This window comes from Felis catus, chromosome E2, assembly GCF_018350175.1.
Source record: "Felis catus isolate Fca126 chromosome E2, F.catus_Fca126_mat1.0, whole genome shotgun sequence".
NCBI lineage: Eukaryota > Metazoa > Chordata > Mammalia > Carnivora > Felidae > Felis > Felis catus.
In genome coordinates, this window is record NC_058382.1 from 57,528,438 (window position 1) to 57,652,790 (window position 124,353).

The following is a 124,353-nucleotide window of genomic DNA, read 5'->3' on the forward strand; positions in this document are numbered from 1 at the left end:
TCAAATCTCTGAAAAGAGGCTCCCGGGAACGTTTGAAAAATGAAGATGCGGGGCCAGTGACTGAGGGAGTGTAAAACAGGGCTCTTGAATGGTCTTTTTCAGGAACTGAGTCGCTCAGAGCCAACGCCGCTCAGGTTCCAGACATCCAGCCGGAAGACACTGGAAAGGCAACGTGACCTGGGGTCTTAGCTGCTGGTGAGTAGGAAAGTGGTCTAACAGTTAAGGGTTTGGGCAGCCACTCACCCAAATCTGGACTCTGCCATACCTTTCCCCAGCCTTAGTTTCCTCTTCCACAAAATGGGTATCTCCCACCGAGGAATTCTTTGAGCATCGCATGTGGAAAATGCGTGTGAAAGATATAACAGCGGCTGGTATTTTACGTGCCAGCCCCCACAGCTGTTTGCAACCTTAAACTACTTAGTAGAAGTCACACGTTGCACTAGAGTCCACAGGGAAGCATAAACTATATATACATACACACAGCTGACCTTTGAACAACGTGGCTTTGAACTGCGCAAGTCCACGCGGGTGTTTTACGGTACAGCACTATAAACGTATTTTCTCTTCCTTGCGATTTTCTTAATATCTTGCTTCCTCCAGCTTCATGTATTGCAAGCACACAGTACCTACTACATATACAAAATATGTGTGAATTGGCTGTTTACCTTATCGGTAAGGCTTCCGGTCAACAGTCAGCTATTACTAGTGAAGATCTGGGGGAGTCACAAGTTATATGCAGGTCTTCAACTGTGCAGGGGTTCAGCCGCCCTAACCCCTCATTGGTCAAGGGTCAAGTGTGTGTGTGTGTGTGTATACACACTCTCTCTCTCTCTCTCTCTCCATATATGTATCAAGTATATAAGCAGGAAGAATTGAATGCAGGGTATTGACCGCACCAGGGCTGGGAGATCTGAGAAGCCATGCAAGTTGGCGAAGTGCCCCCAGAGAGTAAGCACAGGATGGAGACTGGCAACCAGCCCTGGGCTGGAGGGACAGAGAGCCCTGGGGCTGGGGTCACCCAGGGAAAGCTGACGCGTGGAGGAGGTACGGCTGCTAGAGATTTGCTCCAAAAAGGAGTAGAAATACCCCAGCCTTTTCCCCCCTCCTGCCGTCCAGTCTCTACCAGTGTCCCCCATTGGCCAGACCCAGCAGGAAGCCACTGACCAGGGAGCCTGGGAAATACAGCCAGGGTGGGGGAGGCCCTTCTCCCACCCCCACAGTGATGCAGAGCAGAGCAAGGGGGAGGCTCAGACCTAACTGGCTCTGGAGGAGCACTCCTGCCCCAAACACGGGAAGAGGGGGTCGTGCTTTACGGTGAGCGGTCAGACCACAGTTTGAGAATTGCGTGCTGATGGGGGGACCACGCTTAGAGGAGGAGCCCGGATGACACAGGGCAGTGCTCAGGACAGAGCGGGGAGAGAGGCCTCAGATGCAGTATGTCCTTCAGGAGGGCAGTCCTCACGGAGGACGGGAGAACTGCCTCTCCATTTGGCCACTGGCCGTCTTCGTGCATGAACCTCCAGAAAGCAGATGAAAAACAGTTACCGGAAGACAGACTGGAGTCGGGATAAAGAAGCTCTTTCTGATGCAGACGGAATGGGCTCCTCTGTGAGGTAGCGAGTTCCCCGTCGTGGGAAAAGAAACACGAAAGTTAACTCTTGGTCTAGTGATCGTTGCTATTCTGAACTAGTTTTTACTTTTGCCATGTCAGAGAAGTTTCAGGGGGCACCTGGGTGGCTCAGTCGGTCTAGCATCTGACTCTTGATTTCACCCCAGATCATGATCCCAGGGTCCTGGGATTGAGCCTCACGTCGGCCTCCACACTGAGCACGGAGCCTGGTTAAGATTCTCTCTCTCTCTCTCTCTCTCTCTCTCTCTCTCTCTCTCTCTCTTTCTCTTTGAGGGCGCCTGGGTGGCTCAGTCGGGCGTCCGACTTCGGCTCAGGTCATGATCTCACAGCTCCTGGGTTCGAGCCCCGCATCGGGCTCTGTGCTGACAGCTGGGAGCCTGGAGCTGCTTCGGATTCTGTGTCTCCTTCTCTCTCTGCCCCTCCCCCGCTCGCGCTCTGTCTCTGTCTCTCTCTCTCTCTCTCTCTCTCTCTCAAAAATAAATAAACATTAAAAATTTTTTTAATAAAAAAATATTCTCTCTCTCTCCCTCCCTCTGCCCCTCTCCCCCACTCATGCTCTACCTCTAATATATATATATATATATATATATATATATATATATATATATATATCTTCTAAAAAAAAAAAGACTAGAAAAGAAAAGTTTAAGTGACGCAGCGACTCTTATATCATCAGCTAAATTTTCACACTTTCTGTCTTCTCTCCCCTGAACAGGGTATAAATTCCTCAGAGGCAGGAATGTGTCTGTACAGCTGCCTGACTTTAGGCAAACACAGTATATGAAAACCTGGGTTTTCCGGTTTTGCTGAAAACAGACAAGCCTGCACATCTGACGCAAAAGTTTTTCCAACAGTAATTTGAACGTTGAATACTTTCAGGTTCACAGGAGATGTTTTCGGAACCATTTATTTCACGCCGGAGAAGGGAAACCATTACAATGGGGAGGCCCCACGGGGAGGAAGAAATTCATGTGGACAATATGCAAATCAGAAGCCACAACTGTCTACAGGACACAGCGAAAGTGAGCATCCCTTTGGCTTGAAGCAACCATAGCAGTGACATGCCGAGAGTAAAGACAGACTGTTCGAGTTAATTAATGGGGAATATTCCATGTGGTTCAAGGAATGCAATACATCAGAAATCAAATATTCAATAGAATTAAAATGAAATCCATTTAAAAACCAGTTCCCTGTTTGGACATTTAATAGGCAGAGGAAAAGGGAAGACAAACTAGCAGAGAACACTGGAAGAGCAGGAAAAAGGGAAGACAGAGAAGTTCGGAAAGACAAGGAGGCTTTCTTATTCTAGAAATCAGGACTCTGGTCAATCAGCAAAGTCGGTATCAGTTCCCTTAGCCTGGAATCCACTCCTTCCTAGATTTCCTAGAGACAACGTTCGCTCGTTCCTGTCACCCTCAGATTCCCACGGTGTATGCAATGCTTAATTAAATCAGTTAATGACAATGACAAACACAACTGCCAGGAACAAGTTTGGGCACAAACGCACCCAACCCTAGACAAGCATTGAGACCAATTGGTAGGGGAAGGAGTCCACAGGTGCAGGGTTGAGCGTGCTACCGTGTTTCACAGAAGAAACAGGACCCGTCTGCTAACCGAGGGAGTCAGTTGGGCAGTCCCTATCAAAATAACACCAGCATTCTTCACAGAGCTAGAACAAACAATCCTGAAATCTGTATGGAACCAGAAAAGATCCCGCATAGCCAAAGCAATCTTGAAAAAGAAAACCAAAACAGGAGGCATCCCAATCCCAGACTTCAAGCCATAGTGCAGAGCTGTCATCATCAAGACAGTATGGTACTGGCACAAAAAGACAGTCAGACCAACGGAACAGAATAGAGAACCCAGAAATGGACCCACCAATGCATGGCCAACTCATCTTTGACGAAGCAGGAAAGAACATCCATGGAATAAAGACAGTCTCTTCAGCAAACGGTGCTGGGAAAACTGGACAGCGACAGGCAGAAGAATGAACCTGGACCACTTTCTTACACCAGACACAAAAATAAACTCAAAACGGACGAAAGACCTCAATGTAAGACAGGCAGCCATCAAAATCATCGAGGAGAAAGCAGGCAAAAACCTCTTTGATCTTGGCCGCAGCAACTTCTTACTCAACGGGTCTCCGGAGGCAAGGGAAGCAAAAGCAAAAATGAACTACTGGGACCTCATGAAAATAAAAAGCTTCTGCACAGCGAAGGAAACAATTGGCGAAACTAAAAGGCAACCGACAGAATGGGAGAAGATATTTGCAAACGACCTATCAGATAAAGGGTTAGTATCCAACAATCTATAAAGAACGTCTCAAACTCAACACCCAAAAAACACATAACCCAGTGAAGGAATGGGCCAAAGACATGAACAGACACTTCTCCAAAGAAGACACCCAGATGACCAACCGACACATGAGAAAATGCTCCACGTCACTCCTCATCAGGGATATACAAATCAAAACCGCAATGAGATACACCCTCCCCCCGGTCAGAATGGCTGACATCAACAACTCAGGCAACAACAGATGTTGGCGAGGATGCGGCGAAAGAGGATCTCTTTTGCATTGTTGGTGGGAATGCAAGCTGGTGCAGCCACTCTGGAAAACAGGATGGAGGTTCCCCAAAAAATTGAACTAGGGTAGAACTACCTTACGGCCCAGCAATTGCACTACTAAGGTATTTACCCCAGGGATACAGGAGTGCTGTTTCGAAGGGACACGTGCACCCCCATGTTTATAGCAGGATCATCGACAATAGCCAACGTATGGAAAGAGCCCGAATGTCCCTCGATGGACGAATGGACAAAGAAGACGTGGTATATATAGACGATGGAGTATTACTCGGCGATCAAAAAGAATGAAATCTTGCCATTTGCAACTACGTGGATGGAACTGGAGGTTATTATGCTAAGTGAAATCAGTCAGAGAAAGACAAAAATCATGACTTCACTCACATGAGGACTTTAAGACGCAAAACAGACGAACATAAGGGAAGGGAAACAAAAATAATATAAAAACAGGGAGGGGGACAAAACATAAGAGACTCTTAAATATAGAGAACAGAGGGCTGCTGGAGGGGTGGTGGGAGGGGTGATGGGCTAAATGGGGAAGGGGCTTAAGGAATCTACTCCTGAAATCATTGTTGCACTATATGCTAACTTGGATGTAAATTAAGAAATTAACTAATTAATTTTAAAAAATTTAATGGTAAAAATGCTAAGCTTTATGTTATGTATTTTTCACCATTATAAAAAAAAAGCACATTTAGTTGTTTTTTGAGGTGTCTAAGATTGAGACATTTAAAAATTTTGAATGTAATTTGGAACACTTAAGGGAACTTAAAATAACTAAATTTGGGGCACCTGGGTGGCTCAGTCACTTCGGCTCAGGTCATGATCTCACGGTTGGTGAGTTCCGGCCCCACGTCAGGTTCTGTGCTGACAGCTCAGAGCTTGGAGCCTGTTTCAGATTCTGTGTCTCCTTCTCTCTGCCCCTTCCCCACTCCTGCTCTGTCTCTCTGTCTCTCCTAGATGAATAAACGTTGAAAAAATTTTTTTTAAAGAACGAAATTTGTACATGGAGTTAATTGCAGGGGAAATTTTAACACACTAATTTATGAATTGATTATTAACAAAAGAAAACCAGGTTGAAAAAAAAATCAGGTGGAAGTTGGCTAAGAGAGTCATCTTAAAAGATAAATGTCTATAAATTAAAATTTGGGGGCGCCTGGGTGGCTCGGTCAGTCAAGTGTCTGACTCTTGATTTTAGCTCAGGTCATGGTCTCATGGTTTGTGGAATCGAGCCCTACATCGGGCTCTGTGCTAACAGGGAAGAGTCTGGTTGGGATTCTTTCTCCCCCTCTGCTCCTTCCCCACAGGCTGGCTCTCTCTGTCTCTGTCTCTCTCTCTCTCTCTCTCTCTCTCTCTCAAAAAAAAAAAAAATTAAAGTTTGATTAGACATTAGAAGTTAGGGATGACTTTATGCATTAGCTCATTTTGTTTGGGCATCCATTTACTTTTTCGTTCGATAAACATTCCTTCCGTGACCTGATAATACTCGACACGGTGCTTACGGCAGGTTAATTGGCCTGTTACTATGTCCTTTTTTATTGAAGGGGAGTCTGGGGCTCAGCCACCTGTCCATCGGCACACACATGGCAAGTAAAAAGTCGCCAGCCTGGAACCCAGACCCTCGGGTGCTTCCTCTATGCAATGCTGTGGGTTCCGATTCATCTTCCCCCGGGACCAAAGTTCAGATCCTCCGTGGTGACAGTGTGAGACAGAAAGGAGACAACTCTAAAAGCCACTTTGGAAAATGACAGAGAAATGGACAGAAAGGCACATTTTCCCAGGGGAGAGAGCCACGGTGAGGACCGCGGACCCAAGGCACGTCTGATAGAATGCTGAAGAGAATTTCTGAGTTAGAACCAACAAGGGCTACTGAGGCACCCCGAGCCAGCAAGAATGAAGCTGTCAGTCCCCTGAGACTGGGGATGGGGAGACAGGAAAGAGTGTTCCCGCAGCCTGGGGGGCCGGAGCCTCGGATGGGGATTGCTAAAGCTCCTCCTTCCTTGACCGGATGTTAGTCAGGCTCCTCTGAGCCCTCTCCTTGATGAGGCCTTGACCTTGGCTCCCATCCTCTTGGACTTGCCAAGCCCAGATTGGGCAAAGAATCCTGCAAAGTCAATTCAAGGAGAATCCCCTGACCCTTGGTATCTGATGAAATTCCTCATCTCCCACCTTTGGCCTGTCTTCAGCAAGAACTGTGCCCCCTACCATGACTCCTCCCTATAAGGTTCCATCCAGGGCTCGCCACCCCCCCCCCATCCAGCTGTAAACCCCCAGCTGTCTCTGCTGTATTCAGAGGTGAGCTCAGAGCCTCTCTCCTATTGCCATGGTCTTAAAACAAGTCTATTTGCATCTTTAACGACTGTCAGAATAATTTCTTTTTTAATAGGATGGCCTGAGAGGAGCCAGGGTCATGGAAGAGAGCATCCACTGACGGAACATCAACCTAGAGCAGGGAGTGTGCAGGAAAAGAAATGTCCCAACCTCTCCCTTCCTGCCCTCCAATCTCCTCGTGCCTTCCATTGGCTGAAGCCAACAGGACGTCCACAGGGAGGGGGCCCAGGTGATGTCCGTCAATGTCAAACGTCTAGGATCCAGAGAACCTGGAGAACGGATTGGGGAGAGGTGTGGGGGGCGAGCCAATGGGGAACAATCAGCCCACCCTGCTTGCCAATGGGTGGCCTCATTGATGGGATCAGAATTCCTTTTTCCTTTACCATGTCCAGAAGTCGGTGAGATGAACACAAGAAGAAGGGGCAGGGCCAGGAGGAGGACATGGCAGCCAGGGAAGGATTGGTGCCAGCCCATCAACGCCAGGGGAAGCAGGCAGGGGACAGGGGATTGACACACAGACCAGGCCAGCCAAGTCTTTGGAGGCCGGGAGGTGACCAGAAAAAGGGCTTTGCACGAGACTGGAGGTCAATAAGGCAGAGAAGAGGTGTGGCAGACAGACATGACTCCACAGTTATCATCCTAACCCAAAAAATCCCAGCACGGGTGGACCTTGGCCCCCAATCTGCTGGATGAGAAACGGTCACTTGGAGAGGTACACACCCTTCCCACCCCCTCTCCCTACCCGACCCACGTCACTGCACAGGCCTGTCCGATGCACAGAGCTGCTTTGCCAAAAGCAAAGTGACGGGGAGACCCAGCCAAGGCCAGGTACATCTTGCCTTTGGCCCTCAGACTTCTCAGACACCATGGCATGCAATATTGCAGAGCCCTTTGGGGACTCACACATGCACAACCCAGAATCTGGCCATGGGGTTAACTCCCACGGCCTCCCCTTGAGCAGTGGGGCCCAGGAACTCACACACAAAAGTGTCCCTGTTTTGTCTCCTGGAAGGACAGTTCTGAGCTGGATTACACAGGCTCCCCAGACCATGCAGTCGCCCCTGCGTGGGGGCAGGGCATTGGACAACTCCATGGTATATCCCTCTGATTCCCTGTTCCGCACCCCCAACCCGCATTCCTACTTCCTGGAATCACATGTGTTATGCAACTTGGAAGAGAAAAATACAAAGCTTTCCAGTTGAGCTCAGCCTTCCAGGAACAAACCACATGGGAATGGCCTGGCCTTGAGGACACAGCCTCATAATCCAAGATTCTCAGTCAACAAATAGGTCTTCGTCTCCAGAATGCTGCCACTCGTGAGTCTGAGGGAGTACGAGAAGGATAGACCCCATATGAGTTCGGACTCAGTTGTTGCAAGTGAGAGAAACAGAAACCGTACTGACAGAAGCCAATAGTTTGGGGAGAAAAAAAAGAGGGGGGATGTAATTCACTTCTCTTGCAGTGTAATTCACTTCCTTCCATGCGGAGAATTTCCAGCTTACATCCTCCCTCAGCGATAAAGAAAAGAGGACTTCTCTCTGTCTCCGGACAACTGTATAAAAATCCCAGGGAACGATTCTGATTGGCCCAGCCTGGAGGACGTGTCTACCCTTTGAGCCAATCACTTGTCGCCAAGGAAGTGGGCTGCTGTGATTGGCTAAATATGGGTTATACGCCCAGGCCCCTGGGTGGGGCTTCTCAGATCGGCAACTTCAAGAGAAGCTCCCGGAAGGGACTTTGGGGAGGAATCGTTTCCTAAAGGACGATGCAGCCCATGCTGTTGGCGTTCCGTCCGTATTCCTCCGGCCTCCCTTCTGCAGCTGCCAGTACCTGCAGGCCTGGATCTGAGGCCTTCGATTCTGTCCCCTGGCCAGGCAGGCTGGAAACGCAGGCCGGTTAGCCCTGCGAGCAGCTGTCAGCCAATACGCGCCAGGAGTGTTGTGTAAGTACCCGGTCCGCCCCACCCCTGGGGTGGGAAAGCTACAAAGGGTGTGTTCTCCACTATTTCCGAGAGTTCCCTGTGCGTAAAGCTCCGGCCACCTTCGGAAGTGGGGCTGGCTTCATTCGTGCCGCGAGGACCCCTTCCCGTTTGCTCTCTTGCTCCTTCCTCCCAGTCAGCGTTTCTGCACTTTGCAAATCAGCTACTTGAACTTGAATCTTAGCCTCAAGGCCTGCGCCTGGGGAACCCCGGCGATCCGGTAGGGGGCAGAGCTGTCCCTGCGCAAGAAGGGCAAAATAACCGTGGGCACCCACCGCCCTGCTTTCTCATTTACTTGTCCATCTACAGAGCTTTAGGTCGGGCGTCTAAGAAGCAGATCTCGAGACCCGGATTCTCTGCCCTGGTTTGCGACGGGAGAGCCCTCAGGAGAAACCTGTTAGGAACGGAGGAAGTAGGACAGGGCAGGAGGAAGCCCAGCCAAGGGGGATCTCAGCTCATTCCCAGAAAGAGCTCTGGAGCTTGACTAGAAACACAAAATTATCCCCTCCACCTTGAGGCAAGGGGGCCACGGCTTTGTACTCTGATACTGGTCAACAAGAGGCGGCAGGCTGCCCTCAAGGGGAGGAGGTTGAAAGCCTCTAGGCGGAATATTCTGGGTATTCACAACTCGGACATTCACAACTATTCACAACGGATGGGATCTGGGGGAGGCCCGGGCTGCATCTTCTACTTGTGGATTGCAGCTTGTAGGAAAAGGAGACTCAAAGCTGCTAAAACTCGACACGGACAACAAATATATACTGAATGTGACCAAAAAAAACCACAAAAAAACAAAAAAACAAAAAAAAGGATACAGGCGCTTTGCCTTCTCCAAGTTGATGGTGCATTTGTAGAACTTAAAATAAAGCTGCCTTGGGGCACCTGGGTGACTCAATGGGTTAAGCAGCTGACTTCGGCTCAGGTCACGATCTCACAGTTGGTGGGTTCGAGCCCCGCGTCGGTGGGTTCGAGCCCCGCGTCGGCCTCTTTGCTGACCGCTCGGAACCTGGACCCCGCTTCGGATTCTGTGTCTCCCTCTCTCTCTCTGCCCCTCCCCTGCTCACACTCTGTCTCTGTCTCTCTCAAAAATAAATATCAAAAAAAACCAAAATTTTAAATAAAGGTGCTCAATCACCCAGTGCCAGACGCGCAGCTCAGTGCTGACGGGTTTCTATGTTCCTGGAGCCCGCGTTCCCCGCTGTTCCCCGCAAGCTCCCCTGGTTGAAGCCAGGTCGGGCCCTCCCTGGACTCACCTGCTGCCTCTTATCCCGGCCTTCGTACCCACTGTTTCCTCTGCCTTTCATGCCCTTTCCTCCTTCACCTGCCTACTGATCCCCCACGTACCCCTGTGAAAAGCTCAGATGTCAGTCTCCGATCGCTCTGTGTCAAAAGTGGGTAAGCTTTATCCCAGGGGGGCCGGAAAACTTCAGTATTTGAAAAAAAAACAAAAAAAAAGTAGTTCATGAAATTTATCACGCCAACAGAGTAAAAAAAGAAAACACTGACCGTGGCAGTGAACCTGTGTTGTGGACTGAGTACAGCACCCCAGGCACCCTGCTAAGCCCTCTGCAATGACTCACTAAATTCTCCCTGTGACCCAGATGCTCCCTGTAGGCTCGGTTGTAAACCCCGGTTCACAGAGGAGAAAAGCAAGGCACAGAGGGTCTCAGTAACTTGCCCGAGGTCACACAGCTGGTAAATGGTAGACGGGAGAGCTGAACTCCCGACGACACCGGGTGTCGTTACTACCTGCCGTGCCGAAGGAATGATTGGAGGGACCGGCATACACGAAGTGACACAGGATCCGGAGAGAGGACAGCCCTCCGGGTGAGTCCCCGCAGTGGAGGACAGCGAGGCTCGGGCAGGCAGTGCAAGGGTTCTGGCTGGAGGCTGCAGTGCAGGACATGCATCTCTGTGAAGTCTGTGAAGCCGACTCCCAGGGACCCGGTGTCCCGGCCTCCCTTGGGTCCCCGGGGCACGGGGCCTCCTCCGCCCACCCCTTATCTTCTCCGTGTCGCAACTGTGTGTTCACGGGGGACCCGCGCTGGGTTTCACTCAGACCTTTTTGGCCAGGACTTATTTGCCCTGCCTAGAAACAATCCACTTTTCTGGAACAAAAAAGAGGGACAGGATTCGAGACCCCAGGAGCCCTGGTGGGAACAAAGCCAGAACCCACTCCGGGAGGCAGTGACGCAAGAAGCCAGTCCCTGGCAGGTCAGAGCAGACCAGCTGCTCAGCTGACCAGGTACTGACCAGACACTTCAGTATTTGAAAAAAAATACTTTCTCCCAAGTGGGGGCAGGCCTGGGCCTGGAGTCTGACCTTCCGGAGGACCACGGGGGTCCAGCATCCAGGATTGGGGGGGGGGGACAGGCAGCTTGTAGAGGAATGTAGAGGTGATGTCGAACAGGGTGATGGGGGTTCCGAGGGGATTTGTCTGAGAGTGCTGCCTGACGCTCTGTTCCTAGAATCCTTCAGGCACCACTTCTGGGCTCAGTGGAGAGTGTGCTGTAATCGATTAGCAATGTCTGCCACGGATATAGGATGAGAAGTATGGGCAGGACGGTTACGTGTTTACCATCCCAGTTAGTGGGGCGTGGGAGAAGGGAGCTGATAACTAGTAACACTAGCGGCTACCATCTACTGAGCTCTTGGAACGTGCCAGAAACCACAAAAAGTGCTTTTCCTGCCCTATTTCATTTCATTCTCAAACCAGCTCCGGGAGATAAGGGCGGCCCCTCCTTTAGAAGGTCCGTTCCACGAGGGCCATGATTTTATCTCCCTGTGTTGCTTACTGCTGTATCCCCAGCCCCTCGAAGAGTACCTGGCAGGGCCTCCGCGAAGCATCTGCTGTTGACTAGATTAACTCTCATTTTGCAGATGACGACACTGAGGCCCAGAGGGGTAAGCGACTTGCTCCCCGGCCTGCAGCTAGCAGGAAGCACCGCTGTGGGACAGCGTCTCTTGTACAACTTTGTGATGATGGCATCGTCCTGTAACCTCTGCCGTCCAGGGCAACAGTCCCTAGCGCGTGTGGCTGTGAATGCTCGACATGAGGCTCAAGCGACGAATTTTGAGTCTTAGGTGGTCTTAGCTAATTGACATTGAAATGGCCACCTGGGGCCGTTGGTGACCACTTTGCACAGCATCGCTCTAGAGCCTGGGGGGCTTGACTCCCCCCCTAGACCGATACCAGACTCCAGATTCAGAATGTGGTTCTGATGCACACGGATACCCTGAGACGTTCCCGGTCTCCACCGATGCGCAGGGATACCCTGAGACGTGCTTGGTTGCAGTTCCGTCGGGGAGGGCAGGGGTGTAACCAAGGAGTGGACTTACCACGAACAACCGGGTTTGTGTTCTGCCGGCTGCGACAGTTCGGGGAAGGCTTTTTTCTGCGTTGTCTCACTTTACACGAGACGTCGGAAGACTCCAGGGGAGGATGTGGCCCACTCGGGGTTACCTGCTGGCCTTGGACCCAGGCCCTGAAGTCCCTCCCAAGTGTTTCATTTTAACAGTTGACGAAAAGAGAAACACGTGGTCCGCCTGGCGTGCCACGGGGGAGTCAGGCCGCGGGCGATGCGAGCTTAGTTAGGGGGCTCGGTGTAAGCGCACGACCCAAGACAGAGTCAGCGGCAGGTGAAACCGTGACGGGCGGGGAGCCTCTTGTTCATCTTACACGTGGCACCTGCTTCCCCGGTCACCTTGTCCCTACCTCTGGCCGGGGGCGGCCGTCTTTCCTTCCTTCCAGTCACGGCATCCTCCTGAGAAAGTCCCAGAAGCTGATGGAAACGCTAAGGTATAAACGACCGGGAGGCAGCGCGTCCACTGCCCGACAATTTCTCTTTTGACAGGAAGAAGGGGCTACAGCTGGGAACCGCTCTCCGGCTGGCCGAGCGTCAGGCGTCATCAGCAAAAGCTCACACATATTCAGCTGGCCGTGGCAGGTGCCGCCGGGAGTGCCGGTCATGGGGTAAATCAGTGATTTCTTATTATTTTTTAAATGTTTACTTATTTTTGAGACAGAGAGAGACAGAACGTGAGCGGGGGAGGGGCAGAGAGAGAGGGAGACACAGGTTCCGAAGCAGGCTCCAGGCTCCGAGCTGTCAGCACAGAGCCCGGCGCGGGGCTGGAACCCACGAACCGCAAGATCGTGACTTGAGCGGAAGTCAGAGGCTCAACCGACTGAGCCGCCCAGACAGACCCCCAGTGTGGCTCTGCCCGTTGGCTGGCCTGATCCTCTAGAGGCATCTGGTGCTTCCCGTCCTCGGGTCTAAACAGTTACAAACTTACAAGAGTGAGCCTGCCAAGAACTGCGCTTGGGGCCGTGATCCAGGTCGGCCCCTGGGCCTGCCCCTCGGTGCCCGGCTGCAATTTTTCTAGATTACTCAGCTTTTGGGAGGGAAGCTGGGCCAAGGACAAACACTTGGTGAGAAGAACAGACTGTTTAGAGAACAGGCCCACCTCCTTCTCCCTCCCTCCTCCTCCGGGAGACAGGGGAGCCTGCAAACTCCCCGCGGCGGGGGGGGGGGGGGGGGGGGCCAGCTCCAAGTGCAAGTTCTCAGGGCCCGCCCCTGCCAAGCCCAGCTGCTCTCCGAAAGTCTGGCTGGCCTTTCACACTCACGCTCGCGGGGACACCTTTCTCTGCCTCCCCTTCCTACCGGCTGCAACCTCCTGGGCACAGGGAGGTCAGGGCCAACTCAGTAGCCTGAAAGAAAGGCAGCTTGCAGCCCTTTCAGAGAAGCTTCTAGCGCGCTGGTTAACTTTGGGCGCTGGCGCACGGTGGCGTGGGTTCCTCATCCTGGTTCCTGCGCTCACCCATCTGTGTGGTACGGGATGCGTCCTCCACTCCCAGAGCCTCTGTTTCCTCATCTGTAAAGTGGGGTGACGGTAGCATGGGCCCCGAAGGCTACCGTGAGGGCCTGTGTATTACCTGCCATTAACTAGGCCTCACTTGCCTACACTTTCCTCCTCCCTGCCCCGTGCCTGTTTCTTTCCTTTTTTTTTTTTTCTCCTATTTTTATTTTTTGCCATTCTGTGTATCCAGATGACGTGTTCTTTACGAGGGAGAGTCAGCTGTGCGTGTTCCTGAAGTTATCAAGCATAGAAATAACAGCCTCGCGTGTCCCTCTCTGGTGACAGTTCCACCTGCCCCATCTAGGGCCGGCAGCCTCACAGAGCTCGACACTCAGGCTTGGGATTTAACGCTCTGAGATTGTTGTCTTGGAATTCTTAATAATTCCATTTGTTGGATTTGTATGAGTGGGTTGGTGGGCGTGGCTCACAGGTTTACGTCACTGTCGCTCCGTGGGGGCTTGGGCACAGACAGGTGCGGGGAGGCTTAGGGCCAAGCCTCTGGGCGCTGCCCACCAAATTCCACGGCCTGGGGTGCCGGGAGGGTCTGCATGTGTCCCACAAGTATCTCCATGCTCAAGGCACCCGGCACAAGACGGCACCACGACAGATCGAGAGAGATTGCCGAAGAAAGGAAATCACGTTCTTCTTGCTTTAGGGGCCCCACATGTTCATTTTGCCCCGGACCCTGCAAATTACGTAGCTGGCCGTGGTTCCGTCCGGTGCCGGAATCTCAGAAGTGTCAGGGCACTGAGCCACTGCCAGGGGTTCCCACCGGAACAGCCTTTGGGGGGTTATTTAGAGCCTCACAAATATGCACTCCTCTGGGCCAGCGTTATTTATAACAGGGAAAGCGGCCCAACAATGGGGGAGGGGGTCAAGCGTACAATCAAGATGGGGGGGGAGGGATCAGATGCCCCTGGAGAAGCATGTCGTAGAGAAGAACTTAGGGCGTGAGAAAAACTCATGATATTTGCAAAAGAGGAAAAAAGGCAGTCAGCAGAGGGCCTGTACCACGTGACTTCATTTGCATAGATGTGTGGGCAACATATACTGGGCTGACTTACACTTAAGTACTGACAGCTGCTGTCCTTAGGTGGGCGATTTTTTTTCCCCTTTTGTGGGTGCGTGTTTTCAACTTCCACACACGGGGCGCGCATCACTTTTGCCACTGCACAGAGGAGCGACGGTGGGGGGGGCAAGCTTAGCTCAGACCTGCAGACTGTGAGGCTTGACTGCCTGGGTTCAAAGCTCGGTTCTGCTCTGGCCAAGCTCTGTGACCTTGGGCAAGTGATTGAACTTCTCTGGGCCTCAGTCTCCCCGTCTGTGAGCCGGGCGAGTAATACCACCTCCCTCAAAGAGCCAGGGGGATGAAATGAGTTCAGAGGTGCAAGGGGCTTAGACCAATGGCTAGCTCATAGCAAGCTGCGTATAGCATTGATGTTATTCTTGTAAAGAAATTATATAAGGGAAAATCCCGAAGACGCAACAATATTAGCAATCGTTATTTCTGGATGGTGCAGAAGCGAGTGGTTTACTTTTCCTTTTGGACTTCTCTGCATTTCCCTTGAAGCATGCACTCCTTTTAGAATTGGAAAGAAAATAGTAATTAAAGGGGAAATAAAAGTGAAAGTGTCGGGGAAAACAGGATGAAGTCTGCATGCTTTTCCGGTCACGGTCACCAGTGGATCCTTGAGCTTGTCCCAGGCCCTTATTCTAGGCCTCATCCGGTTGTGGTCCGAGTTCTCCTTCAAAAAGGATCCAACATCTGGTGGACAGATGCCAGTGCTGAATTAGAGGCTCTGGCGATCAAGTATCTATAGCTAAATCTTTCCAATAGATATATATCCATATACACATAGACTCATACATATATCATTTACTATACTATATCCATCCATCTATCTACTATATATATAATATGTATATATACAGAGAAGGAATCGTTAACTACAACTATAAAAAAGAATACTCCCACCCACAGCGCTGAAAAAGAACCCTAACAGGAGACTGACCATGATATGGTAATTGCTCACTCACTCGCTTGCCTCCCTGCCTAAAATTCCTGAAAATGTCTTCTATCCCAGGCACGTACCACAGTGCCTGGAGCATTGTAGAAACTCCCGGGGCGCCTGGGTGGCTCAGTCGGTTGGGCGTCTGACTTCAGCTCAGGTTAAGATCTCACAGTCTGTGAGTTCGAGCCCCGCGTCGGGCTCTGGGCTGATGGCTCAGAGCCTGGAGCCTGTTTCCGATTCTGTGTCTCCCTCTCTCTTGGCCCCTCCCCCGTTCATGCTCTGTCTCTCTCTGTCTCGAAAATAAATAAACGTTAAAAAAAAAAAAAAGAAACTCCCTCCAAGTCTGTTGAATGAACTAATGAATGAAGGCGGGCGTGAGTTCAAGGAATAGCAGACATTCACATGGCAAGATACAGAGGTAGAACAAGATGTGGGATTAGCTTTTTTCGGGGGGTTAGACATAGATCGAGGGAGGGTCAAAGATGAGCAAGGAAGGCTTCCGAGTAAAGATGATGCCTGACTGAAGGCCTGAAGGTGGTTCCAACGTTAGTTTTACCGTAAGTCCCTTTATATTATTTTATGTTAATTTTTTTAACGTTCATTTAATTTTGAGAGAGAGAGAGTGCGAGAGCAGGGGAGGGGCAGAGAGAGAGAGGGAGACGCAGAATCGGAAGCAGGCTCCAGGCTCCGAGCCGTCAGCACAGAGCCCGACGCGGGGCTCGAACTCACAAACCCTCAGATCATGACCTGAGCCGAAGTCAGAGGCTCAACCGACTGAGCCACCCAGGCGCCCCCTACCCTAAGTCCTTTTAAATTAAAAAGATACTTTCTATACTTTTGTTTCTCCACCAATTAAAGATCTTTAATACAAATCCCAATCGTCCCAAGTCATCTTTGAAAAAGGCCCATGAGTGTTGTGTCTAGCACGGAAAGGGCCAAGACCAGCCTCGAGGATTTCCCCGGCCATGCTGACTCCCCAGCCCTATTTTCTATTCTTTTCTGGCCCATCTTCAGGGCTGCAACCAGCCCCTGCTTTACGGGGCCCTGAAAGACGCGCTGAATCCTTCCCAGAGAAGACAGGGAGTAGAAAAACAAGGAGACAGAGCCTTTTGTTTGATTTTCTTTTTGTAACAGCTTTACTGAGAGGTAATTCGCATACCATACATTTGCCTTTTTAAATGGTACAATTCAATGGCTTTTGGTATATTCAGAGTTGTGCAGTCATCACTATTACCCAATTCCAGAACATTTTTATCACCCCCAAGGAGAAGTCCCTTGTACGGCCGCCCCCGTTTCCTCCCAGCCCCCCCAGACCCAGGCAACCACCAACCTACTTTGTCTCCATGGGTTCCCCTGTTCGGGACGCTTCATGTAACTAAAACCATACCCTATGTGTCCTTCTGGTGTCTGACTTCCTTCACTCAGCGTAATGGTGTCCAGGTTCAACCGAGCCGTAGCAGGAGGTAAGCTGGACAACTGCTAGACGGGTGGGGGATAGTTAAATTCACCCATCCCACAGTGTTAACCAGATTACGGAGCGCCTACTGCGTGCCAGTCCTGAGGGCCCGGCCAGGAATAAAACCGACCGTAAACTCTGTCCCGGAGGGTTTCTAGTGGGGGAGAGAGAGACCCTAAACCCAATGAGTAAGAAAGGGATTTGGCACATTCAACGGCGCCAAGAGCCACGTGAAGCGCAAAGCTGCAAGCGGCGACAGAGGGGGAAGGTGACCATACCTAGAGGGGCCAACGGACGCCTCACTTTAGGGTGAGCGCAGCGGGCTGAGGACCCCTTGCAGCGCTCAGGTCGGTCCCTAGGGGCCGCGCCAGGGACTCTGGCAGACCCTAGCGGGCGTTTCGCAGGGCCAACCTGGGGGCTGCGCGCGCGGGGGCGAGTCCGGGGGGGGTGGGAGGTGGGGCTGCGGCCGAGGGTGGGCGCTCCGGCCCCGCCCCCTCCTCCGGCCGCGCGCACCGCCCCCAACTCCCCCGGCCGCGCGCACCACGGCCTCCCTCCCCCGGCCGCGCGCACCGCCCCCTCTTCCCCCGGCCGCGCGCACCACCGCCTCCCTCCCCGGCCGCGCGCGCCTCCCTTCACCGCCCCCCGCCTGCCGCGCGCGCCTCCCCCCGCCCCCCACCCCGGCTCGCGCGCCTCCCTCCCTCCCTCCCCCGGCCGCGCGCGCCCTCCTCCCTCCCCGGCGCAGGCCCCGCCTCGGCGCCGCCTGAGCCCACCTCCTCGTGGCCGCCGCCATTGGCCGCGCGCGCCGCCTCCGCCCTCGGCCTCGCACTTCCTGGCGGAGCCATGGCTGCGCAGCCGGCCGGTCCCGGGGCTCCGGCGACCCGGCCCCGCCGCCGCGCCCGTCCGGTCCCGCCGCCGCCGGGGGTCCCCGCGCCGCTCCCGTAGCGCGCCCTCCAGGTGGGCCTCCGCGCGCGCCGTCGGGGGATCCGGGGAGTGGGGAGGGTCCCCGCCCCGCGAGCGGCGACCCCCGGCCGCGCCGCCCCCTCCCCCTCCCGGCGTCCCGCGGTGCTGGGGGGGGGGGGACGCGGCGGGAAGGGGAACACGGAGGGGCAGCGGCCGCCGTCGCAGGTGAGACAGGTGCGGCCTGCGCGGCCCAGGTGAGTGTCCCCGCGTCCCGCCGCGGGCGCCGGCCCGGCCGCTTCCCGACTCCGCCTGCTCGCCGCCCGCTCGAGCTGGCCCGGCGGCCGTTGGGCCGCCAGTTCCGCCGGCGGGTGTGTGTGTGTGGGGGGGGGTGCGACCCAGCGACCGCGGCGGCCCCGAGACCCTGTCCTCGAGACCCGGGGCTGGTGAGTAGCGGCGGGTGTCCGAGGCCATGTCCCGATCGCCGAGGTCCGGCAGGTTCAGGGTAGAAACCCGGAGGCAGCTCTGAGAGCAGGCTCCCTGGGGACCCTCCGTCCGGACGTGGCCTCTGGTCCCATGTTTACTAAGAGATCTTGTAACGCGGAACTGGGGATCGCCGCTGCCCGTGCGGATGGCCTTGACCCCTTAAAGCACGCGAGGCGGCTGACACCCAGCGCTCCTGTACACATTGGCCCCAAACCGCTTGCCCCGAGACAAAAGGGAGCCTCCACCAAGGGGAACTCTCTTAAGAAATCTTGGCCTAGAAAAGAACGCTTTGAGCGCTGAGAGCAAACCTGAGCTCTGGCTGGTTGCGGGGGGGGGGGGGGGGGTGCGGGGGAGGGTTGTGGAGAGAGAGGGACCTGCTGCTTTCTGGGGTGTGACCTTGGACGGCCCCCTCCACCACCTGAGCGTCAGAGTCTCAGAGGGTGAAGGGAAAACATCCAGCAGGCCCGGCCCAATATTGATTTCCTTCCTTTCCCTCATGACCCCCCCCCCCCCCCCAGCAGCCCAGGGGCAGTCAAAAGGATCAGGGGGGTGGGTACAGCTGGCCTTTGTCACAAAGTTGCTAGTTTGTCAGGGGGAAATCTAGCTGTCCTTTCCTTCCCCAGGGAGCTGGACAGGATGGATTGTGCCCGAATGTATGCCCCCCATTATCTTGACACTGTGCTTACATTTTGTGACATTTTTCTTTATTAGCCTAGGCTGTTGGTTCAGTAGGTAGCAACTTAGCAAGGGGAAGAAATTCCTCGTTAAGCCCAGGGTGTGACTTGCTTAAGTCCTTTCTCGGTGCCCCCATGCCCTCCAGATCCCCTAAAGCCTACCTCTGTGCTATTGTTAGTGACTTACTTGGCTGGAAGAAACTTTAAGGTGTCTGATTCACCCCCCATCCCGGAGACGTGATTACGACGTCTGGAGGTGAACGTGAGCGTTTGATTTTATACTGGGTGGTCCAGGCAGGGCCTAAGCCTCAGTAGAGGTTTCTTGCCTGTGGGCAATTTTTTTTTTTTTTTTTCCTGTTTTGAATGGCCAGGCAGGGTAGCTTGGGGTTGAGAGCAAGGAGGCCCCCCTGGGTGGGAGGCCCAACTCCACAGCTCCTTCCTGGCTGTGTGATGCTGGGCAGTAGCCTTGGACTCACGGGGTTTTTCTGGGGATTAAATCCGTGAAGACACAGGAAGGCACTTAAAGGAAAAGTACCTGTGTCGAGACCGTGAACGTGTTTTATACGTGGCAGTCATCACTGGGTCACAGCCCTGCCTTCGTCATGATCTTTCAAAAGTTAGGCTGTTCTCACAGACTGGGCCACGTTCAGCAGAGCTTGGCGGTGAAGGGCCCATGTCTGGCCACGTTTGGGGGCCGGACGGACCCGGGTTTGGTTCCCAGCCGTTTATGCGCGTGGTGACTGGAGCTCAACGACCCCAGCTGTAAAATGGGATGTGACATTAGCCTGGCCGAGTAGTTGCGGGGCTTACACGAGACAGCACAGGTAAATCCCTTAGCCGGCGTCTGCCGTCATTATATCTTGATCTAGCCGAAGGCCTAGTTGAGATCAAGCATCGGAAGGCAGGTATTTGTAGGAGGTGGGCTGTAAAAGACAGGATGCTGTCAGATTTTAGTTAATAAAGGAACGACGTTAACTGCACTGTCTGATTCTTTTTTTTTCTTTTTTTAATTTTTTTTTCAACGTTTTTTATTTATTTTTATTTTTGGGACAGAGAGAGACAGAGCATGAACGGGGGAGGGGCAGAGAGAGAGGGAGACACAGAATCGGAAACAGGCTCCAGGCTCCGAGCCATCAGCCCAGAGCCCGATGCGGGGCTCGAACTCACGGACCGCGAGATCGTGACCTGGCTGACGTCGGACGCTTAACCGACTGCGCCACCCAGGAGCCCCTGCACTGTCTGATTCTAATCAGCTGAGTTTTTCAACTCAGCGTAAAAGAGTTCTCATTTCTGTACTGTCTTCTCTCCGTCTTTCCTCCGTGTGACTGGTTTCACCCTCATCGTCCTCGATATCTGTCAGCAGCCTGCGATTACTGAGTGACCTGGGTTTTTTTTTTTTTTACCACACACTCAAAAATCCCTGTTCTTGTCCTAGGGCTGGGATCTCTTCTATGATGGAGGGAAGCCGGCAGACGCGAGTGTCACGGCCGTACAAGATCAGCGAATCTTCAAAGGTCTGTGAATGGCCGCTCGCCACCCTGTGCAAGTTGCCTACGAAGTGTGGTATTTTTCTGATGAGATCAGTCCTAAAGGCCAGACGGATTTTCTGTTCCTGGTGGTGGTGTTAGCCTCCTTAACAATGAGTAGACAGGTAGCTTAGGCACGGGGTAGAAAACATCCGAAACTCAGAGCAGGAGCGTGAGGGTCGTTAGAGATACACCTTGACTCGCTTGTTCTTTGCCGCAACTCAAAGACGTGGATGGGACAGGAGGAAAAAGCCATGGGATGTGTGTCCCCACTTGGGGGCCCCAAAACTCCAAGGACACGTCCATTGACAAGCCAGCACCTGACCTAGCGGTCGGGGTCATGTGTTGCGTACCTGGATATTAAGGGCCCGGAGTCTTTCCCCCAGTCTGCCTTTCTGGGACCCCAGGAGCGAGTGAGGGTGGGTTCCCTATGGCCAGCCTACCAACCTGTGTCATGCTGGCCACATCAGGATCACCCTGGGAGGGGGGAATGTATCCAATTCGGAATGCATATACCGGGCCCCACCCCAGACCTACTAAATTACAATCTGAGAGCAGGACCTGGGAATCTGTACCTTCAGCAGACTCGAGGCTACTGTAAATAAGGATTGGGGGACCAATTTTCAGGCCAGTCTCCGTTCACACCTGTTCCTCTATAAATATCAGTAACACCTCTTTTTTTCTTTAAAAAAATATATATTTTTTAAAATTTTTTTATCACCACTTTTCTTTAAAAGTGGCCCCTTTGCAGATTTAAATGTTCTGCTTACCTCAGATCGTGCGTTTTCACCGGGGCCAATATTGCCCCCAAAATTGGTTCTTGGGAGAGGGGAGGGTTTAAAAAGAATTTTCTTTTTTGCGACCAGAGAGCACAGCTATACATACAGTTCACGTACAAATACACAGGATACGTGTGGCGTTAGAATCTCATGGGCGCCGTTAGGAAAAAATATGTCAAAAGAAGACTGAAAAAAGACGGAGGTAACCACTTTAGATAAAGGGACCTGTGAGCAGCGTGTAGATTTGAGGGCAAAACAGAGGTTCTGCAGATGTGCACAGAAGGAAAACGGGGTAGAATTTTCAGGAGAGGTGGGTTCTCCGGAGAAACGGGCTCTTATTTCCATCTGAGTTACCGAGAAGGCTCTTGCCAAGCCCGGCTTTATCTGCCGCGAAAACCCAGAAAGGTCTCGCGGCTGTCTCAAAGAGGCTTTGTTTCAGAGCCTGGCTGCAGAGACAGTACGGCTTTCTGAGCGTGGTGATAGTGCTGGAAATCTTTGTCCCCGAAAGGCGCGTTCCGGGTTCGTTTCTGTCGGAATCTATCCCGTGGTTACACGGTATCCGTGTTTCTGACTTACTGTACTTAAAGAGGGCCCGGAGGGGAAGTGTAGCCTGGATTTTCTAGACGCCAAACACACCCAGGTAGCCAGCCCCCAGATTACAGCAGAGATTACCGGACCCTCCAGTCCCAGTCGCCAGCTTCCGGGACTGGAGTGTTGTCTGCCCTTGAACTCAGTGCGAGTCAGGCTCCTTTCGCCGGTTACTACGCCTCTGAGGTCTGGCCCTGTTGCTTGCTGCCTTTAAGCGGTAGGCTGTTCACCTTCCGGGCGCGATGGAGTCTTCCATTGTGTGACGGCCGCTGCTGGTTCATCTGCTCTGAAATGTGTTGATCCGTTCTGATGATGAATCCCGTTTGCATGTAAAACACTCCGGACGTGCTGCATTCTGGCTAGGGTTGGCTGCTGAGGGCCTGTGTTTCTTCTCTCACGTCGCCTTGCCGCTGGTGGAGGCACTCAAACAGGGAATAAATGACCGAGTAAGAGTTAGCACCATCGAAGAGTGCGGGGGTCGAAGCTTCTAGGTTTTAGGAAACGCTGCGACTCTGTTGCTGAGGTCCCTTTGAAACCGGGAGGTCGTGTTTGGTGTTTTTTGGTTTTGGGTTTTTTTTTTCTCTTTTGAAAGGCTTCATCTCTGCCGCTGCACTAAAATATCCAGAAACGGGTTGTCACTGAGACCCAGGTGAAGAATGAGCGTGCCTACTTAGCATGGAGACCCAGTTTTAGAAACAGTGGCTGCCCTTTTCCCTGCCCTGGCTCACTGGAGCAGATGGTCCTCTCCGCAGCTGTCATCTGGGGCTGTCCCCATCCCCCACCCCCTCCAGGGGGCTGGTTTTTCTTTTTACGCCGCAGCTGGGGGTCCTGTGTGCACCCATTGAAGTGTGCTGGCCCCGCATCCCCACCAGCTTACAGACAACCGGGGGCCTGGGGCGGGGCATACAGCCCACCTGACGCCCCTCGCTTCCGGGGGCTTTGAGCCTTCACGGTCACGAGAGGGCCTGCCGCTGTGGTGCTTTGACGCTTCCTTCCTCGAGTCCGTGCCCAAGAGGGGCCCCGAGCCGGGGTGTGTTGCAGCCCAGACCAGGCCAGCCGGGCTCTCTCTGCCGGTAACCAGAATAGGCGGAGAGATCCACGTATGGAACCTCCGAGAAACCGTCCTGTGATGTGAGAACAACACAGCCTGGCTCTCCGCACTTGGAAGGGAAGGCAGCTTCGGGCAGTACCTGTTAGGCGTCCACGTCACAAGTCTGAGAACGTTGCCCGCACCTGTAACCTACAGGGAGCGGTGGGTGTTGGGAGTGGCCGGATGAGGAGGGACTGTGGGGAAACAGTTATTACCCCCGTCACGGGTGTGTTGGGAGGAAGGGAAGAAGGCGATGACACACAGCAGGACACAGGTTGCAAAGTGGCCTGCGGGGACCTGGCAGTCCCCCCCCACAGCTGCTCACACCTGCTGAGCCCTCAGCCCACCTCCCCTCACCTGCACCACTTCCCCTTTGAGGCTCGGTGCCCGGCCAGCCCTGTCTGCCGACACCCTCAAATAGACCAGCTATGTCACCAATGTGCCTGGACGGCCTGTGCCTCCCTGTACTGAATTTCGTGGTGTTTCTGACGTAAACAAACCGGGCGGTGTGTGGATCCCGAGCCCCCGGAGCCTGATTGGTCTTCCAAAGATGGAGACGCTGCTGCCTGGGTCTGTCGTGGCCTCGTGCCCTCCAAAGCACGTGGCAGGCAGACAGCACTCTGCAAACGTCTCCCGACCTGGGTTGCTTGAATGGACCCATTTTCGTTGTTCACGTGAACTGATTTGTTGATTCCGGTGCCGTGTGGTGATTAAAAGTTCGGGCTCTGGAATGAGACCTAGCCGCAAATCCCAGCCCTGCCTCTCAGCCACTGTGGGACTTTGGGCAAGTTTCCGAGTCTCTGAACCTCAGTTTCTCCTCATCTGGGAAATGGGCATGATTACAGACCTTCCCTTGGAGGAGGGTCATTGTGACCCGCGAATGAGAGAGCACATACCCAGCGCACAGTGCGAGATTCGTATAAGCCCTGCCCTGGGGAAGAGGCCACGCTCCTGCACTTTTCCTGATTTCTCGCTTTTCTGAAAGTAGGACCCCCAGAGCACTTTAGTCGGGATGCATCGCGGAGTCTCTGGGACCCGCCCCATCCCTGGACCCATCAGTAGAAGTGGGAGCCCCTCGCATGGCTCGGTGCTAAGCATTTTCTAGAACACGGAGTGAGCAGTCTTCCTTGGTGGGAGGCCTCGGTGGGAACTCTGGGTCTCCTGGAACGGCGCCCCGTCCTCTTAACGTCCCATCCGGAGTGGTAAACGCCCTCGTCCGCACTTGTGAGACCAGGAAAAGGGGGCTCAGAGGCTTCTCAGGGCTTTCTCAAGATCACTCAGCTAGTAAGTAGCAGACCTCGGATTCAAACCCAGCTTCTGTCCGCGTTTACAGGCTATACCTGAGCAACTGGGCTGCCCCTACGGGACGGCCATTTTTAAACCTATCTGCTCCGGACCCACAGTAAGAAAGGGGGCAGGGAGAGAAAAAATAAAACTTTGAGGAACTGTATTTAGAAAGAAAAAAACCAGGAAAGACGAACGAGGGAAGAGAGATTACGTTTTTAGGGATTGTATTTATAAAGAAAGACGGTAGGTAGGAAGGAAAGGAGAACGTAAGTTTTTAGAAATTGCCTTTGCTAGGCCACGTTGTTTGGTAAGTGATCTCTGCCCCCACTGTGGGGCTCAAGGCCACACCCCGAGGTCAAAAGAGTGTCCTGCTCTGGCGACTGAGCCAGCCGGGCGCCCCTTTAGGAGCTGGCATTTGAAAAGAAAGAGGGAACGCTACAGGGTGTGCACCGAATCGCAAGTGCCGGTCGTGAGGCCCGGGGTTGACCCCGGGACCCTGCTGCAGGGGGTGGGCGGGGCCGGGGGGCGGGGCTGCCGGCCGAGCCCCTGACGCGCACGCGCCCTCTCGGCCGCAGGTGTACCACTGGGCCGACCACTCGACCACGGTGCTGCAGCGGCTGAACGAGCAGCGTCTCCGCGGCCTCTTCTGCGACATCGTCCTGGTGGCGGACGAGCAGCGCGTGCCGGCCCACCGCAACCTGCTGGCCGTGTGCAGCGACTACTTCAACTCCATGTTCACCATCGGCATGCGCGAGGCCTTCCAGAAGGAGGTGGAGCTCGTGGGCGCCTCCTACATCGGGCTCAAGGCCGTGGTGGACTTCCTGTACGGCGGGGAGCTGGCGCTGGACGGCGGCAACATCGACTACATCCTGGAGACGGCGCACCTGCTGCAGATCTGGACGGCGGTGGACTTCTGCTGCGAGTACCTGGAGCAGGAGGTGAGCGAGGACAACTACCTGTACCTGCAGGAGCTGGCCTCCATCTACAGCCTCAAGCGGCTCGACGCCTTCATCGACGGCTTCATCCTGAGCCGCTTCGGCACGCTGTCCTTCACGCCCGACTTCCTGCAGAACGTCTCCATGCAGAAGCTGTGCGTCTACCTGAGCAGCAGCCAGGTGCAGCGGGAGTGCGAGCACGACCTGCTGCAGGCCGCCCTGCAGTGGCTGACGCAGCAGCCGGAGCGCGAGGCCCACGCCTACCAGGTGCTGGAGAACATCCACTTCCCGCTCATCCCCAAGAACGACCTGCTGCACCGCGTCAAGCCGGCCGTGTGCTCGCTGCTGCCCCGCGAGGCCAACTGCGAGGGCTTCATCGAGGAGGCGGTGCGCTACCACAACAGCCTGGCGGCCCAGCCGGTCATGCAGACCAAGCGCACGGCGCTCCGCACCAACGAGGAGCGCCTCCTGTTCGTGGGCGGCGAGGTCTCCGAGCGGTGTCTGGAGCTCAGCGATGACACCTGCTACCTGGACGCCAAGAGCGAGCAGTGGGTCAAGGAGACGCCCCTGCCGGCCCGGCGGAGCCACCACTGCGTCGCCGTGCTGGGGGGGTTCATCTTCATTGCCGGCGGCAGCTTTTCCCGGGACAACGGAGGGGATGCGGCGTCCAATCTTCTTTATAGGTATGACCCCCGCTGTAAACAGTGGATCAAGGTGAGATTAAAGCCAGATTATTTCTTTACTCTTGAGGACTTTTGCTGTCTTAACCTAGCCTTGGCTGCCCCCTTGCTCTCGGGCCTCGGCCCCTGTTCTGACCGAGGCGGCGTGAGGACACAGGGGCGCGTCCGGCCCCGAGCCCGCGCCCTGCCCGGGGCGGGGGAGGGGCGAGGGAGGGGCGAGCGGCCGCCACGCAGGCGCAGACGCGGTCGTCCCGCGGCGCGGGGCACTCCAGTAGAACTTTCTGCGGGCGACACAGACGTTCTGCGCCTGTGCTGTCCGATACCCCGGCCACCAGCCACGTGTGGTGACTGAGCGCTCAGAATGCGGCCAGTGGGACCCAAGGACTGAATTTGGGGTTGTATTTCACCTGAACTAACTGACGTCTGTCCGAGTGTAAATGGCCGCACGAGGCTGGTGGCTGCCATGCTGGATGGTGTCGGCCTAGAGGTTGGACCCAGGGTTCGGCCCAGAGTTGGACCCAGGGTTCGGACGGTGTTCCCCCAGAGTCGCCCCAGAGCTCCCCTTCGGGAAGGGTTTGGAGCTCGTTTAAGGAGGCCACGGAGGCTCCCACCTGGTGGCAGTCGTGGCCCAGCAGGTGTGGCGAAGGTGGTGAGACCCAAGGCTGGGTCTCGGTGTCAGGCCCGAGTTCACACCCCAGCTGTGCTGAGTCGCTGCTGGGGATTTCAGACTGCTTCCTCGCCCTCCGGATTTCCAGCTTCCGCCTCCGGAAATGGGGTCGGTAGGGGGGGTGTGGACGTCCGGAGGTCAGGGGCTGGGGCCGGTGGGGGTTGGCCAGCCCCCGGCACAGAGAAGGCAGTCCTCTCCTCCCACAAACACCTCCCCAGACCACGACCCTCAGAAACCGGTCTGCCTTTCTGCCCGTGCCTCTGCGCTTTTACTTGGTGATTTTATCTGAGCGCGAAACTCGGAATGGGCTCCGGTGACCTTTCTGTTTTATTCTCGAAAGTCTGCAAACCCCCACCAGCGTGTAGGTCCTGCCCCTCGAAAGAGGCCCCCTGTTTGGAGCCCGTCCCCGAGAGCTCCGTAGCAGGGGCGGCCTGCAGGCGCGGTCTCCTTTGGGACTGTGTTCGTTTCTGCGTTCTGCTTGGATTGTTTAAAAAAAAAAAAAAAAGTTGAGTCTTTTGCTTTTTAATTTCCCGCTGATTGCTCCTTTCTGTCTGTCAACACGATAGCAATCAGCATTAATTCTAAGTGTCTGGTGTGGGAGGAGCAAGAGGAGACATGAGTTTTTGTTCCAGGAAACCACTAAACTGGTCATTCTGAACCATATGTTCTGCAGAATGCGAGTCCACAAGGTCAGCCACTGCCCAGGCCAGTTGGGGGACTGTGTTCTCTGTCCCCTTCCCCGGGGACAAGGTCTCAAGGGTTCTGGGAGCTCTTGAGAAGTCCTGTCCGAAGAGCCCCTCTTTCGTCAAGGGTGACTTCCTTCCCCAGATGCGCTTGGCCACTGCCTGACCTTCCCGGGCTGTGCGTCCCACAGCACGCATTTGGGAGCCGAGTGCTCGATGCTGACGTTGTCCCGAGCGTGGGGAAGGGAAGGTACAGGTGTCCCGCCTCCGCAGGTGGCCTCCATGAACCAGCGCCGTGTGGACTTCTACCTGGCCTCCATCGAAGACATGCTGGTGGCCGTCGGTGGCCGGAACGAGAACGGAGCTCTTTCTTCAGTGGAGACTTACAGCCCCAAGACCGACTCCTGGTCCTACGTGGCCGGCTTGCCGAGGTGACTGGAGGCCGGGGGCGGGGCGGGCGGGGGGTGGGGGCGGGCAGAGTCCTCAGGCGGGCTCTACTCTGGGGCTCCGGTTGTCCACCTCGTCTTCTAGATGTCTTGGCCTCTAATTTCAGGAAAAATCTCCTGGTTTGTAGATAACTCTGGGTAGACTGTGGGGGCAGAGGGCGTGGTGGTAACAAGTCAGGGGACAGACCATCCAAGTGCAATGTCACCTCTGCCGCCAAGACAGAAGTCCCTCAGTTTCCAAGTCTGTTCACTCCTGGAGCTTCAGGGAGAGAGTGTTAGGTTTAGATAGCGAGGGCTTTCCCGAGAAACATCCCTGAGCGTGGACCTGGGTTGGTCCTCAAGGTGACAGAATAGGGCTGTTGGGAGCGAGATGTTCCCAAGGAGCCTCTCCCCCCCCCCCCCTCCGCTCCACGGCATCCAGCGCCCGGGGGCCCCCCGGGGTGTCCCAGGGCTCGGAGCTCCTCCTCCTCGGTTGCCCCGCGTGCTGGTGTGCACTCAGAGAGCCCCTGTCACCCTGACGGGTTTAGCAGAAGGTGCCTGCCACTTAACGTCAGCAGTTCCCCGTGGCTGAGCGTGCAGGCACGCGTTCCAAACCAGTCTTGCTGTGGAACGCGTCCGGCGGTCTTGGGTGCATCCCCAGGAGCTAGACAGATGAGCGGTGTGAGCATTTGGTGGTGAATCCCACCGTCCTCCAGTCCCCAGTTACTACCACCTTCGTGTGGAGGTTCTAAGAAGCCGGTGGAGCAGTGCCTTTGGCAGTTGGGAGGACCGTGTGTCACCTCTGGGCCAAGTGCTTGATATGACGAGTCCCTTGACACCCAGGGACCTGGTGGGGTGGGGGTAGGCGCCCATATAATCTGTCATCCAAACCAGGGTGGCAGTGAACGTTAACTGTAAATACCGACCCCGTCACAGGCAGACCGAGACCTGTGATCTCCTTAGGTTTAGGTACTTTTTTTTTTTTTTAATCATCCCATTTTACAGATGGAGGAGTGAGGCTCAACGATAGTGATAAGAGCCTCTGCGGCCATCGCTGTGGGCCAGCTGGAGTGATTCACGTACCTAAACGCTAAAACAAACCTGATTTTTTTCTTTCTAAATGGGCCTTAGGGGTCCGAGGTTGGAGTAGACATAGTCTATGATGCCGTAATCGTTAGTGCGTGTGCTGAGCTGTCAGCACAGAGCCCGACGCGGGGCTCGAACCCACCAACTGAGATCACATTCCGAGCCCAGGTTGGACGCTTAACCGACGGGTCCACCAAGGCGCCCCCGCACGGCACTTTTTAGAGCAGTTTTAGGTGTACGGAAAATCGAGCAGGAGGTACAGATCGTTCCCATAGACTCTCCCCTGGGCTCATTCCCTCTGCGCTACATTTGTTACAACTGACGCACCCAGGTGGCTACAAGACGCTCACCGAGGTCCGCGCTAAGCGAGGGCTCGCTGTGTCGCCTGTGCTGTAGGTTTGGACAAATGTCAGGGGTGCGCCTCCAGCCACGCGTGGCACACAGTGTTTTCACTGTCCTGTGAGCCTCCTGTGCTCCACACATTCATCCCACCCGAGCTCCAGGCCCCGACGGCCCAAGGGTTTTTTCCACTGCCCCTGTAGTCTTTTCTGGAATGTCGCAGAGTTGAGGCTGTGCTTTGCTTCGTTCCCGTTTGCTGTATAATTTGAAGGGAACCCACGAGTGCCTCAGTCACACGGTCCCATTGTTTTTAGCTCTTACGCGAGGGATCTGCCGTGTCATTATCCCCGTCCTGACACGGGGAAATGGGCTGCGGGCACAGGCCGGGCGGTCGGGCTGCCGAGCCACGTGCGCACTTGCCTGCCCGGCTCCGCCGCTTTCTGTCCGCTGACAGCTGCCATCTGCAAAGCGTGCGGGGGCCGCCCGCTCCCTCCGTGGTCCCCTCGGGGCCCCGCGGCCCCCCCTCCCCCCCCCCCCCCCGGCGAAGAGGGAAAGCGCGGGGCCCCGGCGCGGCACTGAGCCCCCTCTGTGTCTCCGTCCGTCCGTCCGTCTCCGCAGGTTCACCTACGGCCACGCGGGCGCCATCTACAAGGACTTCGTGTACATCTCGGGGGGCACGACTACCAGATCGGCCCCTACCGCAAGAACCTGCTGTGCTACGACCACCGGACGGACGTGTGGGAGGAGCGGCGGCCCATGACCACGGCGCGCGGCTGGCACAGCATGTGCAGCCTGGGCGACAGCATCTACTCCATCGGCGGCAGCGACGACAGCATCGAGTCCATGGAGCGCTTCGACGTGCTGGGCGTGGAGGCCTACAGCCCGCAGTGCAACCAGTGGACCCGCGTGGCGCCCCTGCTGCACGCCAACAGCGAGTCGGGCGTGGCCGTGTGGCAGGGCCGCATCTACGTCCTGGGCGGCTACAGCTGGGAGAGCACGGCCTTCTCCAAGACCGTGCAGGTCTACGACCGCGACAAGGACGCGTGGAGCAGGGGCACCGACCTGCCCAAGGCCATCGCCGGCGTGTCCGCCTGCGTGTGCGCCCTGAAGCCGCGGCTGGAGGACAAGAAGAAGAAGGGCAAGGGCAAGAGGCACCAGGACCGGGGCCAGCGACCCCGCCCCCCGCCCCCCCCTCTGGGCCTCGAGGGGCCCCGGGCCCCGCCGCCCCCCGCCGGAGGCCGTAGACCAGCCACGACCCCGTAGCGTCCGGACCCATCACGTACCTCCTAGCAGCCTTTTTTACTTTGATGATGCTTGGTGTTTCTATGATATCACAGTAACCGATTAAATATTCTATATCATTTTACGTATCCTCTGGCTCGAGTCATTGAACCTGGGCCCAGGCAGGAGACACAACCCTCCTCTCTGTGCAGGGCCCCTTCCTCCCTCGCGACGAATCCCTGAGGGTGCCCCCCCCCCCCAAGTCCGCACCTCCCTCCACTTGGCTGAGCTTGTGCAGAATTCAGGTTCCGGGGCCCCACTTGAGAAGTATCCGTTGTAAAAGTACCAGGAGTGAGGGTGGAGGGGGTGCCTGGAGGCGGTGTGTTTCAACCGGTTCCCGGAGTGACTGAGCACTGGCCACGTCTGGCAAATCGCAGGCAAGGCCAAGCGCATTCGTGTCGTGAGTGGGGACACAGAGACCCCGACAGGGTGAGTGGGTGACTGAGTACGCTCACTGGACAGGCAGGACCTGGGACTTCTCACCAGGGAGGTGTTCCCGCCGGGATTTCCTGATCAGGTGACTCTTGTTTCTGAGTAATCCCATTTTCCTGACGGGTAGCTCTTCCCGAATTCTGAAAGGGTCTAGGTAATCCAAAAACTAAAAAAAAAAAAAAAAAAAAAAGCATGAAGCTCTTTTATAAACATTTTTCTGTAATTTGTGCTTTTTGCTTTATTTTTCCTGAACCCACTGTTAACTTACATTACTGATGTGCTGAGCCCCCAAAATCTATGTTCCTTTCTCAGGAAAGAAAGAGTGGGCATCCTAGAACTTGCCATTGTTTTCTGTGGCTCGGCACCAAGAAGCCCTCGGGAGCCCCTCCGGGAGCCGGCCGAGTACACGTTGCTCCCAAAGGAGGCTGTCAGGTACCCCCCTCTGCCCCCCCCCCCCCGACCCCCCCAGCTCAGCAGTCCGCTGCTCAGCCGTTTTGTGCTGCTGGGCAAGTTTTAACAGGCCCTGGCTGATCCCTCGAGCAAGCGGCAGGTCAGAATCCGAGGGCCCGGCTGCTTCCGTCTGCATAAGCTAGCAATGCGTGTTCAGCCCCTCCTCTTGAGATGTGTGACCGTCCTGTGCACATTGCCTGCAGGTGTCCCCAACGGTTTGTGCCCTCGAAGGCGAGCTGGGGACTCTTGCCCAAGCTGCTGTGGACACAAGGACGGGGGGAAGAGAAGAGCGTGCTCGGTTTTTATCACGAGCCAAGGGAGGCGTTCGCGATGTATGCCCTGACAAAGATCAGATTGCAGAGACGAGAACACCTCAAGATTTATTGTTAACCTTGACATTGGAATATGACTCTCAGTTAACTGCCTTTAAAACGAAAAATTATCTCCTTTGTACTTCTGTTCCTTTCCCAGAAAGGATCACTGTGATTTTGAGCAGCTTGGGCGTTGAAAGCTTCCGTACCCGAATCGTGGCCCTCTGTTGTTAGTGGGGTGAGGGGTCTGCTGACTTAGCTAGTTCTGTGCACGTGGAAGTCCCTAGAGGCTTGTTGAGAGGTTCTGCGAGGCATGCAAACAATCAAACCAAAAACTCTATACTCTTCTTGGAGCTCCACAATACTTTGCTGTATTAAAGGCTCTGAGAAGTCCTGCATTAATTTAGCATTCCATCAACCCCACGTTTCCGAACTTCACTGAGCCTGAAACCCTTTGTGTGTGTGTGTGTGTGTGTGTGTGTGTGTGTGTGTGTGTGTCTTCTATCTCGTACCGCCCTCCACATCATTTGTTTTGCAGAACTTCTGCCCAACTTTGGGATAGCCTACCCCCTTCCTATTCCAGGAAAGATTTCATGACGTGAAGACCCTTTAGAAGGCGTGGAACCCATGGTCTTTTCTCCCCAGCTCAGCCTAACTCGTGAACAGAGAGGTGGTTGGTGGTTCAACCAGACTCCAGGGCAATCAACATAGATTCCACGTGTGCTTTGGGCAGCAGGATGGCTTTGACCTTGGGAAGAGACGAACCGTCAGTCTTTAGCTTAAGCCAGCTCTCTTATTTTTGACCACCAGGGCATGTCCCCGGACAAGGGCGCGGCGCTGGTCACTCGTCTGATTTTCTTGCGCCTTGTGAATTACGTCCAGTGTCCCGCACCTCACGCTTCGTGACGTCACTCTTGCCGCTCTGAAGGCACTTTGCTATTTACGTGGCTTAGAACCTAACATCACTAGCGTTGGGAGCGTTCTCTTAAAGGTGAGGTTGAGAAGTTCCTTCTCGTAAACTAACGTCACCTAATTGGGGGTGGTCTCCCTGTGCCACGAAAGGTTTTGGAGCCTTTCTTAGGGGTCAGTGGGAAAGAGTCTCGGGACCGAGGAGCGGCGTCTGGGCACCAGACCGCGCAGCGATGGGACCCATGGCAGCTGTCCGAGGTGTTAAGACAGAAGTCGCGGGAGGAAACGCTTCCCCCCCCCCCCCCCCGATGGGCAGAGCTTGGGGAGGTACTCCTGCAGGTGGCCGGTAGAACTGCAGAATCATGGGAGTGTGGTTTCCCACCGCAGCGACAGAGACGGGGTTCCGGCGGGCGGCCCCCCTGAGACACAGCGGCACCGCTTTCGGTCTCGGAGGGCACCTGGGTCATTTCTGGCGATGGTTCGAAATGAGCATGGTGGGCTTCCGTGCAGGTCTGGGGTTGGTATTTTTTTGGCTTTTTGGGTTTTTTTTCTCACTGTGAAAGAACTAGAGTTTTAGGTTCACAGTCGTATGTCTTGAGTTCGCCCCTTCCCCGACGTCAGAACCCTGTTTGCCGAAGACCTAAATGTAACACCAGAATTGGAAGGAACGTGGAAAGCGCTGTGACTTACCGTGTTCTTCCTGCCGTCGGAACATACGGAGGTCGTCTCAGCAACTTGTTTTGTGCGTGCGGCTCTCAGGGTTTCTCACGTTAGATGTGAGGCGTTAACATTTTCCCATTTTAGAAAGGCGCCCGGGTGGGGCTTTGTAGGTCTCCATCTGGGCAGAAAACCTCGGTGCGTGTGTATCTGTATCGTGAATGCCCCTCCCCTTGCTGCTTACTGATAAGGTGACCTCTTGGCGACTTAGTAGAAACCCCAGAAGCCAGCCCTAAGGGGTGTTCAGTTCGGGGTGCAAACCCAAATGCCAAAGGGAGTGGAGTCTGTCCTCTGAGGTCCGGGGTCCCCACTCTGCTCGAGCGAGTTAACCTGCGGTTCAAAGTCCCTGGCCCCTGAGCCAGGGCGACCTTTCAGGGGCTTGCAGCGCCGTGGGAAGTGAGGGACGCCCGCCCCCACCCCCCTTGTAGAGTTGTCAACCTTCCACCATTACCCTGGTCCTCGTGGCACGTGGCTTGGCCACCACCTGCCTGAGGAGCAGCTCACGGGCCTTCTGTGTCTCTGAGCTTTCGGCTAGAATCTCAGACTGCTGCCCACCCCCCCCACCGCCCCCCCCCCCCCCCGCCCCGGGAGGGGCCCCTTCATCCTTGGCCTCTCCACGGATTCTGAGTGTCTCCCCGGAGGGGAGGGGAGGGGAGGGGAAGGGGAGGGGGCAGTGTCCTGCCTCCAGCATAAACCCCTGGAGCGCAGGGCAGCTCCAAGGGTACTGGGAGGTCCGGCCCTGCACAGGCGCCCAGCCTGGCAGCTTTTCAAGTTGTTTGAAACATTTTGATACTTTTTGATACCCATGACTGTGACCACCTTAGCTTCCCCACCCCCACCCCCGGCTGAGCTAGAGGGCACTGATCGGCCAAGAAGACGTCCTCACTCCCTTAAGATACTGTTGTATTTCTTCTGAAGCTGCTCCTACCTCAGCAGCATGCACAGAGGTGAAACCATCCCCGAGGACCGGTCCAGTCCGTCTGTCACCTGTCACGGGTCACTGCTCGCCGGGGCCCTCATCCACTCCTGTCCATTCCTTCTTTTAAAGACATTTCAACGCAAAGTCTGTAACAGCGAGCCATCCTGCACTTGACAGAATTACTGCCCTCAGCTCAGAGGTCCGTTCCTCTCTTTTTTAACACAAATAGAATCCGTGGCTTCTGACGGTGCGTCGAGGTCTCAGGAAGTCTTGGTTGCCTTGGTTAAAAGAGGTGAATGAACGTACAGGTCCGGCGGTAGAGTGGGGCCGAGGGGATAAACCTCCCGTGTCCATTTTCTTGGAGAAAAGGAACCCAGTGACCCGACGTCATCGTCACAGGTTCGCTTGGCATTGATTGGAAGGGAGACCCAAATCCTTTGGGGTCGACTGAAGTTCGCCATCACCACCAGCCCCCCCCTTGGGAAAGCAGTAAGATACTTGACCGTTAAGTAATTCCCTGGTATATTCTGGCTACTGATGTTATCAAAATCTGTAACTGTATGTGTGTGTGTGAGTGTGTGTTTTGATTCGTTGCTTTTGTATTTGTGATTTTATGACACTCGGAGGTTTTCTGTGTCTTACCTCTTTTTTAACTCATTTGCTGCGCGTTGATTTTCTTCCCCCCTCTGTTTTTGATTCCGTCCAGAATATTCACTTCCCAAAGCGCATTAAAATGGTTTGCCTGCTAGGGTATGGTTTATTTTATAATTAGTGTCCCAGGCTTGTGTGGTTATTGTAATGATCTTCAGGCCTGTTTTCTCTGCCCGGGTGAAAAAGAACCCCTTGCATGTTGAGCCCAAATATAATTTGGAAATTAACCAGACTGCCCTTTAGGACGGTGGGGGGCTGGGACGTTTGGAGGCTGCTCTCAATGTGCTTCTAATTACTATATTTTCCCAGGAATTTCATTCAGGTCCTTGATTGCACCGCGAAGTCCTGTGACCTGAAATGAAGCTATTTGCTTAAATTTGTGCCAGTGGGGGTAATTTGATTAGAGAAGAAAAACAGAAACCAGGGGAAAGAAGCATAGCTTATGGCAAGCAATTTATTATCTTTTTTTTTTTAATTGTTTATTTATTTTTGAGAGACAGAGAGAGGGAGAGGGAGACTCAGAACACGAAGCGGGCTCCAGGCTCCGAGCGGTCAGCACAGAGCCCGACGCGGGGCTCGAACTCACAGACCTCGAGGTCATGACCTGAGCGAACTCGGACGCTCAACCGACGGAGCCCCCCCAGGCGCCCCGCAGTTTGTTGTCTTTATCAGAAAAAGAGCAGAACGTTTCTGTGAGAAGGGAGTTTGCTGTCTGTCCCACGGGCCCGAGAAGAAGACTGTCGCCCCTCTGCCCCGCCGGGGTTTCACGGGGCCGCCAGCAGACAAGCCCAGTCACGCTTGGGGACACCTTCTCCCTGTACCTTTAGCAGTTTGGCATCGGGAGGACGGTGGGAGGTACCCGCGTGCCCATCACACCTGGAACCTGGCCTAGAATTTGCCCCTGAGCCAATGAGCTGCCCCAGGCAGGCCCCAGGCCAGCAGATGCCAAGCTCACCAGGACCCCTTCCTTCAGCCTGAGAAGAATCTTGGGTTAGAAATGACGCTCTTCCCATCTCCCGGATGAGGAACCCAAGGCTTGGGCCGCATCATCTTCCCGAAGGTGAACTACCTTACCCACCCAGCTGCTCGGTGCTTGTCTTGCCCTGGGTTCTCTGGAACCCAGAACCTGACACGAGGCAGGTGATTTATCTGGGGAGGTGGTCCGCAAGAAGCCGGCGGGCGTGAGACCGGGGGGCGGGGAAGAAAGGCGGATGACAAGGAGTTTTATCTGCAGCGGAGTAAGAAACCACTCCCAGGTAGTGGCTTTGAATGATAACAAGCATCGGGGCGCCTGGGGGGCTCCATCGGTTGAGCGTCCGGCTTCGGCTCGGGTCACGATCTCGCGGTCCGTGAGTTCCAGCCGCACATCGCGCTCTGTGCTGACAGCTCAGGGTCTGGAGCCTGCTTTGGATTCTGTGCCTCCCTCTCTCTCTGCCCCTCCCCAGCTCACGTTCTGTCTCTCAAAAACAAATAAGCATTAAAAAAAACTTATAAATGGTAATAAGCATTTACTTTGGGGACAAATCCAAGAGTCGACTGGGCTCCACTAGGCAGCCCTCTCCCCCCCACCCCCAGGAGTCTCACTCAGGGTCAGGGTCAGGGTCAGGTATCCATTCCCCGAGGCTCGCGGTGAGATGGGGCTCCTCCAGCACCCCGCTCTCGATCTCTCCTCCTCCTCTTGCCTCCCTACCCCTCCAGGCCCCTTGCTCTCTCTGGTTTCTCCACATGGTGGCCGCATCCCGATTTCTCACATGGCCGCCAAAGGCTCCCAGACCCCACGTCCCAAGTTAGCAGCTGCACAGCTTCTAACACAGACCCGGCTCTTTTCAGCTACGGGTTCAAGCCCCGCGTCCGTCTCTGCGCCGACAGCTCGGAGCCTGGAACCTGCTTCCGATTCTGTGTCTCCCTCTGTCTCGGCCCCTCCCCAGCTCGTGCTCTGTCTCTGCCTCTCTCTCCCTCTCTCTCTCTCAAAAATAAACATTAAAAAAAATTGGTTTAAATGACCACCTCCACTGAAAGCCTGCATGTGAGGTATCGTGTCTCCCAAAGGTCCCCCTAGCATGCAGGTATGTGACCTGAGGGGATAACCAGAGAGGCTCTGAGATGCGTCCTGACTCACAGGTGGCAGGAGCAAGGACACAGGTAAGTCTGTAAGGGGCTGGGCGGGAGGCAGAGTGGGGGACGCACGCCTATCACTTCAGAGCCCCTCACAGGCCTGGTCCTCACCACATGTCAGCAGAGGCCGTGCCATCGTCTCAAGGACTTGCCCTCAATCCTGGAGGTCACCTTCTCCGTGGACCCAGACAACTCTGTGCTCACGAGGGTGACACGCGTTCACCAGGCTTCTGCACTGTGCCAGCCAGGCACCGCTGGGGGGAGGAGGGGGGTGGCTGGGGACACGGTGCTGATCACACCCCCGAGGTGCCAGCCCTAGTGGGGAGTCACAGACCAATAAATGCAGGTCAGCTAGCGACACATGACACGGATGTACAGGAACCCATCGAACTGTACCCTTCAAAGGGGTCGATTTTTACGTGCGTGGATTATGTCCCCATGTCTCCTGCATGGTGGGCGAGGAAGAGCGAAAGCTCTGAGTGAGGTGGGACGAGGTGAGGGTCGGGAGCTGGGGCTCGGACTCAGGAGGGAAGCGACTTGATCCCCCGTCTTCAGAGCAAAGCCTTGGCTGCGGTGGAATGGAGGGACATGGGGGGGTGGGGAAGGTAGGAGGAGGGAGACGGCCGTCTGCAGGTGGACAGGGCTGGCTGCTGGCCGGGGAGGCGTCCCTGACAGACCCCCCACCCTCCCCCAGGGAGGCGCCACGGCTGCCCTGGTACCTAAGGCCCTGAAACAAACCACACGTATTCCTGGCGTTTCACAATAACCACTTGTATCTTACAGCTCCGAGGGGAGGGGGGGGGCACCTGGGAGGTTGTACTGTTCCCCACAGCTCCCTGGGTGGGGGGGGGGGGGTCCTCTTGGTGGCCCGGCCTCACTCCACAGCCGCTCCAGAGGGGAGGCTGGCCTCAGCTGGGCCGGCCCAGCCTTTCCCGCAAGGTGGTCTCTGAGCGGAGATGCCCAAACTGTTGGGCTCAGCCCAACCCCGTTCTGAGACAGGAAGTGGAAGCCGCCGGGGTCCCTTTTCCAAAAATCAGCGGACGGTAAGACGTACCCTGTGTGCACAGTTCCATGAATTTTAACAGATGAGCAATCATTTTCTGCAGAAACTAAAGCCCAACCACGGATGACCGGACAAACTAAACGGACTCTAACTGGTCGACGAAATATTACATGGCCTTGAACGGGAGTGAAGCTGTGATCCAGGCTGCGTCATGGGTAAACCTGGTGAACACCGTGGCGAGTCACAGAGGCAGGACCCAGGGGGCTTGCGCTGCAGGATCCCACTTAACATGCCAACAGCCAGGACGCGCAAATTTACGGAGCCAGCAAGTGGATGAAGCGTTGCTTAGGGCTGGGGTGGGGGTGACGGGGAGAGGGGGACAATGTTTCTTATTGGTGGCGATGAAAATGCCCGCAAACCGATCGTGGTTACGGTTGCACATCCCCGTGACCGCGAAAAGTCGTCGAATACACTTCAACGGGGTGAATTGCATGTTGTGTGAGTTACGTCTCAATAGAGTTGGTTAAGGCATCAGAGCAATAATCCAGCCCACTCTCCGAGTTCCGGGTTTGGTCCCCCAGATAGCCACAGGTTGAGAGCCAGGAGACAAAGCTCCCTACCTGGGTTTTAAAACGGGGGACGGGGGCGGCTGGGTGGCTCAGTCAGTTAAGTGACTTCAGCTCAGGTCATGATCTCACAGTGTCGTGAGTTCAAGCCACGCATCGGGCTCTGCGTGGACAGTGTGGAGCCTGCTTGGGATTCTCTCTCTCCCACTCTCTCTGCCCCTCCCCTACTCACACTGTCTGTCTCTCTCTCGCTCTGAAAGTAATTACATAAATGATGAGAATAGAGGCAGCATTCATTCTAGGCCTGTGGGGCAGCACCTCTGTGTGGGGGGAGGCCCCAGGGCACTGGTCCTCAAACCATAGTCCCCTGGACCAGCGACGTCACCATCACGGGGAACTCGACGGGCACGCATATTCTCAGGCCTCACCCCAGGCCTGCCGGATCAGGCCTAGCCACGTGTATTGTCAGAAGCCCTCCCGGCGAGTGTAGCCCGAGCTCCGTCGGGGACTGCCGCCCTCTGGAGGTGTCTGTGTCCTATCTCCAGCCACAGACCTTTCTGGGCCGCGAGTCTCCGACAAATCGGGCGACCGTGGCCCCAACCCGAACCGCGGGGCTCCTCTCTGGCGAAGCACAGCCCAGTCCAGGGGGGTGCTGCAGCTTGGGGTCTCGGAGCAAACTCGCACGGGGCCACACACCTGCCTGTGGCCCAGAGAAAGCGAACGTCGCCTGTGGACTTCCTGCCGACGGGGCCTGGAAGCTCCGGCGTGGCCCAACCCTCTGAGCCATGTCCAGCCTCCTGGGCCCAAGGGAATCATTTGAGCAGGCACGACACGTTAGTGACTCCTCTTTCCCGGGGGCCACGGTACCACCGCCTCTGTCGTCTGAAGGCGCTAAAAATACATAACCCCCGCACGCGGCTCCCAACTTCCAAGTGTGCCAATGCCCTGGGCCTTTTTTGGTGCCAGGCAGAGGTTCGAAAGATCTGGATTCCCACGCAGCGTTCTTACGAGGGAGCCTCCAGCAAGGGGGTGGCTTCGCTCAGCGGCTCCTGTTGGTAGAACGGGGGCCTAGACCACATCTCCGTGATGTCCCCGGGCAGGAACGCGGATTCCCGCGTTGGCTGTGTCACGTGCCTCCGGGGCGAGGCACCCCATCTCGTAAGTCTCCGTTTCTTGGGCTGTGACACGAGACGGATGGAGACGATTCGGGTCGGGCGGGGCGCCCCGCAGAGAGCCCTCGTCCCCTAGGCAGCCACCTAAGGGAGTTCTGGTCAGGAGGGGCCTGGGAAATGCCCGAGACAGGATCCGCCTCTTGGGGAGTCACAGCAGGGTACACACGTGCGTATTACAGCCTCCAAAAGTCCCACCAAGGACACCCATCTGCCTTCGCTTAAACCAGGATCCCCCAAGCTCGTTTGCTCCTGACCCCCCTTCGCTACTCTGTTGGTAGTGACAATGACTCCAGAGGCCGTGTGCCAGCACGTCCCCCTCTGGGAAATGGGAAGTTGGACGATTTCTGTGTCCCATCCCCTCTGACAGCCTAAGATCAGGCGACCGTTTCATCAGCCACATAGAGAGGTGCCACAGAGACATCAGGGGAGACGGTCAGCTGCCTTTGTAAGATATATTCCCCACGGAGGCTGGTGGCTTGATGTGGTTACTGGGGGTTTTTTAAAAATTGTTAATGTTTATTTATTTTTGAGCGAGAGAGATTGAGCAGGGGAGGGGCAGAGAGAGAGAGAGAGAGAGAGAGACAGAACCCGAAGCGGGCTCCAGGCTCTGAGCTGTCAGCACAGAGTGGACGCGGGGCTCGAACCCATGAACCGTGAAATCATGACCCGAGCCAAAGTCAGAGCCACCCAGGCGCCCCGGGTGTGATTAACATTTAAATTGGTGGACAGTGAGGAAAGCAGATGGCCCTCCACAGTGTGGGTGGGCTTCATCCAATCAGGTGAAGGCCTTAAGAGAACAAAGACTAACCTTCCTAGAGCAAGAGGGAATTCTCCAGTAGACTGTCCTCAGGCTTGAAATGCAACATCAGCCCCTCCCCCAGGTCTCCAGCCCACCAGCCTGTCCTGCGGATTCTGGACTGGCCAGCCTCCGTAATCGCACGAACCAATTCCTTCCAATCGAGAGAACCCTTTGGCTTCTCTTTCTCTGGAAAACCCTGACCAATAATACAACGCAACAACGCGAAACATAGAAGGGACGTTAAGCTTGGAGATGTTCATTACTGTTCCTAAGAGTGAACAATTAGAAATAATACGTATGTAGGGGCACCTGGGGGGGCTCCGTCGGTGGAGCGTCCGACTTCGGCTCAGGTCACGATCTCACAGTGCGTGGGTTCGAGCCCCGCGTCGGGCTCTGGGCTGAGAGCTCGGAGCCTGGAGCCTGCTTCGGATTCTGTGTCTCCCTCTCTCTCTGCCCCTCCCCCTCTTGCACTCTGTCTCTCTCTCAAAAATAAATAAAGATTAAAAAAAAATAATAATAATGTTGAGGAGCTTTTTTTTTCTTTTTAAAACAAGGGACAACTAGTTGCATGGGAGATGCCAGCACACAAATCCAATATCCAATGAAAATCACTTTAACTCTTATTTCCCACGTAGTAGCTACATGCCAGGCATGGTATTGGATGTTTTGTTTTTTTTTTTTTTAATTTTTTTTTTAACGTTTATTTATTTTTGAGACCGGGAGAGACAGCATGAACGGGGGAGGGTCAGAGAGAGGGAGACACAGAATCCGAAACAGGCTCCGGGCTCTGAGCTGTCAGCACGGAGCCCGACGCGGGGCTCGAACTCGCGGACCGCGAGATCGTGACCTGAGCCGAAGTCGGACGCCCAACCGACGGAGCCACCCAGGCGCCCCAAGAAACTGGATTTTTAAGAGTAGGATTGGAGCCTCGGTCTCCTACCTCTGATTCTCCTTCCCATTTTTCTGAGGTCCCCGCACTCGTGGGGCCAGCGATGGAGGGTGGTGGGGCGCCCCTTTCCCCCGCCTGGAAGACTACCATCCCCAGAATCTACCCGTGAAGTTAAAGTCAGTATTATCGTATAGCTGATACATCAGTAATGCTAACAAGAGCAATATTATCTTCCATGCAAATCCCTTTTATTTAATCCTAGAGCAAGCACCGCATGGAAATTATGCCTTATTTTCTTTCAACGTCCATTCAAAAAAAAAAAAGCATCTCAAATTGGAAAGAAGTAATCCATGTCACAAGCCAGTTTGTCAAAAAAATGTCTGTTTGGCGTCCCCAGAAGGATCGTCAAAACCCCCACCTCTGAGGAGGCACTTAGCACATAGCAGGCACCGTGCAAAGCACTTTGCATTCGAGGTCTCAGACACATTCCTCACCGCCGTGAGTAAAATTCTTGTTGGGGGGCAGGGCTAGCGTGGTTTGAGCCTGGGAGCATTTAACTCAGAAGCGAGGAGAGCTCAGCCACCGTGCTGTTGCCAGTAGAAGTGTGTTCTTAACTTCGGCTGTGGTGTTCGCGAAGCGTGTTGATGGAAGTGAAGAGAAAGACGAGACGTGTATACTGTGTTTGAAGAGCACTGTCGTTCCCTTGGCCGATGTTTCTCTCTCCCAGCATATTGGAAGCAATCAGAGAGGTTCTGCGTGCAGTTAAACACCTCCTCCTGGGCTGCCCCATATAACCAGTCCAACAAATCAAAAATATGGCGACATTGGCTACAGGAGAACATTGGCTGCCTGTCACCTGGTACATCAGTTGCTGGATTCCATCAGCTCAATATCTTCCAATTCTGTCCCCTTACCTACCTTCTCTCCAGTATCCTTTTCAGGATGGCTTCATTGGGAAGTCTGTGAATTCTTTCCAGCTTCAGGTATGGCTGCATCCAGGAGTTCACAAAGTGGCTCCAGCTTGGGATTCAGTTACAGGCTCTAAACTAGCTACAAGTCCTCCCATCTTTTTGTGTTTCTCTAACCTCACCGCCTTCCCACCCCTACCCCTGATGGCTTACCTGTCGATGCCTGAGGTATCTTTCTAGAATGAAAATCTGGTCACCCATGTGGGCCACGGTGGTTTGCTGCTCTAGGGAAAGGCCGTTGTGTTTGACTTACTGTTTACTCTTAGGGCTTGTCGAGTATCAGTAAGTTACCGATGGCTTTTTCTTTCTTTCATGAACCTCATCGACGTCAGTCCCTCTTGTCCTTCCCGGAACCCAATTCCCATCCTGTCGCTTCCCTCACTTGTGAGCTGAGTAAACCTCTGACGTGGCTCGCGGTGTATTCACATGAGGTCGTGGTTTTAACTTCCTGAAATGATAGGTGCACAACAATAGCAACGGTGTATTCATGGCGCTCCTTTGGTGGCAAGTGACACAGTCCCAGTCCAAAGTAGCCCAAGTCTAGAGGCGCCCGGGTGGCTCACTAAGTTGAGCGTCTGACTCTTGATTTCGGCTCAGGTCTCGATCCCGGGGTAGTGGGATCGAGCCCCGTGTTGGGCCCTGCGCTGGGTACGGTGCGTGCTTAGGATTCTCTCTCTCTCTCAAAAAACGAAAACGAAACAGACCTCACAAAGTAGCGAACGTTTAAAGATGGGGGGGGGGGGTCTCAGTTCACGTGGAAACGTGTGTTGTCTCTTGTTATCAGGCCTCTCTCTTCCTCTGTCTCTGTCTCTGTCTCCCTCGCTTCCAAAAAGAGTAAATCGCTTGTTGTGGCGTCAGACCCACATCTACCTGAATCCCAAGCTTGTGTGGTTTCCAATAATGCTGGTACTGGGATGCCCACAGTGAGTCAATAGGACTTTGCTAGCCTGGAGGGACAGGGAAGGGTGTTTTAGACAGAGGGAAGGGCACTGCTAAGCTATGGAGCTGTGAGAGATCGTGTGGCCTCTAGCGGCTGGCCAGCCAGTGAGGCCATGGCCAAGGCTGGAGAGCCCACGCAGCGGGTTTCATCCCAGGCTGTGCCTGCTAGAACAGCGTGGGACAGGGGGAGTTTCATAAAACACCTGTGCCCAAGCCCATGCCTGGAGACTTTGATCGACTAGGTCTAGGATGGGATCTGGCATCATTGTTTTAAAAAAAAATTTTTTTTCAACGTTTATTTATTTTTTTGGGGACAGAGAGAGACAGAGCATGAACGGGGGAGGGGCAGAGAGAGGGAGACACAGAATCGGAAACAGGCTCCAGGCTCTGAGTCATCAGCCCAGAGCCCGACACGGGGCTCGAACTCACGGACCGTGAGATCGTGACCTGGCTGAAGTCGGACGCTTAACCGACTGCGCCACCCAGGCGCCCCTGGCATCATTGTTTTAAACACACAGGTAGGGGCGCCTGGGTAGCTCAGTCAGGTAGGTCAGGGCGCCTGACTGATTGTGGATTTCGGCTCAGGTCATGATCTCACAGTTCGTGAGTTCAAGCCCCATGTCGGGCTCCGTGCTGACAGCTCAGGGACTGGGGCCTGCTTCTGATTTAAAAAAAAAAACTAAAAATTTAAAATTTTTTTTTTCAACGTTTTATTTATTTTTGGGACAGAGAGAGACAGAGCATGAACGGGGGAGGGGCAGAGAGAGAGGGAGACACAGAATCGGAAGCAGGCTCCAGGCTCCGAGCCATCAGCCCAGAGCCCGACGCGGGGCTCGAACTCCCAGACCGCGAGATCGTGACCTGGCTGAAGTCGGACGCTTAACCGACTGCGCCACCCAGGCGCCCCTAAAAATTTTAAAGTTTAAAAATTAAAAAAAAATTTGTAATACTTAAAAAATAAAAATATAAGTAAAAACAAGAGGCAAAAACACCTCAGGAGGTTTTATTTATTTATTATTATTTTTTCCCTCGGAAGTTTTTTTTTTTCCAATTTTTTTACTATTTATTTTTTTAATGTTTATTTATTTATTTTGTGTGTGTATGTGAGAGAGAGAGAGAGAGAAAACGAGAAGGGGGGGGGGGCAGAGGGAGAGGCAGACACAGAATCTGAAGCAGGTTCCAGGCTCCAGGCTGTCAGCACAGAGCCCGACGCGGGGCTCGAACCCACGAACCGTGAGATCATGACCTGAGCTGAAATGAAGAGTTGGACCCTTAACCGACTGAGCTCCCCAGGCGGCCCTGAATCCGCGAGTGTCTTCATCTCGGACGTCTCAGACTCCAGAACTGCGGGAAATGCATTTCTACTGTTTACAAGCCGTCCGGTTGACGGTATTTCGTCATCGCAGCCCCAACAGACCGGGGGCGTTTGATTATTTATGACCGCGTAACAGATCGCCTGAAATATAGTGGCTTAAGACAATCATCTGTCATGATATTGTGGGCTCACGGTTTCCATGAGGAAACACTCCAAGTACTTGAGAGAAAGAAGGCTCAGCCTTGGAATTTACAAAGCGGGGCTGGTACCGCGCTCTGTTGGTCAAGCAAGTCACGGGGCCAGCAATTTAAGGGCAGGGACGCCGGCTCCGTCTCTCAGGGCACAGTGTCAAAGAGCTGGCAGCCGTCTGTAATCTTCCACACAGATGGCTCTGGGGGGAGTTAACACAGGAAGAAATCCCCAGGGTGACTTGGAGTGTGGTGGCAGTAAAGGCCAGCCTGCTTTAGAGCACATTTCAAATGGGGGGAAAAAAAAACCCAAAAAAGCCATGTTTTGGAACCATCGGATGCGTAGTCAAAATCTTGATGTTTGGAGGTAACAGTCGTCGGAGGTAAGAGATTCTTAGAGATTTGGGGACATCCTCCCTATGTCTCCAGAGAAGTCCCCAAAGAAAGTGACTTGTCCTGACCCTCAGGAGACCCCCATTTGCATTCATTAGCCAAGCGCTTCATTAAATCAGCACATTGATCATAAACTTGGTGTCTGAACACTTATGGGACAGGCGCTGTTCTAGGCTCTAAGGATATTAGAATGAACATACCCTAACCGTCTCTGCTTTCATGGAGCTTCTGTTTTGGGGAGAAAGACATGTGTTAAGGAAAATAAGTATATGGCATATCAAGGATATGTTCTAAGGAGACAAAAGAAACAAAAAAGAGGATAAACGGTGTTGGGGGTAGGGTCCACTTTATCAAGGGCAACCAGGGAGGTCCTCGTGAGAGAGAACGGACAGGTGGAGAGGACATTCCAGGCGGATGGCCGAGCAAGTGCTAATGTCCTGGGGCAGGAGGAACAGCAGGGAGGCTGGCGTGCTAGAGAAGAGAGGGTGTCGGGGAAGGAGGACAGGATTTGGGGGTCAGGACCAGATCGTGGAGGGCCTCGTAGGTCACTGTGTGGACTTCTACTCAGGGCGGTGGGGGCCCGTGGAAAGTCCCGGGCAGAGGAGGCACAGGATCAAGTGTGAGTTTTGCCAGGCTCTCTGGCCGCTGCCTCGGGGTTAGACGGAAGCGGCAGGTTGGAGTGGTGGGATATTGCATTATAGGGTATTGCTATCACCCAGCCAAGGTGCGAGGGGCTAATTTTTCCATTGCTAACTAGCTGGGTCACCTCGTCACGTCTGGGCGATCTAATCGGTCGTGGCTCAAAATAAAGAGAATCTCTGCTCAAGAGAAAGCGTGAGCCTCGGAAGGCTCAAAGCTGTTGCCTCCCTGTCTGGAGACTCTAGCTTATGGTTCTAATATTCTTGGGGCTCCAACTGTTCATTAATTCATCAGGTATTAGTGGGACACTCACCACGGGTCAGGGATCATGCTAGAGTTGAGGCTCTAATAGAAAGCAAGGCGTGTGTGGACCTCACCTCCCCAGGGCAGCCTCATAATTATCGGGGCAGAATGGGGGAACCTCGCGGCTTTGGCTGAGCAGCATGCGACGGGACAAAAGATGATCAGTCTCCTGCTCTGTGTCCTCAGCGCCACGTGGCCTCCTCTATGGGAAGTCACACCTGTCAGGAAACCCCTGGGTGATCCCCCAGCTGAACTGTGCTCGCCGGCCACCCAGTTATTGCTTATTCAATTAATAATCAAAAATAAAGTCAGATGGAGATGCGTTAAGAAACACTCCTTTCATGGCAGTGTCCTCAGCGTCGGTGACATTCTGGAAACAAACTACCCCGACAGCATGAGCTAAGAACCTGCGTGTATCTGTACGTGCAGTCAGTAAATGGATACATTTCGCGTCACTTTCCCTCCCGTCCGTCTCCAGCTTCTAAATTAATACTTGCGAATGGTAGCAGCTCCATGAACTTTTGCCAAATGAATAAATAGTGGGCTGATGCGAATACACAATGTAATCCAAGTGCCCAGCACACAGCCCTCAGTACACGGTAGACGTCATTATACGACCTGCCTCCAGTCCCCTGGCTGTCTCTCCAGCATCCTCTCTGCCAAGCCTCACTGCCGGTCCAGCCCGGCTTTCCAGGTACTACGTGGATTCCTCCAGCGTTTCCTGGACCGAGCTGCTCTCCACCTGCTTAGGCCCCACCGCAACCCTCGCGGGGCCGGTGGGTATGGGCTGCTTGGGACGCCTTGGCTGACGCCTCTTTGTGATCCTCAGCTCACCCCACTCTAGCAGACAGATAGGATTTTTGTTTAACCCTGCCGACCCTGTGAGAAGAGAAAGGGAGACTTCCAGCAGGGGGCTTGCCCACGGATCCCCTGCGGCTGAGCAGACGGACAGCTAGGAGCTGAGCTCAGATCCATCGGACCCCAAAGTCCACTCTGGAGATTCCTGTCCCATCCATGTTTTTTTTTTAATTGATTTTTATTTTTATTATTTATTTATTTCATTAAAAATTTTTTTAATGTTTATTTATTTTTGAGAGAGAGACTGAGTGTGAGCGGGGGAGGGGCAGAGAGAAAGAGGGAGACAGAATCCGAAGCAGGCTCCAGGCTCCGAGCTGTCAGCCCAGAGCCCGACGTGGCGCTCGAACCCATGAACCGTGAGATCATGACCTGAGCCGAAGTCGGACACTTAACCAACTGAGCCGCCCAGGCCCCCATAATTTATTTTTATTTTTATTAATTTCTTTTTTCATGTTCACTTATTTATTTTTGAGAGAGAGAGAGAGACAGAGAGTGAGCAGGGGAGGGGCAGACAGAGAGGGAGAGAGACAGAATCCCAAGCAGGCTCTGCACTGTCAGAGTAGAGCCCAGTGTGGGGCTCGAACCCACGAACTGTGAGATCATGACCTGAGTCAAAACCAAGAGTCAGATGCTTAACCGACTCAGCCAACCAGGTGCCCCCAGTCCCATCCATGTTGACAGCCTTCGGAAGAAAAAAAAAAAATTGAGAAGTCATAGTATTTGTGCTGGAGTCCTGGGGTCACGGATTATTATTTTTTTTTTTCAAAATCTCTTGGTTTTGTCATAATAATTAATCTTGCCTTTAGAGTAGAAAAGATACTTATTTTTGTAGGCTGCAGGAGATTGAAGATTATTTCTTTTCCCCTCCGAGCTGCCTGTCTGGCGGAAGAGAAAAACCTAAGTTCGACGAAAGCGCATGAAAAACGAAGCTGTGCTTGGCCGAGTGGGGAAGGAAGGGCTCGCAGGGGCGACGGGACGGAGACAAATGAAGGGCATTAAATGGCAACGTTGCCGCCTGAACTCCTCGCTAATGCGAAGGTGCCGTGGTTAATGGCTCGTTTCATGAGACCGAAGTCGCCGGCACATCCGTCTCTGGGCCGATCCCGGGCCCGGTCCTCTGAGGCCGGCAGGATACGCTGGACGTTCCGGAAAATCAGTGGAAAATCAGAATGGCAGTGAGCCTTCTGTGAGTGAGCGTTCAGTGCCTTCTCAGGCAGGCTCAGAATGGGGAGTGCCATCCAGACCACTGGTGCCTCTCCCCTGGTCTCCGCTTTCCTTACCGGTGTCTCCCCTGGCGACGGGGACGTCCCCGCCTGGGGTGGTGCCAGGTGTGGGGAGACAGGGACAGTGGGTGCGTGTGCTGCTGCTTTGCACGGATACGTCAACTCGATCACGACTGCCAACCCAAAACGAGAGCGGCGGCAGGACAACGAGAGGAGATATGGGCACCACTGCAAGGGCACGGGCTGGGAGGTGGCAGTCTGGGTCCCCGAGTGCTCCCAGGGCAGCCGGCCGGGCCGGAGTGCGGCCTTGATGGGTAGCATTAAGCAGGTTTCACGTAACGCGTCCTGCGCCGTGAGCCGCAGCTGGGGGCTCAAGTGGACAACCTCGGGTTCCAGTCGGCTCTGGATGAAAAGTCCTCTGTGTTGGTTTTATTAAGGGGCCCAGAGGAGCCCCACAGCAGAAGGGCCACGTGACGACGGAGGCAGAGAGGGGAGCCACGCGGCCCCAAGCCGAGGCTTGCCAACGCCAGAAGCTGGAGAGAGGCCTGGAGCAGACGGTCCCCGGAGCGTCCAGAAGGAGCCCAGCCTGTCCACACCTTCATCCCAGACTCCCGGCCCCCAGAACTGTAAGAGGACAGATTCCCGGGGTCTTAAGTCTCTGGTTTGTGCTTTGTTATAGCAGCCCTTCCAGACTGTCAGCGAGTGGGAAGTTCCGTAGAGAAAAACAAAGCAGGCTAACAGGAGGGAAGGACGGAAGGTGGCCATGAGGGCCAGAGTGGCCGTGACCTCTTCTCAGAGACCTGAGTGGGTGAGGGGAAAGAAAGTTCCGGGCAGCCTGGTACCTTGGGGCTGTCATTCTCTAACTGCTTTACTTCGGGACTCCAGAAAGCCTTTGTTTTTATAAGTTATGTCTGTTGTTATTTATTTAGGGATGAAAACTGAGGTGTCCCTGGGGGGCTCAGTCAGTTGAGCGTCCAATTCTTGACTTCAGCTCAGGTCATGGTCGCATGGTTTGTGGGCTCTCGCTCCGTGTCAGCCTGCTTGGGATCCTTTCTTTCTGTCTCTCAAAAAAAAAAAAGGGGGGGGAATGAAAACAGACATTTAAAAATAAGTATAATAATGTAGTAATCATAAAGTCATTGTATATCAACATAAAAATAACGTATTTTTTTATTTTTTTTATTTTTTTTTAAATTTTTTTTCAACGTTTTTTTATTTATTTTTGGGACAGAGAGAGACAGAGCATGAACGGGGGAGGGGCAGAGAGCGAGGGAGACGCAGAATCCGAAGCGGGCTCCGGGCTCTGAGCCGTCAGCACAGAGCCCGACTCGGGGCTCGAACTCACAGAACGTGAGATCGTGACCTGAGTTGAGGGTGGATGCTGAACCGACTGAGCCTCCCAGGCGCCCCCATTCATTTTTTTAAGAAATGAGGTTTGCAGATAATTGTGGCTATCTTTCTTCGTTGCTCTGCCCAAAGCTGACAGATTTCTTAAGGGAAAATTCAAATTGGCATGTGAAATCGTATCAATGAACTTTATTGTACTCAGGTTGAAATCCATCAGTGTATCTTGTGCTCTACACGGATCTTTTACTCGTGCATGATTTTATAACATCCCACATGGGTCATATGGAAAATATCGATTCACTGAGTTATGCACATCTTCCAAATGTTAACGATCGTTAAAAAGTGCCGGGCACGATATTCCATGTGCTGGACCATTATTTCATGTCCTCGTGGCAACATACTTGCAAAGTGGCGGTTTTATCCCGTGTTAACTCACGTCCTGTTGTTGCCGTAAAAAAGGACCACAAATCTACTGGTTTACATATGACTATTTTACAATTCTGCAGGTCAGAAGATTTACGAAAATCGAGGTGTGGTCAAGGCTCTGTTCCTTCTGGGAGAAGTAGGAGAAAATCTGTTTCTTTCTGTTTTCTAGCTTCTAGAGACTGCATGCATTCCTGGGCTCATGGCCCTTTCCCCCATCTTCAAAGCCAGCAGCGTAACATCTTCAAAGCAATCTCCCTCTCCCTCCCCGCTCTCCCCCTGGTGCCGCCTCCCTTTTTTCCTTGTAAGGACCCTTGTGCTTACAAGGGGCCCACCCAGATAATCCAGAAAGCTCTCTTCCTCCCAAGGTCCTTAATTCTCCAGGTCCTCAACTTAATCCCATTCCTTTTTGTCACGTGAGGTCATGTAGTCACAGATTCCAGGAATTTGGACGTGGGTACTTTGGGGATGGGAGGGGGGCTGGCGTTATTTTGCCTACGGTACCCCTTTTTTTTTAAATTTTTTTTCAATGTTTTTATTTATTTTTGGGACAGAGAGAGACAGAGCATGAGCAGGGGAGGGGCAGAGAGAGAGGGAGACACAGAATCGGAAACAGGCTCCAGGCTCCGAGCCATCAGCCCAGAGCCTGATGCGGGGCTCGAACTCACGGACCGCGAGATCGTGACCTGGCTGAAGTCGGACGCTTAACCGACTGTGCCACCCAGGCGCCCCTACGGTACCCCTTTTCACAAAAGATTCACGGAAAGGTGAAGTAACCCGCTGAAGTCCACACAACCAGTGAGTTGGGGGAGTCTGGATTTTAATTCAGGCTTATCTTGACTCTGGGTTCCTCCAATGTCCCTAAACGCATTGCAAAGACCAGGGCCTGCTCAGCACTATAGGGCCCATGATGATTGTTGATATTTTCTCTTTACTATTTACCCCTTTGTATCGAGAGACCGTGTGTTATTATCTCTATGAGTGATTTGAAGATTAGAATTAGGTCTTATTTATTATAATTTTTATTTTTTGTTCAAGCACCGTTGCGATAAAAATCAGACATCAACCACCCCAAGACACCAGTGGGTTTTCACATACCTTTGTCTTTATCCATGCGCATATATTATTTTTCTGGATAGCATGGATACAATATTATATTGCTTCCCCAGCTTTCTGTTATATAATTTTTCAAAAACGCCCAGAAAAGTTGATGGTACCCCTTTGATCCGATTGTGAACATACGCCTCATTTGCCTTCCATGTATAGTTGTGCGTCTTTATGCGCTGTTTTTTGTTGAACCATTAAAAAAAAACTCACAGGCATCGTGACATTGACCCCTAAATTTTTCAGAGGCATATTCTAACAATAAGAACATTCTCTCACGTGAGCATAATATCATTAGTATGCCACCACAATTACCAATAATTCACTGAACGCCTCTGTATCTCCGGGCCATACTCCAATCTCTCTGTCAAAAGATATTCACCGGCTTAAAAAACACATCAGGATCCCATCAAGATTCACCCACTGTATTTGGTTATATTTTTAGCTCTTTCATTTTAGAACAGTTTCCTCCCTCTCCCTGATCTCTTTTGCATGGCATCCCATTTTTGAGAAGGCGAGGCCCTCGGTCTTGAAATGTAACCGTGGATCATACTGTTGACCTCTGCTGCTTGGCACGGGGTCCGGCAATATCAAGTTCTCTCCGTGCACGTTCGGGGAACAAGCGAGACCAGGGATAAGGGTTGTGAGTAAGAATCACAGAAGCTACTTTTTTTTTTTTTTTTGCTTTTGAGAGTTGGCCAAGTTGTTCACACTCATCTAATAGGGCCTTCCCAGAAATCCTGTGAGTTCAGAAATTGTATGAGTCTCCTTTACAGGTGAGGAAAACAGAAGGGTTTAGAAAGGGAAGTAACAGGTCTGAAATCACTCACCTAGAAAGGGAGGCCCAAGCAGATGGTTAAGTGCGTGGCCTGGCAGGGGGCTCACTGTTTCGGGAATCCGTGCCCCCAAAGTCGATTTGTCTGCGTACGTGCCTGCACGTGTGTAACGGGCAACACGGACTGAGCGCTCACCAGGCGCCAGGCCCCGATGCTAAGCGCTTTACGTGTGTGCGTTTGAGTCTTCGCCACTGCCTGGCAATAGGCGTGGCCCAGAGTGGGCGCTCAGGCAATGTCTGTGGGATGAACAGTGAATAAATGAATGAATGCACGGAACTGTTATCACCACGAGCAGGGGAGGCTCCTCCCGGGCCCTCGGCGCTCATTTGGGAGACCCCGGCCCAGGGAGACCTTGGGGTTCGGCGCCCGGGGCCGGCCTCAGGTCGCGCGGCTCCGGGCTCCGGACGTCCCGAGTCACGCCCAGCACCCCGGAGGCCCGCCAGCAGGTGAGAGGCCCGGGCCGGCCGGGCGCTTTGGCATCATTACCCCCGTCCCCCGCCCTTTCTCCTTCCGGGACCGCGGCCGGGGCCCCCAGCGCGCGGCCCCGCGGCCCGCACCGCGAAGGGGCGCGGGCTCGGAGTCCACCAGGCCCACTCCCGCCGCGCACGCCCACCTGTCGGCCGCGCATGCGCACCAGGCGCCCGGCGCGCCCGGCCGCCCCGCGCCCCGCGGCGCGCGGCCAGTGCGCAGGCGCGGCGGCCGATGCGAGTGTGTATGTGCGGGCGAGAAGATGGCGGCGGCGGGGGAAGCAGCGTGAGGAGTCGGACGAGCGCCGAGGCTCATTGAAACGGGCCGCCATGGCCCTCCGCAACCCGCAGGTAGCTGCCGGCCCGCGCCCTGGGCGGGAGCGGCCCCGAGCCGCGGCGGGCGGCCCCGGGGCGGGCGGGCGCGCCCTGCCCGGAGCGAGCGTGTGGGAGTGGGGGAGGGCGCCGGGACACGCTGCCCCGGACTAGGCCCCGGCCTCCCGCCGCCGCCGCGCCCCGGCCGCCCGCCGCCGCCCCGCGCGGAGCCAGCAGGGGCCCGCCTTCGGGGACCAGCGGGGAGGGGCGCCGGGCCGCCTGCGGGGGTCGCGAAGGGGTTAACCTCCGGGCGGACCGCGGGGGAGCCGGGGGTGCGGAGGTGGGAGAGGCAGCCGGGGGGCTTCGAGAGGCCCCGCCGCGGCGGGGCTCTCCAGGCACTCGGGTCACCTCTGGGCGCGGAGCGGGACCCCAAGGCGTGGGGGTGCCCCGCTGCCCCCGTGCCCCCAAAGGTCGCTTCCTCAGCTTGATTGACCGGGGGGGGGGGGCTTGCTGGTTCTCTGGTTTGGGGACGTGAGTCACTGGGGAACAGCCTTCGGTTACTGTTGCAAAGGAAAGTGGAAATCAAGTCCCCAGGACCGTACTTTGAGTTGCATCTGAGTGACATCTTTTGCATGAACCCATCTCAGCCTGGCTGACGCTAACGCGCCGTGTCACAGCACCAGCCGAAGTTTAGGGACCATTTACAATGATCCCATAGTGGAGGGAAAGAGTGAGACGCACCTTTTTCTCTTCTGGGGAGGTGTACGTGTAGAGTTGACCCCCCCCCCCCCCCCAATTTTCAATGACTCTGGGTATTACAGTTGCTCCTATGGTATTATCTTTCAGGCTTGCTTTCGACCGCTGGCTTTTTGACATCTAATCCCTAGAAATTTCTGCACTTTATACCGTCCCAGTGTGCTTTGGTATTGAAATGTGGGAAAGTGAAACAAAGTAGCTACTGGGAGAACTGGTGGCCCGCAGATCGCCTCTGCGAACTGTTGGGTGTTTCTCGCCCTTTGGAAATGAAGTCGATTTTAATAGCTGTTGAGATTAATGCCTATCCTGAAATTTAAAACGCGAAAACTTTTTTTTTTTTTTCCTTAAATGAGATCTTACAGGAGGCTGGAATGTTGTCAAATTTTTGATACTTTAGTTTGCAGAAGTTTCTCCCTTTAACTTCTGGTTCACTTGTTCATCTACTTTGTATTTCGTATGGTTCTTTGCACAAAAAAGGGGGCTTAGCATTTGAGTAATTTTTTACAAATGTGTAATTGAAAGATTTTTGTTTTCTTAAGAGGTTTGATATTTGCCTTTTTCTCAAATATAAACGTGTATAGCTCATTGTTAAAATTGGTATGAACAGGTACGAGATTCATTGTGAACGAACGTGTAATGTATTCATAGTGATTTTGAAGTGAAGGCATGTTTAGCCATAATTCATTCTATTTTTTTTTCAAGATTTTATTTTTTTAAGTAATTTCTATGCTTAACTGTGGGGCTCAAACTCACAACCTTGAGATCAAGAGTTGCGTGCACTACAGGCACCCCTAATTCAGTCCATCATCATAAGCACCAGTTACAATGCAAACCTGATTTAAATGATAACTAGCCGTGACGATATATAAACTTAATTGTAATTTCATCTACATTCATTGTCCTAGTATTCACGTTTCAAACAATATTGCCTATACCCATTTTTAGAAAACCGCAGTGGCAAAAGTCAGTTGAACATAAATGTTAGCAACTCTTTGAGGTTATTCTTTTAATACGTTTATTTTTAAGTATAATTTGAGTGCTTTTAAGTTCTAGCATGGAGAACGTAGCAAAAGAATAGTTTGATTTCTCATAGTCTTTTTCAAAGAATAGTAATGAAAACAAGTAATGAAATAATGTGACACGATTTGGTAATTGTATCCTGCTTGCATCAGGCTGAACATTTTTTTTTTTTTTAATTTTATTTATTTTGGAAGAGGCAGAGCGAAAGCAGGAGTGAGAGCACGTGCACAAGCAGGGGAGGGCCAGACAAGAGAGGGAGAGAGAATCCCAGTCAGGCTGGTGCTGTCTGCACAGAGCCCGCCTTGGAGCTCAGTCCCACGAAAGAAACCGTGAGATCATGACCTGAGCCAAAATCAAGAGTCGGACGTTTAACCCACTGAGCCTCCCAGGCACCCCAGGCTGAGCATCTTAATAAATTTGTTTTATTAGACCTTCTGTCCTAAGAGCCCTGCAGAGACACTGGTCATTCACTCATTAATTGAACAGTTACCGATCACTTACCATGTGTTAAGCATCATGAGACGCATGTTACTTGTGTACAATTGGGAATGACGACCACAAATTAACAGTAAGGGTTTTATATTAAAATTGGGTTGTTGGGGCGCCTGGGTGGCTCAGTCTGTTAAGTGTCGGACTTCGGCTCAGGTCATGATCTCGCAGTTTGTGGGCTCGAGTCCCACATTGCCCTCTCTGCTGTCAGCACAGAGCCCGCTTCTCGGATCCTCTGTCCCCCCTCTCTGCCCCTCTCCTGCTCATTCTGTCTCTCTCAAAATAAATAAATAAACTTTAAAAAATAAAACAAAATTGGATTGTTATGCTTACAATTTTGAAAATTTATATAGATTATATTCTATTTCCATATGATTGTTGAACCCTGTTCCCTGGATTGAAGTGAACCAGTGGAAAACTTGGAAACATTTCTAATGCCAATAGTTTTCAACATTTTAACAGGTATAAAGGATGAACTTTGACAATGGAAGTGTAAGTACATCTCTTAATTTGTGAGTATTTGTTGTCTTATGAAATGATTTGGGGTAATTAGTGTGAACTGACCAGTCCTTCCTTAAACCAGGAATCGTTTGTGGGTTTGTGGTCGTTGTAGTGAAATCCCCCCTGGTAATGCCTTCTACACTTTATTTGGATATCACGTGGCTTCCTGTCCTGGTGCCCTGAAGCAGGCTCACTCCGGTCTTTGCATTACCTGGCAGTGATGGGGCCCCACATTTTACATTATGGAATCTCTTGGATCCACTTTATAGCATATGGCGGAGTGTCCCCGTGTGGTGGAATATCTATCTGTTTATAACTGACCGCCGTATTAGTATTTCTCAAAAGATACGTTTTTACTGGAACCTTGTAGTGAGGCAGCTGAAGCAAATACAATTATTTGAAATACAGGATATTTGGAGATGCTGATTTTCCTTTGCACAGCGACAGCAGAAACTCAAACCTGTTCTGCGACTAGATGGGTTTCAAGTTGGTGAAATGACGGTCGCCTCAGTGACGTACCGAGCGGCAGTGCAGACGAGGTGCGTCGTGCACTTGGGTCCGTCTTGGTGGGACCACAGTGTACCGAAATTGCAGTGAGCGCTAAGCCAACCTGCCTCGTTTTCAGTTCCTCTCTAGAGCAAAAGTTAGGACCTGCATTCCAGCGCACTTTTATGTGGAGCTGGCGTGATCTAATAGTGCTCGACATGGGAAAACTTACAGGAGGAAAGGGTTACAAAGTGTAGCGATCGTCTCATGCCAAACCTGTTGCGCGTTTTCTCTGCCCGTGTGTGATATTCAGGAACTTGGGAAAAGTTGTGTCATCTGTGTTTGAATTATCAGCCACATCAAGGCTAATTTTTTGTTCGTTTTTGCGTTTGTACTGATTTGTCATGTGAGTTTTTGCTGTTAATAGATCTGGGTTTTCAAGAGGATCATTAAAGGTGGTTGTCGAGGACACTTGTTACTTTGCTGCTCGCACACTGAAGTATGAGAAATTGTAGGAAGAGCTCGCTTTTGGATTTGTAATTAGGCGGCTGCATTTCTATTTACTGCTTCCCGTGCGAGAACCACTGGGCACAAAACAGATAAATCTGTTTGCAATGGAATTAATTGGCCTGGGGCCATTGGATTACTGTCGTTTGTCCCTTTAGTGCCACTTCAGCAGTGTCGATGTTCGTTTCCAAAGACTTACATGTGCTTGGATTGCAGTTTGCCCGTTTGTTGAAGTGATCTCCCCAAAGGTCTTTTTGTGACCATCTCTGTCACTGCAGGCTGGATTAAGGACTAGTGTGGGCAACATAAAGGTGGCCTGTGGGTTATGCTCATACTATTTGTTTCAAGGATTAGACATTGTAGAATCTGTCATAACCCTAGATGTGGCGTCTTCGAAATGTATGCTTTTTGCGAGCTGGCTGTTTCTGTCTGTTTGAAAGCTCCTCAGCTGTGACCCCATTCCAGCAGAAGACCTGAGAAGCCAGAAGCTCTGGGCCAGTAACTCCATTCTGCCCTCTGTCTTGACACGTGCGGTTCTCCTGTTGCCCTCTCCCGGGAGTCGAGTAGGTGAGGTGTAGAGGTGGGGGTGTGGTTTAGGGCTGGGAGAGTAAGGTGATGCAAAGGGGATTAGTGCCTATTACATCTTCCTACAGTTTCCTTTTCTGGCCTCCTGGAGATTTGTTAGACGACAGCACGCGCGTAGCCTTCGCCCAGCGCCTGCCGCCAAGTGTCCACGCGCCGATGCCGTCTGCTCTTGTGATCCTCAGGCCCCTCTCTTGTGGGCTTTGTCTGCGGCTTTAGTGGTTGCCAATCTTCAGGTCAATTCTCAGTTTATGTTTTTGGTGTCGGCTGGTGGGACTTCTAACTCTCCTTCTCACCACTGGTGCGTTACAAGTGGAGGCGCCTCCTGGTGGAAAGTCTGGGCTCCCCACTCTTGCACCTTGGGCATTTGATTTTTACATCTAGTTGCCTCTTTCTTTCACCCTTACGTTATCATATGTGACAGTGGCAGATTTTGTTTTCCTTGTCCTTATTTTATGAGGAAGAAATTTTTTTCATCTCTGTGTACTGTATGCAAATTGCTGGCAGGGTGGGGAGTGCAGAGCGCCATGAGCAGTGCACCCCCTGGAGCTGTCATTCTAAGAGGGGACCTGCTGGTTGTGCTGGAAGTGGTGGGGGTGGCTTTTCAGACCAGTGTCTCAATTGAGTTCTGCTCACTGTCCACAAAAATAGTCGTTTACCATTACTGCGAGTACATGTCATAAATACTCACGTTGTAAAATGCATTAAGTAAAGCTAGACGTCTGTATACGTTATATTTGCAAGCCATGGCCCTTGTGACATAGGAACTGTTCAAGAACATTGCAGATGACTCCGTAGAACATTTTGAGTTGCCATTTGGCCCGATGGGTTACAGTCTGCATGTAAACACGGTGATGCCCTTCCTTTGCTCTGGTTACAAGGGGTGCCTTTTACATTTTATTGCATTCATTTAAATTTAGTTAGGACCAATTAACTTGTGAATGTATTTGGTATTCTAATAATTGTCAAGAGGATTTCTAGTGGTTTTTGGGGGGGCTTTCTTCCACTGTAGACGTTTTATAACTAGCGGAGTGAAGCAGTGCTTCTGTCGAGAGACTTTCGTCTTGCGTCGTTAAAATGTGTGCACTCCCTGTTCTTTCTGAACGTCATAATCTTTTTCCTTTTGACAGGACCTGTTGAAGCTTTCGGGGAAATGGAAGAGAATTTGACAGTGAAATTTAATTCCAGAGTTTTTTGAGATTCTTGCCCAGTGTTGTCAAATATGTCCCTTGAAATTCTAAGTAGTAATTCCACTTAGATGGCTGGCAATATGTGTATATTTATTTGAGGCCGGAAGTAGACCTTCTGGGTAGATCTGATAATTGGACGCGGAGGAACTTATTAATTACAACACATTAAAATTGCAGTGATCAGCACTTGAGTGTTGTGCGGTGTGTAAGTGTCATGGTTTGTAAAGTGCATGGCTTGTTTGAGCCTTACAGCCATCCTGCAGTGTCTTGTCATCACCGGTTCACAGATGAAAAAGTGAGACCCACGCAGCGTGGGACTTGAAGTCACGTGGCTGCCACGTGCATCCCTGGGGGCTTGCCAGCAGGTCGTCGGACTTCTGAATCCTTTGTTTCTTCTGCTTTGCCAAACTGCTTTCCTGCAAGAGACTGATCAAGGTGTCATGCTTCACATAGTGACCTCGCCGGAGCAGCTCCTAAGTGAAAGTGGATAGAATGGATGAATGAGTGAAATAAAAACGGAAATGATTCAGGACTGTGATCTCACTAAGAGTTGCTAGTATGTTACCAGTTGCTAAATTTTGTGTGGGGTGTGTCCTTATTGATTTTATTTGGAAACACATAGTACAGATGTGCTCTTTCTAAAACATGCCAACGACCCAGAAGTATTTAACGTGAAAAGTTGAAGTCATCCTCTTTCTCTCTGGCCTTTACTGCTCAGTTTGATATACGTCTTCCGCCCCTTTTCCCGCGGGGCGTTTCTGCGATTCTGTTGTTCACTGTACGTAATACAGTCTGCTCCAACCACACGGCCACTGAGCTGAACTTTTTGGAGCAAACCTTGTTTCTAAAATTTTTGAAGGCATCTATTCAAGCATAGTAAGTTTTCTTCGTTTTACCTGTTTTAGCCAGGGAACGGAGCAGACACTCTAGAGGTTAAAGTATACTGAGAACTGTGGAAATGCTCTAGAGATTTCTGAGTAATAAAATGTCCGAAGACTTTTTTTTTTTTTTTTTAAAGACATGGCTTTTTGAAGAATTCAACCCCTTAGTTATAGCAGCCGTGCCATCCAGTTTTTATACGGTGAAAAGCGGTCTGACTCAGACTCGGATTCTTGTCTCTTGGTCCCCTCTTCACTAGAGAAGGTTACTGAGAGGACGAAGCTTCCCTTTTTTGGAGACAGTGGTCACCAGCCTGAGTGAATAGTGGGGGTGCCGGCAATTAACTTGGATTTTCCTGCCTGCTCCAGAAATCGGGTTTTCTCCTCCTCCCCCCTTGCTTTACAGTCAACGTGCTACACTGGCAGAAGATGAAGCACTGTCCCCTCGCCCACCTCGGGTCCCTCTCCCCGGAGACGGCGGCGTTCCACCACTTCTGACTCTAATAAAACGCAAGACCAGGTCTTGCAAGGGTAGCGTTCTGCCTCAGCTGGAATTAATTTGTAGGCTCTCAGACACTTTTATTCAGAACCACGTATAAAGGACTTTGTATCTTTTGTGATTGTTCAAAGCAAAATTTTTGGCGCCTGGGCATTAGGAACGCAGAGCTGAAGAGCGAGTTGCTGTGCTTTAGGAGTTCACGGAGTGGGAGGGGGGAGAGAAACAGGCTCGTTGGCGAACGCTGATTTGCGGTGGTAGTTCCTGCAACTGAAGTGTGGAGAACATTGCCAGGAACTTTCGTTCGTTCACTCAGCAAGTAGTTATTGAGTGGCTACTGTGTACCAGGCACTGAGGATGGGGTGATGGGCAAAAGCGGGCATTGTCCCTCCTACCAGGGAGCTTACTGTCTGGTGAGGGAGACGGTCGCTGGTCAGATAATCACAGCAATGGCTGTGTCGTTCCAGACTGAGAAGTGTGTCCCAGAGGAAGGGAACGCAGCGTGTTGGTGTGGCCCGGGAGGGTCGGGGAAGAGTTTTCCCTGGAAGGGGTGCCTTAGCTGAGATGCACAGCTGGGGACCGTGGCTGGAGCGAGTTGAGGGCAGTTAAGAGGACTCGGAGAAAGCCCACGTAGGTGTAGAGCTCCGTGCCGGAGAGGAGGGGCCTCCAGGGGTCTGCCCAACCTCGTAGGGTTTCCTGAATGTTAACGTCTTTACGCCGAGAAAAATGTGGAAGGAGGGGGCCGTCCGGCGTTTGACCGTGGAAGCACGTGATCGAGCTGCCTCGTGGGCTCACGCTGTGACCGCCCTGTGCGGAGGCCACGAGATGAGGCCGGAGGGATTTTGGATTCTTGTTCAGGGAGAGTGCAGGGTAGAGCAGTGGCATGATTTAGAAGGTATTTAGGTGTAAGACGGATTGAACAGGAGGAGAGCGAGACTGAGCGTCGGGGGAGGCTGGGAGGATGTCTCTTCTGAAAAGGTGGCATTTGGGCAGAGGAGCCCGAGGACAAGGGCATCTGGGAGACGGCGGGCGGAGGAGCAGAGTCCCAAAACCTGAGGCACGTGTGGGGACCCGGAAGAGGTTTGTGCCTGAAGTGCTGTGTGGGGGGAACGGGTGGGGCCGGAGTCAGAGGCGAGGTGAGGGACCCTGAGAGAGGCCAAGCCGCAGACACCGTGGGTCTTGTGAGCAGGTGCGGGTCTGTGAGAACCCGCAGGATTTCGGAACAAAACCACGGGTTTTAGTAAGTGGTGGCACTGCTCTGTGCCAGCCTTGCCCGTGGCGACGGCCTCGGGGGGCCAAGTGTGGTACTTCCCGGCTGTCAGAGGTGTCCCTCTTCCGGCTGTCGCCCAGATCTGGGAGCGTACTCTGTGCTCACGTCAGCACCCCGAGCATCTTGAACCCCAGAACTTGGAGGGGGAAAAGCAGGGCATTCTTTTGGGGACATCTGAGGCGGACTAATGCAAGGCGAATAGCTTTTGGGTGTCCTCAGTGCTGATTGGTAGAGTGTTGTTAGGAAGGCCGTGTGGGGACATTATGCCCTTTAGTTTCGGGGGGGGGCACCTTTAAAAACAAACATTTGTTTCTTCATTGTGGTCTTAGGAACTAAAATATAAAAAGAACATGTCCCTCATAATATCCCATGACCCAGAGGTGACTTCTGAGGTTAATACTTTGAAATGCTTTTCTTCGGTCCCTTTTTTTTTTTTTTTTTTAATGTTTTTATTCTTGAGAAGGAGCGTGCGCGTGCGAGTGGGGAGGGGCAGAGAAAGGACAGAGGATCCCAAGGTGGCTCCGTGCTGACAGCAGCGAGTCTGACACTCACCGACTGTGAGGTCATGACCGGAGCTGAAGTTGGACATTCAACCGACTGAGCTGCCCAGGTGCCCCTCTTCAGTCTTTTTTATAGGAGATTTTAGAAATTTGGAATCATTTTATATGATAGTATTTTTTTTCTTTCGTGTTAACATTTACTTATATTTGAGAGAGAGAGAGAGACAGAGTGTGGGCAAAGGAGGGGCAGAGAGAGGGAGTCACCGAATCCGAAGCAGGCTCCAGGCCCCAGGCTCCGAGCTGTCAGCACAGAGCCCGACGCGGGGCTCAAACTCACGAACCCCGAGATAATGACCCGAGCAGAAGTCAGATGCCTAACTGAGCCACCCAGGCGCCCCTATATGATAGTATTTCTTAGGTTGGGACCCTTGGTCCTAGTCTTCTGTCAGAATCACCTGATGGCCATCCACACCTGCTTGCTGGGGCTCCTTGTGGGCAGGCCTCTAAATCTGGGTTTAGGACAGCTCCCCCCAGAGTATCTATCGCAGCTCGGCTCAGGTTTCAGAGCCTCCATAGCTTTGTTTCCAGTTTGTTTCACGTAACCCATTGAACACGTTGCCATGAATAGGATTAGCTAAATCATATTTTGGATAAAATATCCAGTCTAGGTTGAGTGTGAACAACAACCAAGATACATGTATATACCACTGTGAGAGGTGATAAGATCTAATTTTAGCACCGAGTAGAACGGATCGTGGGGACAGAACCAGCACGAGACGCCTGAAAATTTTGCCACTTTGAAGATCTGTCCCGTTGGGTCTCCAGAAGGAGGTTCCTGATTTCATTCCTTTTCGGCATTTATCCAGCTCTTGCTGTGTGCCAGGACCTGGATGGGGGGTTAGTTGCAAGACACAGTTACAGAGAAGTAATCTCGGTACAAATACACTCTCCAGAGCCAGAGAGGCGCACCGCTGCTGACCCCCGTGCTCTGCATTGTGGGTGGGATGTAGGGGACGGGGTGGAAGCGGCCCAGACTCCACCACGGCTCATTTCAGCCGTGACCATCTGATGTGCCAGTGAATTGGGATGAACTTTCTAATTTGTTCTCAGGTCTGGTCGTAGTCAACATTTGTCTGAGGTTGTGTGTCCGGCATTGAGCCAGTCTGCCATCAGAAATTCTTGCCATCTTGTTTTGCTGCTGGTCATGGATTTGTCCGTTGAGGAAATTCTTGCCGCCACTTTTCCACAGACGTGCGAGCATAATTACTGCTCCTTCCCTCTCCTTATCGAACTCCTGCCTTTTTTTTTTTTTTTTTTTAATTTTTTTTTTCAATGTTTATTTTTGGGACAGAGAGAGACACAGCATGAACGGGGGAGGGGCAGAGAGAGAGGGAGACACAGAATCGGAAACAGGCTCCAGGCTCTGATCGAACTCCTGCCTTTTACGTGCCACGGCTATATGGTATGAGTTGAGGGTCAGGAACGTATATTTACTTTTCTGGGACTAGAGGTAAATGAGAAGGGGATAAGAGGTAGGAGATAGCTTTTATATTTATATATACACACACACACACACATATATATATATGTATATATATGTGTGTGTGTGTGTGTATATATGTATACGTGTATATGTATATATGTATATATGTATATATGATTCACAGTAGTCTCTGCAGTAGTTTTGGCTGGAAACTTAGCTGACTACACACGGTGACACTGTAGCAATATCCTAGCATTGACTAGTTTTGGAAACAATTACCACAGCTGAGTTTGGAGTTTGCCTCTTATCCTGTGGCACAAGTTGAACAGATGGACTTCTTTTCTTTTTAAGGTGGACAGAAAGTAAAGTACAGTATCATTTTGTTTCTTGGACATTGATTTCGTTTCGGGTGGGAACATAGGTTTGAGTTAGCTTTGTCAGTCCTTCACTTTCCTATGAAAAAGGAAAGGACTGCCTTGCATGCAGTGTGCATGGTGAGCTTTGAGGCCCCCGTGGACTTTGGCTCTGTAGATGCCCTATCTTTCCTCTGAGGGTCAGTCAGCTGTTCGTGGAGGCCTGTAGCCTTCCGGGCCCTGTGTGGGCCCTGTGCCCAGACGGGGCCCTGCCTGGCAGAGGAGAACAGCACGGGTCGGTTGTCTAACTCGAGCTCTCTCAGGTGCTCTGAAGTAAGAGCAAGGATCCCGGGAGTGACCTGGTGGCACAGGAAGGCTTTCTTGAGGTCTGGTTCTCCTCCAGCACATTCAGTACATTCAGGGCTGCATATGGGTTTGTTGTGGGGTTTCTCGTTCTGGGCATGAAGATTAGCACCGCAGCGTGCAGAACGGCGAGGGACAAATTCGTCCTTGGTGGAAATACCTTTGAGTGCCAGTCCTGAATAAGAAGGATGAGCTGCTCATGAAGTGTTCTGATTGGTTGTAATTTTTGCATTAAGAACGAGTGGGTGGGGTGCCTGGCTGGCTCCATCAGTGAACACGTGACTCTTGGTCTTGGGGTGTGAGTTCAAGCCCCTCGTTGGGTGTAGACTTTGCTTAAAAAAAAAAAAAATGCACAGGCGACCTGAGCTTCTTTTAAGGGTCTTCATGGCTTTCTTTATCTCTGTTGTGTAGTTCCTTGAATCCAGGTGACTGATCTGTATATCAGACCATAAAGTATTTTGTTTAATTCTCTGGGTTGTTTCTCAGTAAATGTAGTCCTGAGATAGATCAAAAGGCAGTTACTGATGCAAATACAGTGCTTTTAGCACAGCTTTCCCATGACCTGTTAGTAGGCCGTGGCAGTGATCCTCTGATCCCGTCAGAGCCAGTCCCGTTAACTCTCCCAATTCGAGAGCCACAGAGCCAACAGCTTCCTAGGTGGAGAGCCTAATTGTATGTCGGAGCTGAGCATAAGTTTCATGAGGGCAGAGATTTGTTTGTTTTGTTCACTGATACATCTCCAGGGCTTAGAACATGATCAGTGCTCAGTGAGTATATATTGATGTACAAATTAATGAGAGATGTAGCCCAGTCCATATATTGAGGAAGTTCACAGTTGCATGTAAGATAGAGGCTAATCAGCTGTTACAGTCGAGAGTGTGTAACTCAGCAGGTTTTTTGGGAAAATAGTTGGTAAAGCTGAGACTCTGGAACTGTGTTCTATGATGTCAGAGGTCATCCAGGCCAGAGAAGGCCCCGGATGCGAGAGGCCCAGCATGCACAGCAGCGTGCACGGAGAGAATTGCCGTGCTGGGCTGTGGGGAGCCTTGGCCCGTGAGTCTGGGAAGGTAGATGAGTGCCAGGCGCTGAGCTCTTATGTGCTCTGCTGGGGCTTTTTGTCCTGAACGGTTGTGATAGGCTGCTCCTAGGGACCAAAATCAGATTCCCATTTTGGAGAAAGTGCCGTGGTGGCCACATGTGGTTTGGAGGGTGGAGGCTGAGCCTGGAGGCAGGAAGGGGCAGTTGGGTGCTCCCACGACCAGCTGAGCAGCACAAAAGGCCATGGGGGCCGAATAAGGCTTTTGGGTGACCAGTTGAAATGGGATGCAGAGGGAACCAGGCAGCTTTGTTGTAACATATGTAATAATAATAATGCACTTTCCTCTTTAATGAAATAGGATTATACTATATGTTGTTGAGTGAAGGTTTTTTTTTCTCCCCCACTTGTGAGTATTCTCCATTATTAAACTTTTTCCTCAATGTTATTTTTAAGTACTGTGGTGTATTCACAAATTATATTTTACACATACTAAAAACAGTGATGGACATTTTTTGGATACATTTTTTAGCTGTTTCTGGTTGTGAATTACCTTATTTCCCAGAACTAATTAAAGCATTAAAGTAAACTGAAAGATACATTTAATTCATTGGTTATTTGGGGGGTAGAGGAGAAGATAGATTTTGCTAAGTAATATTAAGTCATTAGTGGTAATTTAAAACATGAAGGGCTTTTTTTTCAAAATTTTATTTTTAAGTGATCTCTACACCCAACATTGGGGCTCAAACTCACAACCCTGAGATCAAGAATCTCATGCTGTACTGACTGCGCCAGCCGGGTGCCCTGAAAATAAGTTTTTTATTATATTTTTGTTTTTATTCGAGAGAGAGAGAGAGCACACGTGTGCAAGCAGGGGGAGAGGGGCAGAGGGAGAGAGAGAGAGAGAGAAAATCCCAAGCAGCCTTCACACTCTGCGTGGAGCCCAGTGTGGGGCTCTATTCCATGATCACAACCTGAGTTGAAATCCGGAGTTGGACACTCAGTTGACTGAACCACCTAGGCGCCCCAAACATGACGTTTTTTCATGTTTGGATTTTAAAACTTTGTACCAGTTTGATCAGAAGCCAGTTCTGTGTGTGAACTACTTGGAAAAGTTTGAGAAAGATCTTTTCATAGAGTATTTGTCAATAAGCTGATTAATGTTTGGAGAAGGCCAACTATTTTAGCTGTTGCTACAGATGTTCAGGAAGATAACTGGTGTTCTTACCCTGTGTAGGTAGTGGGTGACTAAGCCTGTAACTGAGGTGTAGGAAGCTGCCGGGCACGTTCTGAGCCGTGTAGTTACGTGCTCAGTGCTTGGGAGGTGCACGTGCGAGGCTCTGCAGCAGTAATTCAGAGGGTGAAGGAAGGGAGGGATGAACAGCCTTGACAGTGAAATAGGATTTTGGCAAATGGGGAGGCAGGCGGAGGGGGCATCCTGTGGGCAGACAGTAGGGCCTGCGTTTCTGATCAACCTGATTGTGGCTTTTGGAGTGACCTTACTTTCTCTGAGTCCCTTGGTTGCTGCTGCTGAACCTGGAACAAGCCTTTTTACGTCCTTTATTGTGCGCTTCGTTCCTGTCTTAGGTGGGATGCTTTTGAGAACAAGTGAAAGAAAGGCCAGCTCTAATTGGCTTACGGCCTAAACCAGAGATTTGTTGGCTCATGGAACCAGAAATCCCAGAGGTAGGTCATGCTTCAAGGTTGGTTTGACTAATCAATTCAGTGATATCTTTGAGGACCTGGTTTCTTTTCACTTCTGTTGTGTCAGCATTTTCCTAAGACTAGTGTTCCTCCGAATGAGAAAATAGTCACAGCGGTTGTAGGCTTCCTGTGTATGTCCAGCCTATTCCACATCGACCAGAACAAGAGAGTGGACGTGTGATCCAGAATTCTTGGCTGTGTCTTGGGGTTTGTGCCTTCTGGGTCACCCTTGAACCGGGTGCTGTGGGCAGGGAAGGTGGGTGGCATGCCAGGTCGGGCTCCCATCTAGAGCTGGGAGTGGGTGTGTATCCGCCTTCTGGACTGGGTGACCACTAAGCAGCAGGGGAGGAGGAAAATGGACATGTGGAGGATGGCTGCAGAGTCCGTTACAGTCCCATCCGGGAGCACCATTCCTTCCCCCTCTCCTTTTCCAGGTCTGTCACTTCCTCTGTGTGTGCATTCTTCAGGTAGTGGACTGTGTTCTCAGGGGGGTCTACTCCCCCCAAATAACAGTTAGAAATCCCTGTCTTTAAGAAAGAATGTAATGATAAAATGACATCTGTGTATCAATTATTTTTAATGTTCACTTTCGAGAGAGAGACAGAGTACAAGCGGGGGAGGGGCAGAGAGAGAGGGAGACACAGAATCGGAAGCAGGCTCCAGGCTCCAAGCTGGAAGCACAGAGCCCGATGCGGGGCTTGAACCCACGAACCGTGAGATCATGACCTGGGCCGAAGTCAGATGCTCAACTGACTGAGCCCCCCAGGTGCCCCATAATCTTATTATTGAGGTGCGGTGTTTGTTCAGAAAGGTGCTACTCCTGCCTTTGATTCATGGAGATACTGTTCTCTGGGTCTCAGTCGTGGGATGTCGATAGGGGTCAGTTAATCACTTTCTCTTCATGTAGTTGCCCTTGTTCTTGCCTTGTTCTTTGGTACTTTGTTGAGATTGTCCCAGAAATTTGGGGTGGAAAGGTACATGATTTAAGATAATCTTCAAGGTTTCTCTTCCGGGAGGTTGGCAGAACCATGAAGTCTGCCGTTGGCGTCCGTGTAGGAGCTGGTTTTGAGAAAATAACGGGCCTTTGGAATTGAAGGCGAAACCAGAGCTTGAAAGTAGGAGTGCCGTGGGGCGGGCAGGCTGAGAAGTGGGCCTGGAACTTGACCGAGCGGCCGGGAGAGGATGGGAGTCTGGGCTTCACCAGCACGGTTTGAGGCGGGGAACAGAGCTGCCTGCGGGACGGGGACAGGCGTGGACAGGCCGGGGGTGGGGAGGAGGGGTGGCCGGAGCAGAGTCCGGACCTGCAGGAGGCGGGAGCCACCCACGGGAAGAGTGTGTGTGTGAGAGAGAGCTCCCAGTGTGGACAAACCGGGTGCGTGATGGAGAGACAGACTAGCTGGAGGGTGTGAAAGGATGCTAGGATGGGAGGTTGTTTCTGAAGAAGCCGAGTGTTGGAGGTGTTAGATTTCAGTTAGTTAAGAGCAAATGGGAAATGAACTCAGTTATAAAAGAATGGTCTTTGTGGAAAAGACGGGTCGAAAAGTTACCTGGGAATGGAATTTTTTTATCAAATTGTTTCCAGTTTGCTTGCATGATAGTTTCTCTTCTGGCTGACATTTTGCTTTGTGGTTTGCCGGTAAGTTGTTAGTGATCAGTAAACCCTTGAAAGCGCTAAAAGAGTTCCCGTTTTAAAAACAGATGCTCTGCGTGTTGTTCATCAAGCAGAGGGTCCTTTCACAAAGTGATCGCTTCGACTGGTTTCCTGGTTGCTTCTGTCTGGTTTGGGGCCATAACTGAGTGGCGAGGTAGCTGTGCTCGCCTGGCCTTCCCTCGTGCTGTCTTAGTTTCCCCAACTCCTCAGCTGCCTGGAGTGGCCGTGGGAGCGCCCTCCACGGCGGGGGCCAGAACCCTAACTGCACGTCACGAGGACACAAAGTGTTTAGCATGTTGAGTGAAGCCTGGGCTCCCTGCTTGCCCCCACTGAACCCTGGAGTTTTGCAGGGAAGGCCCGAGGATCCTCAGACGATCCTAGGGGTAGCTTGGGGCTGAGAACCACTGCCACAGGCCTTCGTCCTGCACAGCGGACCCCGCTCCCGTGCCAGGTGAGCCCCACCAGCGGTTGGTGTTCTGTAGGGAAAACAGCATTGTGAGCCAGGTGGGTGAAATACTTTTCCAGGAGATTCAAGTTTCGAGCTCCACATCTTTACTATAGGGCAGACTTCCCGAAGTCTCAGGTTTTGTTTTTTTCTAATAAAAGATTTTTAATCCTAACAGCCAACTTACAAACGTAATTCAGGAATGGAGCGCAATCTGTTATTTTGGCTGGTAAAGGAAGCTGTTTCTGCATAGTTGCGGTCTTTGTTTTCGGCAGATCATTAGGTGAAAGTGAAGCCGAAAAAGCCAGCAGCGGACTGCTTCCTCAGTGGGCTCGGCCCGGCCTTAGCTGTCAGCACCCGGTTTTGCTTTCTCTTATTTTCAGCAGATCGTAATTTTGCACTTTTACTGCTTGGACCGGCTCTTCTAAGTAACTTTGGTTTTCATTAACAAGCAGAGCGACTCCTGAAGGGGAACGTTCTAAACTTGCTCCCTCTGGGTGTGTGGGCTGCGGGGTGTAAGTCAGGCAGCTCTGGATCTTGCAAGGTATTTAGGAAACCATTGGCAGTGGGCAGCAGATTAGAAGGAAATTGTTTATGTAGTCACACTGCTTTTTTCCAAATGTGTTTTAACTTAAAGCTCTGGTTTAGTGATGCACGCTCCCTTTTGGCAGGTGGCCTTCGGTAGCTGAGCTTCTGTTGGTTTGGTTCCAGCCTGTTCCATTAAGTGAAAAACCCTGTAGAACAGATGCATGTGCAAGTTTCTGCCCGCGTAGCACTCTGTTTAATGAAACACCCAAGGTCTGATTCAGTGTTACTGGCAGCAACTGTCTGTGTGTGGTGTGGGGTTTGAGTAGGCGGTGGGGGGATCTAGGCAGTTAGAGAGGCCGTGCCGGGCTGGAACAGTGTCTGGTCTCGTGCTTGGGTAACTACGGGAGTGGGCACCCTGATGGCGATACCAGGCGGCAGGTTACAGGTGTCATGCCCAGTATCGTAGGTGGTGCTGGGTACTACTGGTAAGAGTCTTGGGACCCAGGAACACGAAATCTTAAAACGCGTCTCAGCGTGTGGTGTTAGCAGAGTATTTAAGAATCTGCTCAGTGCAAGTGAAGGATTAGTACTGTGGTCCTTGGTCTTCAAGAGCTGCTTTTACTTATTTGATTCTGGTTTAATGTTTTGAAAGTTTATTTTGAGAGAGAGAGGGAAGGAGAGAGCACGCACGAGCAAGAGGTGGGGGCAGAGAGAGAGAATCCCAAGCAGGGTGGAGCCCAATGCAGGGCTTGAACTCACGAACTGTGAGACCATGACCTGAGCCGAAATCAGGAGTCAGACGCTCAAGCGACCGAGCCCCCTCCCCCCCCCCCCCAGGCGCTCCCAGAGTTGCTTCTGTAGTGCAGCTGCCTCCTCCACCTTATTTGTAGACGTGCATTGGTTAATTCTGCACCAATTTTAAAACGTTAACCATTTTGAGGTATAATTTAATAGAATAAATGTACCGATTTAAAATTTTCAGATTGAGGTTTGACACGTCTATGCCGGGGTAACTGTTACCACAATCAATCTGTTGTCCAAAAAGTTCCCTCGTGCCCCTTTGCCGTGAGTCTCTGGCCCACGGTGGGTGAGTGCTGATCTGCTTTCTGTCACTGGGCATATCCCCTTTTGTAGGGTTTTGTTTCTGTGGAATTACACGGAGTGCACTCCTCTCTCTGGCTTCTTTTTCGCACTTTCAGATTCATCCGTACTGTGGGTAAGAGTCCTCTCCTTTTCAGCGCTGAGTAGTATTTCACTATGGAAGTAACACAGTTCCTCTCTTTACCTCTTTTTTTTTTTTTAATGTAATTATTTATTTCTTTTTAAAGGGAGAGTGAGCGAGCAGGGGAAGGGCAGAGAGAGGGAGAGAGAAAGAACCCCCAGCAGGCTCGCCGCTCAGCTCAGGGTGGAGCCCGATGTGGGGCTCCATCCCACGGCCCTGGCATCATGACCTGAGCTGAGATCAAGAGTCGGACGCTTAACCGACTGAGCCCCCCAGGCGCCCCTCTCTCTTCACTTCTTGGTGCACGGTTTTGTTCCAGTGTTTGTTAGGAACGAAGCTAAACGAAGACTTGCGTTTATCTGCAAGTCTCTGGTGGACGTAGATTTTCACTTTTATGAGTAAAATACCTAGAAGTGGGATTGTTGGGTCATGGGGTCAGCGGTGTGTTTTGTTTTATAGAACACTGCCAGCTTCTCCAAAGTAGCTGTGTCATTTTCTATCTCCACCAGCAACCGTGAGGATCCCCCTTCTTCCGGAGCCTCACCAGCACTTGGTATTCTCAGTTATGTTAACTTTCTTGTGCATCAGTTTAAAAGGAAAGAATTTTTTATCCACAAGAACATGAGTCATATTTATGACCGAGAAGTGGATCTGACTGCAAATAGGTGGTTCTTAGTAAAATATGTTAAAAAAAAAAAAAAAAAGTTTAAGCCAAAAATAGAGGGGGACAGTAAAGACTAGGAGAGTGCCCTCTCCACACTGGACACAGGTGACTTTCTTGGTAGGCAAGGATAGTAGGGGGGTGGTAGGGAATGAAAACGGATTTTTGAAAGGTTGACCTGCCCCGATACTTTGTAATCACACGCATGGTTTTTTCTACCCCCTTTTTCCCTTCTAGATTTAAAATGTGAAAGTCGATTTTTCTTTAGTCTGGGAGACCATGTGGTAATTGTGAATGATTTTCCTCTAGGCCAAAACAAGTATGCTCTTAATAAGTTTTCTGTAAAGCTTAATTCAGATTGTCTTGATTATGTTTAAATATAGATTTAAAAATGAAAGGTTATATCTTGGTTATATTTAAAGATTATGTTTATTTAGTTTTTAAAGTTTATTTATTTTGAAAGAGAGAGGGCGAGTGAGCTGGCGAGGGGCAGAGATAGAGGGGGAGAGAGAATCCCAAGCAGGCTCCTTGCTGACAGTGCAGGGCCCAACGTGGGACTTGATCCCGTGAACTGTGAGATCATGTCCTGAGCTGAAACCAAGAGTCTGCTCAACTGACTAAACCACCTAGGTATCCCTAAAGATTACATTTAAAGTGTGTATGTGTGTGTGTGTGTGTTTCTTTTGTATGTGTGTGGGGGGATCCAAGCAGGCTCTGTGCTGTCAGTGCAGAGCCTGACATGGGGCTTGAACCCAGAAACCATGAGATCATGACCTGAGCTGAAATCAAAAGTTGGATGCTCAACCGCCTGAGTCACCCAGACACCGCCCCCCTAAAGATTATATTTAAACGTGAAAATTGTGCTTCTGGCTGGAACATCTCTTGTGATCTTAAAAACCGAAGAATAAAAACCAGTCAGAGCAAACGGGGTGATTTGGTGGCACTGACATGTGGGAAGTTTCCTGTTGTTGTGGACGTTGGAGAGGCTGTCATTCCTTATCCCAAGAACTTATAATTGGGGTGGGAGAGTGGGGATCTCTTCTTCCTCTTCTTGAAATGATTTGTTCAGCAAAGCTTTTTTGAGCGCCTACTGTATGCCAAGTACTGCATTGACTGCCGGCAACACGCAGATGAATTTAACTTGGCTTCTGTTCATTAAAAAAAACCTTTATGGGGGCATAATTTATGTGCAGGGAATGTCACCCATTTGAAGTATACATGATGAGTCTCAACAAATGTGCCCACTTATGTGATCACGTCAACAGTTAAGGTACTTTTCTACCCTTGCAGTGGCTCCCCAGACCTCCCCTCCCTGCAGCCTGTCCACACTCACCCTTGGCCCCAGCAGAGGGAGCACTGCTCTTATGGTGTCCTGTTTGTTGGTGTTTTGCTTGTTTTCCCTTTTCTTCTCTGTTCTCTCTTTTTTGTTGTGTGTTCTCTCTTCCTCCCTGCCTTGTGTCTCCCCACCAACCCTGTTCCTTCCTCCCTAGATTAGCAGCTAGGTGATGGTAATGAAAATGAAAATGGTGGAATCTTGAACTTTTCTACTGGAGCTAAATTCACTCCCTAATAATTTATCAGCTTTCTTCCATGTGATAAAAATTCTAGATAGAAGTTATTGTGTAATGAGGGCTCTTTTATCTTGCTGTTTAGTATTAGTTTAGAGCAAAGTAAGTTAAAATTTAACTGCCATTGTGTAAAGTACCTAATGCAGATGTACGACTGGGAAGTTGGTACGAAATGGATTTCTGTTAGATGAATCATATTTTCTAATTTTGGAAATAGATTTGGTGGGAACAAGTTTTAGCTCAGAATCTCCATGAAAGCTCTGAAGGAACACCCAGCCAGCCGGTCACAGATCCTGCTTTGGAAGGTGCGCGGTGATCTTCTCATGGACTTTAGTAGTCATGTGAAACACACAAACGCTGTGAAACTGACACGATATTGCAGCATTTGGATGCTAGAATCCTAAGAAGAGGGCACCGCCCACGGGAGTGGCTTTGTAACAGTTTGTCCTTTTGTCCCCTTCTCGGGATCCCTCGGCCCCAAGAAGGTAAAGCAGGGTTCTGCTCCAGCCCAGTGCTTTGGGCAGCAGGCCCTTCTCTGCCTCCCTCTTTGTCTGCTTTTGCCCTCTGTAGCTCCCAGTGCAGCTTGCAGTCCACTTGTGCTGTGACAGAACTGTAAATGTGGTGCTGTCCTGAACCCTGTGTCTGCCTTACTCAGTGTATTCTGACCCGACACAGCTCTGTGTAGATGGTTGGTGCTCAGCGCATATGGTTAAGTCAGCAAAATTCCCGTTGCGCCTCGACTGCCTGAGCAGTGTCCTCTCTGCACACCACTTTGTAGAGTTGAAAGTGTGCTGTGACTGTTCGGTAGCTGTCGCTGAGCATCTGTCACCTAGCAGGCCTGATCAGTGTAGTTTAGTGAAGAAATTAGACTTTTTTAGGCGGGCACTGACGTTCTTTTTTACTTTGTTCAGATCTAATTCACATCCCATAGAATTCACCCATTTCAATACGAGTACATTTCGGTGGTTTTTGGTGTGTTCCTGGAGCTGTGCAACCATCAGCACAGCCCATGTCAGAGCATTTCGCCACTCCAGAAGGAAACCCCGGATGCATTAGCAGCGACTTCTCATTTCCCGTTCCCCTGAACCCTTGGCGATCACAGTCTGCTTTCTGTCTCTAGAGATTTGCCTCTTCTAGACATTTCACAGGAGTGGAATCATACAGCACGTGGCCCTTCGTGCCTGACTTTTACTCAGCATGGTTTTCAGGGTTCATCCATGTGGTCGCATGGATTAGCCTGGGGACATTTCCACACCCCTGCTGCTTTGTCCTTGTTAGATCCAGGAGATGCCTTCGGAGCTGGCAGAATGCTCCCAGTTGCCCAGTCCAGCACCCCCTCACGTCCACTAGAGAGGAAGTTCAGACTTCGTCACTCTCGAAACGAACGAGTTTGTTAGTCCTTCGTCTTTCCTCCTCTCTCCCAAATTCAGCCTTGCTGGGTTGGATGCTGAGGGAGGAGAAGACGTCGTGTCTCTCAGCCTCTTGGTAGCTGTGCCTGGTTCTGTCCTCTCACCCGGCGAGGCTTGGCTTGATGCCCGTCAGCTGGCGGTGGTTCTGGGAGCTGGCTCACCGGTGTGTCACTGCCTTGGGAAACCGAGTACCGTGCACACGCGGCAGGGTGCTCATCGATCGCTGCCTCGTAGCTTTATTTTTTCTCTCAGAGGCTGATCTTCTATTTCCGCGCGTCCTTCTGAAGGCAGAACGTTGCTTTGGTGGCACCCTCTGTTTGTATTCGTGCTTTTAGAGATGAGATTTTGAAAGTGGGACTGAAGGCGCAGCACGCGGTGCTCCAGCGCCCCCTAGCGCCGCGCTGGGGTGGGAGTCCCCGTGCCTCCGGTGTGTGGCTTCCCGCGGTCTGTGCAGGACGCGGACGCGGTGCAGGCGATGGCCAGCATCTTTCCTTCTCACCTTCCTGGGGTGACATCGCGTCTTTGTTTTTTCCTTTAGTGTGAACGTGGTGTTTCCAGGTTTGCCTAGCCCCTTCTTCAGCGTTCTCAGAGCCAGGCCCTCCCTGCAGGGGCCAGATCGGGTCTCCAGAAGGTGAAACCCAGAGCAGCTGTGCCCAGGGGCTGTGCTTCAGCCTGGGGGCGGGTTTCCGTCCTGTGTTGTGGGTTTGCCCTGTTTTCCGGAAGCACTTTCTACGTCTTTGTTGTTGTTGTTGTTGTTGTTGTTGTTGTTGTTATCATGTCCTTTCTAGAAAGGATCAGAAAATAATCAAATGTGAACAGTGGGAGTTCTGAAAGCCTGAGCTGGAATTAGTTGGAAATGAGGAGAAGTCAGCTGTGTCCCCGGTCGTGGGCGAGAGCCTCTGCACCTCACAGGCTTGCTTCCTGGAGAAGGGGCTTGGGGAGCCCAGAAGCCCGTGGGGCATGCCCCTGACCGCGGGCCTTTCCCGTGGGCATCATGGCAGCTGGGAAGGGAGCCTTCGATGGTTGCTTTCCTGTTCCTTCTCGTGACTCCATTATTCATCCACCTCAGGTGGGGGTTGCTGAAAACCTAGACGGAGTTTCCAGCTTTGCTTTACAGAGTCTGCTACAGCTGTTGAGAGAGTAAAATTATTAATGGCAATGTAAACATTTCTGTAGTGCAGGTGGGCCAACAGAGGGCCTTCAGGCACCTTCTTTTGTTCTGTCCTCACTGAACCCATTGACTGAGCATCTGTCTGTGCTGGGCCCAGTGCCCGGCTTTGGAAATGCAAGAAAGAATGCACTTACTCCTACTGTTTCTTCTTCATGCAGACTCAGTTGTCCTGTCGTATCTTTTTCTGCTCTTTCTTACAGGACAGAACTCATTCATGCGGCCGGTGGCTTTTTCTTCCCCAATAAATTACAAATCCTGTGAAATCAGGCAGAGTCATGTTTCTTTTTTATTATTTTTTTTAATCTTGATTTTTGAGAGAGAGAGAAAGAGACAGAGAGAGACAGAGTGTGAACCGGGGAGGAATAGAGGGAGAGGGAGACACAGAATCCGAAGCAGGCTCCAGGCTCTGAGCTGTCAGCACAGAGCCCGATGTGGGGCTCGAACTCATGAACCGCAAGTTCATGACCTCAGCCGATGTCGGATGCTCAACTGCCTGAACCACCCAGGAGCTCCGTATTTACCTTTTTTTTTTTAACCCAGACTCCTACAATATTTTTTCCCTAAAAAGACTTTAGAATGTATTTATTAATACTTCTCCAGAGGAAGGAGAATGTTTCATACTCACATAAAGAGAGGGGTTAAAGGTTAGTCTCACAAATGAGTGTTTTCAGCTTTGACTTTTAAGTTAAATCTCTTTATTTGGGAATAATTTCAGATTTACAGAAGTTGCAAAAATAAGAACGGTACAAAGAACCCCCATTTACTCCTTTACCCAGATCGACCCTTTGGGGGCGCCTGGGTGGCTCATCACTTGAGCATTAACCCTTGATTTCGACTCAGGTCATGATCCCAGGGTCATGGGATTGAGCCCTATGCAGAGCCTGCTTAAGATTCTGTCTCCCTCTGCCCCCCCCCCCCCCCCCCGCCGTCTCTGTCTTTCTCTCTCTCTCACTTAAAAAAAAAATAAAAGCTTTAACCCCCTTTGCATAGTCATTTATGTGTGTGCCTGAGTTCTCTCTCCACAGACATATTCCCAAACTCACTCACTTAACACGTGCGTGTGCAGATACACGTTTTGTCATCCACCCTCTGAGATTTGAGAGATTACACACGCCATGATCTTTTACCTTGCATATGCCTGAAGGTATTTCCTAAGAATGGGAATATTCTCTTACATAACCACAGCTGGACAGTTCCCGCGTTCATAAATTTACATTGAGACCGTACTTTCTATAACCTGCCGTCCGTATTCTAATTTTGTCAGTTGACCTAAGAATCTCCTTTAGAGCGTCTCCCGTCTGGGACAGGATCCAGTCTGGGGCCGGGTGTTACCTTTAGTTGGCGGGTGTCTGTAGCTTCTGTAATCTGGGGCTTTTCTACAGCCTTCGCAACACTGAATTTTTGAAGAACGTAGTCCCGCCCCTCTATTTTGGTCACGTTCTTCATTTTGCCAAACACCTGAAATATTTTGTGATGGAAAATTAAGAAGGCTTTTGGAGAAGGAGATGGTAGAACCTGAACACTTAATGGCAGTTTGGTTCCCCTCCTCAGTGTCCCCACACTGTTGCCTGAGCCCTTAGGTATAATTTTAGTTCAATAATTTTGTCAGTAAAATGCAGGGCCGTGTGATTTATGTCCACTCACCGGGGTTTGAGTAAACACTTGGCCTTTGCTTTTGTAGTTTTTTATCAGGACATTAAAAAATTACCTTTTTTGCTCCTAATAAATTTATTTAAGCTAAATTTTATTTTATAAGCAACACTCTTATTTGCCTTTTTGGAACAATGTGGATAATAAAATGCTTATTCGTGGTAATGCTTCCTGTAGTCAGTTTTGGATGATACAGTTGATTTTGTTAAATCCTGAAATGATGTCACAGCCTCAGAGTTTATGTAGGGTATTTTCTTACATCCTTCCAAATGATTGTTTGCGTGGTTCCCAAAGAGGGTTCCCAAAGAGGCGGTAGTTAGTTATTTTGCCTAGAAAGGAGTTGTCCTTTTTCGTGCATGCACCGTGAAGGTGGGCAATTGCCTTTATTAAGCCTTCCCTTGCCTGACACCTCAGGGGCTTGACCTTGGCCGCCCTGTGAGAATGAATCCCCCAACTCTCAGGCCTTCCTACATCTGCGGTTACTTCCTTATATTTGGATTTCTGGTTAAATATAAGCCGTGTGTGTACAGACACATAGGAAGAAGACTCAGGCGGTTTATCTGCCATGAACATATGGGGAATACTCATTCTGTAGGAAGTAGAAATCCTAACCAGACTCCTCGGGGTGGTGAGCACCTTGTAGAAACGCTCACTCTTCTTGGTGCCGGCCTCTTAGCAATCCCTCCGTCATCTCAGTCACAGATTGAAACGACTGTTTCTTGTATTAGTGGGGTGTAACTGCTCGTGTTCGGAAACTCATGCGTTTGAAAGATTGAAGATCGGTCTGGCCTGATTGTGGCAAGAGGAGCGAGTGGACCGAGTTGTTTTCGGATACCCGTGTGCCAGTGTTGAGGGAATCACGTTGGAGTTGACCGCAGCTCCCGCTAGCCGTCTGTTGAGCGGTAAGTGATACTTTGGCGTTGTGTAGTTGATAGTTAGCAGTTGCTTAGGATGGCTTTTTTGGATTAAGCGTTTCATCAAGTCCTAATCTGTTGTCATTGAGACCTTGAGAGGAGCACAGGGCTGGTAACTGTTGTGCAGAGTGTGTGTCTTTGAGTAGTTGGGCAGTGATTTCGGTTGTTTGCGTTGACTTTTTGCGAGTAACTTTTTAAGTAAATTAGGTATTCCTATGGTTCAGAACTAAGAATTCTGGCAAGAGACCTGCTAGGAATCTGGTGCCACTGTCCTCCCTCCGGCTTTTCTTCCTTTTTGTGCCCAAAGAGCGTTTTCTTCATTTAACAGTATCCTGGAGACTCCTCCCCACCTGCACATCAAGCTTTTCCTCATTTTTCCCATTAGTCTCGTGATGAGATTGAAGGCACGTATCCTTGGAGAAACTATGGGCATGAAATGGTAATAAAAACGCCTTTAAAATCTGTAGGAAGGGTTTTCAGATCATACTTTAAAAATAAAGAAAGCAGCAAAAGTGGTGAAATTGAAAGTGACACAAGAGGGAAGCTTTCCTTGGCATCTTTCTGAGCATCGCCTGGTTGGGGGTGAGGCTTCTTCCAGCCCCCGGCTGTGGGGATGTGGCACCTGCAGGTGCCACCAGGAATTACGTGCCCGCCCCCCCCCCCCCTTATTGACACGATATTATGGAATCATCTGGAGATTTAGTTCTCCTGCTGCACTACCCGTATCTCTCTTGTGAACACCTCACATCGTATGTGAATGACAATAAGAATGGGTGCTTAGAAAGTGTGACTCAGAGGTTTTTCCTTTTTAAGTTTCTTTATGGTGAGAGAGAGCGCCCGAGAGGCAGGGTGGGCAGAGGGAGGAATCCCAAGCAAGCTCTGCGCTGTCAGCGCAAGGCCCGATGCGGGGCTTGGTCCCACACACCATGAGATCGTGACTGAGCCAGGCAGGTGCCCCTGTACCGACCGACTCATTTTTAAAAGTAATTCTCTTCATTTTTGTCCTCACATGTCCTGTGAATATTTGTTGTCCATTCCTTGTATGGGGACTGAAGTCATTAGTGTTGTTTTTTTAAATGTTTTTCAGAGGGAGAGAGAGAGTGAGAGAGCGCGCGCGAGCACAAGCTGGGGAGGGGCAGAGAGAGAGGGAGACACAGAATCCGAAGCAGGCTTCAGGCTCCCGGCACAGAGCCCGACACGGTGCTTGAACTCATGAATCGTAAGATCATGAGCCGAGCTGAAGTCAGACGCTCGACCCACTGAGCCACCCAGGTGCCCCTGAAGTCATTAGTGTTTTAGTGGGTTGTGCGTTTCCTTGGCAATTAGGAGGGTTACTGTTTTTCCAACAGGCTTCCGCTGCGAATATTTCATCACTCCCAAAAGTTCCCTTGTGCTTCTTTGTAATCAGTCCTTCCCCAGCCCTTGACACAGCCACTGAGCTGTTTTCTCTCCTTACAGTTTTGCCCTAGAATGTTACACAAGTGTAATCATACCACATGTAGCTTTTTAAGTCAGACTTCTTTCACTTATCATGATGCTTTTGAGGGCCATTGAGTAGTGTTTCATTTTATAGACGTACCATGTTCGCCTCTTGATGGACGTTTGGGTTGTTCCCAGTTTTTAAAAAAAAATTTTTTTTTAATGTTTATTTACTATTGAGAGACAGAGAGACACAGAGCGTGAGCAGGGGAGGGGTAGAGAGAGGGGGAGACACAGAATCTGAAGCAGGCTCCAGGCTCCGAGCTGTCAGCACAGAACCCGATGCGGGGCTCAAACTCACAAACTGTGAGATCATGACCTGAGTCGGTCACTCAACCAACTGAGCCACCCAGGCGCCCCTGGGTTGTTTCCAGTTTTGAATAGGGCTGCTATAAACATCAGCCTACAGGGTTTTGTTTTTTGTTTTTTGTTTTTGTGGACATAGGTTTCCATTTCTCTTGGGTGAGTGAGGAGGCATGGGATTGCTGGGTCTGATGGTAAGTAATTTTATAAGAAACTGCCTGGCTCTTTTCCAGAGTGGCTGTGCCATTCTGCATTTGTGTCGGCCATGTAGAAAGTCCCAGTCGTTCCAAATCCTTGTCAGCATTTGGTATTGTTGGAAATATTTTCTCTTAGTTTGGCTTGTCTTTTCATTCCCTCCTGAGCACATTTTGAGGTTTATTTATATCTAGACTCTACGATCTCTGTCTGTAGTGGGAATACCAGCCAGCGCTGTCATTTCGTTGCACCCTGCTTCCCCTCCCCACCGTTTCTCCCGCTTCCTTTCCACTGAAAGATACCTTTCCCTTCCATTGCGTGGTATTACACCAGACTGAAATTAATACAGGCTTTTCCTCAGTGCGGGAAATGATGATAAGGTCTAAGTTCAGAATGAAAGTATCGCAGGTGATTATTTTTAAATTGTTTCGAGACTGCTTATTTTCACCATTAGCATCAACACACAATTTCTTTGTGGATTTTTGCAAGTATATGGAAGTATTGTGTGAAGCTGTTCTTTTTTTTTTATATATATTTACAGTTTTGGTAGCTATTGCCAGAGAGCCCTCCAAAAATATTTTCCTGAAAAGTATTGGTGCATTCTTACTGACAGGCTGTGAGAGTTAATTGGCATTTATCTACATTTACAATAAGACTGGGCATTATCCACATCTATAATATGTAGTTACTGGTTACATTTGATTACATGCTTGTAAATTTCCCTGTAGGTTATTGAGCTCCATTAGAGCAGAGGAGCCCTAACTCTGCTTACCATTTTCTTTTTTTTCCCTTTATTTTAGAGAGTGTGAGAGCACAAGCAGTGGGGAGGGGCGGGGGGGGGGGGGGAGAGAGAGAGGGAGAGGGAGGGAGGGAGGGAGGGAGGGAGAATCTCAGGCAGGGCTCCATACTCAGTGTGGAGCCCAGGTAGGGCTCAATCCCACCACCCTGGGATCGTGATCCAAGGCGAAGTCAAGAGTTGGACGCTCAACTGACTGAACCACCCGGGTGCCCCTCTGCTTACCATTTTTATCCCCAGCAACCGATCATCGTGCTTGGCAGTTAGTAGGCTCTAAATAATTGTTGATTATATGAATGAATAATTCAGTGAGTGTTCTCTGTTGTAGAAATCTGGTCATACTGATTCTTTTCAGTGACTTATTTTTAGAAGGTTCGGGGAGAATATGAACTGCTAGGTACTTGCCAAACTTGCTTCCGTGCAGGTAAACCAGTTGTTTTTTCAGAAAGTCACATTCAGAATTCTGTGAAGCAGGAGTTCACAAGTAGGCTTGTATCTGTTCAATAATATGTTTATGTGGGGGAACCTGGGTGGCTTAGTTGGTGAAGTGTCTGCGTCTTGCTTTCGGCTCAGGTCATGATCTCGTGGTTTTGTGAGTTTGGACCCTGGTCGCGCTCTGCCCTGGTAGCTTGGAGCCTGCTTGGGATTCTCTCCCCCTCTGTCTCTGCCCCTCCCCCACTCTCACCGTCTCTGTTTCTCAGATAGATGAATAAATTTACAATAATAAAAATAATATAAAAAATTAAAAAATACTTTGGGGCACCTGGGTGGCTGGCTCATTCAGTTAAGCATCCAACTTCGGCTCAGGTCATGATCTCACAGTTTGTAAGGAGTTCGAGGCCCGTGTTGGGCTCTATGCTGACAGCCCAGAGCCTGGAGCCTGCTTTGGACTCTGTCTCCCTCTGTCTTTGCCCCTCCCCCACTCGTGAGCACGCATGCTCGCTCTCGCTCGCTCGCTCTTGCTCGCTCGCTCTCTCGCTCTCTCACAGAAGCAATAAATGAATAAACTTTAAAAAATACGTTTGTCTGTGCATCATATTTAAATGAAACTTCAGGATAAAAAAAATCACATATATATCTTAAATATCATTCATCAGGATCATTAGCATTTTTCTTGTTTTGGATTTCCCTGTCTTGCCTTTTGAACCACGTTTTCTGCTTTTCATTAGTATGTGCGGCGGAGAGGGCTGAAATGGAGATAGTGACATGAGTCGACAGACAGGTAAACGGAACACCTGGAAGGGTTTGTGATCCCGAAGGTTTTCCTTCAGGATAAGTGTGGTGCACACAGTTGACCTGTTTCAGAATAGGCTTTATCAATTTCAGAGTGTTCTTTGACAGTTGGCGGAAACGGCTAAGCATTTTCTTGTTTGTGATCGGAAAATCACACCTCGGAATCTTTTCTGCCGACCCTTGATCGGTTTAATTGAGAAAGGGTCTTGGGTGTTCTGGCCTACGTATTTCATAGGATTGGTATAGTCTGTAGCATCTTGCCTGAAAATATAAATTGTATATTTTATGTGATCGGTGGCTTTTTTTTTTTCCAGTATATTTTTGGAGACTTTAGCCCTGATGAATTCAATCAGTTCTTTGTGACTCCTCGCTCTTCAGTTGAGGTAAGACGAAACAGTGTTTTGTTTGAATATGTGTATAGATATAACTAATGGTTACGTTTTAGTTTTGAGTTTTTAATTTTGCCTGTTGATAAGGAAATCCAACGTACAGAAAAGCGCAGAGACTAATACAAGAAATGCCCAAACTCACCGAGCGGATTTGACTCCTGTTAACATTTTGCTGTATTTATTAAACAGCAAAACGTCACAGATACCGTCGTGGCCTCCCTTGTACCCGTTCCCACCTCCTGCCTTCCCTCCCCAGAAGTAACAACTCTGCCGGATTGGTATTGTTTTCGGACTGTCGTCTTCACCTTTCACTACATACGTGGTTGTCAACAGATTGTCGCACCATATTGTTTCCTGTGGTTTAAATGGTAAACCGAGTCATACTGCGGTTGGCTCTTGAACGGCACGGGGATTGGGAGTGCCGACCCCAGCGCAGTTGCAAATCCGCAATAACTTTTGATTCCTCGCAACTTAACTACCTGTTGTTGACCGGAAGCCTTACCGATGACAATGGTAACAGTTGATTACCACATTTTGGGTTTTATAAGTATTATATACTGTATTCTCAGAACCAAGTAAGCTAGAGAAAAGGAAAGGTTAAAATAATAAGGAAGACAAAATACATTTACAGTACTGTTCTGTGTTTTTGGAAAAAAATCCGCCTGACGTGGGCCTGCACGGTTCACACCCGTGTTGTCCAAGGGTCAGCTGTAGATTCATCCTTTTGTAGTTTGTTTCTTTGAAGGTAACATTCTTTACATTCATGCTCTGATGAATGTACGTTCATGTTCTACATTCATGTTCTTTGATTTCAATTTCTCGATACCGTCAGTAGAACGTACCACAGCTCGTTTGCCTTGTTTCCTGTTGAGGACCGTTTAGATCTTTGGTTCCTACGCTACTACAGAAACGTTGCGGTAAACATATTTTACTGTGTGTCCTCATGCTCTGTGGGTTTCTCCAAGGTCTGCTCCTAGGGGTGGGATTGCTGGGGCCACCAGGAGTAAGTGTTTAGTTTTACTGGCTACTCTGCTCATCTGCTTTCTGAGGGTTTCACCGTCTGCATGGCCACCAGCTGTGCGTGAGCGCTGTCACCATCTCAGTTAAAGAAAAGTTCGCTTATTCTCACTACAGGTGTGCTCAAAACTTTTGTGAATCTGCCGGGCTGGTTATGAATGGGTTCTCACTGTTTTAATTTACAATATTCCCAGGGTGCAAAGTTGAGAACCGCTTCATTACTTTCGTATGCCCAGCCCTTCTGTGAATTACCTGTCTCCCTTGTCCGCATTTTTTATTAAGTGGCTTGTCTTTTTCTTATTGCTTACAGGACTCATAGTCTTTGGTTTTGCATATTACAAGTATCTTTTCCTGGCACGAGGGCTTTAAAAAATTTGTGTGTGTGTGTGTCTTTATTTTGAGAGACAGAGTGTGAGTGAGGGGAAGGGCAGAGAGAGGGGGCAACCCAGAATCTGAAGCAGGCTCTGAGCTGTCAGCACAGAGCCAGACGCGGGGCTCGAACTCACAGACTGAAATCATGACCTGAGCTGAAGCCGGACATGTAACTGAGTGAGCCATCCAGGTGCCCCTAGCACGGGGGCTTTTTAAAAACTTCATGTGAGATGCACATTTCTTTTCTTGCTTGCTTGCTTGCTTGCTTGCTTGCTTGCTTGCTTGCTTGCTTGCTGGGTATGGGAAGTAAGTTTTTAACTTTGATGCCAAACGTCTTGTTTTTTTTCCTTCCGGTTTATAAATGTCTTTAAGAAATTCTTCCCTGCCCTGACATAGCAAAGACACCATTTTTTTTTCTGAAAGTTTTAAGGTTTTTGTGTTCACTGTAGTATGCAGTGCAGCTGAAATGGACTTCGCTGTGTATGTGCGGTGGGGCTTGACCTCGTCCTCTGCCTTGGCCGCAGGGAGCTGTCCCAGTGCTGGGCCCTCAGCTGGCCCTTTGCTCTGGCCCTTGTGCTTGATCTCTGCAACGGTGCCACTTGTTTTAATTGTAGTCTGTCTTCTGGGAGGGCCCTCACCCTCTTGTGCTTACCCCAAGTGTTTTGGTCCTCCTTCTTCCTTAACTGTTCCTTAAGAATCTGTGATCAGCATGCCACGTTCCATGAAATATCCCATTGAGATTTCAGTTAGAATTGTGTTAATTATGGGCTCATTTGTAGGAGAATTCACAATTTTATGAGAGTTTTCCTAAACACGATTTTGGTACATTTCACCATTCAGGTCTTTTACATGTAATTAATGATTTCTGTTTTAGTTTAATAAAACTGATCTGGAATATTTTTTCATATTCGTATTTTAAATATGAAAACTGTTGAAATTGTATCGAAAAGAACAAAGGGAGGTACGAGTAAGGATAAGGATAAGGACGTTGATGAGACCTAACCAGCCACTTGAGTGTTTTTGTGTGGAGTTCTTTTTACTTGGCAAGATGGAGCAGAAGATACTGACTCCTTAGGATTGGAGCCACACGGCCCGCGTTGCCTGTGGCCTTGGCCAGTCCTGCCCGTTTCACCTTGGCTTCTTGAACTCGAGACTCTGGGGCTGGAGAGGAAGGATTAAATGACAGCGTGTTGAAAGCGTTACTTCAGCTGCACAGACTAGAGAGCGATTTATTGGTTTCTCCTCTTTGACTTCAGGAAAAAGGAAGAAATCACTGAAAGCAAAGCTTGGTCAGGTTACAGTTTAGAAGGTGAATAATTCCCTTCAGTGCCCATCTCCATCTGTTTTGTGTTCATTGATGGTGAGGGCGTTTTAAGGAATCTAAGGATAGGAGCCAGGAAACCGTGAACGCTGCGTTATAGAGTGTATTTCCTAAGGCAACAAAATGCATCTGTGCATGTTAGATTTTGTAGAATGAGGCTTGGAGTTGAGTGTGTCCTGACAGAAAAAATAACAATTAGGAAAAACATGATCGTCCCGTATTCCCCAAGTGTTAGTATAATTGAGGTTCTACTCTGTGTACTAATGGTTCGAGTTTTAAGTCATTTCTGTCTTTGAATCACAGTAGAATACAGAGGCACCTGCCAGGGACAGGACAGCCTGTGCGCTTGGCAATTAAGGTTTCAAAAGATGAGAAAGCCCCACTCGTGTATTTTACAAAAGCCTTTCGCAAGTGCGTGCATTTGTGTGCGTTTGTGAGAGCCTGTTTGCAGGGAAGTGTCAGAGTAAAAACGTGGGTTTTCTTTCCTGTGATGTGAAGGTAGAGAATGTACCATATTTCAGAGTCTGGAGAGCTGCGCTCCTTGGTCACTCTGCTACTCAAGTAGGCCTGGTGGCTCTGGCAGTTTCCTCCCACTCATCGTGCTTCCTTATAGGAAAACGGGGGTGTTTGTTTACCTCTCAGAATGTTGGGCAGTCATTAGTTACTGTGGAAGACGTTCGCACATAAGGATTTGATGGTAAAGTCGTGTCAGGCTTTTACTGTACAAATAATGGCTGTGTCTTAACAGAATGAGTTTATAGCCAGAAATCTTCGTAAGTCTGGCTCATTTCTGGGTCTTCTGTGTTTTCGCTTTTGAATATGCGTTGCGTTTGGGGGCAGGTATGACAGATGTCGTCTGCCAGAATCACATATGGTCCAGTGACCCGCAGAGGGGAAACACAGGCTAATTAATGCGATTGGGCCAAGCTCTCTCTCTGTCGTAATTGTTGTAATTCAGGAGTCTGGAGCGTACTAGCAGCATCACCACGTGGGGCACAGACTGTTTCGTGGCGTGCCGTGTGGTTGCATGGGTGGGTGTGTGGGTGCTGTTGTCTCCTGGTGCTGTGGCCTCGTGGCTCGGGCCTTTGCCCTCGCGCTGAGAACGGCGGTGGCTCCTGCCCGCGCCGTGCCTGCCGTGTGGCCGTCGTGGGAACTCGCACCAGCCCTGTTCCTCATGTACTTCTTTGGCTGGTAGGAATTTGAGAAGCGTTTTTTTCCTCTCCCTGGGGCCAAGAACTGAAAAAACAAAGTGTGAGAAACATAAAGTGTTAAACTGTAGGAACATTCTGCTTTTCTCCCGTTCTCTCAGCTGAGTGTTGGACTCCCTTTTACTTTCCCTGTTTGAAAGCTTGCCCCTGGCCAGACAGGACGGTCAGTAGTTGAACAGAGTCCGAAGAAACCCTCTCAGCTGGTTTCTGTATGTGATCTTAAATATTAGTAGAAATTTAAAGGTCACATACCGCATATCTTTTTTTTATCAAGCTGGCCTCTAGTTTGTAAGCCAGCGTGATTTAAAAATGAATTTCTCCAGCTGGAAGAAACACAGTCAATTTACTGAATAAGCATGCTTTGAAGCCCGGTCGTCATCATGTCAGTAGTGTTCACAAATAAGGGGTGAATGAATGCTCCTTGTTCTTGGGACTTCCGGAACTTCAGTATTGGGGGCAACACGCACACATGCTTAGTGCAGTTACGGGAAAAACAAGACCAGAGCGGGATGGGCCACGCTGCAGACGCTGAGGGTGTGTGTGTCTGTGCGTGCGTGGGTGTGGGTCTGGCTATGGAGAGTTAAGACTGTTCCTCTCAGGGGTTTGGTGTCCTTGTGGGGCTTCAGAGGACAGACTTGAGGTTCACGAGGGGCTTTTAGACGGCGGAACAAATGGGGGCAGTGCCAAAAGGTTTTGAGACGTTAGTTCATGAAATGTAATCGACACAAAATTGTGTAAGCTTAATAAGGTGCGTGCCACATCTGATACATTTATATTGCAAGATTGCTGTCGTAGAGTTAGCTGTGTCTCGTCACAGAGTTGCCGTTTCCTTTAGTCGTGACAACGGTTAAACTCTGGTCTCTCAGGCTTCAAGTTCACAGCCAGGTTTGCTGCCTGTAATCTGTGTAGTGTGTCACCTGTCCAGGGCTTACCTGCGACTTGCAGGTACTTACCCCTCAGCAGCGTCTCTCCCGTTCCCCCAGTCCACAGCCTTGGGAACTACCCACCGTTCCACTCTTTGGGTTTTGGATTTGAGGTGTTTTCGTTTTTGAGATTCCAGAGGTAAGGGATGTCATATATAGTATTTGTTGAAAACATTACCTTCTTCATCAAAGGGCCCAAGCAGTGACTTCTCCAGACGGTGGCGCTATTCTCAGCCTGAGTTGATCTCACTTTGTACCTGATGTCGCGAGATGTCAGCTTCTTGCGTTGCTCACCGTGCATGTGTGTGTGAGAGCTTTATGGTTTTGCTTCAGTTTGAAAGTCTGTATGCTCGTAAATAGCTGCACGGTTAAAGAGGGAACTTTGAACAACTCTTACAATTTCATTCCGCTGTCTATAATAAATCCACATTTACCAGAGACTAAGGGGCATCTTATGAATGGTAGAGGTTTGTTGAATTAAAGGTGCCATGTGCTTACAAAGTAAAAAAATACACACACACACACACACACACACACACACACACTTTTGTGCCAGAACTCATTCCAGCGTCACTAATTCCCACATTTGCACTCTTACCAGATTAGTAACTCAAGAGTGTTTTAAACACCAGCAGGTTGTCAGTGTTGCCCTGGAGTCTGCTGGGGTGGGAGGTCTGTTTTCGGGACCTGCCTCTACCCCTTACCACAGTGTGTGTAAATACAGTGTGATTAAAAAACTAAGCACTTTCGGTGCCTTACGGTTGTATAGATTTCTGTCACCAGGGGGCACCCTGCAGTCACTGATAGAGAAAGAGAAGGCCCTCTGCATCCGGGAGCTTGATAAACTTCCCTTGTGGCTGCAGAGGAACGGGAAGCGACTGGTCCTCACGTGCGCCCTTTTTGCTCCGTGCGTCTGTGCCAGAGGTCAATGCTGCAGCACCCCGTGCGAGGTGCGAGTCCCAGGGTAGCCCCTGGCCGCACCCGGAATGGGTTCTCCTGGTGTCTCAGTGGATGGGAACCGTGCGCCCCCTAGTGGGAATACGTGGTGGAAACATGCATAGCTCTCAGGTCCTGAAAGTGTTCACTTCCTTTTGTTTTTTTTTGTTTTGTTTTTAAAAAATTTTTTTAACCTTTATTGATTTTTGAGAGAGAGAGAGAGAGAGCGAGAGCATGAACGGGGGAGGTTCAGAGAGAGAGGGAGACACAGAATCCAAAACAGGCTCCAGGCTCTGAGCTGTCAGCACAGAGCCCGACGCGGGGCTCGAACTCACGACCGTGAGATATGACCTGAGCCGAAGTCAGACGCTCCACCGACGGAGCCACCCAGGCGCCCCTGTTCAGTTCCTTTTGAACTCCTCTTGGTTTCCTTAGGTTCTCTGGGGGAGAGAACTTGGTTACTTGGAGTGATAAGTGTTTGTCTCCGTGATTATTGAGTCGACTTGCTGAGAGTTAATTGGAGAAATCAGCCGAGGAAGCCACTCACGCAGCAGTTCTCGGACAGTGGCGGGCGTGACAGTCCCCGGGGCCTGTCCAGGAAGCCCAGGCGCTGCGGGGGGACACGCTTGGAAGAGGGGCTGTGTTAGGGTGTCGTTGCTTTGCTCTTCTGTTCTTTCGTCAGGTCCACTTGCCTTAGCCCTTCCGTCCTAAGCATTCTTACCCCGAATGTGTCCGTTTGAAACATTTCCAAGTCTTAAATGCTATGGAGTAGCTAGGAAGAAGAAAAATTGGGGATATTCATAACACTACCTTCCTGCTTTTTACAAAGAGGTCAGATACTGGCTGTTTTGCTTTCTCTCTCCTAAACAAGGAATGTTTTTTCCAGCCTTTAATTCAGCTATTTAAGGCACTGTGTCAAAAAGGAGCCGTGATTCTCAGACTTCTCTGTGGGCTCTCGGCACTCTGCCCGTGGGCCTGGTCCTGGCCTCCACTGGCCGTGCTGACGCGTGTGAGGTGAACCTGAAACGCCGACGGGCAGTACGGGTCATCTTTGTCGGGGGCCCGGGACAAGTGGCCGCAGTACCTGTGGGCCACCTGACGTCCTGTGAGACGGGGGTGTTTGTCGTAGCATTGTATCGTAGTTGATTCACGTGTCCGTTGGAGTCCGTTTTTATTATTTTGCCTCATTTTTGGATCTTAATGGCAATATTTAAAAGCATTCCTGTGGTATTTTTTTCTTAAATGAAGGTGATTTAATCTTACCGTCAGTGTATGTTATTGTGGTAAACAAATGTCACGAGAAGTTGAACGGATAAAGAGTTTTAACAAAGTGTTGTTTTAATGAAGAAGCATGTGTTGGGTGTTAACATGTTGTTGAATTAAAATTTGTTTTCCAATTCCCTGTGCAGCTTCCTCCCTACAATGGAACAGTTCTGTGTGGCACACAAGCTCCCGATGAACTACCCGATGGTAAGCTGGTGTCTCCTCTACCCCCCGGACATGCGTGCTGGCCCTGTGTGCTTGGGGGGGGGGGGGGGACGGGCAGGAGGCCTGGAAGCCACGTTTCCTGCTCGTTCCTACTTTTCCAGTAAACATTGCCTTACTGCTCAGTGTTTTTGCTGTAAGCTATAGCATATTTGATCACTGCACCGTTTTGACTGAGGAGTTAAGTGTCTTCTGGGCTTCAGAGTATCAGATGTTCCAGGTTTAGCGAAGGAGTTGCTTGTTCGAGTCTGTTTTTCTCTTCACCGTTCTCAGCGGCACAGGTAGGTTTTTCACGGCCAGTGCTTTCTGAGAAACTTCTCCGCGGGCTTCCTCCTGGTTGGGGAGGCTGCCGGGCCGCAGCTGCCGCCTCCCCGAGGGCGGGCGCAGAGCCGATTCCCGGAGACGGTGCCCGCTGAGATGCAGTGACTTTGTGTTGTCGAAGGCTGCGGGGTTTAAGGAGTGGCGGGTGGTTCGGTTACCGCGGGCTGCCGTCACCGCGCGGGTCGGGTCCGTGTGGACCGTGTTCAGTCTGGATCATTAAGGTCCCTCGCTGGCCTCGGAGAAGCGAACGCTGACCCTTTCCTTGGAGAGCCAGGGATCCGGTTCCCTGCTTCGTTAGCACGGGCTCTTAATTATAATGTAGACGTGTGCTTTGAAGAGACTGTCTGGACTTTGTGCACGGTAAAATCAGAGAGAGCCTGTGTCTCACGTTAGCAGCTGAGAAGCCGGCGTCTCGGAGATGGCGAGGGGAAGGGCAGTTCTGGTGGCGGCTCAGGACGGGACGGAGTGAAGTGAGCTGCAGGGAGCCGGCCCCCCTGGTGCCGCCCAGCCTCCAGGGCGGCTGTTGCCCGAGTCCGCTGGATTGCAGTCTGTCTCCGTGTATTCTGCACGTCGTAAGCATGCTGCAGGTGTCTCCTCGGTGCTTTAAGATGTCTCGTTCTTTTCCCTTTCATGTTACTCCTTTTATTCTTGTCCAGTTAACGGCCTCACCACCCGCCCAAGGGGCGCAGGCCGGAGACGGGAGGCCCTGCCAGCTCTTCCCAGCGTCCAGCTCTCTCCTTCCCTTTCTCGCGCCGTACCCGCCTTCCAGGCTGTTCTCTGTTCAGTTACTGCTTCTTGTCCCCTGTTCTCCATTGTCTCAAGTCCACCTTTTAATCTGCTGAAAACACAGCTGGGACCTTGCCACCTGCTCATGCTGTTAGAGACCGGCCAGCTTAAAGGCCCCTTTTTCTCTGAGGCCTTTTCTGTTCTCTCGCGTTTCCATGACGTCTGTTTCTCTTACAGTGCTTGTCCCACTGTCCAGCGACGAGTCTGCCCCCCTTTCCGGGCTGAGCGCAGCCGTGGCGGCAGGGATCGTAGTCGTCCACGTCTGTGTGCTCAGCAGCTGCACGGTGTCGTATCTGGAATGTTGTCAACCCCCAGTATGGTTTTGGATGAATGATTTAGGATGACGTCCTCTGCCTCCCACCGTAGGCAGCTGCAGCGGGCTCTTTGCGGGGGCTCATCACGGCGTGCCTTTCCTGCCTCTCCTTTCCTTCAGTCACTTCCCACAGCTGGAAATAGTGTGCCCCCCCCCCCCCCCCCCCCCCCCGCTCCCAGCCAGCTGTCCTGCCTCTTCCGCGGACGCCTCTGTAGCTTCTCGTGGAAATTGGCGCTCTTTCCTGTATCTGGAAGCATTCTCTCTGTAAACCGTTGAGGCCTTGTCTTGCCCTCCCTCCGTACTGTCAGCTTCAGTCCGAGGTGTTTGTCTGCAGGTAAATGTAACTCCCTGGGGCAGGGACTCTGCCTTACTCATCACTCAACCCTCTGTGGTAATAGTAAGCACTTTGCACGTGGCTGGCTGCTCTATTAATTGGACAGATGAGCCGAGCAAGCCACTTAAGCAGCAGTTCTTAGACAGTGGCGGGCACGACAACCTGTAGGGGCCCCTGAGCATTGCAGACCGCGGGGCGCGTTCAGGAACCCAGGGCGCTGCAGGGAGCACGCTTGGCAAAACGCTGCTAGGATGTCATTGTTTTACTTGAGCTGCTTTCCTCCCCCAACCACCCACTGCCTGTATAGCCTGAGCGCTGAGCGGTCCCCAGTCACCCACTGCTGCGACTGTGTTGTGTAAAGCCTGGCTTCGCGGGCTTCCACCGGTCTGTCAGCCCGCACCGACTGGGCTTCTCCTGACTCCTCTGCCGTGTGGGGCAGCGCGCACGCGTGTCCGTGGTGTGTGTTCTGGCGAAGAGGAGGAGCTGTTCCGGGTAGGACTCTGCCTTCCAGTGATGCAGTCAGACCCTAGACAGGATCATGTTTTCACAATGGCCGTAGCGTAGTGAAATGATTCCATTAATGTCATATCATGTTCTAGAATGTTCTGTGATACGATAAGATTAAGGAAATGTCATATCATGCTCTAGAATATTCTGTGACATGATAAGATTAAGGAAATATCATATCGTGTTCTAGAATATTCTGGGACACGATAAGATCAAGGATTGAGATGTGGAAGGCACTGTGTCTGTTGGAGTTAAAATCTTGCACAGACTGCCTGACACAGCGCATACTAATTTATAATCAGGTTTCACAGTGCGCACCAGTGTCCCCAGGGTAGCCTCCCTGTGTGGCGTGCTCTCCATTTCCTCAAATACATCCGTGTCAGTCCATGCAGCGGCATTGCACCCTCGCAGCACCGCGGAGTAGGGGATGCCTGGAAGCAGAGTGGACGGTCTACTTCTAGGCGTGATGGTGGAGAAGTTCACTTGTCTTTAGTGATTCTTTTCAAAATAAGGAAACAAAAGATCAGTGTTCAAGGACCAAAGGAGTCAAGTGGTCATGGTGGTGGCTTTATGTGGAAATGTGCTGTTAGGTGTAACCATCACTAGTATTCCTTTTTCAGGAACTTTCTGGTGTTGGGCAGGTGTTCGCCCCTCCCGCCCCCCAGGTGTGATCACTAAACGGATGAAGAATTAGACTGTTGACACCCCTGCCCTCCAGTAACTTGCACGTAATTGCCGCCTCCTGGGGGCTGCTTTTTAAAAGACTTCCGAGGTGAAACATAGGTTATTTCTAATAGAGCACAGTTCTTCTGGCCTATAGGGTGGGTTTTTTTGAAATACATGTTTTGAGAAGTTGGCTTCTTAGGCTAGACTCGGAGAAATCCTCAGGCGTTAAAGAGTAGTTAGAAGGCATGTGGCCTTTCCTTAACTTCAAAATTTAGAACTGTTGCGTCACATAGAAGATGACACTGATGCTTGATGTCTGTTGAAAGCTGCAGTTGATTCTAAAACTTAACGTAATTTCAGAAATGTAAACTATGAAAAAAATGTACCTTTCGGAATGGTGGCACGTGTAGATTGTTGTCCGTTGGCAGGAAGTAGTGAAAGGTCCCAAAGAGGTTTCTAAAAGTGTGCAGTCCTAACTGTCTTTGGGTATTTTTGGAAGTGTCTTCTTCACCCGTGGAGTTCATCCATTATGAATTCATTTAGTGCACATTTACATGCATTCATGCAAAGCCATTTTCAGACTTCAGTTAAGGTTGTCAGTGGAGGAGATCAGGCGATGGGTGATTGTTTTGTTATTTTATTTTTTTAATGTTTATTCATTTTTTGGGAGAGAGAGACAGAGCATGAGCAGGGAAGGGGCAGAGAGAGAGAGGGAGACACAGAATCCGAAGCAGGCTCCAGGCTCTGAGCTGTCAGTACGGAGCCCAGTGTGGGGCTTGAACTCACAAACTGCGAGATCATGACCTGAGCCGAAGTCACATGCTTAACCGGCTGAGCCACCCAGGCGCCCCGAGGAGACGGGTAATTGTAAGGAGCACCTCTGAAGTGTGCTTTTATGTAGAGGATTAATTCTAGTGTAGTTTATATTTTCTGAATTATTAAATTACACCAGTTAGAGAAGTCATAAATACAGCAATGACTTCAAGTCCCTAAGTTAGTTGTCTTGATTTTTTTTTTTTTTTAATTAAGTTGTCCAAAATACATATACCCCAGAAAGCAAGCCAATGAAGTCATATTTCACTGAGGGGTGTTTTTAGACAGGTAAAATATTACTTGCTTTCTATTATAATCTCATTTAAATTTCTGCCTTCTGGAAGTCTCCCGTGGCTACCCTGAAAGTGGAAAATAAATACAGGCTTCTGTTTTTCATATCTCTAAATTAAATAAAATTTCATAGTTATTTATTTTCAGCAGATTTTTTGGCACAGAAATAAAATGTCATAGCTTTGTTAATTAGAAGAAGACTTTAAGGGTTCAGTTTCAAAAAGAAAATGATTTTTGAGACGTCTGTAAGCCGTGTTCTCAACTAATGGGATATTCGCTGATCCTTGTCTTTCTAAACAGGACAAGAATATCAGAGAATTGAGTTTGGTGTTAATGAAGTAATTGAACCTAACGACACTTTGCCGAGAACTCCCAACTACAGTATTTCAAGCACATTGAATCCTCAGGCCCCTGAATTTATCCTCAGTTGCACAACTTCCAAAAAGATCCCTGATGACGTAGATAAAGAAGCGGCCTACAGCTCCGTGGACTGCCAGTACCCAGGCTCTGCCCTTGCTCTGGACGGCAGCTCTAGCGTGGAGGTGGAAGTTCTAGAAAACGACGGTGTCGCGGGTGGTCTCGGACAGAGGGAGCGTAAAAAGAAGAAAAAACGTCCACCAGGATATTACAGTTACTTGAAAGATGGCGGTGAGGGGAGTATTCCCACAGACGCCCTGGTCAATGGCCACGCCAACCCAGCGGTCCCGAACAGCGTAGGCTCAGAGGATGTGGAGTTAGCGGGCGCGGCGCCCCCATCGGGGACACCCAGGACTTGCGGCAGCCCTCGGGGTTCCACGGACTTCGTCGGCGACGCTGTGTCCGGCGGGCCTTTCCCTGGAGCCCTCGACGGCGATGCGAGGACTGCAGGGCAGCCCGGGAGCTGCCACGGGGCTGACTTGGAACAGTCCTGCCTCCCCGCAGAGGCCGGCAGGGACAGCCTGTTGAGGACAGCGGTGGCTCAGCCTTACACGGGGACTCACACTACTGAAAACCTTGCCGTTGCTAATGGACAAATACTTGAATCCTCGGGCGAGGGCTCAGCTGCCAATGGGGTCGAGTTGCACACTGTGGAAAGCCCGGACTCGGACGCTGCTAAAGCCGAGAGCGCCGCCCCTGCTGCCGATTCCCCGGCCTCTGTGGCGGGCACCGCTCCCGCCAGCCAGCCTAAGTCGTGGGCCAGTCTTTTTCATGATTCTAAGCCCTCTTCCTCCTCGCCCGTGGCTTCCGTGGAAACTAAGTATTCCCCTCCCGCCACGTCCCCCCTGGTCTCTGAAAAGCAGGTCGAAGTCAAAGAAGGGCTTGTTCCAGTTTCAGAGGATCCCGTAGCCATAAAGATTGCAGGTATAGTTCAAAAGACGCAGGTGGAGAGTGGAGATGGGAGCAGGGCTCCTTCGCTCCGGGTGAGGAACTTTGAGGCTGTCTGGGCTGACGGTCACCCGCGGCAGCAGGCCCTGACCTGTGTGTTACTAGGAATTTCTCGAGAATGGCCGTGCCTTAATTGTTACCTATCTAGACGTAAAAGGATATCTAAGCACAATGCCGGGGCGGGGGGGGGGGGTGGGGGGTGGGGGGGTGCTCATACCTTTGTGTTAAGTGAACAGTCCGTGTCTGTTACCAGTCCTTTTCTGCTGACGGGTTACATTTCCACTTTCTTGCCTTTTGGTCCAGTAATTCTCCATCGTGTGAGTGAATGGACGTGTACGTGTGTCACAGCTCTTGCACACCTTTGCTGTGGAATCCTGGATGTGGACTGAACTTTGCACTGTTTCTGTTCTGTTCTTTCTTAGGATATTAGAAAGCATTTGGGGTTTTTTCTTTCTTTAAATTTTTTTAATGTTTATTATTTTTGAGAGAGGGAGAGAGACAGAGCGCGAGGGGGGTGGGGGGCAGAGAGAGACAGACAGACAGACAGACAGACAGACATAGAATCCGAAGCAGGCTCCAGGCTCTGAGCTGTCAGCACAGAGCCTGACATGGGGGTTGAACCCACGAACGAACTGCGAGATCACGACCTGAGCCAAAGTCGGCTGCGTAACTGCCTGAGCCGCCCAGGCACCCTGGCGGGGGTGGTTTCCTTTTGTCGTCTGTTTTGCATTGAGGACATGGATTTTAGTTCGTTGTAGCTCATGAGGGTCAGCTCTTGACAGGAAAAGAAAAACCGCAGTAATTTGGGACAAAGTTGATGGTTGTTTTTTTGAGGGTTCAGGCTCAAAGGGCGAATTTGCTAAGAATCAGAAATGCAGGGGCTGTCTGTGTTTATACAAAGCCAAGAAGCCAACGTATTTCTTCAGGTTTCTCTGTCCTGAGAAGTTCAGTCGCCATCTCTTCAGGTTCTCGTCCCGCTAGCGGAGTTAAAAAAGGCTGTCTCGGGGCGCCCGGGTGGCTCAGTCAGTTGAGCATCGGACTTCGGCTCAGGTCATGATCTCGCGGTTTGTGAGTTCGAGCCCCGCGTCAGGCTCTGCTGACAGCTTGGAGCCTGGAGCCTGGAGCCTGCTTCGGATTCTGTGTCTCCCTCTGTCTCTGCTTCTCTCCCACTTGCGCTCTGTCTCTCTCTGTCTCTCAAAAATGAATAAACTTAAAAAAATAAAGATACTTTATTATTTTGAGACTTTTTATTGAGTCTGAGAAATAGAGACTTAGAAATTGCTGCTTAGAAATATAGAAAGTAGTTTTGAGTATTGCTTCCTGTAAAACAGAGCAGCGGTAGCAGCGACACTAAACTCCTGGGACCACACACAGCTTAGGCAAAGTGGTATTGTTTGCAGTTTCTTCCTCTTTGTTATAGGCTCCTGTGTAGACGTTTGCTTTGTAAGACGGTGAAATAAATTCAGTTTGTTACGAGTAAGATCACTGCCACAGACTTCGCTCGAATGGGCAGGTTTTTAAGCGTAGGCCCACTTATTTTAAGCAGCATTTAACCGAGAGAGACTCTAGTTCCATTAAAAGATCTGTTGACGATGGTTATCCCAGAGTTAGAATTAGCATTAGCATCTAACTGGTTCTACTAAGAGAGTAATTTTTATGTTGATTATTGTATTTATTAACCTTTGATCAACAGGGAGAGGGAAATAGTTCAGATATGAAGTTTTTTCTGTTTTGAATTCTTAGAATAATATCAGTATCCACATTTGATTTTTTTTTTTTTTTTTTTTAATCCCAAGTTCATTTAGTTTGGATGTCCACGTTTCTGGATCCTCTGCCCTGTCATTAAGTCTGTGGTTAATAAATGCCAACTAATTTTTGTGTAACCACCAATGAGATACAAATTAGGAAGATAAACCAACTGTAAACAATAAGAACACCACATAAGGCATTTTGACCCGAAATACAGCCAGCTCTCGACTACTTGTACGTGTTGATCCGTTATGTTAGTGGGTTCTGCTCTCCCCTTCTTGGTGTAGGTTGTCCACGTTTTGTTGCGTTGGTGGGAACTCAAGTAGAAACTCTTACTCCAGGAGTTGGAAGGGAGGAGCGCTTGGGCTGACCCCCAGAGTGCTTTCCTCCAGCCCGCAGGGAGCAGGGGCCTGCATGGGCTTGGGGGGGGGGGTCTGTGGCAGTACCTGCTTGTTGCCATCTGAGAGGGGATATTTGCCACTTTTCAGTAGTAACAGCTGAACCAGGAGGTGAGGAAAAGAAACTTGAAAATCTTAGCTTGTTTTTGAAAGTGGTTACCAAGCCGCAGACCTGTCCACGTTTAAGAGTGAGTGTGGGGGACACACGGGTAGTACAGGGATTCCCTGTGTGTTGTGACGAATGTTTAACTTTTCTGGGCTTTTGCTAAGAAACATTTATCATATCCGATGCTTTTGAGTCACAAACAGAGCTGTTTTGTATTTTATGTTCGGCTTTTAAAATCGTGCATCGGTGTGTCTTGTCTCAGAGGAGTGTAAATAATGGTGGGCAAGGAGAGGGACTAGCCTGAAACCCAAATAAAATGAATTAAAATTCCAGGGGGAAAGAGCGAAGTAAACTGAGGTCCTTGACAGCTGTAAAAATACACCTGTCTGGTGAAGAAATTGAAGTCCCTAATGCTACCGTTTATTATGAGTTTTAGTCAAAACCTATTAATGTATGGAATCGCACAGTGGTTTTATACCTAAAATTTGTTCCTGGAGATAGCAGCAGAATCATTACAAGTTGGATCTGCTCAGAAAAATGAATTCCTGTGTCCGTATTTATTTCAAATATGTAAACAAGTACATACCTTGTGATCGATCATTTTGGTGGCTTATTATAAGGCAGATTTATTTATACTTCTCTTTTCCTAGGGGAATGATTTCTTAAATATTTTCTATTTCCTCTTCAGCTTTTCCAGAGCAGCGGAGGTAGTGATAATGTAGCGTAATGTAGCTGAAAAGGTACCAGCACCGGTTTGTAGGAGTCATGCTTGTGGATGGAGCGTCCGGTCCCTGTCTGATTCACTGTGTTTATGGTCCTGCTGGTATTTGGGCCGCGTCTCTCTCTTACGGAACTCAATCGAGACCCCCCTCCACTTACTTCCAGAGCGTGTGTGGGTCTGTGCGGCCAGCGGATAGTGGTACGTTTTGGTCACTTTGCTGTCCTGCTCCTGATTTGGTAACCCAAGAGAGCTTGTGTCCTTCCAAAGTGATGCGATGAGGGAAAGGGAAACACTTACCGGATGCTCTGGGCAGTTGAGGAAGGTGACAGAAAAAGCAGGTCAGCATCAGAATGTTGGTTTCAGGCCGGTTGCTGGGCCTTAAGAATCCAGGAAAGTTCTCTGCCCTGCATTTTCACAGATTTTAAAAGGTACCGTGACCTCTAAATCCTAGTTGTAGGAAAACAAAATTTGATGCCTAAAATACATACAAAAATAATCCTGCTTTATACTGACTTAAAAGTTCACAGTGCAAGTGTTGCCTCCGGGTTTGTAAATCATTTCATTGGAATGATTTGTGGCAGTTTACGTGAGCCGCCGTGTATGACTTCAAATACAAGAAAGGCCGTTAACCACTCAGTTTTTCCGTGTGTCAGCAGATTTCATAAGAAAGTTAATTTTAATTCAGCCATTTAATGTTTAAGCTGGTACAGAAGCGAAGGCACTTCGGACCTTGTATGTGGTATGGATCATTCTGGCATTCTGTGCCATTCCGGTCAACGCTGCGTGGGGCAGTCCCCCAGCCCGGTGCGAAGGGTGGATCGAGGAGGCCAGCTTCCTACAGCCGCTGTCTGGGTGGATCTGAGTAGTAAATTACACTGACAATAATGAACTGGAAGGACGGCTTCCAGGGAGGTTTGTTGTTCCAGTTAACTTGTGATTATTTGCCTTAAAAGGTGAAATAGAGAACCAACAGTGATGACTTTGAGTTCACAGGTCCCACTTCAAGTTCCAGCCTTAGGAAGTACCCTGCCTTTTGTCCTTTGGCTCCGCCCTTCCTGGTTTTAATTCTTTTGACCTCAGAAATTGTTAGAGTGCTTATTGGACTTCAGGATAGGAATACAATAGCGAATGGAATTGGTGATGTTATAAAAGAAACTGAACTAAATGCAGCCGACAGTTAGGCCAAAGCCAGATTCCTACTGGCTTGTCTGCAAGTCAAGAAGAATTGACTTGAGTTACAAGTGGCAGGATTCAGCAATAATGACAGGTGACCCTTGATAGGAATTAGGATCTTTGCACGTGTGTGTCGCCGGGAGGGAGAGCAGGAGCGCGTCACAGGTGTCTGTCTGTGTTCCGCCCGGTTGTGGTCTTTGCGGCTGTTGAGGGGGGTGGGCCCAGTGGCAGGTGCTGCAGAACCAAACCTTTACATCGTTTGGATGTGTGTTTCTTAAGAGAAGATGAGAAGAAATTTCATCTTTTTTTTTAAGTGTATTCATTTTGAGAGAGAAAGAGAGTGAGTGGGGGAGGGGCAGAGAGAGGAGGAGAGAAAGAGAATCCCAAGCAGGCCCCGCGCTGTCGGCTCAGAGCCTGATGCGGGGCTCGAACCCACAAAACGTGAAACCACAACCTGAGCCGAGACCAAGAGTTGGACATTTAGCCCACCTAGCCGCCCAGGCGCCCCGAGGAGATATTTAATTTTAATTTTTTTACAGACTTTCATTTCTTTTTAAATGGAACTTGATGTATATTCACAAAATGTCCAAAACTTAATTTTAAGTAATTTAACTTGCAGTACGAGCAGGGGAGGGGCAGAGAGAGAGGGAGACCCAGAATCGGGAGCAGGCTCCAGGCTCCATGCTCCAAGCTCCAAGCTCCAAGCTGTCAGCACAGAGCCCGACGTGGGGCTCGAACCCACGAACAGTGAGAACATGACCCGAGCCGAAGTCGGACGCTTAACCCACTAGCCACCCAGGAGCCCCACCGTTCTTTCTATTCTAATAAGGATTATCAGCGCCTGCCATCCTGCTAGGTGTCTCTGTAGACCCGTTGCGCTCTCGTGTGGGCACCTCTCATGGCCTTGCACGGTGCAGCCTGTCGACTCTGCCACAAGGGAGGCTGGAGTCTTCTGTTCCAGGCTGCGAAGTGAATGGAGCGCAGAGTCAGGGTTTGAACTCTGGTTGTCTGCTGGTTGTCTTCCTGGACTCGTGCCTTGAGTCTCCTTTGCAGGGGCGCCTGGAGGCTTTGTGAACGGTGTGATAGGATGACCCTCACACTCCACCAGGTCGTTTCTAACAAACTTGAGTGGAACCAACAACTTTAGTCTCCAGGTGTTTATTTCACCCCCACATTACCCTTAATAGTTACTTTCTGTATGCCACCTACTCTCTAGGTCAGTGAGTGACGATTGGCCTTGTCTTGAGCGTTGTCTGAAGAATAAGATACGAAAGGAACAGATGTCCGCTCTTATTAGCAGAAAGACAGCAATCGTCTGCAGAGAGGTGTGGGGCCTGAGGCCAGTAGGAGATGTGCTGGAATCAGTGGGGATGGCAAGATCAGGCCGGGACCGAGGAGGCCAGGAAGCTCTGGTACCCACACGGGAAGGACTCAGCAGAGCAGTTAGCGGCGTGACGGGGTTGTCTGATACTAGGTGGGGGTGATGGCGCCTCCTGCCATGGAGATACGCAGTGTGCCTTCAGGGAAGACGGCTTCCAGTCAGCCCGCCTTCGAGAGTGGTGTTTAGGCTCACTGGAAGATGCTAACGACAGAATGGTAACTTTATTTTAGCTTGGGTAAGACTTGCCACTGTAGAGAACATTCTAGAATAGCAGTGTCCTGATTAAGGAAAATCTGGAATGTCTGGAATGGTTTCTTCTCTGTATGTTCTACCATAAAAACCTTAATCTACAAATGTTTGAATATTGTACCAGAGGCTCTTGTAAAGAATGTTGAAGACTTGAAGCTAGTTCAGTACATCCCCTAGTAAATGTACTGAGTGTCTTTTTGTTCCAGATTACGTGCTTTGAGTTTTTGCCCTGTTCATTTTGTGGCTACATGGCTGTTTGGAATGTTGTGTTACTTGCAGTCATTGAGCAAACCACTAGGTGATGCTGAGAGACTTGAATTTGAGATTGTAGATGTCGAACAGTGAAACTGCTTTTTTTTTTTTTTTCCTCCCTTAAAAAGTAAGTGAACTGGGGCGCCTGGGTGGCTCAGTCGGTTAAGCGGCCGACTTCGGCTCAGGTCATGATCTCGCTGTCCGTGAGTTCGAGCCCCACGTCGGGTTCTGTGCTGGCAGCTCAGAGCCTGGAGCCTGTTTCAGATTCTGTATCTCCCTCTCTCTCTGACCCTCCCCCGTTCATGCTCTCTCTCTGTCTCAAAAATAAATAAACGTTAAAAAAAAAAAATTTAGTAAAAAAAATAAAAGTGAACTGAGAGCAATGGCCCGAAGCTGGCGTTGCTTCCAACGGGAAGGGTCGATGTAGAAACTAAAGGTTTCTGTCCAGCCAGTACCTGCTGCTTCCCAGATCAGTGTTGGAAAGAAGTCAGCTGATAGTCAACTTTAAATTGGGTCTATTCTCTGCCTGCACAGGGCTGGAGTGTTTCAGCCTGCAGGTATGCAGATTATTCTGGGCACCTGGCTCGGTTGCAAACATAAGCAGGGGAGGAGCAGAGAGTGAGGGAGGCACAGAATGGAAGCAGCCTCCAGGCTCCGAGCTGTCAGCACAGAGCCCGACCTGGGGCTCGAACTCGTGAACCTTGAGATCATGACCTGAGCCCAAGTGACCTGACGCTTCACTGACTGAGCCACCCAGGCGCCCCACACCTGTTTCCTTTTGAGCGTGGAGTTGATTTTTTTTTTTTATATTTAAGAAGATATTAATTCAAAGTACTTTTGACCGTCTGCAAACATGCTTTTGAGTCTGTTAAGGCAGTTAACATGGGAGGGAAATTTCAGATCTTCTGGTCCTTTGCTTTCCATTTTCCTTCCGTGTCTTGCTAAACAAGAATTACTGTCACTAAGCCACCTCCCTCTTCTGTCTTTGCCCCTCCCCCACCCTAGAAGCCACTCCTTCCTTGGAATCCTCAAAAGAAATTGAGGTTGGGTGAGTCGGTCCTTCCCTGGCTGCCTCCCTCCACAGTCCTGTGCGCCCCTCAGCACCCCAGTCCTGTCTCACTCCTCAGGCAGGCTTCAGGCCGCTCCGCTCTGGCTCTCCTTCCTGGGGGCCTAGAGCCTGCTTCCGCCTCCACTGTTAATTCAAACCCCCGCGTCCTTCTAGGTTCTTCTTGGGCTGCCTCTTACATGTGGGTGGTGCTTAGGGCTCCGCTCCTGACACATCACTCCTGCTGAGGATGTCTGGTGCCAGCTGCCAGCTGTGGGCCTGTGTGTGTGTGTGTGTGTGTGTGTGTGTGTGTGTGTGTGTGTAGATGTGGTACTTGCTGCTCTGTGGGTGTGAGTGCACTGCCGACTGGTGTAATCTGGGTACCTCGTTTCCACACCTCTGAAACTGAGCTTGTGACCTCATCGCTGTATGCAACAACAAGAAGCCTGCTCTGGGTGGGAGGCCCCATCGCCCCGGCCGGAGACCTTGCCGTGCCAGCTGCCATTTGCCGTCCTCGGCCCCCTGCCGCCTGACGGGTTGTCCAGTCTGTGGATCTGGCCGAGCATCCCGTCCGCCGACCCGCCTTCAGTTCAGCCTGCCCCGTTGTCCCCTTTTCGCTGGTCTACAAGCTCTCCTGCAGCAGGGCCACCTCTCAGCCACCTCTGTGCTTCCAGGACCCGGTGCCCGGGCAGGGCTCAGCGAGCGGCAGCGTGTCGTTAGCAGAGGTCCTGGTGGTGAGAAGGCGGTTGATTCCCAGTCTTCTGGTTTGGCAGAAACAGCATTGTTGTTCGTAGATGTAAAGCTGCTGTGGCAGAGACTCACAGGGGTCGTGCCTCTGCTAGAGTGTTCATCTGGGACGGATGCCCATTTGGAAATGCACAGATTTTTAATGGAATAATTATGTTAAATAATTGCCGTTCTGGGGCACACGTTGACAAGTATGGACCGTCGTGATAATACGCCACAAACACAACGCACAGCTCTGTTTTAAGGAGGAGATCTTAAGCCTGTGGGGAAAGTGAGCCCTGAAACCTTTGTGTGAAAGGGTCGTGGCGTGGAGCCCGGTACTTGCTGAGGGGCAGTGCGGACGCGGGTGACGCGTCAGCTCAGGCCACAGCCGTGCCGGCTCCCTAACCCTCTGGGCCTCTGTTCTCTCGCCTGTGACGTGAGCAGGATAGCGGTGGCCCCCTGACAGGGGTGTGAGCGCAGTAACGAACGGTACAGCTGAGCCCCGCGGCACAGTGTCTCGTCACACGCCCTGTCCCGTCTCTGCCGGGAGGCGTCACCTGTCGCGCGTAGCCCAGCTCTGTACCTGGCGCGGTCCTCACGGACGCCCAGCGCTGCACCCGTGGTAGGAGAGAGAGCGGAGAGCTGTGCCAGCCCAAACTAGTTGAACAGGTCCCAGCGGGTCTTCTGGAGCCTGCGATGCTTTACTTTTTGTAAATGGGAAAATCATTCACTGTGCTTTGTCAGTTAGAGGGAAGATCACGTTTACTGTCCCAGGAGGGAGGGGATAGGTGTGTGCGGACGTTAGAGCTGTGCAAATTAATTTCCTCATTTAAAGCTCAAGTCTGAGACCTGCCAGTCCAGCTGCGGTGTAGAATTAAAAAGCTTGCTTTTGTTGGATGCCTTGGATGGGTGCTGACATCACACGTACGCTCACTCCCTTTTTCTTTTCTGGGACACGATTTAAAAGGAAGCGGTGTGGCTGCAGATCGTGGCTTTTAGGCACCGGCTGTGCCGCGTAGCTCCCGAATGACAGAGGCCGGCCGGCGGGGGTTTAGAGACTCCGTCTCCTTCCTGGTGAAAGGGGGATGGTGGCGCTCCTCTGGATTGCTGAGGATTCAGTGCAGCCCCTTAGCGCTTGTACGTCATCGAGCGCTTGCCCGGGTAAAAGGTGTCCTCGACTCGTGGCTTCACTGGTACAAGATTCGTAACGGGACATGGGGAGGCTTTGTCTTGTTTTAAAACTTTACTGAAAAAAATTACTTCAGGCGTCTAATTGCACCACTCGAGCGTTCTGTGAAGATGGCAGTCCCGTCTGTCTGCCGACCATAGAGAAGACTGACGTCAGGGTGAATCTGCCGAGAGGTGTGTTTCTGCCTGGAGCCAGGGCGTTCCAGCACACGCCTTGTGTGAGGAGTAGAAGTGCGCTATGTGAGACCGCTGTCCCAGAAAGGAGTGTCGCCCCTCCCTGGACGGTGATGGGTCGCCCACCGTTGGGGTGCGTGGGGTGCCGTGGCAGTTGCCGGGGCTTCCCCCGGACGAGGCTCCCGTCTGCCCTCGAACTCCTCCGTAGCTGGCGTTCGAGGGACTGTGCTGTTGGCGGGGCCTGCCTCGCTGTCAGCGTGCGGGGAGGAGCCTGTGTGTCTCAGGTCTGTTCGCTGTAACCCATGTAGTTCAGCCGTTTCTGTTTCTTGTTACAGTAGTTCTCTGCTCCCTGGTTGGATCCCCACGGAAAGATAAACAAACCTAGTGTTTGGGGGGAGAGTATTTTTAAAAATTTTAAATCGTTGGTTATTGCACACGATATTGGGCCCCGTGAAGCTTCAACACAGTGTGCCTTTTCCTTGGATGTGTACTTTCTTGAGGGGGATTTTAACGCTCCTCCAGAGTGTGGGAATTTCGTTCACTGTTATTTACTGGATGTCGTTAACTTCTTAAATATGCTTCTTCACTCTTTCAGAGTTACTGGAGAATGTGACCCTAATACATAAACCAGTGTCATTGCAACCCCGGGGGCTGATCAATAAAGGAAACTGGTGCTACATTAATGCTGTATCCTTCTCACATGCCGTCTCCAAGGCCCGCGGACCACGGCGTTCTCTTCCTCCGGTGCATTTGACTTAGTTCAGCTGCCATGGGGCTTCTGCCTTAAACTTTGAATCCGAAAACTGGGTTCCTTACTTAGTGTGCCTACCTTGCTTAAAAGATAGAGTTCTTCCTGCCCCCCAAAAAGATGATCTGTTGACCGGTGAGTGACAGAATGAGGCCAATTTTATTTTCATTAGCATGGCCTCGAGTAATAGGGTAGCGTGTCCACTGACAGCTGGAAACGTTGTAATTGCTACATCTTGGTCGAATCGAGTTTTTGTATGTAAACTGCTGACTGCAGAGTAAGGCCTTACATGGAAATCGCAAGGCAGTTGTCCTTACGGTTATTTGGTCGATTCCTTGAAAGTTTACATACGTAAGTCTTCCAGTGTCCTTGGCTTAGTTTTACATGCTTTGCGTTTAATGTGCCTTTCAGAAGTTTGGAGTGTCTGTTTCATTTCCTTTACGCTTCCTTACTGCCACTCCTTAGACGCTGCAGGCACTGGTCGCCTGCCCTCCAATGTATCACCTGATGAAGTTCATCCCTCTGTATTCGAAAGTGCAAAGGCCTTGTACGTCGACACCCATGATAGATAGCTTGTAAGTAAGGTGCCTCCAGATGTGTCCAGGGGCTGGGTCGTTTCGCCTCTGATAATTCACATTCAAATAGTTTAGCGACGTTCTTACTTTCTTGCAGACGAGTCCTTTAATTTTTTAATTTTTTAAAATTCACTGTTTGTGTTTTTATGTGGAAGCTAACCAGAAATGCAATTGGAGCACTGCCTGTGTTCCTCAGATTTGTTTATGTCAGTTTAGTGCTTGCCAGTGTGTGTCCCTGAAGATCTTCCGGAAGTTACGTAGAAAAGGTGGAAGAACCACTCACCGCTCTGGCATCGGTTGCCAAAAACTTGCCACCTTCATACTGACTGATATTCTGAGTAGCCATCGAGAGTCTCTAGTGAAAGGATGTCTTTTACAAAAATGTACTAAACTTTTTCTCCCCCGTGTTTAGTGTTCGGCTAATGAATGAGTTTACTAATATGCCAGTACCTCCAAAACCCAGACAAGGTGAGTAGCGGTGAGGCCTCCTGATGCCATTGTGTATGGACGGCTGGGGAGGCAGGTGGCTAAATTTCATACGTTCGGTCTTGTCGCGAAGAAAAGGTTTTTAAAATAACTGGTGCTACACCTGTGCTGTTCTCAGCGTCCCGGGGGGCGGGGCGGGGAGGGGGCGGGGCTGTGCGGGGGCGGGGTGCCCCGGTGATGTTGCCTTTCATCGTGTTAAGACTCTGTTTCCGTGACGAGAATCTGTGTCCTGTTCCGTTGCAGCTCTTGGGGATAAAATCGTGAGGGATATCCGCCCTGGAGCTGCTTTTGAACCTACGTACATTTACAGACTCCTGACGGTGATCAAGTCGAGCCTGTCTGAAAAGGTTTGGCCCTGCTCGCGCGTAGCTCCGGTCCCTGCTTGTTCAGTGCTCGCCCTGCACTTGAATTGCTGCCATTTGGTGGGTGTTCGGTAGATCTGGGCTTGTTGTGGAGTCAGTTGCTTGAATGAAATTTAAAAATACGACGATCGTCCTCGTAACCAGAGGCAGGGCGTGCATCACTTACTGGGCACCGAGCACCCTTGTAAGTTTTTTCCGTACCTTAGCCGACCTCGCCCCCTGCGGTCCTCTCGTTGTTACATTTGAGAAAAGGGCGATCCTTTTCCAAGGCCACATAGCTCGTAAATGCAGCGCCTGGCATCACGGCCAGCTCCTTGACCGCTGCACGGCCTTTCACGTGGAGCGTGGTCCTGGGGCCAGGAACCGTGGCGGCATTCGGGAGAGCTGCGTCTCCGTCACACTCACACGGCTCCTTGACTCTTAGCTGCATCTTTTGTCACACACTTTGCTACTAAAGGCGTGGGACCAGGGGCCAAGGGGGTCTCGCGTAGGGCGCCGACAGCTGTCGAGAGTGAATTGCATACCCTTTCTGCAAAGTTAACTGGAGCCTTTCTTTCCTCCCTGACAGTCTGTGATGAGTCCATACGAGCAATTGAAATGATACTTATGGGAATTATTTAGAGAGAAAAACCATCCCCCCCAAAATTCCATTAAAGCTAAGTAAAGTGTGTTGAAGCGCCATTGTTTTGCGGAGGGTGAGTGGCCGGGGTGGCGTAGGCGCGAACTGTGCCTCTCCGCGTTCAGTTGGAGATTGACGTTTCCGGGGTGGCGGGAATGTACAGAATGTTGGGAATGCAGAAGCAGATTACGCTGCACCCTCTGCCCGCAGACAGCTCACCGTCCAGTAGGGGAATTAGATGTTTAACCTAAGGAAACAGCAAAGAAGTCCTAAGATAGATGCAAATGCAGATGCTTGAGAAGCCGAGGCGGACCACCCGGTTCAGGTGGCGGTTCAGGTGGCGGCCCAGGAAAAGCAGTGAAGTTCAGGGGGCGTCCCGTGGCCAAGCCCCACTGACATCCGGCTCCGAGGTTATGTTCGTGGACGGAAGTGTCTTTTGAAGTTAGGTGCATCCTGGCTGTGTTGGGTCCCCTCAGGCTTGGTGGTCCGACGGAAGGGCTGTGAGTCACAGCCGTTATCGAAGGACTCAGAAGCCGTTATCCTCACAATCGGGTTAGGACAGCACGAGGACACAAGGCAAGACGAGACGTCCGGTGTGCGGGAAACCTGGAGACTCGCGTCCTGGTGCGTCACAGAGAGCGCGCTTCGTTCCTCGGCGTCAGAGTGCGACAGCACGTGGAAAGATGCCGTCTGCTAGGGAAGCACATTGGAGACTCCGTGCCCGGGGTCCCCAGGCGTCCTCTGCCCGGCGCAGACCAGAATTCCACACCTGCACAAGGAAAGCGGGTGTTCAGCGTAAACCATGTTGTACGATTCAGGCACATTCCCTTGTCGGTTCTTGGAGCGGGGGACCCTCCCCAAATCCCACTTCCCAGATGCCAACCAGGGAGCGACCCGACCCGGCAAGCGGCCCTTCCCGAGAACGTCAGGCCTGCCGCGTTGACCCTTGTGCCTCTGAGCCGTGCTGGTTTCCGCCCTTTGCCGCACACACAGAGCGTGCTCCACGCCCAACGGCTGCCGTCCGTTTGGAGTCCTGTTTGGAGCGGGTACGCCAGAGGCTGAAAGAAGGGTTCGGAAATCCTCGGTCCCTGCGGTCTTTCTCCAAAGAAGGAAATACGAACTCATCCTGAGATCATAAAACAGATATCTGGCTGTCGCGTGACTCGTCTGGAGATGAATTTGCTGATGTGCGTGCGTAAAAAAACCCGTCAGCGGAGCCTTTGAATCAGGAGAGATTTTCACGTGTGATTTGGGTCCTATCCCCTGTAGTTGCCCATCGTTGCGAACGGGAGGACCACCCGGGCTCCCCTTCACAGCCACAGTGTGACCTTTGGCCCTGGGGTTGTGAGACGAGGGGGCCCTCGTGTCTAGTGCTTGTTCGTCCCTTTCGTGTCCACAGAAGAGCAACTTTTCAATAAGTGTTTTGTTCTGAGGGTAACGTGTATTTTTTGTAGAAAATTTCAAAAAGCCGGAAAAAACATAACAGGTGGAAGTTCCTCCTCATCCTACACTTAGACATAAAGGTTTACTTTGCACCCCCACCCCCACCCGTGCCCCCTCACTCCACCTGTTTCAGCCTACAAAGAAGTGACGCGAAGGGCGCCTGGGGGGATCCGCCCGTTAAGCGTCCGGCTTCGGCTCAGGTCATGATCTCACGGTTCGTGGGTTCGAGCCCCGCGTCGGGCTCTGTGCCGACAGCTTGGAGCCTGGGGCCTGCTTCCGATTCTGTGTCTGTCTGTCTGTCTCTCTCTCTCTCTCTCTGCCCCTCCCCCACTTGCTCTCTGTCTCAAAATAAAAACGTAAAAAGAAATTAAAAAAAAAAAGTCACATGATTTCTGGAAACACTTTACATTAAGTCTTGTTAAAAATTGAAGAGGAGGGGCGCCTGGGTGGCGCAGTCGGTTAAGCGTCTGACTTCAGCCAGGTCACGATCTCGCGGTCCGTGAGTTCGAGCCCCGCGTCAGGCTCTGGGCTGACGGCTCAGAGCCTGGAGCCTGCTTCCGATTCTGTGTCTCCCTCTCTCTCTGCCCCTCCCCCGTTCATGCTCTGTGTCTTTCTGTCCCAAAAATAAATAAACGTTGAAAAAAAAAAAATTAAAAAAAAAAAAAATTGAAGAGGAGACCTGGTCTGAATATGCAGGCTCAGTATTCCCTGCAGGCCTTGCGTGGTGATCAGTTAAAATTAACGTGTTCCTATCTGGCCTTTTCAGGGTCGACAAGAAGACGCGGAGGAATATTTAGGCTTCATTCTAAACGGACTTCATGAGGAAATGCTGAACCTGAAGAAACTTCTGTCACCCAATAACCAAAGTAGGTCGTGGTCTGTTGGCCCCAAAATTGCGCGAGAACATTTCCCCAAGCATTAATTCTGAACAGATGTCGCGTGTTCGTACACGGAGCCGCTTCCTCCCCAGATCGTTGGCCCTTTGAGTCACTTTCTCACCAGGGCGACTCTGGTTATCTCTACACTGCTTATTTTTTATGCCACCGAGAATGCTCCCTCTGGGTAAATCAGAGTACATCCAGCACCTCTGCTTTTGTTCGTTCAGCTTTTAATGAGGAAAACGATCAAACATACGGAAAAGCTGGGAGAATGGTTTGGTGAATACCTGTGCAGCCGCTGGATTCTGTACCCGTTAACGTCCTGCCGTGCTTTCTCTCTCTGTGTCCCCACGCACGGTGTGTGCACGCGTTTCCTGAGTGACACAAATTAAGTGGGAAGTAACAGTTTAGTTCGCCCCTAAAATGGCCAAAGCATGCATGTCCGGAGACTGAGAGTGCTCTCCTGTGTGACCAAAGCCCCTTAGCACGTGAGGAAGACGGGCCGCGCTCCCACCGTGCTGCCTGGCTTCCGGTCCGTCTTCACGGCTCTCCGGCTGTCCCAGGAGCGCCGTCCTTGGTGGTTGATGCCAGCAGCGTTCAGGTGGGCGTCCATCCCTGTCGCCTTTGTTCTTTGTGCAGAGCGCGCCTTGGTTTCGCCTTTAAGGCTCACTCCGTGCAGGCGGTTTATGGAGAACCTTTTTTTAAGGAAGCTGTTTCGCTGTCGTTGCTGCGAGTGGCCTAAGCGGACTGTCTCCTTTTCAGAACTCACTGTTTCCAACGGACCCAGGAGCCCGTCGGTGCACGAAGACGAGCAGGACGAGCCGGGCGAAGGCAGTGAGGACGAGTGGGAGCAAGTGGGCCCCAGGAGCAAGACTTCAGTCACGCGCCAGGCGGAGTTTGTTCAGACCCCGATCACTGGCATTTTTGGCGGACACATCAGGTTTATGCTCTTCTGGAATATACTGTAGTGTTGGCCTCTCTCAGGGTTTTGCCATCTGGCCGAAGGGGGAGGGTGTAAGACGTGTCTGAGGAATTCTGGGCTCGACGCTTTGCCTCGACGCCCCGTGCCTGCTCTGTCCCCCGCCGTCCCTGCGCCTCTCCTGCCTGGTGCTTCACCAAGGCCCTTCGGCCCCGGGCACTGCCGCCGTCCCCCAGGCCCTGCTGCCCTCCTGACTCCTCCCTCCGTCGGCGCTCCAGCCGCTCACAGCTAGGTAGAAAGAGAAAGACTTGTTAAGTTGGCAGGCAGGTTCTGTTAAGAGAAGAAATTCTGTGTCTGGCTGGAGGAATTTTAGGCTCTGGAACCGAGTGAGCTAGAAAGGTGAGGGAGTGTGGAGGGAGATACTTTCACAGAAAGGGGGACGCGGGGCCTCCTGGAGGGCTGGGTTCCCTCCTCTGGCCCAGTTCCCATGAACCAGATGCTCGTTGCTCTTTAATGACCTCCTTCTAGAAGAGTTCTGTCTGAGTGCATTAGAGACAGACATTCGTTGCCGCTTCGATGTGGAACTCAGGAGCGCTGGGGCCGGCTCCAGGGAGGCCCAAGCGTCCAGAGTCCCGAACGGCTCCCGGAGCAGGGTTTCCTCGCGGACGGCCTGGCGTTGGAACCTACGAGGGGGGTTTCGTAGTGAGACGCAGCCTTTGCTTGTCCCGAATGCCGTGTATCCAGAAGTGACACCCTTTCCGAGGCAGAGGCAGGCAGAGTCAGTTCGGGCTCGCCCTGCCCTACAGCTTAGGCCGAGTCCCTTTCAGCGAGGCTGATACAACCCCCGCGCGTCCAATGGCTCCTTCACGGCCCCGGGCGGCGCTGCTGTGCCGCGCCGGATCCAGAAGCCAGTCGTGCCGCCTTGTCCCCTTGAACGAGTCCTTTCTGGGCTCCCCACTGTGCGCTAGAGCCGCCGGGCCCCCTTCCGTTGTGACGTCTCCACGTCAGCCTTGTGGTCAGGTGTGCCCTGGGGACTGCCGCCCCTGTGACTTGGTGTTGCGGATACGATTCCTTGGGCTGGGCTGTTTCGGGAAGGGAAGCCGGGATCCAGGTCAGGCACGGCACTGAGAGAAGGCCGTCTCGTGCCTTTGGCTCTGCGTGAGACCGGCCGCCTGATGTCCGTGCTCTTGGGCCAGCCCAGTGGGCGTGACAGCACCGTGTGTGCGCGCATAGGTGGAACGTGCAAGGCTCCTGAGGCCGGCGTACCCCAAGATCTCACGTTTGTTTGAGAATAACCAGCATCCGATTTGGAGGAAGTTCTAGCTCGGCATGCACGGCCCTGCCGTGCAGGACCTCTGGCCCTGGCGGGCTTTTTAAATGTTGAAACGGCTTGTTGATACTTTGGAGAACTAACAAAGCAAAGGTTGGAATGATTTCTTAAAATTTAGGAACTTCCGTGTGTGTGGTAGCCATCATGAAGTGTGGTTTTGTTTGCAAATCCACCTTCCTCGGGTGGGTTTTCACTCCCCCTGGAGAAACCGTCACCTTTCTTCACCCTTTTCCCCCCGCCCGTTCGGAGCCTTGAATAAAATCGAGGCCGTTGGAGTCCGGAGGACCGCTTCTTGATTCCGCCACCAGTTTTCATGACCGCCCTCCCCCGTTGGTCTTGGAACCAGGGGAACGGCCGTGGCTCTCGAGTCTGGGCCCTCGGAGGGAGCACAAAGATGCTTCCTGGTCCATGTGGCAGGGGAGCGCGTGTGGACGTGAAGCCCGAGGCAGAGGAGCGTTTAGTTCGCTCTTGGGGGCACCTGCTCTGCAAGGTCTGGACCCCCAGGCACCCATCTGATTCCTTTCGTAAACTGGGTCACTCAGGCTGCAGAAGCAGAGTTCCCGTTGCGCCTGGAACGTTTCCCTGCCGGGGCTAAATGGGAGGTGGGCTGAGCACACAAGTTTTACTCAGAGAAACTCCGAGAAAAATGAAATGAAAAACCAGCTAAGAAAACAAGGTTGAACTGGCACCTTCTTCTTGAGGGTGGTCGGTAGCCTTGTTTCCTGGAATGTTAGCTCAGTTTTTGTTAGACACACCCTGCTTCTCTTTTGTAAGTCATTTTTATAGGGGAAAAATGCCATTAAAAATATCGTTTACCTTGGGGTTTCTTCTATTTTATTAGAATGGCTCTGATACTCTACGAAGATGAGAAGTGTCAGCGTTTTGAGGCCATGGCAGGATAAGGGCAGTTACTAACTGGCGCATTAAATAAAGTGTGGAGTGGAAGGGAAGGAATTTGGAAGATGAAGTAGGTTTTCTTCCAGTGTGCTTGCGCTGGGAACGCGATCTGCTGAACTGGTGGGCTTTTGCTTAGAAATACTCAGGAGGTGGTATTCAGCCTGATTATTATTTTTCTTCTCCCGCCAATAGTTGGTGTCGTTATTTTATTTTTATTTTATTTTATTTTATTTTATTTTATTTTATTTTATTTTATTTTATTTTATTTTATTTTATTTTATTTTATTTATTTCATTTATTTCATTTCATTTCATTTCATTTCATTTTATTTTATTTTATTATTTTTCCCGCCTGATTATTTTTAAATTTGGTACATTGGTGGCTCTTTTCCCTCTCTGGCCTTCTGAGAGTGGTCCTGAGAAATCTCGTTCCCCGCGTTAATCCCTCTTCTGCTGCTGGGTGATCTTGAGGGAAGGCGGGAAGGAGCGTCGTCTCACAGTTGTCTGGTCGTGTCTTCCACCCCGCAGGTCTGTGGTCTACCAGCAGAGTTCCAGAGAATCCGCCACTTTGCAGCCCTTCTTCACGCTGCAGCTGGACATCCAGTCTGACAAGATACGTACGGTCCAGGACGCTTTGGAGAGCCTGGTGGCGAGAGAATCTGTCCAGGGTTATACCACAAAGACCAAACAAGAGGTACAGCCACAGTTGGTCTTGAACGCGTGTGCCGAGGCGCCCCGGTCTGGTGGAAAGAGCGCGGCGCAAGCGGGTCCGCGCTCTGCCTCTCAGGCCCCTTGCTTCGCTGTTCGCACTGAAAGTTTCCACGTGTTTAGAATGGGACGGCTGAGGGGCGCCTGGGTGGCGCAGTCGGTTAAGCGTCCGACTTCAGCCAGGTCACGATCTCGCGGTCCGGGAGTTCGAGCCCCGCGTCAGGCTCTGTGCTGACGGCTCAGAGCCTGGAGCCTGCTTTGGATTCCGTGTCTCCCTCTCTCTCTGCCCCTCCCCCGTTCATGCTGTGTCTCTCTCTGTCCCAAAAGTAAATGTTGAAAAAAAAAAAAAATTTTAGAATGGGACGGCTGAAACGGCTGGTCCTGGCACCACTTCACGTGGCCCAGGGTGACGGTCGTCGGGAGCGTCTGTCCTGAGCTGTGTAACTTTGCTAGTGCGATCGCGGTACGATAAAGTCAGCACCACGTCGAACAGAGGCCGAGCAGCTTCTGATGTCACAAAGCATAATTTCATGAGCTTAGGCAGGCCAGAAGAGAGGTTCCAAACACGTCTATTTAGCTTTTGGTTGTAGGTCTTCCAGGAGATCAAAAACAATTAGAAAGTAGCTGTTTTCCTTCGTGTTAGTCTTTAATCGGATGTGGACAGGAGGAAAGTCTCTGAGTCTTCAGTGTTCGGGAGTCAGAGAGGCAGATGGCTTCGTGCGGGGTACCTGTCAGCCGACTCAGGAGAGAGCTGGAGTGTTTGCTCCCGGAGCGCTTCCTGGTGCCTGCGGTCCAGATGTGCCAGTGGCCGCTGTTTCCACTCCGGGGTTGAGGAGGGTGTCGTCTCCGCTGCCGAGACCGTGCTGGTGATCTCGGGGTTGGTGAGTTCAGAGAAACGTGACAGATGGACGCAGGCTGGTTACGGGCGGCACCTGTCTGGACAGCTCGTAGTATCCCTGGGGAGCGTGACTCAACGAGGCTGTGGTGGCTGAAGGCGCACGGGGAGCAGAGCAGAGGAGCACCTGGGCGCCTGCGGTTCCCCTGGGGCCTCCCGCCTGGACCGGTCAAGCCTCCTCTTGGGAGATGGGCACGTAGTTTGGCCTGATCCTCCACCGTGTTTTCTGACTTGCTTCCCACGGGCGATTTTGTTTAAAAAAGAAAAGCGGTAGGAGCGAGAGACAGAATCTCGGCGCTTGGCTCGAGTGAATCAGCCGAGTCTGGCGGTGGAACTTAATGAGAGAGAAAGTGGGTATTTGTTTTCAGGAGGTCGGTTGGTGTGGCTGAGCCGTGTACTTGGCTCGTTGTGTGGCAGCCGCGGCTCCAGAGGTGGAGTCGCCGTCCTGCCCACCCCACCCTCACCCCCCAGCGCCTCTCTTGCTGGCTCTCCCGAGGCCACCTGCAGGGGTTGGTGGCCACTCATCCTGCAGACCTCACCCCCGCCCCCTCACGCGTCTTTTCCTCTCTTGTTCCTGCTGCGGTGACGCGTGCACGTCGGGAGGGTGCAGATGAGATCGAGGTAGAGGGTGTGAGGAGAAAGAAGGTGGTTTATTCCAGATGGCTGGGGGGAGCGGGGAGAAGGACGCAGGAAAAAAGGGGCCCTTTGGCAGAGCCTCGAAGAGGAAGAAGCAACACGCCGCGTGTCCCGGCTCGGTGATGGCGGTGGCATGTTACCGAGAAGAGCGAAAACTCTCCGAAAAGCAGACGTTTCAGAAAGGGAGATCTTGGACGGTTCGTATGGGGCGGGGATATCCGGAAAGAGCAAGTATCACATTTTCTGGAATGTGTTTTCTTTGAACGGACTTTTTAAAATACCGAGTTTGACGTTACTGTGTTTTAAGGTCAGGAGATTCATTTTGCTGTGGGACCACTTGACGAAGGCCCATGGGAAAATAGGACTCTAGAAAATACTTGCTGTGCGGAACGGGTCTGGTTTTGTTGCGTGAAGAAGAGTGTGTCAAGTTTGTGTGGAAACCCAAAACACACGGAAGAATTTCCGGTTAGCCACTTAGTGAACTGCCCGAAAGTCTGAGGTCAGAGTCCTAGGTCCCTGGCTTGGAGAGCGTCCCAGAGATGCATTCGCCCAGCCCTCGATTCACGCGCGGGGACGCTGGAGTCCTCTTGCCACAATCTCGGTCTCTTGCCGTTGGGCCGTAGCCACGCTTTCCGATCGCTTGCACATCCTCGTCGGGTACGGAGACACCGGGCTCCAGACCCGTGATGAGCATCCAGAGGCAGGTCGGGTGGTTCCCCGCCTGGGATCTGAGCCTGAGTGGGAAGCCGGGCGCCCATTAGGACACCTCTACCCAGATGCACATACGGTCTTCTGAACGTTGCCATACGGTTCACTTCCGCCGTTCTCTTTCTGACGGTCACCCGAACGGGCATTTCTACCAAAAGGATTCTTCATGTAAATACAGGGAGCATCCAAGAGTTTATAATTATAAAGAACAGCAAATAAAGGTAATAGGCATTGTTGGCAAGGATGCATTTTTAATGAAGCGCAGCATTCATTGGACCTGTGGAAGCAGATGAGAGACATGTAAATTGATAAACCTGCGAAGCTAATGGTTACAAGAGATAGCTTTTGGGTTACGTAGAACACCTAATTCGAGAAACACTTTGGCTTCGGTTTGAGTTACTAAAAAGCATGCTAATACGTACATAATGCGAGGTGCCACTGCCGAGTTAGCTGTTAATTTTTGTGCCAGTTTGCCATTAATGTCACAGAACAGGTTTTTGTTTTTTTTGAGAGCGAGAGGATGAGCGAGCGAGGGGCAGAGAGAATCTCATGAGGGACAGAGGTGGAGAGAGAGAGAAGCGGGGCTCGCCCGATGCGGGCTCGATCTCACAAACCGTGAGAGCGTGACCCGACCGGAAGTCTGATGCTTAACCGACCCCAGAGCAGGGCTTCCTGCCGCGGAGTTCACGCTTGGGCCCGCGGAGCCGCGGCGTCCCGTGCCGCCGTGTCTGCAGGCACGTGTGCGCTTTCCCGCGGGGAGTGTGGGTGCGGGTGGCTCTCGCGAGACCTCTTGGCGGGATGTTAGATCCTCAGACGCTCCCCTGACCCGGCCGAGCGGGGAACGGGGCCGCGGAGCCGCAGGCCGTCGGCTCCCGGAGGGGGTTCTTGGGGGACGGACGTGGCATCTGCCGCGTGGAGTGAGGGACGCGCGTCCTGCTCTGCTCTGTGCCCTAGGTGGAGATAAGTCGAAGAGTGACTCTGGAGAAGCTCCCTCCCGTGCTCGTGCTGCACCTGAAGCGGTTTGTCTACGAGAAGACCGGCGGGTGTCAGAAGCTCGTCAAGAGCGTCGAGTACCCTGTGGACCTGGAGATCAGCAAAGGTAGCGGCCGCGGACGGAGACCGCGTGCGTGGTGCCGGCTCCCCCGGGAGGCCGGGCGCTTGGCGCCCAGCGTTTGCGAGATGCCGGAGTCAGGAGGTTCTCTCTCTTGACGGTTTGGTTTTAGATTTCTCGATTTGTAACGGATTTTGATGCTCAAATTGGCACCAGGGTAGCTCTTGAAAGATAAAGGCAAAAAGTGTACAAACCGTATGATCTTACTAGATTATAAAACCGGAGGAGATTTTGTCCATTAAGATGAGCATCGTCTTTCTGGAAATATCTTGTGGATCAGTGGTCCAAAACGGTTTTCTTCATAAACGTTGAGAATCGCACGTACCGGCCGTTAAATGGACTTTTTTAGTGAAGCGAAGGGACGTTTCCCATAGGCCCCTGGGCGTTCCTCCGACCTCCGGGTGCAATGACCCGTGTCAGGTTTGTGGCACCCTGTCCGCCCCGAGTCTCCGTCAGGTAACCGGGCCCCCTCAGCTTCGACGCGTTTTGATGAAAGCGAGCTCGTGTTGTCTTGCTTGTTACGCGTGTCTTCGTGTCAGCTGCCACCTGAAGTGCTTTCCAGAAAGAGAAACGAGATAAGCGAGGACCAGAGGCCCTGGCTTGGGTCAAGGGTGGGGGCAGGGGAGAAGCCGGTGGCGAGCGGCTCCCGGAAGGGTCCATCTGCGGGGAGCCGTTCCCGCAGGGGACAGTGCCTCTTTGGAGGGACCGTCTTACCCTTACATAATGGGACTTTTGCGGCCTCCCTCGCCTGTAAAACGTTTGAACTCTTCGTTTCCCCGGGCCATTTTGTTTCTAAGTGGGCGGCTTGCTTTTCCGTTTTTTAGCATGTCTGCTTTTAAGGGGTTTCTGGCATGAGCTTAACAGGCTCAGTGTATTTCCCCTGTTTCTTAACGGACTGGCTGCCGGGTCCGGGCGCTCCCGCGTCGCACAGCCGGTTTCCCTCCTGGGCAGCGCTTGGGCCCAGGAGGCCTGGAGTTTGTTCTGTTTTCCTGGTCGGCCAGGGGGCGCATGTGAGCGGGGCTGTCGGCACCTCTTCGTCTCTGTCACCCTGAGCCTCTCTGTAAGTGCTTTTTACAGATTGCAGCTGTCGATGTTTTGTTTTTCAGAACTGCTTTCTCCAGGGGTTAAAAATAAGAATTTTAAATGCCACAGAACCTATAGGCTATTTGCAGGTAAGTAAATCTGTACGTTATTTACTTATTAAAGCACTGATAAAGACGTTTAATACCCAGGCCCAATTTTGCCGCAGTAGCACTTCGCATAGAGAAGAGTGTCTCTGCTGGTAACCCCTGGACTCTATAAGGGGACTCTGTTTCTTTTGAAAATGTGCGTTTGACCTGACGTTGGTGCTTGGATTTGACAGAATATCCTTTTGGCTCTAAGCTGAATCCGTCTTAAGACCCTGTCTTGCAGAGTGGTGGCTGCGGGCACCCGAGAAATGGCGACGCTCATAGCTCAGGCCTTACAAACGATTGACTGTGGGCGGGATGGTGAGAAGTGAAAGGGAGCAGAGGGGCAGAGAAATGCGACCCGAGGACTGGGCCCTCCTGGGGATGCTGAGGCTGGCGGCGAGCCCTGGGACAAAGCTGCCTCCAGCAGCCTGCACACATTCGGTGTCTCTGACCACCCCCAAGAGGAGGTGTTTTGCTAAAGTATGTGGCTTTCTGGTTAAACCCACGTCTTTCACCGGGATTCGGTGTTTAGCTGGTGTCGCTCACGGCCATCAGTTCTGTCCGTGAGTCAGAGGATCGGGTCGGAGGCCGCCTGCCGGGCTAGCGGTTTGCAGACGGGACCTTTCCTGCTGCGGTTGTGGCCCCTGCGCGGGGACGGTGGCGCCCGGGGGGCCGGGTCCCCGAGACCCCTGTTCTCTCGGCCCAGAGCTTCCTGCGGCCCCAGTTTGTCTAATACTGCCTGTCCGTCCTTCCGCTCCTCCTTCCTCTTTTGTAGCCAGAGTCTTCTGGGCCTTTGAGGCTCTGTGCTTGCGCTGGTTGCTGTTTGCATCAGCTGCGTGTGCTTTCTGGCCGTTTTTACCAGAATTTCCTAGCTTCTTCGTTACCCTTCCTTTTGTGTTGGCCTTGCTCAGTCTGCGTGTAATTTAAACTAAGTTCCCATTTACTGACACGTGTTTAGTGAACATTTCTACTCGGTGCCTTTTTCGTGGTATCTCATTTATTTCTCACGGCTGTCCTGCGAGGCAGGTGGTGGTGTCCCCATTTTGTAAAACAAGAAACCCAAATTCTTGTTTGGGACACACGCCCCGCTCTGGCCCGCAGTTGTGTGGCCGGTCTTCACCCTCCTACCCTCCGTCCATCCATCCTGCCTGTTTAGAAAGTTGGTTGGCCCCCGGTGAGCGGGTCAGGTCCCTGCACATCACCGGGAGGGCTTGGGCCCGGTCACCTTGCTCTTCCTGCCAGGCTGTGCCTTTGACTTTCTCTTCTCCCCATCATCCGATCACAGCCCCTCTCCAGGCAGGCAGGCCCTGCGCTCCTGGGGTGTCCCCAGCCCTTTCCAGCCCTGCCTTGTCATGGAAACTCTGCCACTTGCCTCTGGGACCAGAGAGGCCGTAGCGGCCGGCCTGAGTCCGGAGCTGGGCCCCGAGGCCCCAGGGGGAGATGAAGGTCAGCCCTGCCGTCTCCCTGCTGCCCTCCCCGCCTGGGGCCGCTGCAGGGGGAGGCCGCCGACCTGGGGCAAGGACGGGAATCCCTGTCTCTCCTGCTCGGGGAGCCCCGGTGTGGTCCCGCTCTGCCTGCCGGCTGTGGCCCAGCGTCTGCCCGGGGGCTCCCCTGCGTTCCCAGATCCTCTCATGGCTTCTTACTTCAGAAATAAGGGCACTAAGTTGGATCAGTTGGACTTTTTCCGGTCTGCCAGGAATGTAAGGAAGCACTTCGCACAAATGGTTCTGACTGCGGCACCCGGAGAGCACGTTCGAGAAGTGCTGGCCGGTCCCATTCAGTCAGGGGGACTCGCCCGGAGCCCTGACGTGCCGTGTCAGCCCCCGAGTGCTGCTGAGGGAACCACAACGCGTGTGGAGTGCTTTCTCTTGAAGTGTTAGAACGGGAGAGGCCTGCAGGAAACACAAACCCTCAGCTCCTTAAATCCCACTGACTTGGTCACTCGATCAAAACTCTTGCCCCAGACGTGTCTTGGAGGTGAAAATCCAGGACGAAAGCCCTAAAGTGGGTTTGGGGTCTGGGGGACGGGCCATGTCAAGCCTCTTCCACGTCCTCGATGGCCTTTTGATGGGTGCGACCTGCCGTGTGTGCCGATCCCACCGATCCCACCGCTGGTGTCCTGCCGGGGCCTCCTGCAGTCTTCTGTCCCCAGGGCACCAGCCGTGTTTGTCACGTGGCTGGCAAGGGCGTCCCCTGCGCCTCCAGCACGGAGGCTCCTTTGCCGGGGGGGACTGTCATCCCACCAGCCACGACCTCGGCCACGGGGTCCGGACAGGGTCGTCCCTCCGCTGGAGTGACCGCTGCCGCCAGGGCCCAGCCACCTTGCCACCAGCCGAGTCTTGTTCCTCTGCACTGGTGGTGGCACGAGCTCGCCCGGCCGCCTTGCCAGCCCCCTGTCCTCGGGAGGCGTCTCCCTCCCCCCCGGCTCCTGCCTGCGGCCTGGCCCTCCTCCCCATCGTGGGGGGAAGACGGGGGCCCTTGGTGTCTTCAAGGGACTTCACTGCGTCTTCCAGTGGTTGGTTGTGTTTGTTTTAGGCCTTTGACCAAAGGCTTCTTGATTGGATTACAGATTTTTTTTAAGTGAAAAGCTTCGTTTAAGCATAAAAGAAGAAAGAGTAATGACTAGGTGCCATTTCGGTAGGGACCCCACCCGTTCCGCCCACATGACATCCTGCTGTCTGTCCCTCTTGGGGCCGGCGCGGTCACTCGTTGTGATGTCACAGAAAACCTAGAACTGTCCATTTTCCACGCAACACCGGCATATTCCTGCATCCCCGTGCTCTCAGCCTGTTCCTCTTACTGTGCACGGCTCTTGACGTTTCCTTGCTTTTTCACTCTTACCAAATCTTTGTCGGAGGTTCAGATCTCTTTAGAACGGTCTAGAAGGGGATGGGCTGGATCCAGAGCATGAGCGTTTGGGGGTCTGGGTGGCATTTCTGGAGGTCCGTCAGTGCTACCGGTTCCGTGGGGGCTGGGGGGGGGGGGTCTTTGGCGCTACGTCCCCGCGTGCTCGCTTCAGCGGTGGGCCGTCCTCGCCCGGAGGGCTGGCTTGTGGGACAGCCCCGCCGGGCCGGCGACTCCTCCGCGAGGCCTTGAACGTCCCGAGTGTGTCGTTAAGGTGTCCGTGTGTGACTTTCTCGCACGTCGCTGAGGGTTTTGGATTACATGACGTTGCTTTGTGTGGTGGCATCTCTGCCCCACGCGCCTCGGAAAGGTGTGTCCCCGGGAGGCGGCTCCGTGTGGGGGGGGGGGGTGTGTGTCAGGCGTGCTTGGGGGGCGTGGCGCGCGTGGGGGGCGTGGCGCGCTGCCGTGCCCCGCCCCGCCCGTCTCACCGGGCGCCCGGCCTCTCTTGCAGTGGTCTACCATCACGGCAGCAGCGCGACGGGCGGCCACTATACCACGGACGTCTTCCAGATCGGTCTGAACGGCTGGCTGCGCATCGATGACCAGACGGTCAAGGTGGTGAACCAGTACCAGGTGGTGAAGCCCACTGCCGAACGCACAGCCTACCTCCTGTATTACCGCCGCGTGGACCTGCTGTAGCCGCCTGCGCGCCGTGTGCCCGCCGCCCGCTTGCAGACGCCGACTCCCTCTGACTTCCTTCCCGTCTTTAGTGGCTCTCTAGGGGGAGCCTCTTCGTCCTTGGCAGAACGGGCTAGAACGGAGAGCAGACGCCTCGGGGCTTGTGCGCAACAGTTCACGTTGCCGCCTGCCTTCCAGATCCGAATCATTTGGTTGAAACAGACTGTCACTCGATTTGAGAAAATACACAGAACCCGTGTTTCTGAAATAATGCCGATTCCTGAGTGAGAAGGGGGAACTTGCATTCGATTCGCAGTCTAATTGCTTAGTAGAATAAATCCTGCACCAGCGACACTTGTAAATTTGTGAAAATGAATTTTATCTTTCCTTAAGGAGTAAATTTTTTAATCCGTCACACTTTCCTTCCCCACCCTCTAGTTTTTGATAAACGATAAAAACGAGCCAGTTATCAGAGGAGACATAGTTCTTACTTCTAAAAGAAACATAAATACGAAAAATAAGTTGCTGGTTCCTCACCGGAAAGATACGTGTTAGTAATCGTGCGATCAAAAGCTGCTTACGTATGCGTTGCAGATCAGATACCCGGAGTGAAGACGTTAGCCCACGTAGCTGGGTGGTTGTAAACTTTATTGCCATTAAAAGATTTCACGTTGCATTCATGCTTCTGTGTACACATAATGAAAAATGGGCAAAATCATGACGACGGATCTTTCCTTCAGTCGCTCTGTTCAATTCTGCCGTCTGCTCTTCTGTGATGCTGCGTCTCTAATTGTACACAGTTTAGTGATCTCTAGGACTACAGAAGTTGTCCCCCACCAATAAAAATCACAAAGTTGGTTTAAAGCTGTGCACGGTGTTTCTTTGACTGCTCTCGCCACTTCCGGTCGCCGGCGCTCCCGTGGGCCCGCGGGCTCCCCCAGAATCACGGCGGGCCCTCCAGCCAGCCGAACCAAGGCTCGGGTCGTGCCCGCTTAGTGTCGCCAAGGCCACTAACTAGCGATTTGGGGGGATGGAGTTTTTGAATCTTCCGATAGCAGAAAAGGGAGGTGACTCTCCTCCGTTCCTTGTTCCTGTCCCCAGCACGGTCCGCATCCCCAGAGCAGTGGGCTTACGTCACACACGGCTGAACACCGTGCTGCTGGGGCATCTTAGCGGCACTTCGGACACCGCCCTTGGGTTGGGGACAGGAAGCCCTTCCCGGACAGAAGAGACGGAGGAGAGTTCACGTGGGGGTCAGGCCACCCGCAGTGGCTCTCGTGCCTGTGGTGTCCCGCTTCCAGCCCGTGCAGACCATTCATGGTAATGAACCGGGATCCCCGGACAAGCCAGCCAGCTTACGTGGTCACGGCCTCACCCCCGAGCTCTTGCTTGTGGCAGCCGGCGGTCCTGAGCCTAGCCGTGTGCCGCTCGGGCTCCGAGCTTAGTTTTCACGGAGCCCACTCACCTGTCGCCACCCTATCCGGATTTGCTTGGCCGACCTACAAGTTATGGTTCGGTTTTCACTGAAACGGACCCTTCTCAGGAGCATATGGTGTTTGGAGTCCACGTTCCCTCTGGGGAGGCGACCCACCAACACTGCCCCCAGCCAGGGACCAACTGGAGCTGTGTCATAGAGCTTGTCGTCGAGCTCTGTGCTGTGATACCGTGACCCGGGTCATGTCCTCGCTCGCGAATGGCTTCTCCGTCCTGACGCACACCAACTTCCGACCACTGCTGCCTGTGCCCCCCAGCAGGGTGAGGGTCTCTGTCGCCGGACTGTCCCCATCCCCTGTGAGTCAGACTGAGTGCCCTCTCAAGGACGAGGCCCTCTGGTCTGAGCATGCCTTTTCATAGGCCTCTGGAGGTGAAACAGTGCCTTGCTGGGACCTGTTTTCCTATATGTTTAGATGAGACCACGTCCCCCCAAATAGCGTTCGGGGCTGTCTGTATGGTCTTTATGCTGCTAAGGTACGGATTTCTCAAGCCCAACATCTTTGGGAGGTGACCGCGAGGTATCACGGAACTTTGTTTGGAAGGTCTCCAGTCTCTCTCTCAAGTGCGGTGGAAGTGAGTTGGTCCTGCGGGGCCTTGGGTGTCTTAGTCAGTGTAGGATGGGTTCTTGACGTTGCTGTTCCCCGGGGGACACCGGACTTCCCGGTACAGCCGTCCGACGGCCAGCAAAGGGCTCCTCCTGGCCTTTGGGTCCGTATATCATTTGTTTGGAAGATGGACTCCAGCTCTGTAGGAAAGAGAGAACACCTGCCTTCCCTGATTGTGTGTGTGTGTGTGTGTGAGAGAGAGAGAGAGAGAGAGAGAGAGAGAGAGACGGAGCTTCCCAGTTTCCTTCGCTTAAAAACGGACCCGCACACCCAGCGAAAGAGGGGTAAACTCACCAAGGGAGAGTATGCAGAGTAAGAAGTCAGCCCGGAATCAAGAGTTCTCATGTTGTCCCTGGTTAGAGAACAAGGTCGTTCTAGCAAATCCAACGCTTTCCAGGGTCCCAGGTGGATTGTTAGCCGTGGGGTCTGTGTTCTTCAGATTTTGAACTCTGGGTTCAGTATTTAGTGCTGCCACGTTAGTGTTCTCGTAAGTTTTGTAGACCGTTTCCCTGGTTTTAGGTCATTCACACTTCGAACTTGGCCCGTTAACCTTGGTGTGAGGGGCGTCGGTTCTGTGATTTTCCTTTGTCAGCATGTGACACGTCTTTCTAGGGGGCTCTTAAGCCTCTGTGCGTACTGGGGGGGGGGTCGTGGGAAGCGTATCACAGGGAGATGTGTGTTTGATGTGTGAATGGTCACTAACAAGATGTGGACGTTCTCCTACAGGGAACGATGTCACGAAACTCACCTGCTTGGAATGTGTGCCCAGCAGCCAAGAGAGCAGGTTCCGTTCAGAACGGAGGTGGTGGTCCTCTCGTTGTCCCGCGTGGTACACGGGCCAGTGGCCCAAGTGGCTCGTGGCAACATCCCGCTCTCATTTCTCAGCATCACCAGTCGCATCCTCATGGTCTGACTCGTGGGCACCACGAGCAGAAACTTTGTGATCAACACACGTGCCCTCTTACGCCTTTCTCTGAGCGGAAATTCCTGTTTATCGCTCTCTCGGGCTGTTTGCACTTGGCCAGGATGCCTGGTTACGAGGCCGAGATTGCAGTCAAAGTCAGACGCTTTGGATGAACGCAGTCAGCCCGCGGGTTTCGCACCGCACAGCTTCCAGACCAGCTTGCACCGTTAGTAAGTTGTGCCGCTGCGGACACGTCCGTCTAATGGTCTGTTTGGTCCATCAGGACAGATGGAAGAGATGGGCCTTTTCTGTCACTGTGCTGGCTCGGTGACTGTCCCCAGGGAGACCATGCCCCTAAAACAGTGTCCAGGAGAACCACCTGTTCCCAGCCAGCTGTACACGTGAGGTGATTTTCATTTATTACTTATTAATGTATTTTTTTAATGTTTTTTTTTTTTTTTAATTTATTTTTGACAGAGACAGAATGCGAGTGAGGGAGGGGCAGAGAGAGAGGGAGACACAGAATCCGAAGCAGCTCCAGGCTCCGAGCCGTCGGCACAAAGCCCGACGCGGGGCTCGCACTCACGAACCCTGAGATCGTGACCTCAGCCGAAGTCGGACGCTCAACCGACTGAGCCCCCCAGGCGCCCCGAGGTGATTTTCATTGAAATCCAGTCAAGTACATCGCCAAGCAGGCCTGCCTTTTCTTCAGCAGGCTTCCAAGGATTCGTTTATCGTTTGCGTAAGTGTTGGTATTCCTCTTCTGAACTAACCAT

General features: G+C 51.7%; 2 protein-coding genes across 2 annotated transcripts; both read left to right on the top strand.

The window, feature by feature from the left end:
• Positions 1-17,664: 17,664 nt before the first annotated feature.
• Positions 17,665-30,356, top strand: KLHL36 (kelch like family member 36). The gene is given in 6 exon segments (XM_023245538.2): positions 17,665-17,798; positions 20,337-20,415; positions 24,747-25,820; positions 27,410-27,567; positions 29,605-29,651; positions 29,654-30,356. Coding segments are annotated over 5 exon segments (1,938 nt in total). The 5' UTR covers positions 17,665-17,798; positions 20,337-20,352; the 3' UTR covers positions 30,250-30,356.
• Positions 30,357-52,347: 21,991 nt separating this feature from the next.
• On the top strand, positions 52,348-121,442 carry USP10 (ubiquitin specific peptidase 10). The gene is made up of 14 exons (XM_023245536.2): positions 52,348-52,554; positions 81,669-81,737; positions 88,930-88,990; positions 93,337-94,377; positions 104,162-104,253; positions 104,780-104,889; positions 105,302-105,357; positions 105,619-105,722; positions 108,566-108,665; positions 109,440-109,617; positions 112,351-112,516; positions 115,724-115,868; positions 116,987-117,052; positions 120,408-121,442. Exons 1-14 carry the CDS (start codon positions 52,363-52,365, stop codon positions 120,593-120,595), a joined length of 2,568 nt encoding a protein of 855 aa, XP_023101304.2. The 5' UTR covers positions 52,348-52,362; the 3' UTR covers positions 120,596-121,442.
• Positions 121,443-124,353: the final 2,911 nt, after the last annotated feature.

What these genes read in the sequence shown, in the direction of transcription:
- USP10 (XM_023245536.2), top strand. Translation starts at nt 52,363, where the DNA reads ATGCGCACCAGGCGCCCGGCGCGCCCGGCCGCCCCGCGCCCCGCGGCG. An exon ending in CGTAGCCATAAAGATTGCAG is followed by an intron (nt 94,378 to 104,161) that starts GTATAGTTCAAA and finishes TCACTCTTTCAG; the next exon opens with AGTTACTGGAGAATGTGACC. An exon ending in AACCTATAGGCTATTTGCAG is followed by an intron (nt 117,053 to 120,407) that starts GTAAGTAAATCT and finishes CCTCTCTTGCAG; the next exon opens with TGGTCTACCATCACGGCAGC.